Below are 105000 nucleotides of genomic sequence, written 5' to 3'. Positions count from 1 at the left end.
TATTTATTATATTTATACAATCGGGATTACACAGATGAAAACCAAAATATTACCGCTCAGATTCTCATTAGCATCAGGCAGTACTGAAAAAACACCTAGCCTTCCGTTGGCAACGCGTTGAAACACTAGCATTCTTGGAGCACTTTTATAGTAGTGTCTGAAGGGTACGATACTGCGAGGTTCAATACGAGATGCATGGTCAGTTCCCGGGGGTCAGTTACCGTACATTTTTCGTTGATATATTTGTTGATCATAATTGGCCCCATTATTCAGGCTAGAAAGAAACTATCTTAAAACTTTAATTTCCTTCAAAAAATATTAAATGTTCGTTTCTAGTCACTGGCCAAAATGAAAATAGGATTTATGCATTTGGCTCAGTGTTTGAATCGTAACTCTTCAACAAAACAATTTATAAATTTAGTAAATATAGGGAGTTCCCATTTTCCTGTGTAAGTTTAGACTGGGCCAGCTAATTCAAATCCACGAAGAAAGTAGCGATAGGAAATCGATGAAAAATAATAATAATAAAAACTATGCCCTTGTTATGCTTGTTTTTATATTTTTTAGCTCAAATTCAAGTGATGGAATCCAAATTCCTGTCGATGATTGCCATAATGGTGGCGATGTTTCCCGTCCCCAATGAAGCACTTCCTCGCTGGGTGAAACTCAACAAATCACCTGTCTACTTCGGCGCCAAGGGAGGCCGACTTTGGCCGTTTTTCCTACCCTAAAAACCTCTTCGTGAGTTCGTTCATGCTCGTGCACCGCTCAGGAACTGTGACGTATGACAAAAAAGACTACAGCTACTGGGGATGTGTTCCTGATGTAAACCTTTTGTAGTGTCCTGTTGACCGATCAGAACAACAATATACTGGCTCTAGACGCAACACCACCTGTCAGCAAGGGTGGATGGGACCATCTGGCCGGATCAGGAGCCGATTACAGTTCTTCCTCCTCGGTCCTTGTGTTCTGTCCTAAAAATAAACCTCAATGTGTCTTTGCTAACCGTGAGCTGCGTCTGTGGTATGGTGAAGATTTGCGCGCCCCTGATAGCGAGAGTGACAATGGGGGCAAAACGTGCGCAGATGTGTACGGACAGCTAGCCTGCGTAGCAAGCGTTTCCATTTGGTTTCGGAGCAAAGAGAGACCGGTTTTGGCCGCCGGGGAAATGAAATGAGAGCCAAACAATGAAAGAGGGGGGAGGGGGAGGGGAAGGAAGGAAAGACAACGAAGACCAAGCTCCTAACCTGAAAATGTCATCGCTACAGGAAAAGTTGAGAGCTTTATTGTATTCAAAATGAATTATTTCCAATAAATTAAAGTGAATCGACGTGGTTTATGTCACAGTTGTTTCCTCTAGACTTTCCTCTATTATTTCATGTTGCATGGTATTTCTCTTTTTTTCCTATATGCTTTATTCGTTTCTCTTCCCTAAATTTTTTTTTTCGTTGTAGACAGTTTTCCCGAATGCCCTGAGAATCATGAAATGACTTACAGATGGGAAATGAAAAACTTATTTTCAGGGGTTTCTTGGAGAAATAATAAAGTTGCATGAGTTTTGTCATTTTTCTCTGGTCAGGCTTGTTTGACAGAACTTCGTTCGTTTGGGTATGGTTTTAAACGGATCTAGCCTACGAGTAACCGCACCCTGCCCCCGCAGAAGGAAAAACGGCGGGATGTGTCAGTATAATTTCATGATCTTCGGGGCTTAAGGAAATTATTGTTCTTGTTACTATGCATAAAATAAAAAAGAGCCACAGATCATAAAAAGCGATAAGCGAAGAAGAAAAAGGGGAGGAATACGCACGCCTTTATCTACTCGTAAAACACAAGACTCATCTGGTACCCCCTTCTTGAAAGACCCTGTAACTTTCCGGTCCCGAAGCCGAATATTGAAATCAAGTCTACAGAATAAACTGGCGCGTATCTTAGCTTCAAAACAGTAGATATTTTATTTTGTTAACTAATATCACATCACAACAGTTTTCCGGGCCAGCTAATTATCGGGGCTTTTATCCAAGAATTTGGCTCCAGGACTTGTAGAAGGGCCTGTTTCGTTTTCAGAATGGGTTGGATTGTTTATTAATAATGTGGCTATATGGCCGGTAACCGGTCAAGGTTTTCAAAACACTAAATGGCCGGCAGTCCTATATTATCAGTAAATTTCACAAAATCGAAAGATTCTAGCTAATCTAAACCATCTCAAGTCAAGCGATCCTGAAATGCTTTATAGATCTCAAGTCTAGTGATGCTGGGCTCAGAAGACGAAACCGTGTTTTGTGACACTTAAAACTTTTTTCAGCTCGACTGCCGGTCAAGGTTATCAAAACACTAAATGGGCGCGAATGAGAATGACAGACCTTCTGAGCGGACTAAATTTTTATAATAACATCAGTCTATGTTCCCGTCTATATTAGTGTGCTCACTAAAACTTAATAACAGTGTAACATAGCTATTTATCTATTTAGTTCTCGTACCATAGCTAAATGAGTATTTACCACTTACTTAATGCTATGCATTCTTATCAAAAAATAACTAACGTATTTGTGGCTATTCTTCCCGCAGCTGCATGTAGTTTACGCTCAATGAACTAATGTGTGGTCATTGAACTACTGGTGTGGTTATTGAACTGCTGTGTGGTTATTGAACTAACAAAAAGGAAATGTGATCGAAGATGATTGCTTTATGTGGGTGTACATATAAGGCTATCAACTCGATTAGCCTTGGCTAAATCTATATGTTAAAATATTATCGAGCTCCCCACTATGTGCTTCAAGTGACGTAGTGGTAATGCAACGGCCTAAGGAGCTGATCATGAAGGTCCCGAATTCCATTCCGGGCAGAACCTGTTTTTTTTCTTCTCTTCTCTTCTCTTCTTTTCTTCTTTCATAATTTCCTTTACGTTCAGTCTTCTTTTTAGTTATTGCAGTTTTGTGTTGTTTCTTTATAAAGCTTGAGTTTTTTTAAATTTATAAATTTTCTTCCCTACTGCCTTATTTCCCTTTCAACCCGAAGTCCTTCGCGAGGTCCTGCGATTCACGTATAGGGAGAGCTTTAGCAACGACAACGGCGACGGCAACCAGGACGTCAAAAAAGCAATGGGTTTATTACGCAAAACAACAACTTTGCACGTGCATCACGCTTTTTTGTACATTTCTTTACCGTCCTTGCACGACTACGACGTGAAAATGCCTGATTGCAAGTTTTATGGAGGACGTAAACAAGCGACGATGAATCTCTTTTTCTCTCTCTAAACTTGAGTACGGTCCTCAAGAAATCAACTCCAGGGAAATTCGCCTACACTTGCCATTTTCAGCAAATTGGAATAAATGCGACAAAGATTGAAAAAACGGGAATTTACTTTAAAACTGACGTTTTTGCTGCCGTTGCCGTTGTCGATGCTAAAGCTCCCTATTTCTAGTTTAAACGAGCTACCGTAAAACAGGCAACAAAACTGTAAAACTTGTTTTGCATCATTGCTGGAAAACGAGTTGAAGAGCGATGTTTCGGGTTTTACCACCCTCGTTTAAGCCGCTTAACAACCTCATCTGTTGCAAGACAGGTTTTATGTGGGTGTTAAAACGCGCAACATTGCTATTCAACTCGTCTTGCAGCAATGTTGCAAGACAAGTTGCATGTTTTTTGTTGCCCGTTTAAACGAACCTTAACTGTGCTTGCTTATAAAAAAAAAAAACATTTTTTTCACCGGCCGAATGTTGGTTGGTTTCCAGCGAAGCAACGCGATTCAAAAATGCAATAAATGATATATTTGGAGAAAAGGCCAGGAAAAGGCGCGTAGATAGCAGGCCGGAGAAACGTGCATTGTGATTGGTCTATCTTTCCGCTTCTGCTTCTGACTCCGACAATTTGGTTTTCACTAGATCATAAGCAGAGTCAGAAGAAAATGGAAACGTTCTGATTCTTCCGACTCCGATTCCGTCGAGCTTATGACTCCGCTTACGACTCCGATTTTTGATTTTCACTAAGTCATAAACGCTCTTACGACTCCGCTTACGATTCCGATGCCGACTCCGACTCCGCCGCTAGTGAAAACCACCCTTTAACTTGCCATTTCTTCAAGAATTACTGCTCACTTTTGGACATCCGATGAAAACACTGCGTCATGACCTGATAAATTGCGGGGTACTCCTGATAAATACGGGTGGGGACGGGCGGAATGCTTTCAGATTTCCTTCACTATTTCAGACCAAATAAAAGCGGTGCTCTGGCGCGCTTCGTGGGTAAGAAAATGAAGTAATCTACCCATCCGAGAAAATTTGGCAATCACGTGACCGTACACCGACCGAGAGACCGTCCGTCCACACCACAGGCAAACCAATGTAAAATAACTCAATCAACAGGTATGGCAACCCAAACGCAACTCGAGGTTATTTTGGCGGGAAATCGCATGGCCACCGGCGTCTTGTCAAGCAGAGACAACTAAAGAGTCAATGAAAACGAAAACGGAAAGGGGAAATTGTTTCTGTATCCGTGTTGTCTAAAGTATTAGTTTACACTAATTGTCATGTCCACAAATTTGGAATATAGAGCAGGAGAAAGACAGAGAAAAAGAGAAAGTAGGTGGCAGGCCAGCGAAGCTCATCGAGAAAAAGGGCGACAGAGATCTAGAGCGAGAGATAAAAAACAAAGGAGACATTTTTTTTACTGGAAGAACAACATGAAATTTTGTAGCGGCAGTGACAAAATGAGAGATGCTAGCGGCCACCAATACAAGGTGAAAATGAGCGGCAGTGAAAAAAAAGTGAACGAGAACACGTACGACATTTCCTTCATAAAACGTGTAACTAAGAATTTTCTGGAAGTTTCATGTCGTAGTCGTGCAAAACAACGACAAAAAAATGTATAAAAATAGTGTGCTGCACGTGCAAAGTTGCTTTTTGGCTAATTAGACCTATTGTTGTTTTTCTCCGTTCTCCGGCGTTGCCTTCGCCGCTTAGCATTATACGATTTTCTATTTTGTTTGAACAAACTATAAATATTATCGAGAGCTTCGCTTTTTGCCCTGGCTAAATCAATATATTGTAAACTTCACTACTAAAATAACTACTCTATTTCAGACCTGAACTTCTCTCCACAAGAGTCTAATGATAACAAATTAACCAATACCAGAACCTGGTAAAATTCTATATCCAGTTTTTGATCAAAATTCAAAGGAGCAAAAAATCCACGCCCTTTAACGTACAACAAGGGAGTAACCCCCTTTTGTTTAGGGGTGGGGGGGAGGATATTTTAGCTTTGCTTTCACTGTGATTTCAAATATTGCTCACTGGAAGCCGTGCCCTAAATATTTCGTCTTATTTTCCCATTAAATCAAAAACCAGTCACATCAAATAAACTTCTAAGTGTTCCAAATTTCGTTCCTTGATTAATTTTCATAGCTGGAATTGTCACTGATTAGTTTTGCTGGATCACATTGCACTTCAACTTGACAGGGAGGGGATAAAAGGAAGAGAAGATGGCGAGAGGAGCGCGGATGGGCGATTTTTCGAAGGAGGCGATTATCTGAAATATTTCCATCAGAGGAGGGCGATTATTCGAGGGAGGTGATTAATCGACGGACGGCTATTATTCGAGGAAAACGGTACACTCGCTTCGTGATCTGATTGGTTCTCGCATTATGACTGACCAGTGACTTGGTTTTATGATCCTTAGAGAACACTCTTATGGTTTAAAAGCAACTTACAAAAGGCAGAGAAGTTGCCTTTTTGAAATAAGCACTTTGATTCTGGTAAACAACAGTTACGGTTAGTTTGGTGATAATTGCAGGGCTCTTTATTGATTCTACGACTGCGTCTTGTTAAAGAAGTAATCAAAGTCATAAGGTGCCTCGTTCTTCCTTCCTCCAACGGACATTTCATGAACCTCATAAGACTGAATCTGAAACATAATTTAAAAGAAAAATATATTTAGGAGCATTCACACTTCTTCGTGTCACAGCGTTCTGTGCAACACGGCAAGAGGAAGCCTGGTTGACTGGGAAGACAGGAGCCATCAATTTAGGTTTCCGCGGAAACTGCCCACCTACCCCTCCAACATTTTGCCCTAAGTGAGAAGTGAGTGTTCATGTTGGGTCAGGGGAGGGGTAGGTGGGCAGTTTCCATGAAACTTAAATTGATCCAAGTTTTCTTAAGGCTTTATGGTTGTTAGGTAGCACTCACTTTTTAAAAACCTTGCAAGAGTCGCCTTTAGGTAAAAGCGTGTGTCCTACAATGAGTTGCCAATAAGCAATATAAACTAGAGGCGCTTTAATCTACACCACATTCTCTCAGAATTTGAATATGATCCTCATAAGAATTCAATTCAATTCAATTCGAGTGAGCTTGAAAAATCGCGATAGTCTGAGAAACAAACAAACAAACAGAACAAAAAACTTTACAAAACAAAAAAATAACCGCGAATTCACTTCTTTCGCTGCCGTCGCCATTATTGTTGCTTAACCTCTCTACTTTGCAAGTATAAAACCTGAGATCCTGTGACAGCAAGCATTTTGTATAGGGGGCGGGATGGAGGAAACAGTACTTCTAGCTACTCTACGCTAAAGGGGTGGGAGAGGGGGCAGGGGATATCACTTCTGCAGCTGTAGGTACTTTGTGCTAAATGAAACCAGCCCTCTTTATCTGTTATCCTTCATGCCTTCACTCCACCCTCCCCTCCCTACAATCTACCTTGACAACAATACCTGTGATAGGAAGCTCTGCTCTGGATCAGGAAAGATTTCCAGTCGTGTGACCTTGTTAAAAAGCTCATGAGCCTGCAGCACATCAGGGACCCCACATTTGGTGAAGAATTCCACCACGTTTGTACAATCTCTGAACAGGAACTCCAAGGCGTGCGGGTGGAATGGTTCCACTGACTGACTCACGTCAATAAACCACACCTTGTTTTCATGCCAGAGCATGTTGTACTCGCTCAGATCCGCGTGGATTAGTTTGCATTTTTGGTACATTGTGCACATTATCTAAAAAATAATAAAGGCTAAGGCAATTAGAGTGCTTCTGTTGGCTATTATCATACTTTGATGTAATAAATAAATAAATAAGTAAATAAATAAATAAATCACGATTTAGGGGTAACACATCCATAAAGTGGTTCTTCGTCAGTCGGAGTACCCGAAGAAAAACCTATCAGAGCATTTCCGCATAGGAGAGAACCAACAACAAACTTAACCCAACATATGGCATCGACGCCAAGATCTGAACCCGAGCCACATTGGTGGGAGGCGAGTGTTCTCAGCACTGCGCCACCCTTGCTTAAATTTTATCAAACACCTACTGAATTAATATGAGGGTTCGTTTCTAAAGAAATTGTAGTCGCCCGTAAGTTGGACACCATGTACTAACTCTTCGAGCACTTTTCATTTGTTAGAACTGGCTAGCCAGACTGGTCCAAATGTAAAGAGAATACCTCTTTTAATCAGTGATATCCAACCAGATCAATCTCTTCTTAATTGGTATACTCGGCAGTGGTGGGTTTTAAGAAAAATTTCGAGAAACGCCAATATTTTATTTTCAAAATGACCAATCCTGCCGGCAGGTTCTGACTTTAGGTAAGTGCTCTTACCCAGAGCGAATCGACCATGACACAGAAATGCGCGCAACACGGCTCGAAAAGTTGATATTCTGGATGCCACTCAATGTTGGTCTGAAACGTCATCTGTCTCTTTACTTCAACCCCCAACAGGTTGAAAGGCGAGAGAGACTTGGCGCCCGTTGGGGGGTGGGGCGAGGGGCCGGATGACATTTCAGACTAACTCGATGCCTCAGAACCTGCCGCATTGGGGCAGACAGACATGGCCATTACATAGAGGTTATTTGAGTGTAGTAAAATCCAAATAGTGGTCATTATCAATGCTGCGTTCTGATTGGTTGAGCTACTACTAGGCTATATGTTATAGCCCACCAGTAGCGAAAAGCGCCCGCTTTTTGGAGGCAAAAAAGGATTAAAGTCCATTTTTAACTAGCGAAAGTTGTTTTGTCTCGATATTTTTGACCAACTAGTTGGATTTCACTACAACATTTATTCCTCTCGCCCTCATGGCCTCTGAGTCAATAGCCCATTCGGCCTTCGGCCTCATGGGCTTTTAACTCAGAGCCCATTCGGGCTCGACGAATAATTGTTAAATATTCTGCCATTTGATGCAATCGAATGCTGGCCGTAACCTGACCGACTGGAATCCATTATGTACAAGTTTCAGTAACAGTGAATCTATGGGTTGATTTCGAGGCCGGTGTGCAGAGGTGCCTTTAACAGACTCATTTCTACTGTGCATCAACTTAATTGCAATTCACGGTCAACGGCAAACGGGAAACTTACGTTCGCCGTTCATCATATTCTAACATTACTATTAATACTCTGAACTCTTTGTAGTCTTGCAAATTTTCAAAGAAATCACCCTGTGCTCACTCTCTATCTGGAAACACAGGAGGAGAACACTGACCTTCTACATTTGCATCTATCCTACCCTACAATACATCTTACCTCGACACATTGCTCATAAGCCTGTTGCAACTGTCGCGAGGAAAGAACAGCGTCTTTCAGTTTAGGAGCGGGTTTTTGATCCTTGCCAATAAAACTCATGACCAGGATATGTTTCTTTAGCAGTGCCACAGTAGGGCAAGGGATACCAGCTTTACGCATCCTACGACAAAGTTTAGAAATCAAACAGGAGGTTTAACCCAACGACGACGGTGACAGCAACGAGAACATCAGGTTATCAAGCAAAACTACGACTCTAGACGTTAAACAACCGTTTGGTACATTCAAATATTAATGATTTCAAAGGACATGAACACACAACGGTGAAGTGGTTTACGGTCGTTTCGCCAAAGAGTCGCTTTGCCTACGTTCTGTTCGCCTACGTCTTAAGTCGTTTCGCTCATTGTTAGTTCGTTTCGCTTACGTGTTTTCATTCGATTACTCGATTTTTACTTTCGCTGAGACGAAGTTACATTGATAAAACAACGTGACATGGTCTCTGTGGGCTACGTGAAATAACCGAAATACCATCCCCAGTAAATTCAAACGCTTTCAGGTTGTTCATGGGAGCCCCAAGCAGAAGTAGTAATTCACAGAAACGGAAGATATCAGGTATCAACGAGAATTCGAAGGAAAACAAGTTTCTTCTGATTCTAAGTATTTATGAGAGAAGAATTTGTCTTTCATATAGCTGATATTGGATAACTGTTCTTAGTCAGTAGCACAATACAAGGCGGAGTGACGAAAGAGATAACAAACCTGCTAAGGTTACACATTTCCTTCTCTGCCCACAGCTTGATTATCTTTCTTGGATTCTGTTTGCTGAAGCGGTCCCTAAAGCGATGGTCGTCTTTGATATAACGATCCCTTGTCTTGAATTCATTCAGCGTTGTCTTGAACACTTTTACCGCACATTCTTCTGGCATTGGTTCTTCTTCTCGCCTTTTGATGTTGAACAGAAAAAGGAATGACAAAAGGGTCACTTCTAAATTCAATTGCCTCCAACCAGGGGTGCTTCAAGGGGATTATAAAACTGTACCTTGGGTTTCTAAATAGCGATACTTAAGACAAGATATGTCTATTACTTTTCGAGTCTCACACCAAGCTACAACATCAACTTCATCGAAATTACCTCAAATAACTTGGTCTAAGTAAATAAGCTGGGAGTTTCATATCGGGTAGTTAGTGAGGGGTGGGGCTGGGTGCATATTGTTCATCCCCCACACCCCCTAATTCGTCACAAGACTGAAGATTCGACTTCTACTTCATAAAGCAGTTAGAAGGTTTAAAAGGCTAACTAATTCTGAAGCTTCGCTTACGGCTTTCCTGAGAAGGCGACAATTAGTGAAAACGTGTCCAAGTAGAGCTACAATATTGGACAAAATAAATGAGAAATTTCCCAAATTTCGTTAAAAAGACTATATCATTAAAAACTGAATCATTGGATAATGCAATTATAGAGCTCTGATTGGCTTGGCCATCCTGGAATGTAAGCCATTATACCAAGCTCTCCAAATAAATTCGGGACGAATTCTCGATATTTTGTGGCTATCTGCCATCTCATATCCTACGCGCACTCGTGGAATAATTGTTAATTATCTCACGTTAGTGATGGATCTATTTTACCAACCTTCCTCCATTCGCATGGAACACGCAGGCCTCCTTTCCAGTACTGACGCAGCCATTTACACCTTCAAGAACTTCCCCATTAACCAGCTTGTACAACATCAGCCGGGTTTTCGGGTCCAGCACTTGTTCCTAAAAAACATTGCAGCAAAAACAATCAGGACTAAAAGAAAATTTGTAAAATGTTCAAAAGCAAATCAGACTAAATAAAACTCCTGCTAAAGAGGCTTTCATTTTTGTTTTTGTTTTCTAGACCATGCTCTCGAGCCAACTTTAAAAGATTCAAGTATTAGACTGTGTAGAAAGCGATTCTGCGCAAGTTGTTTGCGAAAGTTGGAACGCGAGAGATCCAACTAGTCTTCAACGCAGCCGTTTTTTTCTCGTCATGCAATGCTCCTGGAAGGGAGAGAAGAAGCATTGCGTGACAGGACAAAAAAGACTGCGCCAAAGACTACAAGGTTAGAAGATTCAAGCATGAGACTGTGTAGCAAGCGATTCTGCGCATTCTCAAAATGCAACGCTCCTGGAGGGGAGAGCATTGCTTGACAGGACAAAAAAGGCTGCGTGTAAAACTACGATCCAACGTTGTTTATCCATTTCCTCGAATCGAGCCCACACATCACCAAGGGTAGCCTGTGAATGCAGACCCATTATTTTCTGGTTGTCGCTTCTTTCCATGACCGAAAAAACGTCTGCGTTCGCGGGCTACGTGGAGGAAGCGTTTTTGCATGGTAGACTCCTTCCTACAGTTAAAACCATATCCTTACATGTGTTGCATGTTCCTTCTTCTCGTGAAGGCGAGCACTTTGCCTTTCCTCGCGATAAGAGTGCTGTTTTAACGTATTGAACACACTGTTAGAAAGCTTGAGGTCAAGCTCTTCACTGCCCACATTTCCTGCTGCAAAACTTGGTGGAAACTGTAAAATAAGACCAAAGCAAGATCAATAAAGAAAATGTTTCAGGGGCACCCAACGACAATTTTTGGAAAATATCTGTTCGGAAGGCGATTTGAGATCTAGAATTTTCGGAGCATTTGTTGTTACATTCCTTGCTTGCCTGCGTATCCTAGGATTTTCGATCTCAAAAATAGTATAATTGCCAGATTTTAACGGATTTTTACCCTAAAAAGGTCACCAAGAATTTTCGGGAGCCTTTTTTCTGGCTGAAATTTTCGAAAAGGTAAGTTTTGATCCCTATAATTTCCGGATCACTAGACTTTCAGCTAGGAAATCCGAACAGATAAAAAATTTTTAGGGGATAAAAATATGCCTATATCTACCGTTTAAATACTAAAATACGTTCAACAATGCTATATTTAAGTGATTTTGAACTATATTCTCGTTGGGTGTCCTTGATGTTTACTCTATAACACCATTATTTGTAGGCAAGCTTAAAGCCTGGGGTACAGTCATGTACATGTAGCCTCCTATGCTGATATTCTTACAGCTTCGTCATGCGTTCCTGCCCCACAAATGGGGCCTTACAAACGTCTGTCGGGCAGGGAAGACTAACCCTGGGGTACAAAACAAAGATTTGTACAGGGGATATTTTATCCTTAACCTTTTAAGGGTGTTTATGTGTGATATAAGTACAGTGGAACGTCCTTTTATGGAACCTCTATATATAACACAGTCCTCAGTATAACAACTGACATTCGTCAACAGGTAATAGTAAAATATATGGAAAAGTGAAAAAGTGTACGAGACCTGTAAATGGCTTTGTGGTAATTTTTTGCTCTTAATAGCCAGACAGTGACCAGAAAAGGGCTCTGGTAGCTTTAAAATGCGTTTTAAGGCAAATTCCCAGGAGTATAATATAATATAATATACTATAATATATATAATATATTTGAGTGTAAAACTTAATGAGGGGGACATGGATGGTGACGTGAATAACTTTCCATTTCCCCCACTATAAAGTGCTGGTAGTGGGGGTGGGGGTGGGGGGGTATGGGGGTTCTAGAGAGGAGAGCTTAATAGGAGATATATAATACAATATAAACCAATGTCTTCAAAGAAAGCATCAGGATAAAAGATGATATTGGTGTTTTTTTTTTTCAGTATTTTGGTATTATGGAGAATATGTAGTAAGCAGAGTTAAAAGATTAACAGCAATTATCATTACACATACCTTTTCCATGATCTTAACATTGCGACGCCCACACACTGTTGAGTCATGTTTGGTGATAATCTCTTTTTTCTTACCAGGTGATTGATTAGGTGGAGGTTTAGGAGGTGTAGGGTGGTCTGCAGGGTTATCAAAGACAGAGGATCATGCAGTTAAAATTGTTGCACACTTTAGTATCCATCCCCACCTCCCCTAAAAAGAAATAAACACTAACTTTTTTCCTTATGGGAAAATGTTAAGGGAGGGGAGGACGGGTGGGTGGGCAGATTGCCAGAATCTTAGGTATACTGGGTTTAAAATTAATAACAGTCGCCATGGTCATTTTGACCAGTTAAATGTGTGGCTTTCAACTAAATAACTGGAAAATTAAATTTATTCACATCAATTCTGTTAATTACAATAGAACAGTCAAATAAAAAAAATATTTTAATCATTTTCTGTTAAAAAATGTGGAGAATACAGATGAGATGCTGTCCAAAGGTTTTGTTCAGCAGCTTTGTGAATGCCACTTAGTGGTACATGTCAGTGATACAATATTATTATTGCTAGCTAACGTTTTCATAAGCCATGAGCCACAACAGAGTTCAAACTTGTTTGGCCGGTCAACATGACCATACTTGATGATGAGTAAGCAAAAACCTTTAACCTACAACATATATTTCTTTAAAAAATACTCGCAGTTAAGCATGGTAGTTACATGAGTAACACTACAGGCAAGGGATTGAAGAGTCAAAATACAAGTAGAGTAACCTTAGAGATTAATGAGCAAAGGGTTTGATTGCAAACATTAGGAAAATTTAACAACAAAAACAGAGTACAGCGAGCACACAGGCTGGGATCCACACCGGTTTCCACCGTTTTACAGAAATCGGTCACATTTTTATAATAAATATATATTTAACAATCAAAAACACTTTTCAAGTTTAAATCTGGCCAATAAATTCCTGTCTGAATGACTTGGAAACCCAGGAAAGGGAACTTTAAGGAGCAAAAACCTAAAAAATGTCCTGGGGGAGCCCACCCCTGGATCCCACTAGAAGGCACTTGTTTAGGAAATCGCTAAGTATCTATCCTAGATCTGCACCTGCACACAGATCTAACAACTACCATATTATTGTTGACAGATCGGAGCGGCAAAATAGGCTTTGGAAGTTGAGCTCTCTAAAAGAATGACACCAACTATCAGATGAACAGACAGTTTTTCAGAGTATCAATAGTGAGCTAACAATAACATCATACAACAATTAAGTTACTTTACCCAGATCATCCTCATCCCACTCATCTGAATCTGAAGAACTTGATGAATCTTCTTTTAGCATTGGATGGACATTACGAAAATGATCAAATGACACCGACACTGAAAGGAGTAAAAATACAAAGAATAAATGGCTAGCTACAATATTTAGGGTTAGGAACATTATTTTGGCCATTCAACTGTTGTTTCCTTAAATGTGGCTAAACGTAAATTCAATTTAGACTAAGTTAAACACAAGACAATGCTGGCATGCGGTCTCCATAACTAATTGTATATGGAGAAGTCTTGGGTATTTGCAGGGCCCTAGTTTACAGTGCGAATGTTTTAAAAACACTTATACTACCACATGAGAAATTTCTGCAATTTGATTGGCTTGGAGCAGTGGTATTTCAGCTTAATTTGAAATACCTACATGTGAAAATTACAAACCTTTTGTGGGTAGTAGCATAAACAAATAACACCATGATTTGTACGTGATATTTGGCATAAATACCATTTGCGATATTTCAAAATTGTATCAAATTTACATACAACAATTTTGAAATGTCACTCGTGGTATTTAAGCCAAATATCACTACAAATCATGCTATTACCTATACTAATATCACGAAATTTAATACTCGCGAAAATTAGTAAGAATAAGGTACTTTAACTATAATTATTATTTTTTCTTTTTGCTATCACAAAAATAATACAGAAATGTGATACCAAGTGGCAACAACCTACAGGAAACCATTCTAACTACATACCTTTGCTTTCTCCATTGTATCTCTTTTCCATCGAGTCAATTGAACGATCATTCTCTTTATCATATTCAAGCTGAAGCATTTGGGCCAAGAGAAAATCATTTTCAGTGTCTGGACTAGAGCTTCCTGGAAAACAAAACCATGCAAGTAAGCCTGGATATTTTTTTAAAAAATTTAAACTGACCCCTCAATACATCGTAACTTTTTAGAAATGACCCACATAAATTTTATATACATGTATTGTGAAAGTCACCACCTTTACCTGATTGCAGTGGAAACTGGGAATATTCCAGCTACAAATCATGTCAAATTTTGGTTTATTATTTACCACTGAACTACAGAAGAACCTTGAAACTTGGACAACTCTAATTCCCAGCTAACTCAAACTGAATTTCCTTTCCCTTGAACTGAAATTTACCCCGATAACTTGAATTCCCTGCTAACTCAAACTGTTTTCTGTTTCCCTTCAGAGTTCCACAGTTCTACTGTACATTCAATTTCAAATCACAATTGATACTGCTTTGTACTACTTTCATGAAATTTATTAAAATGGCCCCCACATGAAATGTCAAGATTATGTCTATCAAGATTTTGAAAATGATGCCCCAGCAACATTTTTTCTCTACCCCTCACCGGCAACAAAATGACCAGCCTCTTAATGCAGACACTAACAGTACACGCCATGGTGTCCGTATTACCCCGGTGACCATGATTTAAGCAGGCTGCCAAGGAAAAAAAAACCTCACAGACACATTTTCTCCCGATATAAACATACCAAGGAGCAATGACTGAAGTAAAAAGCCAACGAAACGGATCGTCCCAAAAAAGTCACACTGTTACTTAAACAATCAATATTATTACATGTATAGTACCTTTAAATATTGACTCAGGAGAATCAACCGTGCTTCCTTGTAAGTGATAACCCGCGAGATAATCTTCTTTAGCTTGCAATTCTTTAGCCACTTCTTCATCCATAACAGCAGAAAACGAGCAAGGTACAACATTTGGAGTCTTCCCCCATGGACTTTTAGTTGGTGTGTTAGCAACAGAACTATTTACAACGATACTCTCCGAAACTTCCATAATTTAAAATAATTTCTCTTTTTTACAATTCTGTACAAATATAAACTTATTTTCAAGATTCTAAATAGGTAAATTAAAACTTTCGATTCGATGCGTACGAAGGAATGTTGTGTTCCGCTGAAACGAGCGAGGAAATATATGGCGAGTTTTTCGTGTCTTCTTTGGGCAATAAAAATTAGAATTCTTCACGTGCCTATTTAAGAAATCAGACCTGTAAGAACGTGTTTCGTTCCGTGGAAAGACTGTTTTAGATGATGAAAATAATCGCCTTATAAATTCTGAAAATAGTAAATTTCTGGTTGTGGTGCAATTATCGCGCATGCACAAATTAATTGTGTTCACTGACCACGTGCACAGCCTACCCAGCATTTATTGTATTTGGTGCCATTTTATGAATTTTTTTGTCTGAATTTACTAATCCAGATAAATATTCTCAGTTTAATGGCCAAGTTTGAAAACAATTGCTGAGCTTGACACTGTGACAGTGTCAGGCCGCAGTTTTAAAATCTATTCCCCGTGCTTGATTTTAGCATGGGTGTAAGCCATCTTGATCAGTATCGGAGTGAAGCTGGAAGCATTGTCACTGGTTAAGTGGTTATCAGTGAATGACAGGTATCAGTTATAAGCAGGGCGGATAAAGGTTGGGCGGTGAAACGCGGGCGTCCGAGCAAAAAGGTGTGATGCAGTGGACTGGGACTCTGCTAAGAAATGTCGCTCGTTTTCGACTCCGGTCAGGGCTTGCGATGTGGTTTGTCCATTAGACACTGCCGCTGTCACTGAATTATGGCGGCTTGATTTGTTTTCTTGCACTTCTTCCTCCTTCCTTTGTGCTGGTACGCTGTCTCCGAGAGACAAATGTTGCAATTTTTTGCGGGAGGTTTAGTTGGAGTAGAAGAACATCTCTTTCAAAGGGTTTCTCTTATTACTTCCATGACTCTACTACATTTGTACTTTTTCGTTCTAATACTCGCCAATGTCGATGTTATTCCAAACAAAAAACAACTAAGTACTGTCTAAAACACGAAGGAAATCTCATCCATGGCAAAACTAAAAGACAGCAGACCGTGTTTCATATCTAGATGACGTGTATTTTATAAATGTGTGCAGCTCGTGCAAGGTGAAATTATGCTAATTTCAATCACCATCATCCTTCTTTTTAATTTTGAAAAAAAAAAACCTCTCATACGTCTTTCTGTTTCTTCGAAACTTCAAAATTAGTTTCCCCTCAGTTTTTACTCTTTACCTTGTTTTGTTTTCGAGAGAAAAACGGAGAAAACACCTTACAACTAACCTCAATAAATTTTGTTTACATGCGGTTGCCGGATTTGCGACGCATTGCGCGAATCGCTATGGCGCGTTGCACCCGAGAAGCTTAGTTTGAAGCCGTACAACGCCACTATATCAAAATATATCAATCTAATTTTTTGTTATGTTATATAAAATTTATCCCCCTTTAACATATGCAAAAATTGAGGTTAAGAAGTGTTAAGCTTTTGCAAACGAAAAGGCGAAAGACGATTAGGTGACTTTAGTAGAAGGAGGAGGTCTTCAACACTTTCAAATTAAACTCAAATTTTTTCATTATACGTCTAACAAGTTTGACTTATAGGCATACAGACACAAACATATGAAACTGTTTATTGATATTGTCATGAAACGAATTTATCTATTTGACATTGTAGCCTGAAATTACAGAAAGAAAATAGGATTTCCGGTTTGCAAAAAGGAAAATTTCGCTGGCCTTCAAGCCCACCGGAAGCTTAGCGCGGAAAGAGCGCTCGTGCCAGTCCTACTCCGCATCACACATTCAATAAAGAGCGGAGCGCTCGTTTCACCGCCCAACATAAGAGAAGCCGGGCCAGGCTCTTGTGCATTTAAAATGCTTGTTTTGTTTCCTCGCTAAAATGCTTTACCGTAATGCTCCATTTTTTTTCGAATAACATGCTCACCCTAAAAAAATTCACTAAAATGCGCGGCGATGAGATGATGATAAGTATAAGTGCTAAAACAACCAGAATGTATGCTAATGGATTTAATACACCAAAAGACAATTGTCTAAACAGTGGCATTTGAAATTATTTTTATTTTGACTTTTGAGAGTTTATTTTCTATTTTCATTTTCTCTGAAAAAAAAATTCCGGGAAATTGCACCAAAATTCTCGAAAAAAAATGCTGGCATACAAAAGTCTAAGAAGAGGAAAGCTGTTCAGGCTTACTTTATTATTTAGTTTGGAGGTGTCTGTGGTACATGTATGGTGGCATTTTTACTGTTAATGGCTTTACTTCGGTCTGTAGCTCAAAAAGCACCAGAAGTTTAATTATTTGTTCAATTTATATTATAGCAAACAAAAATAACCCCAAGACTGAAGTCTCTAATAACCTTTCTGGAGTGAAAAACATCACCCACGAAACAAGACAGTTATTAAAATGACCCGCTCGGAACCCGCTCAGTTTAGACTTAAAGGAAAAGAAAACTGAACACTTTTGCTTTACATGTAGGACTTCTTTCAGGTTAAAGTATTTGCTCCACGCTTAAAATTGCGCTTGCTGAGCTTCTCTTCTTGCATCTAGTTTTAAAGTACCAGAAGTTGCTACATTTTCAGGAGCCATTTTATCCATTTGGCTGGTGGGTAGCATTTTCGGATTTCTTATAGTTTCTCGCTTTTGATCTTGGCTAAAAGAAGCGAGCTAAAACTTTTTACTCCGCTGATTCCCCTTGTAGACAGACCATTTCAATTTTAACAGGATCACCTAGAATCCGCTAAAAAACTCTGCATCGTTCATTGAAGCTCAAGAGGTTTTAACGGTTGACATCTGTCAATCAGTAGGATTTTAAATGGCTTCCCAAAAGCTTGAAAACGCTATTTTACATTTTTAAAAAGGTACCTTTTTCGCACTTTTAACAACATCACTTCCAACTGCAAAAAAGGTACCATTTTGACGCTTTTGAGAACATCACTTCCAACTGCAAAAAAAGGTACCTTTATGCGCCTTTAATGAGATCGCTTGAAAGTTACAAAAAGATACGGAAACCTCCTTCGCGCTTTAAATCATCGTTTGGTAAAGTAAGAAATGGATGAAGAGCGGACAATATTGACGTCAAAATATCATTCACTCAAAAGATGAAAATACCTGACGTCTTTTTCCAAAAAAGGTACCTTTTCTTAACTTTTAACCTAAACGACAAGCATAGACAAAAAAAGGTAACAAGTTTGCATTTTGTTCTTCAGAAAATGAATGCAGAAACTTAGTTTTTCTGCTGGTTTTAACTAGCAGAGTTGAACTTTTTGTTAAAAAGTACAATTGCCGTAACCTTTCACTGATTTATGTGTTCTAAAGTTAACTGAATTGTGGAATACAAGTTTATTGTTTGATTTAAATTATAAATATATTAATGGGAGCCTCGCTTTTAGCCCTGGCTAAATCTATTTAGTATATACTAAAACAGTGGATAGTGTTTTTCGCGCGCTCTGATTGGCTACTCAATCAGTGAGTATCCTGCACTATTCACTGATTCACCTCCAGTTCCTCGGAGCGTGCGACGCCAAACTCGCGTAAGTTGCAAGCAAAATGCCTTCCAAGGTTTGCTGCCGGAAACAAACAAAGAAATTTCACAACTAATTAAGCAAGTTGTTTCCGAAATACACGAAGAAGGTGACTAAGTTCGGATTGGAAGTTTTAACAGCTAAAGCTTTTTCTTTTTGACACGAAATTATCGATAAAACCGCGCGCGGTGAAAAAGTTTTTGTTTACAAATGCAAATTAAGCATAACTCTTGCTTACTTTATTTAGTTGAGTTGTTCATAAATAAGCTTAAAACTAAATTCAATAATCTTTTTTTTATATAGACAGTGATTTTAAATACAAAAAGGATTCATGACCGGACTAAAAAATTCGTTTCAAAACAAGATACATAGTAGTGCTTATCAAAATACTTCTTGAATTTACTCGCTTTTATAAGCTTCAAAAAGTCGTAAAAAATCGAATTCATTTCAATGCAAGCTAGATGAGGGTTTATTTCTTGGTGGGGTGGGGGGGGGGGGTGGGGGGGGGGGGGTGGGGGGGTGGGGTCAAAAACCGGATGTATTTTTTTGTTTACAGATAGATGGACCTATAACTGAAGGGGGTGGGGAGAGGCTCATAAGCGGAATTTAAAGAGGGTACTTAAACTTCAGCTCAAATGAAACGAGACTACTCCACTGAGAACTTGAGATCACGTGACCTCACAGATGAAGTTCGGCTGATTCGAACGAAATGTTCGCGATGACTTTTAAAATTGTGGGCTCTGTGTGGGACCATATTATTGGTCAAACTGCCACACTAGTTTGCATTGCCTCCAAGCCTTTCGTGATCGCGTGTCTCAGGGTAAACTAAACTTAATTTCAACCTGCCAATTTTGACTGACATGTAGTCAGCAATTATAGTTAACATAATGAAAACCCCTTTTACTTCAGTTTCAAGCTCAAAATATTTTCGAAACATTATATTGCGCACTTATATGTAAAAATAAGCGGGATGCAAAACTTCCCCTACACCTTCAATTGACTGTTTTTACATGGAAATAGAACGGTGCCTGCTTTTTCAATGTTTAGGTCTAACCCGTCGACCACCGGCTAACGTAAAAGCTAAGAGCCGGGCCTACTTTTCGCGCGACCAAATATACTTCTCCATTACGAAGTCATTGTGTTAATGGGTTAATGGTTTTAAAGCAGCTGAACTCAGCTTAATTAAGTATTGATAATTTTAAATGGAAAGGCGGAGAAACACGCAACTACCTGAAACAATAATCCTTAATGCGTTGCTCAGGTTTCTGTAGGTTTGTATTCAGTCACCAGTCGGGCGCCAGAAAGCCGACGCGACGAGCTTTTAAACCAAGAGCGGAGTGAACGGCAGGACTTAAAAAATGCCTCACCCTATTTCTCCTATAAACTGGAATTTTAATTTTAATTTTTTTTTTTTTTAGAAAATGGGCGATTCCAACAGCAATGCGCTGTTTCCTGGATAGGATTTATTTCCAAAATGAATTAAACGATTTCTCTCTGTTAACAGGACGAAAATTAATTTTTCCGCCAGAAAACCCCAGATTCTGCGCCGAATTCTTGTAAAACTTTCCAGTTGAATATTATGATTATTATTAATATGATTCACTATATGAATGAAATAGACCATTTTCGATATTTTAAAATTGATACTAAACTCCGAGGTTAGGGGAAATAAAACAAAAGACATGTATTATTCATTACTGAGCCTCAAGATGATTTCTTTTGTTTTATTCCCCCAAGCCTCGAAGCCAAGTAAGAATTTTATATATCGGAATTGGTCTATTTTGCGTCACATATGCAAAGCCCGCAATTGCGCAATAGTATGTATGGGCGGTCTTGGCGGTCAGACCCATTCTCGACCCCAGTGCTTACTCGGGTTTGGGAATACGCAGAAGAGCTCTGGGTCGAGATTGGGTCACACCTTTGGAACCTTTAAAAAGCCCTGAGGATCGGACAAGATTGGGTCTTACCGCAAGTGAACAAATAGAACAAATATAGAACAAATATACCTAGGACCTAAAATCTCGAATTCGTTGCCTATTTCATTAATTAACTCTCCTTCCATATTTGTTTTTAAAAAAAATTAAAGAATTATCTCACTGACACTGATAGCAGATCTGTCGCTTAATTTTCTGATCTTGCTCACTCTGCACTCAGCCATGAATTTAGTTCATTAGGTAGTTGAAGGAAGCCTATTAATATAAGCTTAACATCAAACTTCGTTAGGCTTCCCTGTCACATTAATTTTATAATTTAATTAACAACTTTTGTTCATGTCGTATTAGGTTTTATGAGCGACTAAATAAATAAATAAATAAATAAATAAATAAAAGTGTTTTTCGCCCTTTTATGCTATGTTCTCTCAATACCGGATGGCTATTGCGCTGGCACGAAAACCATACCGGATGGGGCTTCTGTTCCCGCCGCCCGCATAAGAACGGTGATTTCGACGCGATTTCTGTAACGGAACGAAGCTGCTCCGCGCCGAACACGCCACCAAAGGGTGTCATACAACCCATTCGATATGTGACGCTCCACTATCGAAAGTGAATAAGCAGGAGCGAGAACCGTAATCCACCGATAATCGGCTCCTAGGCTACAACCTCGACCTGTTGAGACTTGCAAAAATGCCTGTTTTTTCCCTGTCAGCTAATTAAGCAAAGATGGAGACTGGCAAAATGGACGACCGTTCCCGTTCCCTCCCACCGCCCCCCCCCCCCCCCCCCACCTTCCTCTTTCAATGTTGTGCAGGGTAACACCAGAATTAGGCAGTCACATTGGTTTGAGACCAATGCAAAACAACATTGAATGGTGGGGGAGGGGGCCTTGCTTTTTTCTGTTTGGATTAGATGGTAGGCATAAAAGTTAAAACTTATAGATGGCACTGTCTTAACAGTTTTGTACGAGGTTATTTAGCAACTTAGTAGAAATAAACGAATTTTAGTGTTAATTTTTATTTATTCATCAGGAACCAAAATCGGGGTAGGAGAGCTTACCTGTATACCTTTTCCTTTACTGGGATTGATTCCATCGAAATAGCCAAATTAAATGTGCTATTTTTAGCTTAAATTGTGCCATCTCGCGTGACACGCGGGCGTCATTTTTTGCAAGGGCGCAGCGCTAAGGATAAGAGCAAACCAATTGGCGTCCGAAATTGCCTCCGTATCTGCTGGCCCATTACAGCTCCGGCGAGGTTTTTTGCGATAAACGTATTTCTAGTAATGTTTACATTAACATTGGCTCATTCTTTTCACTGTGCATGCATTGCCTATCAAGATATGAAGCACTTGGAAAGTTCAGAGAGCAGTCAAATAAATTCCCAAAACGATCGCCCATCTCCTGAAATTCCACACAAGAGCCGCACAATTTCGCGGGTTCCCGCGCGAGTTTGTGACTTTGAGGGTGGCGCAGTTTGTTCTAAAAATAGCACATTTGGCTACAGTAGAACCTCGGTAACTCGAACTCTAAAGGGAAATGAAAAACAGTTCGAGTGTAGCGAAGGGTTCGAGTTACAAAAATTCAATTTTCAATGTTAAACATTGATAGTAACAGATTTTTCAGCACTTCCGACAGTGTATAGTGCGGCCGTGCAAGTTGAACTTATTTTATCAGAAACGGTAACTTGATTAGGCATTTTTTTATGATGAAACGTGATCTGTTCTTTATACCAATTAAAATCAAATTGCTGTAAGTGTTAACCAGTGTTAGATTGTAGTACTTTTACTGATTATCCAACAAGAAAAGCTAATGAAATGGCATCCAAGTAGAGTTACTAGGTCCCGTATTCGAGTTGTCGGGGTAATTTTCAGTGACTTTTTGATCAAGGGAAAGGAAATTTAGTTCGAGTTAGAGGGGAGTTCGAGTTTAGTCCGAGTTCGAGGTATCGGGGTTCTACCGTATTTCGATAGAACCACGCGAACCCCACGCTTGCGGCCTCCTAACTCCGCGAATATGGCTCCTATGATTTATGTATAACTTTTAAGCTTAAAAGCTTTTAAAGTGGTTTCAGATGACTATTATATTTTTAAAATGTTGACATCAGGTAAAGTGTTTTTTTTTAGTTATCTTTTAATAGACAAGGCCAAATATTAGTCAAATATTTTCCACTTTGTGTGAGTCATTTTTAGTTTACTTCCTCATTTTCGACAGAAATACAGGTATTTTCAAAGGGGCAATTTATTTTCTTGCCATGCCCCAACTACCTTAAAAATGTAAATTGATCACCACGTAGTTATATTGAATTAACATATCTGCATCAAGCGATCAAATCACTCAAAATATGATCCTTGTATAATATATAGCCGGTTTTCTGCTGTTTTCAAACCTACGTTTGCGCGAAGAAGAATTCCCTGAATTTTGATTGGAGTTGTGCCAATTACTGAGTTTTCAGGTGCATCAATTAACAGTCCTTTCATGATTGTGTTAAATGTTCCTTTTTGCCCATGGCCGGTTCGATACAACTCTTTACCCAACTATTTCTCAGGCTAATTCTAAGTTTTATTGTTAAGGCTTGCAACGCGAAATTAGAGAAGGTATAGGCTGGGAAGATCAAGAATTGTAGATCGTCTATATAATTTGAACGGCTGTTTCTTCCATCGTGTCGTGGGTGGTAACTGCGTTTTCAATAATATTGCAATTCTGCACTAATTTAATAGGTTGGCTAAATATCAGCGTCCTCTTTAAGACAAAGAAGATGAGATGAGAATTACTGTTAGCATAAGAAACGACATATTGAATTTTAGTCGAAAGAAAAAGTGGAGCTCGAAGTTTTACTGCGAGATTGCATTTCCTCTATTTTTGCCAATTTATGAAGTAGTTCTGGCCATAGTTATCTCTGATGGAGTCCCAAACACTTTCATCTGATAGTCTTTGTTTAATTTGGAGGCCTATTTTTCTATATTTTTTTTATATTGGGCCGCGGGATTAAGTGGAAGTTAAGTAACCAAAGTTTTATTTGTCTTGCACAGCGAGGTTGAGGCATAGTCTTCATCTTAGGCCAGGGAAAACCACTTTTAACAAGCCGTGATTTAATTGGATGGTGATAAAACAGAAATGACCCTTTTCTATACGTGGTGGCGAACTATCATAAACATCATCGCTAACGTTTTATCATAATCGAAGATCTCGACGCTTATCATATCTTGATCTTACTGATATCAATAATAACCGCACTTAACCATTAACAGTTTATAGGCCATTATTGACAATTTTATACATATGCTGGTGATGCTGTATGATAAGCTGTTATTGCATGCACTCTTTTCACTTATAAGGGAATAAAACACCCGGCAAGGCAACTGAACTTCGTACTCTCGGCTATTTCGTTCTTCATATCTTTGTAAGAACGAGAACTGCAGTACCGTCCAGAAATGATGTGGTCATAAGTGTTACTTCCTATCTAGGCTGCTAATAAGGCGCTAGTGCTTGTTAAAAGACAATTGAAAAGAACCTTCTTTTTGGAGATTCATTGCCTACGCTCGGCTTCGCTCCCTTTTCGCCTGTGGTTTTGAACTCGCCGATAAGAACATTTCCGGGAACATTTCTCGCATAGTTACTTGAGATGGCTCACTAAAGACCTCACTCAAAACCAATACGTTATTTTGACACTTACACTTTAATACCGTCTAAGAAGTATCCATGCTACGATTATGGCATGAAACAAATGATTAATCATTGATGAACATTTTAAGGTATATTTCGGGGCTCAGTTGGTAACTATAGTAACAGTATGGCTCGGTCAAACGTCCTTTATCTAAGCTTACTCTTCATTTAGGGTGCCCCTTTTTCACCAAAGTTTAAAATAATTTGTTGGAGGGCTTAAAATCGGCCCTAAATTTTCGAAAGAGGAACGAATCCGTCCAAGGCAATATTAGCCCTTTTGACAAACGCTTATAATTTTAGTGGAATGCGACACTTGTACGCCCAGAAACACACTCGCAAGGAATATTTCGTCCTTGTAAAGCAGAAACTTCAACTTTCTTGTAACTTTGTTAACTTTTAACCATTGAACTGATATAAGACCAAAGGCATCAAATCGAGCGCCTAAAATCTGCTGATTAAACCCATTCCTCTCTCCGCCCCCTCCAACCCCCCGGCCCATGCGCCGTTTATGCGCGCTCAAATGCACTGACCTTTGCCCGCGCCAGGCACGTGAAAATCACGCTCACTCAGCTGACTCCATGATCCAAGTGATACCCGGAAGAGTTTAAAGACCAGTTGCTAAGCAATTAAATTTTCACAAAAATATACGCACATCAAAAAGCGCGTGAGGAAGCTCACGTTACTTAATATATTGATTCGATTCGGTGAAAGCAGTACCGATACTAAAATGAGATATTTCCTAATCACAAGTACAATAATAGTACTGCTCTTGATCAAATTTCGCAAAATCCGAGACCATGTGATCGGCATGAGTGAAGTGATCGATCGGGAATTTATCTTGATTTCTTCAAATAAAAAAAAAATGCCCCATTTCTTTTCCTGTGTTCTGTGTCTGTTTGTTTTTGTTTTGTTTCGTTGTTTGCTTTTGCTTTTTTCCCCACCTCTTTTGTCCAATATCCATGATCAAAATTATAGTTTCATTTAGTACTGTGTACATCATTTACATTCAAATAGATACATTATTTCTGATTTTTTTGACTTATGCTAATATAAACTGAACCGTGAAATATGATGTGAATTGGACATTTTTTTAAAAACGAGTTTTTTTATAGCCAAGAAAGAGGTTACTCGCTAGAATAATTATATCAAAACCGCTCAATCACAAACTAATTTTGCTTCACGATTCTTCCTGTAGGCGGTGGTATTCTCTAGTCTAAAACTAAATTGGGTGAAAATCAAACCATTTCTACTTGAAAAACCGACTGATCCCCCCGCCCATATCTTCATTTTCCAAGCAAATTTTACTGGTCCCCCCTCTGAATCCTTCCAAAGTTTTCAGTGATCTCCCCTTTTGGGTTCTCAGTTACGACTGATCCCCCCTTTCGTTTTCCTATAAATTAGTGATCCCCAGTAAAATCCTCCCGCCCCCGGCTCCCAAGGCGATAAATAATGACCGGTCCCTTATCAATTTCGTTGACAATATGACAAACAACATATCAACATCAGCGCATGTCCTCATAGGGGACTATTTTGGAAGGCGCAGCTTTCTGGCGTTTTTTAATAATTAGGAATTGGGAAGTGTGCTTTAAATAGAATAAAGACCTTCTATTGACTTAAATTGGGAATGCGGTGCTGCAACGGTCTTGTCTGAAAGCCATAGAAGTTTGGATCAGATCTAAAATGGGGTGAAGGTATGAAAGACAGAAACTTTTATAATAATGACGGTATCCAAATCTTGCTGTTTTAACAAAGACCAATAAACTGTAATAATATGCTGTAATATAACTGTAACTGTAATATGCTGTCTTTCTGTATGAAAGACAGCATATTTTTCTGGTTAACAGTTTGAAGCCAGTATCACAGTATAAGCATATCATGCGATGCCCCAGTTTTAATGTTTGCATTGCATTGGACGGTGTCGGCCACCGGTTGGAGGAGTCGACTAGAAACAAGAAGAGCTACTGAAGTTGACTTAATTGGTAAACGAAACATTTGGACGGATTATTTTCTAATCGGTTGACCCCATGCAAGGGACCGGTAATCTTGTTTTTCGGAATCCGGGAAATTTTTGCACGTAGCATCTGGAATCCAGGGATTTGGAATCTGGAATACAGCTCGACAGGAATCCAGAATCAAGCAAACTATTGGAATCTGGGATCCAGAAACCACATCGCGGAATCCAGTATTCAAGACTTCATGGATTTCCTTACTTGAAGAGAAATCGATCGACCTTTGATCAGTGAAATCTGAACAGCAACTACATGCTTAAAAAAAAAAAAAGAAAAAAAAAGATCAGTTTAAGACCATAATGCCTTATCTTAGAATCTCCAAATAAGAAACTACGTAGCTATTTTTGCTTATCAGTGATTTTACCAACTGGAATCTCGAAAAGGCCACCAATTTAGAGGATCAACCAAAACCAAGGAGGGAAAAGTTTGTTTTTACTTTAACCTACCTGACCAGGAGTCCACATATGGGCTCCTGATGACCTGACTGTGAACGTGCGGTAATTGTTGACAAGATCGTGGTATCGCTAGCCGACTGGGTTACCTGTGTCACTTTCCTGAAAGAGATCAGACAAAGGGTGTTCATTCCTGAAAATTGAGGCGTATGAAGGAACAAGCTAAGCAATATTTTCACCTTTCTGTAGCATCTCTTAATGCTTATCAAAATGATGCGATGGCCGATTAGTTTAATAGGAGTGATATGTCAAACACCAACGTGGCTTTAACAGGAGCTTTTGAATTAGTTTCTTTTGCCTAACTTTTTTTGCTGTTATACCATTGAAGCAAAACGAAGAAAATAAAAATCACTCAACAAAATTTGCTAAGGCCTCCATTGTTTAAGAACAAAAGAAAATAAACATCAGCTTTTTTGTTTTTTATTTTACTCAATAAAATAAATTAAAGGCTTTTAATATATGTACGTAAGTTAATATTTTGACTTGTTATGTGAAGCTGTTTATGCTCTTTTACGGCGTAAGGTGGTCCCAAATTTTTGGCTACAGCTGAAAAAAAAAATACAAAATATTTGCCCTTGAAAGCAAATTACTGCGGTGTGAATGCAGAATTTACTAGCTGACCTTGCTTTAGAATTAACCCTCCGAGTCGTTTTAACAGTTTCGTAATTTGATAAAAACACGCATCATATTTGTCTCGTGCGAGCCAATTTTTTTTTTGTGCTTAGGAGATGCTCGCGCGGTTATGAAGTCCGCACGGTTTGGTACAAAGAAGTACTGGCGATCATTCAAATAAAAGCGGTAAATTATAGAAGACGTGCTGCCCCTTATTAAAACTGCCTAACATTTTTGCTAGTTTTCTTTCGTCCGTATGAGCATATGGCTGAAATCTCCATCAAAGAAGACACAAATTAACTATTCAGTTAAAGGTTTTATAGTAATCGTTCTTCGTGCGGGACTCTGAATCGAAAAGTGGGATTAATTTCACTTTTGAACTAAAGCGCTTGGAAGCCATTTTCTTCTAGTCATGTAAAACTTGATACGCTTTGCGAGACAGCTGAAGTTCTGTCCAAAAGTGGCAAAAAAGTCCCCGGACTTGCTGTCGGCTCCCTTTTAATAAAGGGAACAAAACAAATCCGCTTGAAAGCATAATAATAGTCAGTTTTTAGCCACGAAATTGCTTTTCTAAAAGTTGTCACTCTATGAGGAAATTCGGCGGTTTTATTTCCTTTTTGGCGAAAGTGCAAGAGAATTACAATAAACTGTGCTTTTGTAGGAATACTTTGTTTGTTTTTTTGAAAGGTGGACAGGCCTAAAAGTGCCTCTGATAATTGCTGTGTGGGCAGATGTTCCCGTCCGCGTCTGGAGCGGATTTTATTTCTAAACTTTCAGACACAGAAAAGATAAGTAATCATTTTCATTGTTGGTTCAATCTGATGTCCTCGCCTTTGAAAGCTGTCTGAAAATGATATTAACATAACAACGAGTTCGAACTTTAATCGTCACAAAACATTAAGGAAATCAGGTGTTCTCGTCCGGTTAGAGCATTTTGTTCGATAATGCAACGATTAAAAACGTTTTTACATGCATGCATAATGTATGTTTACATTAAGTAGTATTTTAAGGTGAACAAGAGTTGAAGATCTGAGTTATAACTTTTGTACACAAGACGAAAGAAACAATTTCGCGTCACGCTTGAATCGTTACGTCACGCAATCGCTATTTCAACGCTCCACTTTCAAAAATGCAAAATAAATGGCTTAATTTCGGACCATGGAATATGAAAGTCTCCAAAAATAGTCAAGACAGTTGAACACCATAATAGACTGATCAAAAGTGAAACACTGACAAAAAGACATAAGGCGTGATGGACAACCTTACTCGACGTCGATGAAACTAACATCTGCCTACTAATGGCCCAAATTGGTATAAAGCTTTCCTTCATGTTACAAGGCCTGAGCAGTAAATTATTATTTTTTTGAAAATGAAACGCTGATAAAAGCAGGCCAATTGCTTTCAAGGCCGTCAAAAGATCCGACAGGCAATTATTTTATCTGAAATATGAGTTGAAAGGCCGGTATAGTTTGAGGAAATTTGAAACAATCTTTGCGAATATTCGTAAATGGTTATTCGATGTTATTTATTTATCTATTATTTATTGATGAAATTCAACAACAATAAAATCAATTTTGAAAGAAAACGGTTAGTTGTGTTCCTAGAGGGAAAAAAGTTCAAAATTTCGACGCCGGACATGACTATTAAATAAAAGGTATTTATATCAGCGCTAGTTAAGATCAATACCACACGATAAGGGCTCGCATGAAATCCATCACGTTATTAAGGAACAATCGCGCGACATGTAATTTGGGCTAAAAACTAAACACGCTCTCTCCTATTTTAAGTTGCTTTATATAGTCCAAAAAGTTCAGCAGAAACTCAGCAGAAACTAAAGTGAAATAAAATAAAGGTTATGTTTCGCTTCATTATCGCTCGGCTTATTCAAAAATCTCGAGTTGAGATTTGCTTATTTATAAGTCCGTTTCTAAATTAGTCCCGTTCCCGCTTTCGCACTCTTAAAATTGTATGCCCTTATAAGTTAAATCAATACAATGTTATACATTTTCCTGCAAAAACGTGAATGTAATGTTCGAACTTATTTCCGGCGTGAAGGTTACACTTCCGGTCAAAAGTGTATGTTTAACATCACGCAAAACCGAACCCTTATTCGATAAATAGTTTTAATTCCCTCGATTTTTTTGAGGAATAAGACTTGGGAGGTACACTCTTGACCGCTATTTCAGATAAGAAAACTTAGCTCGCTTCCGGATCGAATCTCGAATCACAAGGGTTAATGTTCTCTTTTGCGCTACGCAAATACAGTGCGAGAGCGTCTTTGTGGTGAAATTTGACTTGCACTTTCCCAGCAAAACCACATGTGCGTGATCGCGTGTTTTCAACCAAACGATGATGTAAACATGCCAAAATTAGTCAAAGAGATCACATCAAAAGTGAATAAAAGTGGGCATATATCGTCAAAAGTGTCAAATTGAAGAGTCAACAAGTGTCTGGCGAACCTCGACCAATCAAAAAGCAGTTTCAGGTCATTTTTGACCAATCACAATGCGTCGGTTCAGCAGCACGTGACGACTTTTGCGGGTTTTCCCAGCATGCTCTTGATCGAGGCCGGAATTTCGAGTATTTGGCGCCGTGAGGTTTTCAGTTTTGAGAGAGTGGTTCATGGCATGGCCATCGAATTAGCGCTTCTTCCCTTCAGCGAGCAATGGTTGTAAGTTAAAAATTAGCCTTGTAACTCTTCAGGAACACTGCTTTGATGGCGGCGAATAAAATGGTGAACGGTATTGCCAGTCAAGCTGCGGAAGCGAAAAAAAGAATGACTAAGGAGGACGATGAAGGGTACGGTGACTTTCTAAGTTTGTCAATATTACGTGCTAAATTCGCGAAATTTATACGCGAAAATAATTTTAAATTTATTTGCGGCGCCGCGCGAAGGGGTATGAAATTTCCAGGTTGTAAAACCTGAGTTTTCCCGCTGTGTTTTAGCGTGTGTTTAATTTTTTGTGAATGTGTACTGTGGTTATACGGTTCATACACTTTTATATATGTATTCGAAAGTTGTTTGAGATGCTTGTCGCGTCCGTGTGTCTCGCTGGTTGCTAAACTTCCCTTTATTGTTTTTATTTCACAGCAAGCTCTTTGTGGGCGGACTTAGCTATGAAACTACGAAAGGTGACTTGATGTTTCTTCTTTAATTTTCCCCTACTTTTGATCAAATGCACAAAGTTTTAAATTTATGTAGAATGTCCCTGGGAAGCCAGCTGTGTTAAAATTCGACGTTTTATTCCTTTCAATTTCAGAAACGTTGACGGACTATTTTAACAATTTTGGTGAAGTTATTGGCGTGGAAATTAAAATGGATGCGTTAACTGGTCGTTCAAGGTTTGTTCGCCGTTTGTACCTGTGTTGTACTGGGTCGCCAAGTCTTCAACTAAATTAACCACCGAAAATATACTCGTAATATTTGTTCTCGACAATATATTCTTTTGTACTCTTTTCCACGTGCGCGGCTGTCTCAAGGGTACATTTATAATGAATGGGAAAAATCAGCTCTGGTTTTCACACCATCGTGTGACAAAACACGCTGCTTTATTGAGTAACTATTAAACGTTCTTAACGCCTCCGGAGAATGAATGTTACGAGTTTTGTCGGCCGAGGAAAATTAAGAAGTTGATCCTATAAAGTCACGCGAAGGGAGTCCGTATTGAAAGATACACGCTGGTTTGTTGTCATCTCTCAAACAATTCAAGTAAAAAGAACATTCTCATAACAGACCAGCAGTGTCTCTTTCTCACTTTAAATACCCCCCTGTAGCGAGCCATTTTCGCGGTCAGTTCTTCGTGTAAACACGTACATGCGTTTAAGCACGCCATTACTGGTCGACATATAACGAAAGACGATCAGCGTGCAATTTGAGGCGCCGGATGAAGTTGTTTTGTCTCTTGAACTGTCCTACTTTTGTTTTCTATCCTCTCGATCTGATTAATATTTCTCGCAAATGGTCGATTTCCTTTCAACGCTCCCCGGTGAACGGCCGAAAACGATAAATTATCTCGAAGTTGGCACTGTGAACGTGAAGTTCCAATGCAACTGCGTTCTCTGGCCGTATGATAGCATTAAATTAACCGACAAGCGTGTTCTTGAACTAATTTATTGTTTATTTTCTTTCATTTTAGGGGTTTCGCATTTGTACAGTTTAAGGATCCGAAACAAGCTAACGCGGTAAAGTTCCCATTTTATAAATTGTTATTAACAAGGTCATGAATAATGCTGCTTATTTCCAAATCACTTCTCAGGCAGGCATGCGGTAATTTTTTCCAAACATTAAAGACAATGAGTGAGGCGTTGCGTTGAGGGCTCGAAAGTGGCTTAACATATTATTCAAACTTTTGAACAGAAGCTACAGGTTTTCGCTGCGGATTGTTGTTTTTCGAAAAGTGTAGCGGGTTGATATTCTCTGTTAGTCGGGTGGCTTATTTTTCCCATGACTGAAAGTCAGGACAGGGTAATATTTTTAAGTGGCAGTCGACCAGTCACTAAGCGACAACGAATCGTGATTTTGTATTGCTTCTTTGAGGCAGATATGAACCTTGTCAGCTATGGTCACAAAGCCGTGACAAGCCCACCAATCGGCTTATTCTAACCCCTCTGGTAATATTGAGTTATGAATATTAAGTTCTGATGATGCAGATTTTTTGGAGGGGTTTTGCTACTTTTCCTTGCTTGTTACCAAGAAATGGAAATTGATGTGGCCCGTGGAATGTGATAGCCTTGGAAATAGGCCATTTAGAAGAATATCCGTAGTTTACATTGGGGAAAGTGATACAATTGGTTGCATGACTGAAATGAAAAACAAGGATAAACTAACTTATTAATAAATATGAGCTGCTAGCAGTCACAATACTTATTTAGAGCTGATGACGTTTACAGCAAAAACTTATTTTACTTGCAAAACTTATGCTTTAGTGGAAAATTAATGGAACAGGTGAAATTTGTGTATCTCAAATTTCCATCAGGTCTCTTTAAAACAAGGATAAATGTATGTAGATAACATCCATTATTATAATAGCCATTAAAATGAAAAGGAGGAAAAAAATGTTTTTCTTATAAAGGAAGTGTTATGATATTAAGCTGTTTGTGACATTTCAGCAATAAATAAAATGCAAATGGCAGTTTTAGGATATATTTTCTTTGGCTCTCGAGGTCTACTTTCCGAAGATGAAGCTAATTTGTGACAACTTAATTCTGCTGAGTTGAACCTTAAATAGTACTTCCATATGCATATTTACCCAGCTGATAAAAGCTTTTATTTTATTTTTTATACAAACAGTTGGATCAATATCAATTTCATTATCACATAGCTGCATGAAGAGGAAAATTATTCCAAAACTGCTGAACCTGCTATCTGAACTCATAAGAATAAAAAAATGGCATCAGCTGGTTTGAACTCAAAATAGCCTAGAACAAACTCCACTTAAACAGTAGGAATCCCACATCAGGAGTTATCTTGGCCTAGAAATTTACAAGAATTCTTGAAATTGCTTAATCTTTCCCATCTTGTCCCACCCACATTTTGTGTTAATTCTTGTCACGTAAAAGGTTTAATAGTTTATCTGCCTTCGGTCAAGTTTGCCAAAAGCAATATCTAAGTGTTAATAATGGTAGGACTTTTTTGTCACAATTTTCTTTAAGTAAATACGTGTCATTTTATTATTGTGGGTAGTTAAATATGATTGCTGCCAGTATTGCTGAACCAGGAAGTGAAGCAATTGCTCTCAGTATCTGAACAAAACTTGATTTTGTTATGTTAAACAAGCTTTATTTAGGATATGTTGTTCTTGATAGTTTCAAGTTTAGCATCACAAACGTATTTAGAGTTCTTACATTAATACTGGTAGTCGCAACAACTACTCAGTGAAATTGTCTGTTAAATTATATGCATCCAAGCTAGATTAGCTTTTAGTTATCTGCTAGGTGGCTTTTTAAGTACACATGGTCACGAAATTTTTTTGCTTCCTTTTTTTCTGTGCGTTATAAATAAATATAATAACAGTGTTGCTGCTGTTGCTATTTGTTGATAGAGTTCTCGATAGAATTTTAATGATCCTTGTGTCTTTCTCACTTTTTAAAGGCAGTTTTCCCAGAAACTTTCTAGTTGAGTGTGATGTTGCAATCATTTTATAATAAAATATTATATATTTTTTAGTCTTGATAATATTATATCTATTTAAGATCCCACAGAAAGACCAGTCAAAGATAGTTTTCTGTAGAATTTAAAGGGGAATTTTTCAGAATGAGAAACAGTTTGGCTTTTACTTTAAGGAGAGTTGTTAATGAATTTTGGGAATTGTTACAGATTCAAAGCATGACATTAATTGCAGGAGTTCATGTCTTTTGGCAGGATGCTAAAATTAAAGCATATTTAAATATTGACTTTTAATGTGAAAGTGCATACAATGTAATTCAAAACTAGACCATTTGCAATATACACAACTGATGCAAAAAAAGTTTAGCTTTTTAAAAAGATGAAAATACTTTAACAAAGCCTGGCCTTTAAATTCTCTTTAATCCTCTTCAATAAGATGGTTAATTTCTTCTTGCAGGTCGTGGAAAAAAAAGTCAAATTTTGCGGGTTTTTAGGGACAAATTTGTGGAAAAATAGGCCGATTTCGCGGGAATTTCATGGGAAATTTCAGGGCAAACTTTGCCATAAAGCAATCAGTAAAAAATGGCTGATTTTGTGGTTATTTTCAAGGCAAATTTAGCTAGAAATCGACCGGTTTTGCACTGATCAGACCAGGGTTTTTAATGTTTTTCTAACAGAGGTCATCATTTGCTCTTTCAACAACAATACGCTCCAGAAATGAACTAATGGCAAAACCTTTAACATCTTGGCTAGTGCCCAGTTCTTCGCAACATAAACTATGCCTGGTAGTTTCAGGACGTTGTTTCCACATTTCATTGACGAAGTTTCAAGATAAATTTGCCAGTTTAAAGCAAGTATATAACCCCAACAGCTTAAATAAGTTTCGAATAATTATATTTTACAGACATGTATTTAATAAGATTTCTACCCAATTTTGTGGTATTTTGCGTGTTTTTGTGAATTAAGCAGGATTTACCTGATTTTTTGGTTCCATGACCTTGCGAAATTTCAGAAGCGCTGTTCTTGTAACTCTTAAGTGCCCAGAGCTACTGACATCAATCTTCTCCCAACAATGATATTATCCATACATCTTCAAGAGAAAAGTTTAATGAGAATTAACAAAATGATCACGAAAGGTAAAATGCTTTGATATCTTATCAAATTCTCTCAAAACTAATTTTTTAAGGAAATGTATAGAGATCAGTATGGAAACTTTGTATGTGGATCCTGAGGCTTGAAGGGTTAATCCTGTTTTGGTCATCAGTGTAGCGAAGTGTTGGAATTGGTAGAGACTGTCAGGAACGCTTATTAAGACATACTTGGCAAATCTCAATACCTTCTTATCCCTAACCTGCTGATATGCTTGGTAGAGACTGTCAGGAACTCTTATCGTACTTGGCACATTTCAATGTTTTCTTATCCCTAACCTGCAGGCATGTTGGACTTGGTAGAGATTGTCAAGAATGCTTCTATCAATCGTACTTGGCACATCTCAATACTTTCTTATAGTCAGAACTGTAGAGGAGTCAAGGTTTCCCTTGATCATAAATTGCTCAGACATTTTGTACAACTTTATTGTGGAAAAATAGAAGGGGAATTGGTTTTATTACTCATGTTATTACACTACTTCCATTGTTATCATGGTTGCATACATGCATGTATTGTACACTTGCTATATAATCGCGGGGTTTGACATTAGTGCCTGTGCTATGTAAATACATATGGCTTGTGTTCAAGTAAGCTGCAACAATTCTGTGAAGTTTTTTCCTACCAGTAGTCCTGATACTGACAAACAAAAACAACCCTTGCTGCTAATTAGACTGTTTCGTAGCATGATTTCCTTGGGTGGTTTCCTTTTGAAAATCTGTTGATTTATTTCCTGAAATGATTTTTTTAACATCACAATAAAGAGGATGCGTTAACGACAATAAAGAGGATATGAATAAAAAACCCTCCTAGCAGATTTTAGAGAAAATGAGAAGAAAATTGTTTAAAATGAAAGAGAGTCAAAATGTGCTTCCTGCAAACAACTAGGAAATTTAACTACATCAATAGTACAGTTGGTTCATTTCCTTTTTTTCATTCCTTTTAACTAAAGGTGGGGATGGGTAGGGGTGGGGGGGTAACCGAAGCAGGGCTGCACTTGAAACGAAATGTCCCACTCTGCCACTCTGACACCATCTTGGTCGGACAAAACAAAATTTTGGTCGGACATCACCAAGAAAAATAGGTTGAACTTCATATCCTTAAAACTACTGAGCTATTGCATCCTCGCGATCAGACCAATACAAGGCTGTGCTGTAAGGAAAATTGAAGGATCACAGTAAAATTTCGCTATGAATGTAGGACCACCTTCAAGTCCTCCATCTTGAAATGATGAGGCGTGGAGCCACTTTAAACTATAAGGTGACTCTCGAAAAATATGAACAAAAAGGAACATCTCTCTTCTTTTAAAAATTAAAGCATTATGCTACCTTTGGTGTAAAACGGAGGGTACACTATGCTAATGTAAAAGAAAATTTCATTGCCCAGGTCAATGTTGCTTTGTGACTTTGAGATCGTCCTAAAACACAAAGCAAGATTTACTTATGGTAGATTTTTATTCTTCCTTACCGTAAAATGATTTACATGTTCCAAAAAAATATATATTCTTCCGGCAATGCCCGAACACTGGTGGGATATCGTCGGTCACTGGCAAATTTTGTCCGACTGTTATTTGCAGCCCTGGGAACAGGGGGAGTATTTAGTGAGTAAAAATGTCGCTGGGTTAGTACAGCTGTACAATCCGAACGTGTGTTGCCCAGATGGCAAGTGTTCCAAAAATTAAGTTTCCAACTGTATTACTGTTGAAAAAATATTCAAAACCTTCCTATGCTTTTTTTCAGGTTTTGCAGCATACAGGACCTCATTTATTAGATGGAAAAACAGTAAGTTTGTGATTTATTATTATTATTGTTGTTGGTAAACATAAATGTGTAGTTCCAGAAAATATCCAGACCCCCACCACGGAGGGAATCTCATTGAGGACCCCCCCACCCCCCTGGATTTTCCATTTTTGCAGGGAACGGATGGCCCCCCACCCCTCTGGAATTTCCACAAGTGTGACAAAGACCCCCCAACCCCTCTGGAAAAGTTCATTTTCACGATGAAAGACTATTAAAGTAAAAGAATGAGGCACTTTATTGTTAGTACGTAACAGTTTCCATCAGAAGCTTGTATGCTTCTGTTTCCATTTACTTGAGTGATCTCGCAACATTAAAACTCACTTCACCACCACAAAGTAACCTAATCTGCAGTTTTTGCTCAACCCTAACTTTAAATGAAATAGATAAAGTTACAAGTCGGTTGTATTTATGAATTTACCTTAATCAGGGCAAGGTTACGATTTGTTATTTGTCTTCATGGGCGTAAGGTAGGCGTAATGTTGGTAGAATTAACGAGTCGTGTGGGAATGCTATATGGTGAACAAGTCAAACTTTCAACCCCAAAATTAAGGCAAAACAAAGAGAAGAATAAAAACTCTGACTTCTGAATTCATAACAATGAATACCCCCTGCATCTTGAAGGGAAACCAAGTTCAATTTACTGTTTTCCGATCGACTGATGCGACGTGCGTTATGCGCGATGGCCGTAATGTTTGGTGAAATCAACACCATTTCAGCGAGCGAGAATTGGATCATGAACATGCCACATCTTCAACCACAAAATTATGGGAAAATGAAAAGGAGAATAAAACTCTACATTCTAAAGTGGTTACAATGTATAGTTTGTACTTCGTGAAGTAAAATTGCCGCTCTACGGTTCTTCCATCGATCGACTGACGCAACGTGATGTGTTGCACGCGTTGATGTCTTAATGGAGACTGGTAACGAGTAATGGCGGCCGAATATACGAGCATACGATAAAACGAGTTGTAGTTGGTCAAACTCCTTTGAAATTACATCCAAAACTCTTTTGGAGGAAAGGAAACCTAGTTAAGATCAAAAGGAACAATCTTAAATGATAAATTTCAAGTTATTTATGTTCTAAAAATGATCTAACAGTTCGGTAAGAAGCAATGTTCGAACTCAGGTCGAAATAAATTGATATTTACCCCTGGAAAGTGATTTTATTGTCCAACCCCCCTCCCCTCTGGAATTTCCTGGGCCTCTGACCCCCCCACCCCCCTGGAATTTCCAATTCCCTCCGTGGTGGAGGTCTGGATATTTTCTGGAACCACACAATGTTGTTAGACTAATTGCCCAATTCGGTAAATCATATACTTACTGAAGTGCCAATTCTTACCGAAATGAATCTCTAAAAGACAACTCCCAGTTGCAAAATGCTGTATCTATGCTAGGCTCTGCAAAAACTGTTGTGCTTAACATGGCGAGCCGCAAGTCTTAGCAACCAAATTTGCCCTGCAAAATTCTCTGAGTTCTCCGCAAGACACTTATTGTTTTATGCTATTTCAGTAGCTGCCGTTGACAGTACAAAACCATGCACTTACACTGGGTTCGATTAACAAACTTGTTAAAAAACCAGATGAAACTGGATTTATGTGTGATTGTTGAAGCTTCGATTTTTGAACGTTCAAATTTGACAAGTGTTCGATTTCCAAATGCTTGGTTGTGTTTGATTGGCAAAAGTTTTGGGTGATTGTGATTATGTTTGATAACCGAACCCAGTTGAGGTCAATCGAATGATTGGAGTTCGATTGAGTTCGATTACCGAATGTTTGACTGACTAGGCCAAAGTCAACAAGGTGGACATACACCGTACCATTTCTGATTAGCAAGAACCAACTCCAGCCATTTCTGGTTTGTTTAAGAAATGTGTCTCCATTATAGAAGTGTCTGAAGCAAGTTAGCTACCTACACGTAGAAAACTTAACACTGTATATTCTTATTGTTTTAGGTTGATCCTAAGCCAGCAGCACCTATAAACAAAGTAAGTTGTTTTGTTGTATTTACCTGTAAAGAATACATTGCTTCATTACCAGTGACACTTGTAGTTTTTTCGTTGGATAAATAAGAAAGTACTTGACTTTGTCTCAAATTCTCCGACTGTCTTGAAAGGAGAGACTGTGTGTTAGTACATGAAGTGTATTATCGTTTTAAAGTTGTACTACATGAAGGGCAGTGTACTGCTGACCATAAACCTGAGCCTGCAATAGAGCTTTGGTGTGAATAACAATTTCTAATGATGGGTAAGGCTAAAACAAGCATCTCAGAGGAGAGATTAGTCTGAGAAAAAGCCAGCCTCTTTTTCAGTGATTTGTAGCTGAGACAAAGTGCTCCAGAAAAAAAATATATGAAAGCTTGGATTATCTTTTAGCTCGTATGGAGTGCTTATTGTAATTTGGTTTTTCTCTCTGAAGCAGATTGTTGTAATAATTACAGTGTTCACTTATGTTGTCTTTCTATGTTTCAGCCACCTCATTTAAGAGTAAAGAAAATATTTGTGGGAGGTCTTAAACCAGAAACTTCAGACCAGCAAATTAGAGAATACTTTGGCTCAAAATATGCACCGGTAGGTTTTGATAATAGTAAGCAATTTTGTGGTCATTATTTATCATCGGATAATAAGTACTAGTGATCCAGGAGGTGCAGATTCACTTGGTGGTTCCAGGGTTCTCCTTAAGTGCTGGCAGCTAGCAATATAATAGGCTATTTGAAGGTTTGAGTCATCTACTTTTTGGGGAAATAGGGAGAAGAGAGAGAGTAAAAGACTGAAATTGCCCACAGCACCCAATTTCCAAGCCGATTACTTTTACATCCTAGCTTTACACTTTAAAACTTAAAGACAATCCTGTGGTTCTTTATTTTTGTCTTCCTATAAGTTTCTAATCAATTTGGAATTTGATAATGTTGGTTTTACTTCGGAGGACAGCTGGGGAAAACTGGATTAAATGAAGAATACTTCTCAGGGCATGGAGAAGAACCAGCCACAAACTTAATGCTCCATGGCTTATAAAAATTTATTCAAACAAGTCTTCAACTAGGGCAAATATTATTGTGCTTCTACACTTATGTGTATTCTTGTTAAAGCACAGCCTCGGGGTGGTGGGATTGGAGTAAATCATTATCAGCAAAGGCTGCACAAAAATGATTACATGCAGGAATTATCCTGCATAATTGCACGTTACCTCCAAGTATAAATCGTGTTATGGTTATTTACAGTTATGTGAGCATGCTTCATTGTACATGTACTTTATTATTACAGTTTGTATTGTTTGTTTGTGTGTGTTTTTTCTACAACCTAATTTTTTATTCCTTTTGCACTTTATCCAGGTGAAAGATATAGAATATGTCCAGGAGCACTCAACAAACAAAAGAAGAGGTTATTATAACCTTAACTGCCTTGACAATAATGACAATAATGTTATAGTTCACCCTGATGAATAGTGTATTTATCAGATTATGTTTTTCTAGTCAAAAGAACTTTTGCAAAAAAGGGGTAATTGTGGCCAGCGGTATGCTGCATAACATGAAGGTGAAGTGTGACCTGTTGCATCAGTAAAACTAGCATGGCCCTTTCGTCAAAAAAATATTATTTTTCTTGATGCAAGAATTGTAAAGTCATACTTCATTTTGTCTTCTACTTTAGTCATCTTTGTGCTATACGACCTAAAGGCAAAGTGTCGCTTAATGTGTCAGTTGAATAAGTGTCACCTTGTGTGTTGAACATTTTTCTTCCATGCAAGAAATCACGCTGTAGTTTCTTTGACAAAACAGGTTTTGTTTCATGCTTGTGTATGACATACAGTGAGCAAGCTCATAAAATTGCAAGTGGACAACAGATATAAATAACAAAAAAATGTAAACACGTACTCTCTCTAGAAAGCTGTTAATTTTATGTTTTATGTTTTTATGTTTTATGGTTTTTTTTGTTTTTGTGTTACTGAGCCTTGAGTATGATCTGTATAGTTTCTTTTCACAGTTGTTTTCTGTAACATTAGTGTCCAATGTAGAATGGCTGATAAAAAAGAGTTCAACTTTCTTGCAGGGTTCTGTTTCGTTTCCTTTGACTCTGAAGACACTGTAGATAAGATTTGTGACTTACAATTCCATCATATTGATGGCAACAAGGTAAGGAATTCAACATCACCCAAGTTTTTTTGTTATAATCTGTGAAGGGGTGGGGTGGGGTTGGAGGCAGCCTTCAGTAAGAGATGTAAAAATAGTGTCTTCAATTAGCAGTCCAGCCCATCTGATAGGGTGCGATAAAAAATCGGAAATTGGGCAATATTTTCAGGGTAGATTGTGCGATAAGATAGGACTATGATGCGATAAATTATGCGATTTTTTCAGGGCTAATTAACATTCTTTCACCAGGATTCAAAGGAGAAAAATCACTTTAATGTTGTTTAACAGGCAATTTGAATGTAAACGAATGATAAAACATCTGTTTTAAAACAAAATAGTTAAATTTGTCTAATTATCTTGACCCAGAAAGGAAAACAAATAGAAAGGAATAAAAAGGACACTTGTTTAATATTACATGACGCCGTTACACTGCTAACCACACTGCTTGTCTTTGAAATCAAAATGGCTGCCCAGTTACCATCATCGAAGGTTTCAGATGTCTTGCAAGGCTTTCTTTAGTGGTAAATCACCTTAAATAACATTACGATTTGGAAAATGTTTGATTAGAGTTAGAATTTATTGTTTACTTTTCCTGAATTTAGCATTCTTTTTATGAATTATGCGATTTTCCTCAAATTGTGTGATCGGATGCGATTTAAGGTCAATTGTGCAAAATCGCACCATTGTGTAATATCAGATGTCTTGTTAGCACTGCTTTAGTGCTTAACACATTGACACAAATAAAGTGCATTTCTTGCAGGTTGAAGTTAAAAGAGCTCTTCCCAAGGAGGTACAGCAACAACAGGCAGCGCTGAGAGCTGCTGTAGCAGGAAGAGGCATGCTCCCAGCTGCTATTGGTGAGCTGACCATAATATTCATCATGCATGCGCTGACAGAATTTAAAAAACTGTTTATGCAATTCTTCAGTAGAAGTGCAAATACAATAATATTACCTTTTTTCTTTGAAATGATTGAGCAGCCGCTACAGCTTTTGGAGTGGTACCTGGAAGAGGAAGAGCAACCACAACAAGTTTAACAAGAGGTAAATGCACTCGACTGTACTGCAGTACAGTAAAAACAGTCTTAAGACCCTATTATAATAATTAAATTTTATTGTCATATTTCTCAGCTGCTCCCTTAGTGCTTTGTTGTACGAGTTTCTACTCGGGCCTTCCTGGAGTGGAGTGGCTTGGTGTTTAGGGTGCCAGACTTGTAGTTCAAAGGAGTTCAAGTCCTGCCTTAATCACCAGCTGGATAAAAGGTCTCGCTAGTCCAGAGGTCAAATCCTTGTTCACCTCCCACAAGTTGGGATTTTAAACCTTGTTAAGTTCCATTTAAATTATTTGTTTCATTATCCTTAAATAGCCCTGTGCAAACTGGCACAACATTGTTGGCCAACAACTTCCAACATTTTTGGATGTTACATGTTGTGTCCATTTGCGCACACTGTTGCATGTTATTGTGTGTTGTTAGGAGTTGTTGTGCAAAGTTTGAAATCGCTCAAATGCTTAGCAATGTGCACACGGATGTGACCATTCCCAACGTTGCTGGGCCTCCCAACAATGTTGGGAGTTGTTGCGTCGTTTGCACATAGCTTTAGGGTGTATTTTTTTGCAAGAAATTTTGCATTTTGTGCAAGCCTGAAGTTAGGTCTAGCTGAAAATATTTATTATAACTCTTCTTACGCTGTCTGTTTATGGTGGTACATTTGAGGGGTTCAATAATCCCACCCTATTTACTCTTTTTTAGAAGTCTCCTTCTCCCTCCTCCCATATTTCCAAAATCTCTGCTGTAATTTAATGTAAGATCTTGGTTAGCCTGTTCCATGCATTCAGATAGTGGAGTGGAGTGCAAAGCGAAAAGAGTGAGGGATGGATTAGGGGCAAGAGCAAAGAAACGCCTGCAATACTTTTTAACAAGTGCTTTTTCTGGTGTGCCAGATACTGTTATACCCTGTGATTGGTTCATTTTTTGGTTTATTGCCTTGCTACCTACTTTTTAAAATTAATGCAATTCAGCAAACAGTGCAGTCTGTCACCCGTTGCTTGATTGACAGCTTTGAAGACCCATTCACCTACAGCTGTGTAAAGGTGGGATTTAACTAGCCAACAAAGTGGGCAGAATGACCTTTTGAAAACTAATCCTAGATGTTCCCTCCATGCTCCTTTTCCCTCTAATTCTCCACTATCTAAACGCCTGGCCTGGCTAGATCTTGATTGTAAAAGTCTTTCACACTGGTTCTCGACAGGAGCCGGAGCAGCCGGGCTGAGCCTCACCTACAACCCAACGTACGCTGCAGCCCTTTATGGCGCAGCATTTGGCGCCGCATCAGGAGCTTATGACCCAGCTTTGTATCCAACAGCCTATGCTGGTCTGCCTGGTTACCCAGGCTACTCCCCAGGGACATTTGCTGCCGCAGCCTCTGAGTATCCCGGTGGAGGATATCCATACCCCTATGGTGCCGCTGGCAGAGATATTCGCTATCAAGGTATGCCAGGATTGCAGAGTAAGGAAGTTCTGAATGCATAGTGAGGGCAAAAGAATACGACAGACTTTCTGTTTCATGGTCATTGCCTTCATTATTGCTTTGGATAATTATTGATTGATTGGAAAGAAGAACTTAAGAATATTTTCTGAGAGTTTTTAACGAAGAAAGAACATACATTTTATTTGAATGAGTACATGTATTTTTTAATTCGTGCTGTGACGCTCTTGAAGGAGTCGATCAAGAAGAAGAATTGAAAATCTTTATACGAAAACAGCATACTTGGTCCACCATCATTTCTTTCAATTATTTCTGCATGTATTTATACGAGAAAAAAAGACAGAAGAAGATTATATTTTTTGAGGTTTAATTATTAAATATTATTCTCTCTGGGACATGCTTCTGGATAGTAACTTGATTGATTTACTGTTGGTCAAAATGAAAACATTCGAATCAGGAATTTTTTGCGAAATATTATTGTCATAAATAAATGATTAATGTCTTTTTCTTGTTGTTCCTTGAAAAAGCACCAAAATCTCGCGAGAATCACAAGGGCTCTTTACTGATTACAATGGTTTATTCTTTCATGTCTCCATCCAAGAAATGTCCCAGAAAATTACCAATTGTACTTTTACATAAACAACACAGTCAAGCAATCAGCGCAAAGCTGCTGTCACAATGGTTGAACCTCATAGAAAGTAGCACTTTCAACAAAGACAAGTTATATTTTATAGAAAGTGGATTAGGATATGATTGTTCACAGCAATATTTTGATTTGTATCAAATGCAGCACGATTTCGTAGCTTGTTATTGTAGTTATAATAATGTCCACGTTAGAGATGTAGGTTCCGTATATTTGAAGATTATCATATTATCAGTCAGGTTTATTTGTGATTTTCATGAATCATTTTCTGCCTTTTATGCATTGGTTTTGGTTGATAATGCTCTGGTCATAATATTATTGTCTGGTAGCTAGGATGGTATGATAACCTCTTAAGCCCCAATGTCATCATACATTATTCTCATCAATATTCTATCAATAACTGAAAGAAAATGTTTATGTGTTAAATGTCATCATATATGGGTTATTGTTGCCCGCACAATGATAATTTATTATAGTGCTCACTAAATCAGGACGATAAAATCCACACTCGGTAAATTGAAAGGCCAGGAAGTCAGTTTTGAAGCACGGTTTAGCCTGGAAACTCTTATCAGAGAAATGAGGACGCCATAAATTGAATCTGTTTGTTTCGGTATATTCAATCTAAAGCCGTGTTGGCCTTTTATCATGGGCCCTGGGAGTAGACTTCAAGTTTTCTCTTATTTTTCTCATGTCATTAAACTTGTCTTCTGCGAGGAGTTGCAAAGTGCCTTCTTCAAATTCATTCAGTGTCCTTGTGAGAGTGTCTTTACCTCACTCGCATGAATTTGCTCGCTGTGCCTTTTCTGAAATTTATAAATAAAAGTCCTGAACACTACCTGTACTTTTAAACCAAAAGCGATAACTGTTATTGCAAGTATCATATTCAGTCAATTAGCCAGAACATATTGTTGTTTCTTTAGTGTTTTGACAAGGTCACCCAGCGGCTTCTGTAAGATTCACATGCAGGTGACATGAAGAGAGAATTAGTATTTTGATTGTTGGGGCTTTGTGGTTATAAGCATTATGTAATCAAAGTTAAGAGCAAGTTACCATGTTTTATAAAACTAACCTCAACCGTTACAGTTTTGTAGAGCATGATTCCTGCCTGTTGAACAAATCAAGTTTAGAGCATTATGTAAAAAACTGCTCTCAAGGGTAACTCTTTTCCTCCCAACTTCAGTTATAAATTTTTGCCAGGCCGGCAGTACAGTGCTTTAGCAGCAACGATGCCCAGTGGCTCGTACCGGCAGCTAACCCTTTTGCCACAGGCTGCAAGAACATCATAGCTCCCGCACAAAACGTATAATAACTTGATGCTGGTTGAATGTCGTAGGCATAGAGATTTTGGTGCCCTTGTCAGTTTTCAGTCCTGGGACCCCGGCCGATTTATAACTCGACATTTTGAACTTTTGATAAGTCTAAAATCTTGTCAATTGTGTGTATTCAAATGACAATTAAACCCTGTCAAATGATAACATCATTAGATAATTTTGTATCATTATTATTGTTACCGAATGAAATTTAGGGTTTCTTAACCTCTGTGAGTTAAATAGTTCACTCTTGAGGGCAGGTTTTGGTAGAAATTAATGAGGTCAGCTGTGTTCTCAACACTGGATTGACATGCTACAAGATTTCACAACTTCTGGATTTGCTGTGGTTTGATTGAAGCACCTGTACCATCGATAAGCTGACCGTTAACTTAGCTTGTTTATTAATACGCACAAAGGGCACAAGTTCTCACCCTGCGAGCACAGTTTCCTTTTTGTCTTCTTGGTCAAGGAGAAGAAAAGGAGGTTTTGCCTGAATATCGCATCAAACCTTTCGAGGTCGCTGCAGCCCAAACTTTTTGACTATTCAATCTTGTTTTCTCTCGTCAAACTGTGTTTTTTTTCTTGAAGTGCGCGCATTTGTTTATTGATAAACCAATGGTGATAACCGAGCCTGCTGTAGTGGAAGCCGCTCGTTTCGAAACAAACTCAAGCAGTGAAAATGCGCAAAAATTTTGGTCACTTTAAGTATAGTTTGTGAGTGAACAAGAAATACATTTTAGGTGAATATCTTCGTTCTTTAAGCCAAGTACGTGGAACTACATGTATTTACACCTCGAATGAATAAACTTGTATAGGAACAACTTTGTAACGAAACGACCGGTAACCGCTGTAGCAAGCGTACAGGTATTAGGCTGCTGGGTTCAAAACTATATCCTAGCAACATGCCGCTTGAGTTCGCCAAAATCGAGCAAGAAAAAAGAAAGACTCTGCTGCCAGGGTGACAAGCTTGTTAACTGAAGGTGAAATTTTTAAAAAGCAGTAGCAGCAGCAGCTCTGAATGTTGTTGTAAATTAATTATACACAGCCAAACAAGACCCCAAGTTGCCGAGGGTTGAAAGGTAGCCTCTGGCGGGCCAGACTGGCCAGACCAACGTCAGCTGGGTATTAACGCGGAAGACAAGTGTGACCAAGATGCTGGTGTTATTCTTGCGTGCGTGACGAAATTGAACAGGAGGGATCAACACAGTGCCGCTTAAGATGTTTGAGTAGTTGCAAATTTAGTTAGAGCACATCAGGTCGTCTAAAGTCCAAAGCATTTCCTTCGCCCCGTGTAAGGTAATCAAAGACAGTCTTGGATTCTCGATTCCATGCCTTCCGGACTCCAGCTACTGGATTCCGGATTGCCTACCGGTGAATCTTGGATTTCGGATTCCATCTTTAGTGGGATTCCGGATTCATTGAACTGGGTTTCGGATTCCAAAGCCCAGGATTCCGGATTCCACAAGTACAAATTTCCCGGATTTCAGATTCCGAATTGCCGTACAGTGGGCGATTTTCATACACTGAACTGAAACAAGAATGAAAGAGTTTGTGGCAACCTCTGTCAGCAGCCTTTTACTTTCTTCTCTGTGTACAGTACATTTTTTTTTCTCTTGACAAGCCATTGACACAGTTTATTCACGGTTTACAACCATCAGATTCCACCTTGTTTCGTGACTTGTGCTTCACTTAAAACTGCAAATCCAGAGGTTGTGAAACAAAATGCGATGCCGTCAACATTAAAATAATGGTAAACTGCCAGCTGTTAGTATAACTCAAGTTGTTTCACATCATGTGGTCCACCAAGAATTGAAAATGTCAGTTATCCATTCGTTGTGTACATAGACTGCACGTCAGCATTCGTTGATCAACTCAGGCTCTTAGAACTAGAATCCTTCTATTGCCAACACCGAGCAACATTGGAACTCTCATTCATGGTTCTGGTACATAATTATCATAATTTTCAAAACTCAGGAGAACTCTGTTAACCGCTTAGGTCTCAGAATGCTTAATTATGTTAAGGAGCATTTTAAATCAAGAAGTTGTCATGTTGAAAGCTTAAGCTTAGGGACCCAACAATAGACAATGGTAGAATATAAAACAGAAAAGGAATCTGTCTGAGTTCTGAATAGAATTAGAACTTGTGTTTAACAGATGAAAACCCCGATCTTTGCGTCCAGAAGACGTTTCATAGGTTTTTGTAGAGTGACTTTCGGAGTGCCGTACTCAGTTGTACATCTCCGTGAGTTTTGCAAGTTACATGTCAGACATTGTAGTACTGGATTTCATGAGCAGAATTATTGACTATTGTTGGAAATGGAAGGGTTGCTAGAAAGAGGGCATTATCTATCGTATATAACAAATCTTGCAAAGCAAGAGAAAGTTCTGTGCTGAGTCGCGCACAGTTTTCTTATTTGTATTTTTGAAGATGTTCAAATTTATTAGACAGTGTACATTTTTTGTCTTTTGTGTTCATATAGATGTTTATGATACTTTTTTTTTCCTTTCCAATTATATCTTGTATATTGAGTTTTGCGAAAGATCGAAAGGTGTTAAGAGATTTTGAGAATTTGATACAGAAAACAAAAGCTATTGAAAATTCGGAAGATATTTTTGAACATACGTTAAGGAAAGCTTAGACGCATGGCCTTCTTACGACTCGTGGTGCAACCGCTGTTTTTCATCGCACCGATTATTTTTCTGTGAAGTTTCTCGTGTTTAAGCTTATTTAGTTCACTGGATATCTTTGTGGTTGTTTTTGTGCCAGCAATTTGTTCCAGCAATACTTTGCGAACCTTTTCGCTACGTGCGACGAAATCACAAAGGCTGTTTGAGAAATTAAGAACAGGATGGGTAATTAGATACTGTATGTACTCCAATAAGCGCCGCGGCTTTTATATGAGGGCGGCGTTTATCGAACTACGATATTTTTTATTTTGATTTTATCAGGACTGCGGCGCTTATTCAAGTAAATACGGTATACCAACTGGTTTACTCACTAAATTCTTGTAATTTCCTTTCTCTGCTCTGTAGTCACAACGTAGTTGCTCAACGTGTTTTCGTTACTCAAAGCATTGCTGGTAACTTTGACAATGCACTATTTTAGTGCATGAAAAAGGCAGCTATATAAGAATAACAACAGACAAAAATGAGCTCTGTTTGACGTCGCCTAAATCGAATGAGTCTTTAGATGGCCTGAAGAAAGAGTAGAACAGGCAGAAGGGGGGAGGGGGAGGGTGGTTAGATGTAAGAAGTAAAAAGAAAACCAAAGTTGTGGGTTTCTTGTCTGACTAAACCACTTTACTTGTAGAACGACATTTTTTAGTTAACAATAGTTAACTGTGTCATAATTTAACCAGTCATATAAGGTGTTGGGAATTTTCCAAGAAAAGGATAACTCCTTTTTATAATTTTTGTTTCAAAATGATCATTAGTAAATGAAGGTAACATATTGACCATATAAAAGGTGATTAAGGTTTCATCGCCGAAATGCTTTACGCCCATAGGGTATTAATGAAATTGATAATCAGAATCAGAAACTGAAACAGAACTCTGTTTAGTGTTCATCTGCTCTGGCATTTGCTCAGTAGAACACGTTACTTAGAATGATTTAACGCGATTAAACATAAATCATAAGGAAAACTCGTTCTCTGCCCAGAATAATTTAGTTTAGTTTACTTGTAATGGTTAACATACTTAAAGCCACACTGCGTACTTTTATATTGCTTCTTTCAAGTATGGTATAATTGTTAATTTAACGCAACGTCCTACGTTGGAGAGGGCAACTCGAAGAATCTTAAATAATTGATAGCTTAGTTTCTTAGTGGTTGGTTACTAGTGTTAGAGTGCCACGGCGCTTTTAATCTCCAGCTTTGATTTCATGTTATTAGCATTTGATGTAAGCTATTGACAAACATAATGTGTTAGTGAATCAGGTAATTACATTATAAATTAAGTTGATTAGTTGTTCTACACATAAATTCCAAGGGTAATTTTAATAAGTATGAATTTGCGCAAATATTGTTCTAGTCTCGATTATTTGTAAGCTGTAGCTATTTTGAGGGGAGTGTCTTGGAAAGAGACTCGTCATTAAATGTAAATGTAGTTTAAACGTAGGTTTAAGGCCCTAGCTATTTATTGTAACAGTTACAGCCCTTGTTAGTGTTGCTGCGTCATACTAGGGCAGCGGGTTCTACTAAGTCGCTGACCCTTGATCACGTGACAGATGCAAGTGATTTCATTGGCTCCTCAATCCTCCAGCAGAGAAGGAGCGTGGTGACCAGAGATGACGATGGTGGCTCCCTGCTTTTTACGCATGCGCACCCTTTGACGATGACAGGCCAGGGTGCAAGGTAAGGTGCACCTGCTACAGACCGACTTGAGCTGGCCTCGCTGTAGAGTCAACCTTCAGAGCATCTAAATGTTTGTAACTTAAGCTGGATAAGTCCATCATTGTAAAATAAACTCTGTGAGCACATTAAAACTAGGCCAGCCTCACAACGCTGTGTCTTTAGTCTGTGGTAATCTGATCAAGTTAAGTTTAAATTAATCCTTTGTGTAGATAAGCGCACGTCGCGGTGTTAATCTGTGTTCACGCTGGTTTCATTGTCATTAGAGTAAGACCTGCTTATGGTAAATACACATTAAAGCACGCAGAGTTGTATGGTTGGCTTAACACTTAGCCAGAGTAAATTAAGGAGAGCCAGGTGCTTGGAAAGAGTTACCAAGTAACTATGCACTGTAAGTTAAATATGTAAGAATAGAAAGTTTACCACTGGTAACCAATTAACACTCAACTCACAGCTTTAACTTTAACCTTTGTAGAAGGACAGCATAAAAGTAATGTAATACCACATTTACGAACAGTTATTTTAGTATTTCACTTGGAACTCAAGTGTTTGCAAATGTAGCGATTTTGTCTTGCATTTCTCCGACCGACAATGAAATGTTCCCAGCTAAATGCGTTACTCTTTGTTTTATTTCTGAATGCGAGCTTGAATCTTAGTCTTTTTTTACAAGGTTATCTAAGCCACGATATTTAATGCTGCCGGTAGCCTTCGTTTCACGTAAAGAAGAAGTCGAGTTTTACTTTTTTGAGTTTCCATTTTGTGGACACTTGTGTTCCAGTTCAAATTTGCATGACTTGCGATTTAGTGTTCTTCCAAGTTCTGTTGTTCGTAATATATTTCCTTTGATATATTGGTATTGTTTTATTTTTACGTTTTTATGCTTTAGAGATTGTTTTGTCGTTACACGCTGTAAGTTATATGGTTATTCCCCCCAGTTCATCAAATCGTACAAATTTTCTGTTAGTTAAAAAAGAGCCGTTTTCACCACGTGAAGTGCGCGATGACTTACTCTGGGAAGGTTATACTCACATAAGCCTCTTCTTTCGGTTTCAGATGCTTAAATCTTTCAGACTCACCTTTTAAATTTAGTTTGGCTTGTCAATCCCCTATGACTTTGTAATAAGATTGCCCAGTTTTGATACAAAATCCACTTCGTGATAATGCTTTTACCATGTGATACAAACACTACTATTGTGTAACGCATCACGCCATCACACCATCACACTGTCCTGAAAGGACTGTAGCGTCAGTTGTGTGACACATTGCCATACGTGATTGTATCAAGTCCTGAGAACGTTGGTATTTGCAACACATTCCGTGACACATCACTGACGGAGTGACAACATCCATCGTGACAACGTATGCCAGTGCGTGACACCACTTTTTGCGTGATGAGCCTATTTTGGTTGTTCTCTATTGACATCTTTTGTTTCCGTTTTTGCTTCAGAACGAGCTAGCGCATTTGGACCGATACTGTCATACACCAGGGCGGCATTCCATCCTTATGCCCGCTAGCAACGACACACGACGCGAGTGACAGATAATGCACTGTCACACAATACATGAGACGGACTTCCGGCGTTAGAGCAGAGAAACTATTTTATGGAGTTTGACACCATTTTTTTTACAAGTACCGTGTGCAGATTGTGCTAGCATGAGAGATGGAACACTTTTTTAAAAGACTGCGAGACGAGTTGTCCATTCTTCGGTCCCATTGCTACAATGTCCATATTCATTTTATAATAATTTGTTGAGTCCATAAAAACGGTTGTTGCACTTGCCACGGAGCGCATAACATTAGAGACATCAGTAAAATAATTAGCAGTATCTTATCGGGCGCCGCGTTTTAATACAAGGACATTTACATGATCTTTAATATCACTTGCATTCATAGGTTAACAAAAAGTGTAATCATTATAATTGTTAGGCAAGTTAGGTTCCCCCCTCAGGCCACAAAATGGTATAGAAAGTCTATATTTTGTGCGTATCGTGTATAGTATTTATATGTCTTTCAAGAGTTCTCTTCCCCACAAGGTGTAGTTTGCGTTCAAGTTGTGTTTATTTCCAGTATTCGGCCCTTTTGAGAATCTGAGTGGGATGTCGACATTTATTCATACAAGCTCTCTATTTGGAAATCTCGACAAATCTCGCGCTGCCTTTCGCCTCAGCTCGCCCACTACTCGCGCGTAATCTTCTCTCTCGTGACTTCTAAATAGAAAGCTTTCTCGAGGGCTATCTGCTACCAGCTTCGTGAAGATTTGCAATTTTAATTTCTTGGACTAAAAAATCGAAGTAAATGCCTGTTGCAGACGGAAGTAAACTGCGTTGTTGGTAGTTTGCCGCAAATATGTGCTATGTACACGGAAACTCAAAGTTTATCCTGAGATATGTAAAACTTCTTTTCAAACCGTCTCGGGTTACGGTCTTTTTCTGCGGCTAAAACCGTGACTTGGACAGCCGAGAAATGATAATCAAACTAAGGTACAGATTTGCGTAAATCTGCTGGCTTTCAGTTCGATGCAATATTTGATGACTGTCATCCCATTCAGTTCCCTCTCTCAGAGCCGCTTTGCTCCCTGCTTTCAGGGGACTTTCACCACACCCATGTTATTTTTTAACCAGCTGTGGTGTACTGTAGAACAGTATGTAAGACTCTCGGACCACCTAAAGTGCTGCGAAGAGAGAACTCTTGTAATTTTGTAGAAAATCACTTCTTTTGTTAGGTTGTGTTCCGTGCACTTTTGTTTTCACGATGTTCTCCAAGAACAATAAAATTGTGGAATTGCGTTTCTGGGTTGTTGTTATATAATCGAGGGTCCTAAATACAGTCCTACAATCCTGTCATCGCGACGCAAATCCCGGAAGCTGCCCCCCTCCCCTTCCCTCTCCCTCACCCTTGTCAAGAAGAGCCAACTGAGAGCAATCAGCGGAGGAGATAAGGCTCATTCCATTTGAGGTTTTATACAATATTCCAGCGTTGTTGACTCCTCACACAAACGCCGAGCGGGATACGCACACTAGGGTAGGGTAGCATAATTGTTTTTGGCCAAAATCGGTTTTAAAACGAGAAATTATTAGCTCTAGCGAAACGACGTGAAGCAAAACAACCCGACACTCTTTAAACTATTCAATTCACAACATAGAATCTTTCGTGGCAAGATGGCTGTTGACGTACCAGTCCTTCAACTGCACTGTGGTTCTTGTAAACGCGGACTACGATTTTCGGGGAATACGCGTTTCCGCAATCGCGCTTTGAAAATCGCATTTGTTCCAGGAGCATAGCGTCCATATAAGCACATACGCCCGTGCACCCGTGCCCGTTATTTCCTCAAAGAATTTTCATCATTAATTCGGTGTGAACTGCATGATATTGGTGTTCTTGCCCGTCTGAAGGGTAGGAGTCATCGTCGTTTGCTTGTAACCTCCTTAGTGACGTCATTGTTTATCCTTACTTTCTCGTAAGCGCTGTACTTAACAGATAACTCTAGAGGTGGGTAAACTAAAAAACTAACTATTGCATTTTCCTTCGTATTTATTTACTGAAAATATCCTGTGGAAAACGCAAGAAAAGCCATTGCCCAGGCAACCCAAACCTTAAAATTTCTCTGCGGGAGCATGCTACCATTTCTTCCCATGCTACACCTTCAAATTCTCACGCTGCCCCGCCACCCCCCTCTCTCTTCTGCCCCTCCCCCACCCGCTAAAATTGCTCGAAAAAGCATCACCCTCGAAACTGAGCGCTGCTTCACACCTCAGGAAAAAATGGAGCATCCGTTAAAGAGCTCATCTAGATTAAAACAGAGGAGCTCGTTATTTCAGAAGAAGATCCAAGTGGCCTCAAGTTTCAAGTGCGAAACCACTGACATGAAATGATTTTTATTCTAATGCAAATAAAACTCATTCTCACAGCAAAGGCTTTCCACTTAGCCTCGTTTTGAAAGTGAGAGTTTTTGGAACTCGGAAATGCCCTCTGATTATACGAGGAGCTCAGATATGTAGTTTTCTGGAGAATTCCCGCCGGTTGTAATTTTCCCGAACCGCCAGCGCTGTAGTTATTGACGTGATAAATGGTGAGAAATTGAAGGTTAATATTCGCCATCAACAAAGTATTTAGGGCCTGTTTACATGGAGTGGGGGACCCCGGTCTAGTGGGGTAAGTTTCTTTTGTTTTCACGCTCTGGGAGACACAAAACAAAAGAAACTTACCCCACTAGACCGGGGTCCCCCACTCCTTGTAAACAGGGTCTTAATTAACGCCCTTAAATGCACATTATAAATACCGCCAGTCATCCCATGCCCGATACACTTTTTATTCAGTTTTTACTCCAAGAGGTGTAGAAACAGAAATGTTTAACAGGTGCGTCATACTTAGAGGCCCTGCCAGGGTAAATTCCGACAAGCGACATGACTCAAAAAGTAGCGACAGAGCGTAAAATGAAATCGCGACAAGAGATAACCTCCCTCGGTAAAATTGCGACAGCGACGGCAAAGCCGAGAATAAGCGACAAAGAGCGGTGGTTTGGATAACTTATCCCCAGTCTGAATGCAAAGAAGAATTAATTTTCCTCAATTTTCTTTGCGCTTCAGAGCACCTCTCTTGTCATTGAGCTTCAGTGGACCCTCCTGTGAATTGTGTTAATTGTGATTGGCGTTGATGGTCGATAAGCAAAATGTTAACTGAGAAATTGTTGAACTGTAATGGTTTCTTTACAACATATCGCTATCCCCCTTTTCTAAAATTCCGACAAAGACAAAGAATTTTCGTTCAATTTCCGACAGCGACGTGAAGCATTTATAAACACCGACACGAGATGTTTTAAAATTCAGACAAGTGACAAGAGTCCCCCCCCCCCCCCCCCCACCTTTCCTGGCGCGGCCTCTGCTTAGTTTATCCTACATCCGATATACTGTTCGTGGAAAATTGCTAGTGTGTGCGTGTTGCCAAAGGGCACTGCGGCTTAAAACCAGGGAACCAGAAAATGGCTAACTTCAACCTGGCCAAGCAAAATTTTAAGCAAACTTTTGTCTCAGTTTTAGAATCATGTAATTGAGACCGGTTTGGAAGTTCAGTAACCAAACTGGCGATGAAAAACAGTCTACGGAGATACACCCAATCGTACACGTTGGTTAACAAAATTTTATCTCCGATTTATTACTATTAGCTAAGGGTGGACTTCCACTGCCGCGTAATTTTTATTTACGTGCGTAAATAAACGGCAACCATGAAAAGTCGATCGTAAAAGTAGGTGTTGAGCGAGGTGTTTACGTTATGCGCGACCTTTAATTCATACATTTACTCTATTTTATTTAGGTGCGCAACATTTACTTGCGTACGCACGTAAAAATTACGCGACAGTGGAAATCCACCTAAACTCTAATTGGCGTGGAGACTGAATAAAAATGGTGTACATATTTTTCCGTAAAGCCGGCAGATTATGATAGAGACCAAATGAGCTATGCTAATATTTATCTGAGTCAGGGCAATTAGTTGGACCCTCTGTGTGGCTTTGGAGATTTTGTTGGAATAATTGAATTGATGAACTGCCTTTTTTCAGCTGGAAAGCTTGGCAGAGAGTAAGGGTGGTGGCGCAGTGGTGAAAGCACTCGCCTCCCACAGCTACTGTAGCTCGGGTCTAAATCCGGTCGTGGCGTCGACCCCATATGTGGGTTGAGTTTGCTGTTGGTTCTCTCCAATTGCTCCGAGAGGTTTTTCCCCGGGTATTCCGGTTTTCCCCTCTCCTCAAAAACCCGACCAACACTTTCAAATTTCAATTCCATAGGGAACGTACGGACTTGCTTGAAAGTCTTCTTAAGAACTCATAAGTGCTTTGTAAGTACACAGAATATAAAAACACAAATTATTTAATATTTTTTCGCGTATTCCGCGAAAACATCGATGTTCGTGATGTCTATGTCTGGCAACATACATTATTCATTACCACTTAGGAGAGGGAAGACCGGAGATCATAGTTTTACTGGTGCAGAATTATTGGAAGATAAACGACCCTAGAGTTAACTGTTCCAGTGGATAAGTATTAAGGAAGCCAATTGCACTAGCTGGTAGAAAGAGATTTAGCGGGTGCATAGCGCTATCCACCGTTTGTATGAACAACCGCTACGTGCAGTATTTTATTTAGCCTGATCCAGGCGTTTAGATTTTAGAGAAGGCGTAAAAAGATGTGACAAGGAAAAACAGCGAGGGGTGGAGTAGGCCTTGCTCTCTGACTTGGCGCCTATAACTCCACTCCGATCTGAAAGCTTGGAACAGGCTATATTTTATTCGGGACAGAAAAATTGTAATGGAAAGTGCTGTTACTCGTCTTTGAGATCACTGAGAAAAAAGAATTTTTGCCAGTAAAGAATAAGCTTTCTCGTGTATGATTGGCCCCACGAGCAGGCAATTGCAAGATCAACCGAGCACTATATGATTCGTGCCCACTGGGAACAATGTCTGCTTAAGTCCCGCAAGTGAAATTTCCTTTTGGCCATGAAACAAACTTTGTTTATCCATCCTGCCTGACCTCCCGGCTGCTCAGTAACTCAAATATCGTGATATGAACCTGCATTTTTATTGTGGCGAAAAATTAGACATGAATAATACATTCAGACTTAAAAGGAGGTGCGATGAGACAATAGCTGCTGCTCATGAGGGAAAATGAAAGGTAAAGGCTCTTTGTTGTGGAAGCCACCAAACCTTAAAATCTAATGGCTTCGAGACTTCGAATGTCTCGCAAGCAAATTAAATTTTCTTTTAGCCATGTACAAAAAATATCGTCATTATTTATCAAGCTTGTCAGTTTTTAAACTACTAACAAACTATGAAAATATAATAAAAAACTTTATTTACAAAAACTGATGGCAATGACAATGGTTTGCCACAATGAAATTTAATCCTGGTAAAGCTACCACCTGCAAAAATTTTCGAACCTTAATGGTTTTTTCTTGATTTCCGTTTTCCTATTCAGTTTAAGAGTTGGCTCTTCAAAAACCGCAATAAACTAATTGCAGACAGAAGTACAGTTAAGGTACTTTGTTGGTAGTTTGGCGGGAAAAGGTGTTACGAAATCTCAAAGTTCATCCTGAGATATGAAAAACTCAGTCCTTTACAAAAAGCATCGATATATCGGGTGAAGATCTCTGTTTGTGGTCAAACGTAGTCTATTTTTTGGAACAATGTGACATGAACAGTCGAGAAATGACTACCAAATGGTGTACTTTAGTTGGCGTTAATCTGGTGACTTTCTGAGGCTCGATACAAGTGAGTATTTGTATTTGTTTGACGCCATACAATCGATTCCCTCTTTAGGGGCCAGTTTTCTCCCAGTCAAGATCAGGGGATTTTGCCGCATCCTTTTTACTTTATTCAGCTGAAATGTACTGTAGAACAGTATACTTTCGGACCACCTCAAGTGCTGCGACAAAATCTCAAAGCTGGTTCATCCAAACTCCCTTACATAAAATTTCCGGTAAAGATCTCTCAATGTGGGCGTGAAACGTAGCCTATTTTTGGACCAATGTGTCACGAACAGCTAAGAAATGACTACCAAATGTAGGTGTCAATTTGCGTTAATCTGGTCACTTTCTGATCAGTATAATGATTTGCCAGGGGCCAGTTTTCTCCCTACTTTCAGGAGATCTTGACACGACTTTGTTGCTTTTGAACCAACTGTGGTGTACTGTAGAACTTACAGTATGTAAGACCCCTTCCACCTCAAACGCTGCGAAGAAAACACTCTTGTCATTTTGTAGAAAACCACTTATTTTGTTAGCTTGTCTCTGTGCACTTTTGTTTTCACGATGTTCTACATAAGAACAATAAAATTGTGGAATTGCTTTCTGGGTTGCTAATGCATCGATAATACATAATTGTCCCTAATAAGGTTCTTTAAATAAATCCTATCGTCTTGACGCAAATTTTCCCTCAATCCCTTCAGTATTCCGATGGTGATTTTCGGCCGATTCCGCATCCATTGCATAATATAGATAACCCGAAAGTCACTCCAATTTTGCTTTGATATCCCGAGTCCCGCTCTTAAATCCCGGATCCCAAACAACGTCTTGGGAACCCCATAATCAGCATCCAATTTGGGATCCGCTCGTTTCTTCACAAACACTTTTGACTGCGCGGTTTTTTCTCCCCTCTCCCTCTGACACAGATAGGCCTGGCCTCTACGGAGGAAAGAGGGCTTATTGCGTTTGAGCTTTTATGCAATATGCCAGCTTTGTTATCTCATACAAACCCTGCGCCTGATACACATACCGTGGTAGAGTAGCATAGTGTTTCAGGCAAATTTACTAAGAAAGAGGATTTATTACCTGAACTACTTTACAGAGAAACAAGTGGCAAACACCCTCAACTCATTCAACATACAGCATTGAATATTTTTGTAACATAATGGCTCAGTTCAAAATTCGATCGAGAAATTGTAGCGGAATAAACTTTTCGGCAACTACGCTCCCAGGGTCGCATTTTCTTGCTGCCCCGCTTCTTCTCCTCGCCCCTCCCCCCTCGGTTTAACCCTTGGACTAAAGTGGAAAACCGTTAATACGGTCACCAATGGGCCAAACAAAAAATTGGCCGTGTTAACGAGTGGTTTTTTTGACAAGAAAATGTAGAGCGGTTTTGCCAGGCGGCCGAAAAATGTGGCTGTAAAAACGAGGTGACCGCGTATTACAGAGGTGGCCGCAAGGCGGGGTTTCACTGTACGTACGCGGCAGTATCTATTCACGAAGTTCAGGAAACAAACCGCTTGCTACGCAGGCCGTTCCCGCTGGAAAGCCTAGCATTGAGCCGTCCTATCGATTCCTTTATGAAAAGCCCGGAAAACAGATATCGCTGCCTGATGAATCACTGAAGGAAAACGACTCTATAAAGTTTTGCAGGATTATATTTATTTAAGGGACCAATTGATGAAAACATGAAGTTTCTCTAATTTGAAGATTACTGATCGTGATTACGGACTTGAAATCTTATGAATGATACATCTAGAATTAGTGCACTTTAAGGGAGAAGGCAGTTCGAGTCAAGAAACCATGATCATATATGATCATAGCAGCGTAAATTCTTGACATTAATAATACATTAAGCAATTAGCGCACTTCAGAGGAAGATGATCAAGATCAAATCAAGACACTTTTTAAAATCGCAATGTCTGGCGGCTATGAAAATTTAGACACTAATAATACGTTAAGTGCACTTCAATGAAGTAGAAACATGAAATCAAGAAACTCTGGCCATGTCGATGGGAGCGAAAATTTGAGACATTAATAGGAGTGTCTTGCCCGGGTGGAGGAGGGCAATTCCTTATATAAGCTATATAGGTATGTGCCGCCCAGTGATCTGGTAGGTTTTCAGCGCCATTTTCGTCTGAAAACAGGAATACATCTTGCCCATTTTGATCTGGAATCTGGTATGGTATATGAGGGAACTACGGGAGTGTATGAACATATTTATCGTTTCAATTCCAAATGATCATGAGTAAAGAAAGAAAAAGCGAATATGCGAATTCGAAATGGGTTTGAAGAATTTTTTGTTTGCGCCCTAATCTAAGTAATGATGACATAATTTCTGCCTAAAGGCCAGGTCAGAAAAAGGGTATGGATTTTAGAGGTCTGGTCTGAAAACTGGTGTTTATAATAACATTTTTTGGTCTGAAATAGGGTCAGGATTCGAAGAACTGGGCGACACAAATATATGGAAAACAAACTCGATACTAACGAAACCTTATTGTAGCGAACATATTTTCAGTCCCTTGGCCCTTATCGAGGTTCCACCGTAACTATGGCATGGAAGAAGATCAAGCTCAACTCAAGATGCCATGGCCATGTCCATGGCGGCGAAAATTTCAGACAGTCCATCATTAGACGAGTTCAAAATTCGAGGAATTTTCGCGGAAAACTCGTTTCGGCAACCGCGCTTTCAAGATCGCATTTCTTTCCGTTCCCCTTTCTTCTTGGAGATAGGAAATTCTCCTTTACAAAAAAATATCAGGTGAAGATTTCTGTCTGTGGTCAAAACGTGGACTAGTTTTGAAACAATGTGACTTGAACAGCCAGAAAGATCTTAGTACCAAACTAAGGCGTAAATTTACGTTAATCTGGTGACTTTCAGTTTGCCGTCGATACAGTATTTATTTGACGAATGTCATCCCATTCAGTTGTTTCTCTCATGGCCAATTTGCTCCCTGCTTTCAGGGGATTTCACCACATCCTTGAAGTTTTTGAATAAATTACTGTGGTGTACTGTAGAACAGTATATAAGACTCTTAGACCGCCTCAACTGCTATGAAGGGAGAACTCTTGTCATTTTGTAGAAAATCACTTCTTTTGTTATGTTGTGTTTTGTGCACTTTAAAATTGTTTTCACGATGTTCTCCTAGAACAATAAGCTTGTGGAATTGCTGTTGCATAATCGAGGGTCCTCAATAGGTTTTTTTTTAACATATTTTTTATCCCGTTATTCAACACAAATTTTTCCTTGACTGATCCCTGTGTTAGTGAACACGTGGTTCAGCATAGTTGGCTAAATCAGGTCTATCCTTGCCCTTCACTCTGAGTTGCATGCTCAGTGCTTTGTAAAATTTTTGTTTTGCCATAAAGCAAATGAATCCGATTTATTTGCATGCTACCAATTTTATGAGGATCTTCGACCAACAGCGCTTTACCTTTTGTATGGAAAACCCGGGAATTCCGGGGAGAACTCAAATGGAACGGTTCATCCCGGTGGAAATCTTCCTCAACAAAAAGTAATACCTTTCGAGGTACAACCCTTTTCCCATTTTTATCGAAACGACCGAAATTTTTTGTACTATTTGTTTGGTTAACCACTGCCAGGCCTCCTCTTGAGGGGGAAGGTGATTTGTTTTAACTCAGGACTCGTTATCTGGTGTTTTGCAAATGGTACAACTCTAACCGATTCTTCTTTTAGCTTAACGTTTTCAAGTCCATGCCAGTACCATTTGTCAAAAAATTTTTTACCGAAATTTCCTAACAAATGGTAAGGGCTCCAGATGAATAATACATTCAGTAATTAGTGCAGTCTAACAGGAGAAAGAATGGTCATGGCCATTAGATAGCGAAATGTAAACATGATTAATAAATTTAGTCAGTGCATTACAAAGGAGGAGAAAAATTAAATCAAGAATTTAAAGCAGGGAGTCACAGTCATGGTAGAGAAAACTTATACATGACGTAAAGAATATAATCAGTAATTAGCGGACTTCAACAAAGGAGGAAGACAATGATGTGCGTGAATAGATATGAGGGTGGTAGCGGGATTTGGAGACCAGAACTGTTCCAAAATAGTAAAATAGCTATGCTTTCTACGCTCCATCTATCGGATCGGGGCGCATTTATAAATAGATATTATTGTACAAGGCTATCCTGTCAGACTCTGAATTTTTGCAAAGAATATGGTAAATAAGTAGCGATGGCAAGACCGGCAGCGGTGTTGCCCCCATGAAATTTAATCTACAAAGCTACCACCCGCAAAAATTTCTAAGTAAAACGGGGTCTTGTCATAGTTAAAACTCATTCTATAGCAGACCATCTAGAGGTGAAGGTATCTTGAAACTGCGATTTCAAAGTTTCGGTAAGCTTTTAAAAAGATTTAGCCAATTAAGAATGGGCAAATTCCGAGTACTCTTAATTATGAAAATTACCAACACTGCGTTCTCATGGGGCGGCTTTGGGCTTTCTATGCGTGCATATCTATATCTTTTTTTCTTCAAAACGTGAAAGTTTAATTATGAAGGCTACCTCCTAGCCTACGAATACAGCCGTTTCTCCTTGCTCCCCGCCGCTTTGGACGTCTCTAGCACTTCAGTGGAAAAGTTTCAAATTTCAAATCTCTTTTCTTTTTTCCTTTTTTCTTTCCTTTTTTTATATATTAATGTAACGGATTTCCATCATGAGGGTTTTTTTTTAACTGAGTGGCACCCAAAGGTTTATCCGTAAGACGGCCAAAAGTTTAGCCGCTAGACGTAAAAAATAAAAATTTGATTTTTAGTCGGAAAACAACGTTAACCATAACAAATGGACAATAACAAACCAAATGAAAAATTTGGCAATAGTCATTATAAAACAATGGAGTTTTTATTGCAACTTAAAGACATGTCTAATTTATAACAAGGATTTTGTTCAATATAATGGGACGGGCCAAACCTCTTTAACGGATTTGCGGTCAAAAAATACGCTTATATACCCCAGTTTTCAAAAAACAAAACAAAAACCAAAAAAAGTAATTTTTCTGTTTCAGATAGTTTGGACCTTTCTTTTTCTCTAAGTTGGTTAATAATGGTAATTGAACTTAGTGGAGTGCAATTTGGTATTAAATCATACGCGTGATTTCAAAATCGAACGAGCGCGCAGCGCGAGTTCGATTTGAAATCACAAGTATGATTTAAGACCAAAATTGCACGACACGAAATTCAATTACCACTTTATTCCATCCATTTTGAAATCGCAGAATTTAGTCAGTACTAATATTTTATTGATCGAGTAGCCGGTTTGTTAAAAAGCCGAAACAAAAAGGCTTTTAAATCTCATTTTGTATTCGAAACAGAAATGATGCGATATACAACAAAAATGGTGCGATTTAAAAATGAAATGATGCGATTTAGAACATGAATGACGCGATTTGGACCAGATGCGATTTAGAGCAAAAAATGGTACGATTTAGGAATAAATCACACTGCTGAGAGCCAATCAGATTGCACGGATAGCCAGTGATTTCAAAGCGGATGTAATAAATGATTTAGTCATATCTTATTCCTATTCTTTTTTACGAATGCAATAAAAATACCTATTTTTTGTATTTAGGTAAGAATCTACCAATTGTATGTGCAGTAAAAGCCACAGCGCTACCATGCAGTTGCCTATCATTCTCATCATCATTGGTATGACTGTAGTTGTTAAAGGAAGCGGTGATGCTCCAAGAGGACTCCATTTTGTTGGTGTTGGTTATAATCTGCTGAAAGGGAACCCTGAAGGAGATGCAACATATGGGGGTGTCGATCCAGGACTTCTTATCACTAGAAAGATCTTTAAGCTTACCTGGAACACTAACAAGAAGTCTGTGGACAAGAGGTTCAGTGTGCCAGATCAGGTGACCTTTGCGCCACGTTCATCCTGTGTTACAATTAACAAGAAAGAAGTATTTTCCGGTGCTAAGAGTTATCAAGAAAAACTGAACGCCGATGTCAAAGTTAGCGGTAAGCAGAAAAAGGGAATACTAAGATTTCAACTATAGTAATTGATATCACACTGTCACACTGATTCTATGATAAGAAACGACTATGCTGTCACATGTAAAACCGTTTATACTTATAGGTAGGCAGATGCTGCGCTTAAAATTCTCTTAAGGAAATATCGCTTTTACAGCATTTGTTGTCACTACTTTTATAAGTGATTCTCACTTATAGTAATTGCCTAAGCTGTGAATTTTTAAACTATTTTTATTCTTTTAAATTTCTGTGTAGGTAACTTCGGCGTTGGTTTGCTGAGTTTCGCTTTTTCGCTAAGTTCAAGTAAGAAATAAATTGAGTTACTTCTGTTTAATTTCTTATTTAGGGAATAGTTTAGGTGGCTGTTAAGGGAAGTTTAACTGTAGTACATTTTCAAAACATCTTTTTGATATTAGCTCAGATATAGTTCTGTACTGTCCAATGATTCTTTGTATAATAATGCATTGACGTCAATACATAGGGTTCGAAAAGGTGAAGAAGGAGACATCTGAATATCACAATGTGTTTTATGAGGAGAAACATGTTTGCAACAAGGGACGCGCCCGCTACCAGTTGAATTCAGTTCGAGTAAAGAAGTTCCCGGTGTCAGAGGACTTTGCTGCTACAGTATGCGCTTTACCAGGAAGCTACAACGAAAAAGCATACTTTGCTTTCTTAGAAGGCTGGGGAACGGTTAGTTTGTTTAAATGTTGATTAATTCGCTTAATAACCGAGATTGATGTCATTTTGACGTGCTAATTGCATAATAGTGTCTGTCTTTCCGTTTTTCTATGTATTGTATTGTTTTGTTTTGTTTTTTTTTTCCAGCACATTGTAGTCGAAGTAGAATTGGGGGAGAAAAGAACCGAACGCTTTAAAAGTTCAAAAGCAGAATTCACTGAATACGCAATGGTGAACGTAAGTTTGAGAATATATACTTTTCTCTAGCTTTGTCAAGCTTTGATATGAAAAAACCTCTGGGGTCAGTCGGCTCACTGAATTTAGCTGTTTCATTTTTTTTTTCTTGCATGTATGTTTGTTTTTGTTTTTGACTTTTTTGTTTTTCTTCCGAAGTTACATTTAATAGTTGTTAAGTCGTCACCATGGAACCGGGCTATACAGCTTTTAATTAGATTTTTTTTTTCTTATAAGACCTTTCCCAAAATTGGGGGGTTTTATGTCTGCAAATCGTTAACGATGTTCATTATTGCACAATATCTCTTTTTTTCAGAGTATTTTCTACAGGCATATATATAACGTTTTCAAATGCCGTATTACACCAAAGGGGAGGGGGGAGGGGGGGAAGGTAACTCTATTGTTTTCCACCTAAGTTTCTTGACCCACTCCGCCAGCTGCCAGTATGACGTCACATAGTAACGGGCAAGAGCCTCGCGTCGCTTGTGCAAATTAGCAATGGATAGGACAGTTATTTGGACTAGCGAGGTCGAAGAAAAGCAAAGAAGCTAACAAGTATCGCTATATATCGCTTATTTGATCGAATGTGTGTGAGCTTTGGTGTTGCTCTAATCTGCTTGTGTAAACCGTTTTGGTATTTTGTGTCCGTGATTGTAAAATTTTGTTAATTTGTTTTGTGAGCCGTGTTGCGGGATCGCCATTTATTTCACGGGACCGGCAAGGTCATCAAAACTTGAATCTTTTTTTCTCTAAAATAGGCAAGGTCTAGTCTCCAGAATAGGAGGTTCCATTCACAGATCATGCATGTTTATATTTCCTCTATTCTTTTGCCAATTAAATGGGCCTAACTTCATATCATTCCTTTAGAGTGCGGACCTCTGTTGATCTCCTAATTCTCCACCAAGTTCGATCGATTATCTACATCGAGTCGGCCCGTTAAACCGGAAATAATGCGAAATAGCTTTGAAATACGCGCTTAAGCTAGTTTTCCTCAAATGTATATTTGAATTTATGATAAATACAGCTCCACCAGCTTCAAACAGCGTCTATGGCAGAGAAAAATTGTTTTGATATTACAAAATTAATTTTGCAAATCATGTGTGTCACTGTGGTGCAGTGGTGCAGTGGTCGTTTAGATATACCGCGTCTTTCCGTCACGGCTATCTTGATTTTCAAATGTCCCGAGGGGGCGGGCGTCGGGGATTATAGCTCTAGGAGGGGGGGGGGGGGGGGAAGGGCGAGAAAAATAGCGGAGTTTCTTAATTAATGAATGGTAAAAGGCGTGATATTCCTGTCACGCCTCCTGAACACGAGCTGTAGTGATGTTATTACAGCCCCTCTATTTTTCTCGCCTCCTCCTAAACCGCCCCCGCCCCCTAAGTAGTTTTGACACTCATGCAAGATGGCAGCCTGTAACGCAAAGTGCTCGATCTCGATGATCTTACTGAAAAATAGAGGACTGTGAACAGTCTAATAAAAGCCATAAGCTGTCAAGACATGTCCCTCCTCTGAAACAGCTGAATTTTTTTCAATGTTAGTTGACATCATGACAAACGCACACAGTACACAACAAACTGTACTACAGTCGACTCCCGCTAACTCGAACCTCGCGCTAACTCGAATCAAACTCGATTTCCCCTTGATTTCCATCATACATTCACTGTAATTTTACCCTCGATAACTCGAACCCTCAATAACTCGAACTCCCGCTAACTCGAACCAATTTTCGTTTCCCCTCAGGTCATTTTCTATATAATTTTAACCTCGATATCTCGAACCATTTTTGAGCCCTTAAAAGTCGGGAAAAAAGCCGTCTACTGGCGTCCGAAACATTGAATTTTGGATCAGTCCTAATGACGTGTTGTAGGAGTATAGTTTACTAGTGGAGGCTGATGTTGATTGTCACCGGCTAACGTGAAGCAGCTTTTCTTCTCAAAACAGTAAAACGCATGCTCTATTTAGGCTATGTTTCGTTACGATACATTCTGATTTATGGATCTAGAAGTATCTTTAATTTTCACTTGACATTTCTGCAATGAATGTGATTCCAATGTTCCCTGTGCAGTAAACACTGTTTTTTACCTTACTCTCGACTATTTTCTTCGAACTTCCGATAACTCGAACCTTTTTTCGATTTCCCTTGAAGGTTCGAGTTATATATCGGGAGTCGACTGTAATTTACACCCAACACCTGCCAGTGACCCACTGGCGAAAGTTAAACTTGCTTTTTGTACATCGTCATAATCATCAATATTATTACCCTAAAATCTCCACTGGGTTTGCCTCAAAAAAATAATTAAACGAAACCATTTATTCGTCAGGGATTTAATTACAGAATTACAGGTGTATGCCCAATACAGTATTAAAAGAGGTCTTAAAATGCAGTAAAGCAACAAGATTCAATGCTCACAATCTCTCACAAATACCTGTCATTTAGCTTCCCCTTTTAACGCTACAGCTAAGCGAACTTTGAGAGGAATGATACGGGGTTTCATTAGCTCTGAAGAGCTGAAAATACGCACAATGTAAAGTATAATACATCCTTTGATGAACCTCCTGTTGCTGTGTCTAAACTCCTCAATCTTGCTGTGCACTGGCCCTCAAAAGTGTGACCGGTTGGTATGATTGCCCGTAAAGTTTGCTCAACGATAGAAAGGAATCTTTAAAATTCATTACACCACTGGACATTTCGTCCCAAAAAATACTTAAATCTAGTTTTCTATGACAATAGAAACCTTGAAGTCTCCAAATCCAAGAAATCGGAAAGGTATTTCCGTGATAAAAGCGAAATTTTTGTCCGTCTGGATTCGATGAACACTTTGTTCGCCATTTTGAAAGTCACTGACGCGAGATTTGACGTCATACTGGCAGGCGGACTGTACCACAGATTTCCTTGGAGACACCTCCCCCCCCCGCCCCCCCCGAATAACACCATGTTGAGAACCTCAACTAAAAGTCACTTTAGATGATCGCAGATTATATTTTATGGAGCTTTTAGGTTTTTGTGTGCACAACATGATCCTTCGGGAATAAGATTTAACATTTTTACGAACCCAATATATTTTATTTCTTTTAGTCGCAAAATTCGGTATCTGTGTCTGGAAGTTACGGGGGATTCAGCGCCTCCTTAAAAGTTGATGTTAACGCGTTCAAAGAGTCAATGTCAAAGAACACCAAATTTGGGGAGCATAAGGTGGTATTCAAGTCTGGAAGGCCAGACATGCCTGAGCCCATTGGAATTAAACTGGTGCCAGTTACTGAAACTTTTGATCCTGCTCTTTACTCCGTCTTGGATAAACAGTCGTCCGCACGATGCGTTCGTTCTAATCTTCTACTCAAAGCGCGCAAGACGGCGGTCATAAGGGCATTAAATGAATATCCTCGCCTTAAGAAAACCGTGAAACCTGTAGGTACGAGTGTATTATTAATAGAGGAAGTAAAAACAGATAACGTCGAAATATTATAAACTTAAGAACGTTACTTTTGTCAGAAAATCTGGTAAACTGTTAAGTGATAATTCAAAGGGGATCTTCATGTTTTCAGGAAAGCTAAAGAAATGCGCAAACATTAAATTGATCTGAGGCATGTACACATGAAGGTAGCTAGGGGACCCCAGTCAATTTGAATTGGAAGATTATATGAAGAGGACGGTTAGCTCACCTAAGTGGGTTACCTGATCTACCTGGGGTCCCCCGCCAGTCGAGCAATGACGAAAAATAGGTAGATTTTTCAAGGCCAACAAAGATCACGGGTGAATTCGTAAGCCCCAAAGTACATGTTGAGCACGACTCAAAACTAGAAACAAAAATTATCTATTATTATTCATTCAAAATAATTTCCCGATTCTGATTGGCTAAAAGCACACGTTTGATTCACTATAACCAGTTACGGATTACTAAATTTGGAAGAATTTTGTTTTTAACGAGGAAATGACGTCAAAAATCCAGTGTTTTCGCAGGTTAAGCCACCGTTAACCGAGAAGACCTGGGGACGAGGTTGAGTTGTTTTGGTTGTGAACTTGAAAAATGGTGAGCATTTCACTCGTTTCAAGAGTAAGAACTAGGCGAAAAAATAGCTAAAAACATGGAAACAACAGCAAGAAGACAACTCGAAGGGCGGCATCTGCTATTTGGAGAATATTTGCAGAGCTGGACAAACCTAAACGTGCACTATAGTAGATGAACTTAACATCGATGGATCGATGGAGGTAAGAATGTTTTAGCCATGTTTTTAAACTGGGAGTTATTTTGAATGAATGATAAAACATTCCCAAGCCTAAGTCGGGATGCCCCAAGGGATCAAACTTCCCGTGGCACTCGGGATATCGCAGACACGACACTGAAGATACTCGTTCAAACAACAAGTGGTCATCTCCATTTGATTTGGCTGGTCCATACTACAGAAATAATATGTTCCAAAATTTCTGTATGAAAACAAAAGACACAGCTTCTGATTACAATCTTCCCTGGCCAAGAGGTCAATACTGTATTCTCAAGAAAGGGGAATGTCCCGAAGGTTTGTGTTATTTATTTGTTTGTTTGTTTTTTGGTTTGTTCAAGCCAATTTTAATATGTAAAAATAGGCAGTCAGCTAGGCTGTTTAGACAGCCCGTCGCGGGGTTAACATGGTAGTTTGTTTCTAGTTATTTGTCTTTGATCGTCAGTTTAAGTCATGATTTAATTGACCAATCAAGTAAATAAACAGATTGTCATACCATCAATTGACGAAAGACAAGTCACTTTTACTCTGAAGATGACTACTGCACTGGTTTTCGAAACTTCAGTCACCTGACTCACGGTAGATTCATCGGGACATAATTTACCTAGTTATGAGATTCAATTTGGCAAATGATAATGATAATGATGATTATGATTACGATGACGATAATGATAATAATAACAATGATAATGATTACAATACCATGAATTAAAACAAAGCTTCTTAAAATGGCGACTTCAGTAAGAGATGAAAAGGCCAAGCTAAGATAAATCTGTATGGATCTCAATGACCCTCTGGTGGTACTGAAAAAATCCCTTTGATTTATAATCTATTAATCACACACAGGTTTTAGAGAGGGACACATAAGATGGGATGACGAAGATTCTGACAACAGAAACAGACGTGGTGGTCAGATTCCAGACGGTAGTTATGGTAGAAACACCGTTATCTACTACTGCTGTCGAGCAGATGGGTACGCCACAAATCCCATAATTCTTCCCACTGACTCCCCATTCGTCTTGCTGAAATCTAACACTCACTTGTGCCAGGATGTGCGAGGAATGAAGGTTAGAAGTGAGTGGTTCTATTGGGACTGTGAAGATTCAAGACCTTCAAATGGAGTTGGTGGGTTCCCACCACGCTCGAACGTGGGCAGAAATGTCGAAGTCGATTATTGTTATTATTATCGTTGATTAAACAGCGATTTTCTGGACTTCAATAGTCTTCTGGACAACAATTCCTCTGTTGTATCTATAAATTAATCCATAAGGCTACGTGAGTCGTATGTCATACGAATCGTGACTGAGTGAGGCTGTAACTTATAATTTAAGGTATAATCGAGGGTCCTCAGTAGAGTTCTATAAACCTTTCATCCCGACGTAAATTTTCCCACAATCTACTAATCCCCATGGTGATTTTTTCATCCTGCATCCCGTACATAGCTCACTCCCATTTTGCTTAGAAGTTCCGGAACCCCCAGTCTCCCGCCCGTGTCATGAAGAGCCATCTAAGAGCTATATGTGGAGGAGAAGAGTGCTCGATGCGTTTGAGGTTTTATAAAATATTCCAGCATTGTTGTCTCCTCACACAAAAGCTGAGCGCGATACGCACACTACACCCTTTAAACTATTCAATTCAAAGCTTAGAATCTCTCGTAGCAAGATGCCTCATGACTCAATGCAAGTAATTTTTGCGGAATACGCGTTTCCGCGATCGCGCTTTGAAAATCGCATTTCTGTCCCAGGAGAGTGGCGTGCGTATGGGCACACGCCCGTGCGTACAGCTGAAATCGGATTTTTTTTTAATTTCCTCAAATAATTTTTATCATTAATTCAGTATAACTGAAAATTTTTTCCCCTTTTGTTGGTCTTCTTGCCTGTCTGAAGGGTAGAAGTCTCGCCCTTTGCTTTTAGCCTTTCTAATGGCGTCATCGTTTTACCCTTATTTTCTCGCGGCAAGCACTGTACCTTACAGATAACACTAGAAATGGGTAAACTAAACAAATAACTATTGCATTTTCCTTCGTATTTATTTACTGAAAATGTCTTGCGGAAAACGCAGGAAATGCCATCTGCGAGACCCTTAATGTTGAGATTCTCAGCATGTTGCCCCAGACCCCTAGTTGAGAGCGCCTTCGGCGTTCTACCTTTTTTTCCCATGCGTACACCTCCAAAAACTCACTCTACTCCTCTGTCTTCCCCTCTTCTTCCCCCATCCCTCACTCTCTAAAATGGGAAAGGAAGATGTACACGTCTGGGAAAACATCACCCTCGAAAAAACGCTTCTTCACACCTGCACAAGAAAAAATGGACCACCCGCTGAGAGAGCTTATCTGCAGTATTTCAGATTGAAGAAGATTGCGCTATTCACTAATTGCCTCAACTTTCAAGTGGGAAACCATGATATGAAAATAATTTTTATTCTCATGCAAATAAAACTCATTTTACCAGCAAAGGTTTTGCACTTAGCCTCGTTTTAAAAAAGGGAGTTTATGACCTAGTTCAGTCAGATATGTAGTTTTCTCCAAATCGCCAGGGCAGTAGTTTAAGTGATAAATAGTGAGGAATTGAAGGTTAATATTCGTGAAAGTATCTAATTAACGCGCTTAAATTTACATCATACGTACCGCCAGTCATCCCATGCCTGATACACTTCTATTCAATTTTTACACAAAGTGGTTCAGAAACCGAAATGTTTAACCAGTTCGTCTGTTCATCAAGTTATCCGATATACTGTTCGTGGAAAATTTCTTGTGTGTGCGGGTTTCCAAAGGGCACTGGGGCTTAAAACCAGAGAGCCAGAAAATGGTTAACTTCAACCTGGGTTAAGCGCAATTTTAAGCAAATTTTTGTCTTTTAGAATCATGTATTTGGGACCGGTTTGGAAATTCAGTTATCAAATATAACTAAACTGGCGATATAAAACAGTCTACGGAGATACACGCAATCGTACGCTTCGGTTAACTAAATTTTATCTCCTATTTATTACTTTGAGCGAAGGGTGGACTTCCACTGCCGCGTAATTTTTACGTGCGTAAATAAACGGCAACTATGAAAAGTCGAGTGTAAAAGTAAGTGTTGAGCGAGGTGTTTACGTTATGCGCGACCTTTAATTCATACATTGCCTCTATGTTATTTAGGCGCGTAACATTTACTTGCGCACGCACGTAAAAATTACGCGACAGTGGAAATCCACCTAAACTCTAATTGGCGTGGAGACTGAATAATAATGGTGTACATGTTTTTCTGTAAAGCGGGCAGATTATGATAGAGGTCAAATGAGCTATACTAATATTTATCTGAGTCAGTGCACCCTCTGTGGTACTCTGTGTGGCTTTCGAGGTTAAGCTGGGATAGTTGAATTGATGAAGTCACAGCCTTTTTTCAGCTGGAAAGCTTGGCCGAGAGTAATAGTAGTGGCGCAGTGGTGAAAGCAGGGCGGGTAAAGGTTGGGCGGTGAAACGAGCGCGTCCGAGCAAAAAGGTGTGATGCAGTGGACTGGGACTCTGCTTAGAAATGTGGCTTCTTTTCGACTTCGGTCACCACTTGCGATGTGGTTTGTACATTGGACACTGCCGCTGTCACTGAATTATGGCGGCTTGATTTGTTTTCTTGCACTTCCTCCTCGTTCCTTTGTGCTGGTACGCTGTCTCCGAGAGGCAAATGTTGCTATTTTTTGCGGGAGGTTGAGTTGGAGTAGACAAACATCTCTTTCAAAATGTTTCTCTTATTACTTCCATGTCTCCACCACTGAATTATATTTTCGTTCTGCTACTCGCCAATGTCGATGTTATTCCAAAACAAAAACAACTAAGTACTGTCTTAAACATGAAGGAAAATCTCATCCATGTCATCCATGGCAAAACTAAAAGACAGCAGATCGTGTTTCATAACTAGATGATGTGTATTTTATAAATGCGTGCTGCTCGTGCAAGGTGAAATTATGCTAATTTCAATCACCATCATCCTTCTTTTTAATTTTGAAAAAAACATCTCATACGTCTTTTTGTTTCTTCGAAACTTCAAAATTAGTTTCCCCTCAGTTTCTACTGTTTACCTTGTTTTTTATTAGAGAGAAAAACGGAGGAAAAACCTTACAACTAACCTCAATAAATTTTGTTTACATGTGGTTGCCGGATTTGCAACGCATTACGCGAATCGCCATGGCGCGTTGCACATCCGTGCAAAGTTTGAAGAAGTACAACGCCACTATATCAATATATATCAATCTAATTTTTTGTTATGTTATATAAAATTTATCCCCCTTTAACATATGTAAAAATTGAGGTTAAGAAGTGTTAAGCTTTTGTAAACGAAACGGCGAAAGACGATTAGGTGATATTTAATGGAAGGAGGAGGTATTCAACACTTTCAAATTAAACTCAAATTTTGGCATTATGCGACCAACAAGTTTGACTTATAGACGTACAGACACAAACATATGAAACTGTTTATTGATATTGCTATGAAACGAATTTATCTATTTAACACTGTAGCCTGAAATTACAGAAAGAAAATAGGATTTCCGGTTTGCAAAAAGGAAAATTTCACCGGCCTTCAAGCGCACCGGAAGCGCGGAAAGAGCGCTCGTGCCAGTCCTACTCCGCATCACACATTAAATGAAGAGCGGAGCGCTCGTTTCACCGCCCAACCTTTATCCGCCCTGGGTGAAAGTGCTCGCCTCCCGTGGCTAATGTGGCTCCGATTTAAATCCGGTCTTGACGTCCACCCCACATGTGGGTTGAGTTTGTGGTTGGTTCTCTCCCTTTCTCCGAGAGGTTTTTCTCCTGATACTCCAGTTTTCCCCTCTCCTCAAAAACCAACACTTTCAAATTCCAATTCCATCGGGAACGCACGGACACAGTTTTCTTAAGAACTCATAAGTGCTCATAATTACAAATTATTTACATTTTTTCGTGAAAACATCGAAGTTCGTGATGTCCATGTCTGGCAACATACATACATTATTCATTACCACTTAGTAGATCGAGAGAAGACCAGAAATGTTTTACTGGTGCAGGATTATTTGAAGATAAACGACTCTAAAGTTCCAGTGGATAAGTATTAAGGAAGCCAATTGAACTAGCTAGTAGAAAGAGATTTAGCTGGTGGATAGCGCTATCCACCGTTTGTATGAACAACTGCGACGTACTGTATTTTATTTAGCCTGTTCCAGGCGTTTAGATTTTAGAGAAGGCGTAAAAAGATGTGACAAGGAAAAACAGCGAGGGTGTGGAGTAGGCCTTGCTCTCTGACTTAGCGCCTATAACTCCACTCCGATCTGAACGTTTGGAACAGGCTATATTTCAGTTCGGGACAGAAAAATTGTAATGGAAAGTGCAGTTACTCGTCTTTGAGATCATTGAGAAAAAGGAATTTTTCCCAGTAAACAAGCTTTCTCGTGTGTGATTGGCCCCACGAGCAGGCAAGATCAATCTAGCACTAAATGATTGGTCACGGGAAAACCGTGCCCGCTAGCGATAATGTCGGCTTTAGTCCCGCAAGTGAAATCTTCTTTTGGCCACGAAACAAACTTTGTTTATCCATCCTGCCTGACCTCCCGGCTGCTCAGTAACTCAAATATCGTGATGTGAACCTGCATTTTTACTGTGGCGAAAAATTAGACATGAATAATACATTCAGACTTAAAAGGAGCTGCGATGAGACAATAGCTGCTGCTCATGAGGGAAAATGAAAGGTAAAGGCTCTTTGTTGTGGAAGCCACCAAACCTTCAAAACTAATGGCTTCGAGACTTCGAATGTCTCGCAAGCAAATTAAATTTTCTTTTAGCCGTGTATAAAAAATATCGTCATTATTTATCACGCTTGTCAGTTTTTAAACTACTAACAAACTATGAAAATATAATAAAAAACTTTATTTACAAAAACTGATGGCAATGACAATGGTTTGCCACAATGAAATTTAATCCCGGTAAAGCTACCACCTGCAAAAATTTTCGAACCTTAATGGTTTTTTCTTGATTTCCTTTTTCCTATTCAGTTTAAGAGTTGGCTCTTCAAAAACCGCAATAAACTAATTGCGGACAGAAGTACAGTTAAGCTACTTTGTTGGTAGTTTGGCGGGAAAAGGTGTTACGAAATCTCAAAGTTCATCCTGAGATATGAAAAACTCAGTCCTTTACAAAAAGCATCGATATATCGGGTGAAGATCTCTGTTTGTGGTCAAACGTAGTCTATCTTTTGGAACAATGTGACATGAACAGCCGAGAAATGACTACCAAATGGTGTAGATTTGCGTTAATCTGGTGACTTTCTGAGGCTCGATACAAGTGAGTATTTGTATTTGTTTGACGCCATACAATCATTCCCTCTATCAGGGCCAGATTTCTCCAAGACAAGATCAGGGGATTTTGCCGCATCCTTGTTACTTTATTCAGCTGTAATGTACTGTAGAACCGTATACTTTCGGACCACCTCAAGTGCTGCGACAAAATCTCAAAGCTGGTTCATCCTGAGATATGAAAAACTCCCTTACATAAAATTTCCGGTAAAGATCTCTCAATGTGGGCGTGAAACGTAGCCTATTTTTGGACCAATGTGTCACGAACAGCCAAGAAATGACTACCAAATGTAGGCGTAAATTTGAGTTAATCTGGTCACTTTCTGATCAGTATAATGATTTGTCAGGGGCCAGTTTTCTTCAGGAGACCTCGACACGACTTTGTTGCTCTTGAAACAACTGTGGTGTACTGTAGAACTTACAGTATGTAAGACCCCTACCACCTCAAGTGCTGCGAAGAAAGCACTCTTGTCATTTTGTAGAAAACCACTTATTTTGTTAGGTTGCCTCTGCGCACTTTTGTTTTCACGATGTTCTACATAAGAACAATAAAATTGTGGAATTGCTTTCTGGGTTGCTAATGCATCGATAATACATGATTGTCCCTAATAAGGTTCTTTAAATAAATCCTATCGTCCTGACGCAAATTTTCTCTCAATCCCTTCAGTATTCCGATGGTGATTTTCGGCCGATTCCGCATCCATTGCATAATATAGATAACCCGAAAGTCACTCCAATTTTGCTTTGATATCCCGAGTCCCGCTCTTAAATCCCGGATCCCAAACAAGGTCTTGGGAACCCCATAATCAGCTTTCAATTTGGGATCCGCTCGTTTCTTCACAAACACTTTTGACTGCGCGGTTTTTTCTCCCCTCTCCCTCTGACACAGATAGGTCTGGACTCTAAGGAGAAGAGAGGGCTCATTGCATTTGAGGTTTTATGCAATAAGCCAGCTTTTTTTGTCTCATACAAACCCTGCGCCTGATACACATACCGTGGTAGAGAAGCATAGTGTTACAGGCTAATTTACTAAGAAAGAGGATATATTTACCTGAACTACTTTACAGAGAAACAAGTGGCAAACACTCTCAACTTATTCAACATACAGCATTGAATATTTTCGTAACATAATGGCTCAGTTCAAAATTCGACCGAGAAATTATAGCGGAATAAACTTTTCGGCAACTACGCTCCCAGGGTCGCATTTTCTTGCGCTGCCCCGCTTCTTCCCCTCGCCCCTCCCCCTCGGTTTAACTCTTGGACTAAAGTGGAAACCCGGTCACCAATGGGCCAAACAAAAATTTGGCCGTGTTAACGAGGGGTTTTCTTGACAAGAAAATGTATAGCAGTTTTTGCCAGGCGGCCAAAAAAAGTGGCCGTAATAACATGGTGACCATATTACAGAGGTGGCCGCAAGCCGGGGTTTCACTGTACTTACGCTTACGCCGCAGTATCTCTCAATTCACGAAGTTCACGAAACAAACCGCTTGCCACGCAGGCCGTTCCCACTGGAAAGCCTAGTATTGACCCGTCCTATCGCGATTCCGTTATGAAAAGCCCGGAGAACAGATATCGCCGCTGCCTGACGAATCACTAAAGGAAAAGAGCTCTATCAAGTTCTGCAGGATTATATTTATTTCAGGGACCAATTGATGAAAACATGAAGTTTCTCTAATTTGAAGATTACTGATCTTGATTACGGACTTGAAATCTTGAATGATACATCTAGAATTAGTGCACTTTAAGGGAGAAGGCAGTTCGAGTCAAGAAACCATGATCATATATGATCATAGCAGCGTAAATTCTTGACATTAATAATACATTAAGCAATTAGCGCACTTCAGAGGAAGATGATCAAGATCAAATCAAGACACTTTTTAAAATCGCAATGTCTGGCGGCTATGAAAATTTAGACACTAATAATACGTTAAGTGCACTTCAAAGAAGTAGAAACATGAAATCAAGAAACTCTGGCCATGTCGATGGGAGCGAAAATTTGAGACATTAATAGGAGTGTCTTGCCCGGGTGGAGGAGGGCAATTCCTTATATAAGCTATATAGGTATGTGCCGCCCAGTGATCTGGTAGGTTTTCAGCGCCATTTTCGTCTGAAAACAGGAATACATCTTGCCCATTTTGATCTGGAATCTGGTATGGTATATGAGGGAACTACGGGAGTGTATGAACATATTTATCGTTTCAATTCCAAATGATCATGAGTAAAGAAAGAAAAAGCGAATATGCGAATTCGAAATGGGTTTGAAGAATTTTTTGTTTGCGCCCTAATCTAAGTAATGATGACATAATTTCTGCCTAAAGGCCAGGTCAGAAAACGGGTATGGATTTTAGAGGTCTGGTCTGAAAACTGGTGTTTATAATAACATTTTTTGGTCTGAAATAGGGTCAGGATTCGAAGAACTGGGCGACACAAATATATGGAAAACAAACTCGATACGTTTAACGAAACCTTATTGCAGCGAACATATTTTCAGTCCCTTGGCCCTTATCGAGGTTCCACCGTAACTATGGCACGGAAGAAGATCAAGCTCAACTCAAGATGCCATGGCCATGTCCATGGCGGCGAAAATTTCAGACAGTCCATCATTAGACGAGTTCAAAATTCGAGGAATTTTCGCGGAAAACTCGTTTCGGCAACCGCGCTTTCAAGATCGCATTTCTTTCCGTTCCCCTTTCTTCTTGGAGATAGGAAATTCTCCTTTACAAAAAAATATCAGGTGAAGATTTGTCTGTGGTCAAAACGTGGACTAGTTTTGAAACAATGTGACTTGAACAGCCAGAAAGATCTTAGTACCAAACTAAGGCGTAAATTTACGTTAATCTGGTGACTTTCAGTTTGCCGTCGATACAGTATTTATTTGACGAATGTCATCCCATTCAGTTGTTTCTCTCATGGCCAATTTGCTCCCTGCTTTCAGGGGATTTCACCACATCCTTGAAGTTTTTGAATAAATTACTGTGGTGTACTGTAGAACAGTATATAAGACTCTTAGACCGCCTCAACTGCTATGAAGGGAGAACTCTTGTCATTTTGTAGAAAATCACTTCTTTTGTTATGTTGTGTTTTGTGCACTTTAAAATTGTTTTCACGATGTTCTCCTAGAACAATAAGCTTGTGGAATTGCTGTTGCATAATCGAGGGTCCTCAATAGGTTTTTTTTTAACATATTTTTTATCCCGTTATTCAACACAAATTTTTCCTTGACTGATCCCTGTGTTAGTGAACACGTGGTTCAGCATAGTTGGCTAAATCAGGTCTATCCTTGCCCTTCACTCTGGGTTGCATGCTCAGTGCTTTGTAAAATTTTTGTTTTGCCATAAAGCAAATGAATCCGATTTATTTGCATGCTACCAATTTTATGAGGATCTTCGACCAACAGCGCGCTTTACCTTTTGTATGGAAAACCCGGGAATTCCGGGGAGAACTCAAATGGAACGGTTCATCCCGGTGGAAATCTTCCTCAACAAAAAGTAATACCTTTCGAGGTACAACCCTTTTCCCATTTTTATCGAAGCGACCGAAAGTTTTTGTACTATTTGTTTGGTTAACCACTGCCAGGCCTCCTCTTGAGGGGGAAGGTGATTTGTTTTAACTCAGGACTCGTTATCTGGTGTTTTGCAAATGGTACAACTCTAACCGATTCTTCTTTTAGCTTAACGTTTTCAAGTCCATGCCAGTACCATTTGTCAAAAAATTTTTTACCGAAATTTCCTAACAAATGGTAAGGGCTCCAGATGAATAATACATTCAGTAATTAGTGCAGTCTAAGAGGAGAAAGAATGGTCATGGCCATTAGATAGCGAAATGTAAACATGATTAATAAATTTAGTCAGTGCATTACAAAGGAGGAGAAAAATTAAATCAAGAATTTAAAGCAGGGAGTCACAGTCATGGTAGAGAAAACTTATACATGACGTAAAGAATATAATCAGTAATTAGTGCACTTCAACAAAAGAGGAAGACAATGATGTGCGTGAATAGATATGAGGGTGGTAGCGTGATTTGGAGACCAGAACTGTTCCAAAATAGTAAAATAGCTATGCTTTCTACGCTCATTCTATCGGATCGGGGCGCATTTATAAATAGATATTACTGTACAAGGCTATCCTGTCAGACTCTGAATTTTTGCAAAGAATATGGTAAATAAGTAGCGATGGCAAGACTGGCAGCGGTGTTGCTCCCATGAAATTTAATCTACAAAGCTACCACCCGCAAAAATTTCTAAGTAAAACGGGGTCTTGTCATAGTTAAAACTCATTCTATAGAAGACCATCTAGAGGTGAAGGTATCTTGAAACTGCGATTTCAAAGTTTCGGTAAGCTTTTAAAAAGATTTAGCCAATTAAGAATAGGCAAATTCCGAGAACTCTTAATTATGAAAATTACCAACACTGCGTTCTCATGGGGCGGCTTTGGGCTTTCTATGCGTGCATATCTTTTTTTCTTCAAAACGACGAAAGTTTAATTATGAAGGCTACCTCCTAGCCTGCGAATACAGCCGTTTCTCCTTGCTCCCTGCCGCTTTGGACGTCTCTAGCACTTCAGTGGAAAAGTTTCATATTTCAAATCTCTTTTCTCTTTTCCTTTTTTCTTTCCTTTTTTTATATATTTAATGTAACGGATTTCGATCATGAGGGGTTTTAAAACTGAGTGGCACCCAAAGGTTTATCCGTAAGACGGCCAAAAGTTTAGCCGCTAGACGTAAAAAATAAAAATTTGATTTTTAGTCGTAAAATAACGTTAACCATGCATAACAAATGGACAATTACAAAAGAAATGAAAAATTTGGCAACAGTCATTATAAAACAATGGAGTTTTTATTGCAACTTCAAGACATGTCTAATTTATAACAAGATTTTTGTTCAATATAACGGGACGGGCCAAACCTTTTTAACGGATTTGCGGTAAAAAGAATACGCTTATATACCCCAGTTTTCAAAAAACAAAAACAAAACAAATTAAACAAAACAAAAACCAAAAAAGGGAATTTTTCTGTTTCACATAGTGTGGACCTTTCTTATTCTCTAAGTTGGTTAACGATTTAATCATATTCCTATTCTTTTTTACGAATGCAATAAAAATACCTATTTTTTGTATTTAGGGAAGAATCTACCTATTGTATCTGCTATAAAAGCCACAGAGTTACCATGCAGTTGTCTATCATTCTCATCATCATTGGTATGACTGTGGTTGTTAAAGGAAGCGGTGATGTTCCAAGGGGACTCCATTTTGTTGGTGTTGGTTATAATCTGCTGAAAGGGAACCCTGAAGGAGGAGATGTGACAAATGGGGGTGTCGATCAAGGACTTCTTATCACTAGAAAGATCTTTAAGCTAACCTGGAACACTAACAAGAAGTCTTTAGACAACAGAATCAGTGAGCCAGATCAGGTGACCTTTGCGCCACGTTCATCCTGTGTCACAACCAACAAGAAAGAAGTATTTTTCGGTGCTAAGAGTTATCAAGAAAAACTAAACGCCGATGTCAAAGTTAGCGGTAAGCGGAAAAAGGGAGTGCTAAGATTTCAACTATAGTAATTGATATCACACACTGATTCTATGATAAGAAACGACTATGCTGCCGCATGTAAAACCGTTTATACTTGTAGGTAAGTAGATATCGATGCTGCGCTTAAAATTCTCTTAAGGAAATATCGCTTTTACAGCATTTGTTGTGACTACTTTTATAAGTGATTTTCACTCATAGTAATTGCCTAAGCTTTGAAGTTTTAAACTAATATAATAATTATTCTGTTAAATTTCTCTGTAGGTAACTACAACTACGGCTTTGGTTTGCTTAGTGCCGCTTTTTCGCTAAGTTCAAGTAAGAAATAAAATGAGTTACTTCCGTAACTGACGTCAGTACTCATTGAATTTAGGGACTGTGCAATAATTACCTGGAGGGGGAGGGGGGGTTGGAAAACTAGAGGGGGGGGGCATAGGAGAAAATGGCAACAAGAGAGAGGGGGGTTGGATGTAAAATTTAATACATACAGGAAGGGGGGCATTACTTTTTCATTCCTTTTTGCAAACTGGAAAAGTAGTGGAAGAGTTATTAGAGTTCAAATATAAATACTAACATTGGAATGAAACTATCAAATTTATCAACTCCAAGGTGTTCTGATCTATGAACTGTTGTTTTCCTATCTGTCATACGTAGGAAAGGAATGCCTCTGTTATATATGTTAAAATAGTGCTACTTTATTTGCACTAGGATTCAATAAAACAGGAAACTTTAATTAAAAGTTGCAAAAGTAGCACTATAATGTTATTCAAAGGAAAAGAAAGATGCCAATGTTAGCACACAAGACATCATAATTTAGCAGAATGAAAAACCCAACTGTTGAAATTTTAATAGCAATACAAATTTAAAGTACGTTAAATAAAACACAGTATGATTAAATTGCTGTGAGCTTCAAATTAAGTTGAGCTTCTCACCCACGCACGCGGGAACCTTAGTGCTAGAGATACTGTAGAAGATGAAGAATCTCCCAATTCATGCGAAGACGACACAAGCTCAGAGTTTCAGTGATTCTGATGACGCTTCAAATGACTCTTTGACATACGTCGAAGGGTCATTTGAAGTGATGTTTGTACCGGAGGAAGAAATCCAAAAAGTAAACTAGGTATGAGGGAATCAATGGGAGGATACCTTTTTCCAACGGCGGGGGAGGGGAGAGTTAGCCTTAATATTATCATTATGTGAGGGGCGGGGGTTGAAATTAATTTTTGCTTAATGAGAGGGGGGTATGACTTAGTTTTGGGGCATATTTCACCCATTTCCCAATCCCCCCCCCCCCCGCCCCCCCTCCGGATAATTATTGCACAGTCCGTTAGTTGTTTCATTTTTTTTCTTGCATGTTTTTGACTTTTTGTTTTTTTCTTCCGAAGTTACATTTAATAGTTGATAAGTGGTCGCCATCGGACCCGGCTATACAGCTTTTAATTAGAATTTTTTGTTCTCTAAGACCTTTCCCAAACTTTGCTGTTTTATGTCTACAAATCATTGACGATGTTCATCATGCTCAATATCTCTTCTTTTCGGAGCATTCTTTACAGACATTATATAACGTTTTCAAATGCTGGATTACACCATGTTGAGAACCTCAACTGAAAGTCACTTTAGATAAACGCAGATTATATTTCATGAAACTTTTAGGTTTTTGTGTGCACCACATGATCCTTCGGGAATAAGATTTATTACGAACCTAATACATTTCATTTCTGTTTTTAGTCGCAAAATTCGGTATCTATGTCTGGAAGTTACGTGGGATTCAGTGCCTCCTTAAAAGTCGATTTTAACGCGTTCAAAGAGTCAATGTCATAGAACACCAAATTTGGGGAGCATAAGGTGGTATTCAAGTCTGGAGGACCAAACCTGCCTGAGCCCATTGGAATTAAACTGGTGCCAATTACTAAAGCTTTTGATCCTGCTTTTTACTCCGTCTTGGATCAACAGTGGTCCGCACGATGCGTTCATTCTAATTCTCTACTCAAAGCGCGCAAGGCGGCGGTCATAAGGGCATTAAATGAATATCCTCGCCTTAAGAAAACCATAAAACCTATAGGTACGAGTCTGTTATAGAGGAAGTAAAAAATAGATAGCATCGATGGAAATGTTATAAAATTAAGAACGTTACTTTTGTCAGAAAACCTGGTAAACTTTTAAGTAATAATTCAAAGGCAATCTTTATGCAGTAATGCTAAAGAAATGCGTACACATTGTTGATCTGAGGCCTGTTTACATGAAGGTGGGGTCACCCAGGTGGTGGGGTAATCCTCCCGTTCATATAATCTCTCATACGGCCCCCTCATCTATCATGTTAACCTGATCAATTTGAATTGGGAGAGGACGGTTAGCTCACCTAAGTGTTTTACTTGATCTACCTGGGGTTCCCCGGCCTGTCGAGCAATGACGAACAATGGGTAGATTTTTCAGGAAGGTCAACAAAGATCACGAGTGAATTCGTTAGCCCCAAAGGACATGTTGAGCACGACTCAGAACTAGAAACAAAAAGTATCTATTCAGTGCTTGACGGTATCTTATTATAATTAGATCCCGAAGTGCGGATTCCTTTAACCTGGCCTAAGGGGACATACGGTCTTCCCAAGCCTAAGTCAGGATGCCCCAAGGGATCAAACTTCCCGTGGCACTCGGGATATCGCAAACACGACACTGAAGATACTCGTGCAAACAACAAGTGGTCATCTCCATTTGATTTGGCTGGTCCATACTACAGAAATAATATGTTCCAAAATTTCTGTATGAAAACAAAAGACACCGCTTCTGTTTACAATCTTCCCTGGCCAAGAGGTCAATAGAGTATTAACAAGAAAGGGGAATGTCCCGAAGGTTTGTGTTATTTATTTGTTTGTTTGTTTTTTGGTTTGTTCAAGCCAATTTTAATATATAATTTAGGCGGTGAGCTAGACTGTTTAGACAGCCCGTCGTGGGGGTTAACATGGTTGTTTGTTTCTAGTTATTTGTCTTTGATCGTCAGTTTAAGCAAGAGACCATAAAGGGGACAGAGAGGGCATCCCCCATATACACCCTATTCCATAGGTAACTCGTCTCCAGTTATTTTTAGAATCGGGATAAAGTTACCTCGCGCGAGGTGTTCGTGGAGGTTTCGCATGACTAAACGCCGTGCAAAACATGTCGGGCGAAAGGCAATGAAAGCGTAAAAAGATCGAGAGCATTCCTGAATATTGAAGCGAAATGAGTCGGCGCTCACCTGGGAAAAAGGAATCGCTGGACTCTTTGACAACCCGTGAAATCAGTTTAACTCGAAGTTGTCGTAACCTCAGGGCTTTGATAAAATGAGAAATTTCGCCGGTCTATTGAAACCGGTCGTTTGTATAAGGCAAGTAGGACGCCAAGTGTGTCAAGATGAAAAACTGTAAATTCGAGAAATTCAGCGGTTTCCAAATTTAGGTCATAATTTATGCGAAAATGATAAGCAAACTTTACACGGATTATATCTAATAAACTATGAGATTCATCCCTTTATTTTGGGCATCGTTATAACAGATGGGTCCTTGCAAGTCAGCAAAAAGCTTTAGGGCCTTGTAAATGCGCGCTGAATTTCTCGAATTGGGTCTTTGCGATTTTGGTGAAACTCTGTTCAGCGCAAGGCACTAATGCGCACTATGTGTAGCCGAGAGATTTTCACGAAAAAATGCCGGCAACAGCAGATTTTCGACTCAGACCTCAAAGGGGCGTGGCATTATAACCACGTGACATTTACTCCGATCGCCAAAAATTTTATGTTATATTGTAGATTGATCTATATGTTATCCATTCTATGTGTTAGACTTACGATAAAAGTAAAGGTAGAGATACCAGAGAGCTTCAAATTAGGATGGTACCCCCCCCAAAAAAACTGGGTCGAGTCACCTTAAGTCATGACTTAATTGACCAATCAGGTAAATAAACAGATTTTCATACCATCAATTGACGAAAGACAAGTCACGTTGACTCTGGAGATGATTACTGCACTGGTTTTCGAAACGTCACTCTCCTGGACTCACAGTATATTCATCGGCACATAATCCACCTAGTTATGAGATTCAATTTGGCAAATAATAATGATGATGACGATAATGATTACAATACCATGATTAAAACAAAGCGTCTTAAAACGGGCGACTTCAGTAAGAGATGAAACGGCCAAGCTAAGATAAATCCGTATGGATCTCAATGACCCTCTGGTGGTACTGAAGAAATCCCTTTGATGTATAATCTATCAATCACACACAGGTTTTAAAGAAGGACAGATAAAATGGGATGACGAGGATGATGACAACGGCAACAGATATGGTGGTCAGATTCCAGAAGGCACTTATGGTAAAGACACCGTTATCTACTACTGCTGTCGAGCAGATGGGTTCGCCACAAATCCCATAATTCTTCCCGCTGACTCCCCATTCGTCTTGCTGAAATCTAACACCCACTTGTGCCAGTATGTGCGAGGAATGAAGGTTAGAAGTGAGTGGTTCCGGTGGGATTGTGAAGATACAAGAAATGCAAATTCTAAGGATGGGTTCATACCACGCTCGAAAGTGGACAGAGATGTCATAATCGATTATTGTTATTATTATCGTTGATTAAACAGCGATTTTCTGGATTTCAAAAGTCTAATATGTAATTTCAGGGCATAAAGTAGCTCTCAGAGGAAAAAAGAAATAAAATGTGTGTTGGAACTGTTCCTCTGTTGTATCTATAAATTAATCCATTTTACGTGAGTCGTATGTCATACGAATCGTGATTGAGTGAGACTGTAACTTATGATTTAACGAAAAAAAAACAACAACAACAGCGAAAACATAAACAACTATGCTTTGATAGATTGTGCTCGCAAAAGGTACATAATATATATGCTACAAGCAGCGCTCTTACATTTTCAAAATCTTGTCAATAATTATTTTTCAGAGGCCATACCAATATTTGTCCTTGTCTGATCGCTTTAAAATTTTCACCGATGATTGACTATAGATTGAAATTTGTCAAAATGTAGGTTTTAGTAAAATCGATATTACTATGACAACAATACACAAAAAACTTTGAAATTGATAAACGCCTAATTTTGCGCGATCTAGACCAGCTACTGAAAATCCAACACTAGGAACTTAAAGTTTGGTGTTTTAATTAGCAAATAATCTCTGTAAGGAGTAAAAAATTCTGTATGTTTGAATTCGACTAAACGAAAATATATTTCAAACCTTCAATTTTCAATAGCCGTCATAGATTATTTAATTAAAATGTTATAAAGGACTCAAATTATTCTTCAGTAGGATCAGAGTGCTGCTCAATATCATATTTCGATGCTAGGAAATTTTGGTGTATTTTCGTTCTTGCGATCTTAAAAACTAACCCCTTTTTCTCACCACCTGTCTAAGTGCGACTTCATTCAAAATTTGGACTTTTAGCTCTTTTTTATATACAATATATCTCTGAAACGACTCAAGAATTGTTTTAAAATCTCTTCACATAATCTTCATAATGTATATAATAATGTCTGAAACTTTCATTAACATTGATTCACTGCAACACCTTGAAATTTCAAGACAAACCTATCCTACGAACCGGACAAAAATCCGCGCCACAACATTCACTTGACGTTATGCTATTTTTTCCAAATTAATATCCATGACTAGTAAATATTTTCGACAACTGGGAATTCTCAGTGTTACGTTTGTCTTTACATCAAAGCCGATCCATGAAAGTAACTCTGTTCACTGCTGTAGAAACTTTGATCGCAAAATCACTACAGACATCCCTGCAACACACTACAGAGGCGTCTGCGACCGAATTACAACTTCAGCTCGGTATCTGTCAACAACTCTTCAAATTCCTTAAATTCCTTCTCCAACACGGTTTCAGACAAAAATAGTTGGGACACTTCCACCCAACACTTTTTTTTTTCACTTCTGGCCCGTCCCCTCGTCCTCCCAATGTTGTTTATCGCAGTTAGCTCACCACATTTTGCACACCAACATTGGGAGGGAAGAAGATAGCAAAGTGTCCCAACAATTTTGACGGAGACTCTAGCACAAACTATCAAAGCCTATAAATAACAACAAGAGTAATTAAGAAGCTCCACCTACGGCAAAAGACAAGAATTTCCGCTGTATTGAATGACCAAGTTTTTCTCTTTAAACTTCAGGGCTCAGAGGAGCTCGTTATTCCAGAACCCGGGGTGGGGGTACTCCCTTATATAAGCTATATAAGTATGTGCCGCCCCATCGGGTAGGGTGTTTGCGCCGTTTTGGTCTGAAAACGGGCATACACTTTGCCCATTTTGGTCTGGAATCGGGTATGGTTTTTGAGGGAACTACGGGATTGTATGAACGTCTTGATCATTTCAATTCCAAATGAATAAGAAAGAAAGAAAAATATACCAATTCGAAATGAATTTGAAGAATTTTTTTGTTTGCGCTCTAATCTAAGTAATGATGCAATAATTTCTGCCGATTCGATTACTTAGCCGGCTCCTGTTCAAACTAAAGTACTGCAATAGACTATTTTACAGTTGTGGGCGTAGTATCCTAGCCTTTGAGTGAATGTGAGGCTCAGGTTGACCTTGTTTTGATACAAACCTCTTGACTTACGTAATAAAGCAGGAAGGGTTGTATTAAAACAAGATCAACTCCAGCTTCGTTTGCACCCGCTAACTGTAAAAGGGGCTATTGAGCTTTCGGGAAACAATTTTGAATCTTCATTTGCGGGTGCAGACAACGAGCAAGCAGTGGACAATTTCAATTTCGCACCGAGGATCTTTCGACCGACCTACATGTTTACAGATAAAGAAGATTCCGGGCGAGGGATCACTGTACTGGAACTGACAGGGAAATTCGGTCGAGGAATGAAGCAAGAATACCACAAAACACAAAGAGGTCAACTAACATGTCCTCATCGAGTACATGAGTTTGGGATGACTGGTTAAAGAACGGAACACTTTTTATTGCCCCCGCAGGGATTTCGCCCAGAAGGCGAAATCCCTAGGAGGCATCCTAGTAACTCGCCCGTATATTAAGGAAAGTACTTACAGTTGAAATATACAGTCATACAGTCAATATAGAAAAAATCTCGTTTTGCTAGAACGGGGGCCGCGAGGAACCGGTAGCTAATGATGACGTTTCTATTGTTTACGCCCGCAAGTACAAAATGGTTAGGATGACGAAAAAATCCCGAAGGGACCGCTTACAATAGGTAGATTTTGTGACATTAATTGTGCAATCATACTTCGAGTCTTCCGCGTTACGTGTTATCAGTGACATTCTGTGGAGCAGTTGTTATGAAAGTTATGGACCAAACGACACTCGTTAAGCGTAGATAAAGTTATAAGGTGCGTATAACAGTGTATATTTTAACACCAAGTGAGTTTTGCCAGACACGAGTTCACAAATCTTTGATTGGAAACCTTGCCAGACACTCCTTCTCTTTCTTTGACCGGAATAAGACTCGGCCCCAAACAAGCGAGACTAGTGAATGATTCAGTGGCTAGCTTATCACGAGCAGAACGATGGTTGCTTACAGAAATTCGCCGATCATCAAATTCTGTGCTGGCTTATTCCCTGCTCACAGATGTTCCTCCGCTATAAAGTTTAAAATAAGACTAGAATGCGCAAGCGTGATTTGATCAAACGTCCATTTAATTTCTAAGGCTTACTTTCCGGCAAATAAAATGAACTAAATATAAAAAGTGAAATAGAAATAGCGAAAAATTAAACTTCTAATTAAATCTTTTCTTATGGTTTAGAATAAACTATTCTCGAAACTGAGAATGTACTGATCAAAGATGTGTAAATCGAACCAAAACTGTGCATGGAACCTTGCGTTTCCTGAATTTATCTCACTTATAATTGTATGGAATATGTGTGAACATCTTCATTATGAAATCGGTATATTTCAAAGAGCTACACAACAAGCAAGAATACTATTGCCCGACAATATACAGAGCGGGGGCAGCTGTAGTGTCAACTATTACTAGTTATATAAACACCAATGAAATACCAGGTGAGCTTTCGCGCGAAAACTTGATATCTTCACATGTGAAAAATCTTCACATGTGAAAATATCACCGTTGCTATGGCTACATAATAGATCGCGCCTTTCACACCAAAAAACTATTCAAGTGAAGTGGTTTGGTAGTTCATTGGTGTTTATATAATAATAGAACATTACATGGCCACTTGGAAATACAAAATTTCTCTTGTCGTGTTGAAATAATATTTCACTCGTTCGCTGTGCTCACTCGTGAAATATTTTTCAACACTCGAAGAGAAATTTCGTATCTCGACACCGCCCAGCGATGCAATATCCTCTATCAGGAGCTCCTGCCTCTATATACGACAGCGACCCTTTCGTAGAACCGTAGGATTTTAAAGACACTGTTCAATTTCGGAAATCGATTAACCACTAACTAAGAAAATCCGTGAATGTGTCGCAAAACAAACGCAGTTCAGTTTAGGTTTAGTAATTGTAGCGTCGTGTTAATATTTCCAATAAGCATTTGTACTTTATGAAAAGATAATTAAAATGCGAGGCGATTATGTATTGATATGCAAGGAGAATAAGTCACTTATCCCCCTTGTACATTAATACATAATCCCCTCCCATCTTAATTAGCTGTCTAATAGCCCCGTTCTTCCCTTCAAACAATCAAAGCCGCACCCAGCTTTTCAGACAGTTGATTCGGAGGTTATGTTATATATTCCCCCCAAAAAGGACAAAGGAACTCGAGCTTATATAAAAATAAGTAGTTTTCTCGAGAAATCCCGGCTGTTGCAATTTTCAAAAACCTTCCACGCGGCCGTTGAAGCGATAAATAGCAAGGAATTGAAGGTTAATATTCGCGAAAGTATCTAATTACCTCGCTTAAATGTACATTATACACACTGCCAGTCATCCCATGTCCGATACACTCTCTAGTCAATTTTTACACGTACCAAGAGGTTCAGAAACCGAAATTTTTAACCGGTGCGTCTATTTATCAAGTTATCCGATATACTGTTCGTGGAAAATTTCTTGTGTGTGCGTGTTGCCAAAAGGCACTGAAGCTTAAAACCATGGACAGCAGGGAGCCAGAAAATGACCAACTTCAACCTGGGTTACTATAAAAAGCGAAATTGTAAGTAAACGTTTGTCTTTTAGAATCATGTAATGCATTGGGACCGGTTTGGAAATTCAGTTATCAAATATAACCAAAGAGGCGTATGGAAAAGGCCGAATCCGGAACCGGAAGCGGAGCCGGAAACGGAAAATGTCATCTGGGTGAAAAACTGTTGCTCCAAGAAAGGCCTTAAACAGTGCCTAGGAGGTCTGAAATGCAGGCAGAATACAAAGAAAAACAAGAGGACGCTAAAGGTAAGCTTCAAAGCGATATTCAATGTACATTTTGCTAATTTAGTGAGCAAAGAACATTTCTCCATACAACGTCTTATAATTTTCTTGCTGTATGAATAATTAATTAGCTAAGTAGGATAATGTTGTTCAGGGCTCTCATGGTGAGCTTGGGCTACCTGTGGTAAGAATATAAACGTTTTCATTCTTTTCCGTTTAACTGAGTTTGAAAAAATGTTACCATTTTATAAAAACATATCTGTTTTCGTTTACAGATCGCGACAAAGCGATGAATCGATTGAAATGTGAGTACGTGTGAAGATGTGAAGTCGTTGTTCCTTGAATTTATGCTCGAGTCTGCGGCGGAACAGCATGGGCCGGTTTTTTGAATTTTAGTGGTTATGTTCTTTTTTTTTATAAAGTCATGTACTACAACTGAATATTTTGTTTGTTTGTTTGTTTTTTCTGGTAAAAGTGTCTAAGCGTGATGCGTAACCATGTTTGATAAAAAAGAACACATGCGTGAACTAAATAACCAAACGTAAGCTCTTTCGCGCGGTGAATATATAGTTGGTCTCACGATCACTGTGCTGAAAATTTCTCAAAACAATGATAACAGAGGACGCCATCTTGAATTTATTTCCACACGGGTATCGGAAACTGGTTTCAGTGCTTCCCAGTTTGGTCTCAATTTAAGTTCCGGTTCCGGTTCCGGTTCCGTTTCCAGCTCCGGTTCCGGATTCCGGATTCCGGATTCCTGCTTTTCAATACGCCCTAACCAAAGTGGCGATATAAAACAGTCTACGGAGATCCACGCAGTCGTACGCGTCGGGTAACAAAATTTTATATCCGATTTGTTACTGTTAACAAAGGGTGGACTTCCACTGCCGCGTAATTTTTACGTGCATAAATACACGGCAACTAAGAAAAGTCGATCGTAAAAGTAGGTGTTGAGCGAGGTGTTTACGTTATGCGCGACCTTTAATTCATACATTGCCCCTATTTCATTTAGGCGCGTAACATTTACTTGCGTACTTAAGTAAAAATCAGTACGCGACAGTGGAAATCCACTTAAATTCTAATTGGCGTGGAGACTGAATAAAAATGGTGTACATATTTTTCTGTAAAGCCGGCAGATTATGATAGAGATCAAATGAGCTATACTAATATTTATCTGAGTCAGTGCAATTAGTTGGACCCTCTGTGTGGCTTTCGAGATTAAGCTGGGATAGTTGAATTGATGAACTGCCTTTTTTCAGCTGGAAAGCTTGGCCGAGAGTAAGGGTAGTCGCGCAGTGGTGAGAGCACTCGCCTCCCACGGCTAATGTGGCTCGGGTTTAAATCCGGTCTTGGCGTCCACTCCATATGTGGGTTGAGTTTGTTATTAGTTCTGTCCAGTTGCTCCGAGAGGTTTTTCTTCGTGTACTCCGGTTTTCCCCTCTCCTCAAAACCAACACGTTCAAATTCCAATTCCATCGGGAATGCAGGGACACGCTTAAAAGTCTTCTTAAGAATTCATAAGTGCTTCATGAGTACACACACAGGATAGGAAATAACAATTTACATTTATTTTTATTTTTCAGAGGGAGCGCGACGTTTGTTTTTTTATAAACTTCATCGAAGTTCTTGTCGTTCATGTAGGCAACATGCATTATTCATCACTACTTAGTTGTGAAAAGACCGGAGATGTTTTACTGGTGTAGGATTATTAGAAGATAAGGGACTCTAAAGTTCCAGAGGATAGGTATTAGGGAACGAAACCAACTGCACTACCCAGTAGAGAAAAATAAAAGGTCTTTATTGTTTTGCAAAAATACATGCTAAAAACCAAGAACACTTACATTAAAAACAGCAGAAACAATTACAAGGCTTAAAAAATTCCATGTTGAAGCATTGACGGAATTTAACATTCAAGATCCACAATACATGAAATAGCTACTCTATATTTGAAAAATAGCTAATTAAAACGCTGGGTATTAACCTTAGAGAGTTGACTGCTGGGAACTCGTAGGCGATCTGAACTTTCTTTCGTTTTGGGGACGAAAGGGTAGAAAGGGTGGCCCGGTATACTGGAGATCTTCTTGAATATTGAGCGATCGATCTGCCTCTTCTAATACGTCGTATATGTCAATTTGGTACGAAATATCATTTTGCTTTTAAAGCAGCGCTGTAGAAAATTCTGGACAGATGTTAATTCAGGTATTGAGGAGGAGTATATAGGAAGACCGTACGTTAGTTTCGGTGAAACAATTGAACTAAAAACGTAATCTACATCTGGTTGTTGGTATCACTCTTTACGTAAACATCTTAAGAAAGAGGTTTTTATTTAGTCTGTCTCAGGCGTTCAGATTTTAGAGAAGACGCAAAAAGATGTGACAAGGAAAAACAGCTAGGGGGTGGAGTAGGCTTTGCTCTCTGAGTTCGCGCCTGACTTCACTCCGATCTGAACGCTTGGAACAGGCTATATTTTTTTCGGGGCAGGAAAATTGTAATGGACATTCCAGTTACTCGTCTTTGAGATCACTGAGAAACGGATTTTTGCCAGTAAAGAAGCTTTCTCGTGTGATTGTCCCCACGGGCAGGCAAGATCAACCGAGTACTATATGATTGGTCACGAGAAAATCGTGCCCGCTGGGGACAATGTCTGCTTAAGTCCCGCAAGTAAAGTTTCGTTTTGGCCATAAAACAAATCCTTTGTTTATCCATCCTGCCTGACCTCCCAGCTGCTCAATAACTCAGATATCATGATATAATCCTAGACCTTTACTGTGGCGAAAAATTGAGACATGAATAATACATTCAGACTTAAAAGGAGGAGATGAACAAAAATAATAGCGATGAGACAATAGCTACTCATGGGAAAATAGGGTGACCACTTAACCCTTTCACGGCTTGTGGAGTTTTGTAGGGTGATTCTAACTTTTGAGTTTGCGGACGAAATCTTATGATGTGACCATTCAAATGAAAGCTCTCTCACTGCCTGTACTTACACATAGTGCCATTTGTTTTTCAAAATTTTACAAAGTGAAATTTGGAAATTTGGTCGAAATTTGCTTTTGGCTAAATTTGGCAGTGAAAGGGTTAATGGAGGTTCAACTAGAGTATGGCAATGGCAATGGTTTGCAACAATGAATTTAATCCCTCCAAAGCTACCACCTGCAAAAATTTTCGACGACATTTATGGACTTTTCTTGATTTTTTTTTCGATTTGCTATTTTAAAAGTAGAACTTTTTTAAAACCAAATATACTCTTTGCAGACAGAAGTAATTAAACTTCTTTGTTGATAGTTTAGCGGGAAAAGGTGCTACGAAAAAGTTCAAAGTTCATCCTGAGATACGAAAAACTCCTTCACAAAAAATATCGGGCGAAGATCTCTGTCTGCGGTCAAACGTAGACTTTATATTTTTGGAACAGTGTGGCCTGAACGGCCGAGAAATGACAACCGAATGTAGGTGTAGATTTGCGTTAATCTGTTGACTTTCTGAAGTTCGGCGGATATAAGTGAGTATTTGTATTTGTTTGGGACAGTCATTACATTCAATTCTCTCTTTGAGGGCCAGTTTTCTCCCTGCTTTCAGGGAATTTCGCCGCATCACTGTTGCTTTTGAATCAGTTGTGGTGTACTGTAAAACAGTATGTAAGACTCTCGGACCACCTTAAGTGCTGGGAAGAGAGAACTCTGGTCATTTTGTAGAAAATCACTTCTTTTGTTATGTTGTGTTCTGTGCACTTTTGTTTTCACGATATTCTCCAAGAACTATAAAATAAAATTGTGAAATTGCTTTCTGGTTTGCTGTTGTATAATAGAGGGTACCCAATAGGCCTTTTAAACTTTCGATCCCGAATCTCACCCCCATTTTCAGTGCTTTGAATTCTAGAAAACCGGTCTCAAAATCCCGAGTCCCGAAAAACCTCTTGGGAACCCTCATGATCGGTTTCCGATTTGGGATTCGGTCGTTTCTTTTCAAACCCCTTTAGCTACATTGCACTTTAATCGATTCGCTGCGACTCTGTCGGCCCCCAGTCCCAAGCGCGCTTTTCTCTCCCATCTCCCCAACAAGCCCCTCTGTGACACAGACTGAGGCCTCTGCGCGCGTAGGAGAGAGAATTAATCATTGCACTTTATATTAAAATCATTATGCGATATTCCAGCTTCATTAACTACCCAGACAAACGCTGAACGTGATTCACTTACTAAGGCAAGGGAGTAGCATCTCAACTCGCGGCATAGAATCTTTCGCAGCAAGAAAAAAAGAAGAGGAAGGGGAAATATTTACTTTGAAAAAGCGCTGCACTCCGCTAAAAAAGGGCAGCACTTGTTGATATTCAGTGTTTTCTTGGCAATTTGTTTTGCTGATATGATCTATTGGAAGGGAAATAAACCAGGCTCGCAAAATAACTTTTATTCAAAGCATTTAACCGTGTTTCATAGTTGCAAATGATAAAATATAAGCAGGACTCGAACTAAGTGTAGTCAGGTAAAATATCACTTTTGCTTTTTCGGCTCACATTATTTAGTTCCAGTAGCCACTAATGATAAGCCAGAGGGACTTGTCCAGATCCCGGCAGTGAAATAGAACTTCTATTTCACGAAAGTTTCTTCAAAATGATTGACTTTGGAATGTGCGTGCGAAGTGTAAAACGCACAGATCGATTTTTAGTGCTACAGTTAAAACGACTCAAATCAAGCTACGAACAAACGGACGCAACATTGTTGCATGGCCATATAGTTGTTGGAATATGTTGCGTCCGTTTACCGCCCTGTTGCTTGTTGTTTGATGTTGCTGCGCAAAGTTTAAAACCGGTCAAACTTTTATTCCCATGCAAACGGACACAACAATGTTGGCAAACAGCTCCCAACTATGTTTAACCTGGGATCAGGCCTAATTTTAGTGGTTCTCATACATTGTCTCTAACGGCCACCGCTACCCTTGCCCGCAGGAATGTTATTTACAAAGCGAAACGAAAAATGAGCCTGATCTCAGGTTAAACATTGTTGGGAGTTGTTGCGTCCGTTAAATGCAATTAGCTTTACACACATTTCTTTAATGCAGTATTGAAGATATCGGTGTGTTTATTATCAGGGCTTTCGTATGAACACTGCATCCTGTTCTTCCTAAATGCCTAGAACATGCAGCGATTTTAATAACGTTTACAATTACTGGCTGCCTGGCAGTGGTTGGAATCCTTCAGTCTTAACACACAAGTACAGCAGACCTAATTATTCTCTCTGCAGTCTGAGAATGTTTAGTCCAGAAAATCTTTAAATTTAGGGTCTCGGAAATGCCATTTCCTTCGTTTTCTGCGAGACATTTTCAGTAAATTTTCATTTAATGTATTAAAATGCACCAGTTATAGTTGTTTATTTTACCCATCTCTAGTGTCTTACGGGAAAAAAGGCAAGGAAGCCATCAAAATTATAGAACAATAAACGAATAAAGGAAATACTAACACAAAGACATCAATATGGTGCGAAAAATGTATCAGTCGTCCCGATTTAATAATAAAAGAAGCTTTTCAGGAAATAAAAAAATAATAATAATAAATAAATTTCCTAGTTTGCACAGGCGTATAATTTACGTATACGGACGGTTTAGTCCTCCTGTATGAGTTGGCTAAATACTTCACTGAATTCGCCACGGTGACAAGGGATGGAACGGGACGTTCCTCCCACTTGATATCAACCCCTTCGATCATTACCCCCTACCCCCCAGCCCATGAAAGGTTTTACTACACCACCGAGGTCTAGGCCCCCTACTCTTTACGAACAGCAATGTGGGTTCTTTTACGTCCTTCACTCTCAGTTACATGCCGAGTGCTCTGTTAAATTTTGTTTTGCCATAAAGCAAATCATTTATTTCAATGTTACCTACACGCTTGCTCGATAACACAAATTCTATGATCTTCGACCATGACTCTGGTGAAAGTTTGAGAGATGAATAATACATTCAGTAATTAGTGCACTCTAATAAGAGAAAGATAACCTTGTATAATGGTCATGGCCATTAGAGTGATTTTACTTGACCCGTGAAACAGATGCTAACAACTAGAGCAAAATAGCTACAGGTAAATTAAAAAAGACAATGGAATTAATGGAATGATGGCACGAGGTATTCTTCTACCTATTAACGGGTTAAGTAAAATCACTCTATAGCGAAATTTAGGCATGAATTATACATTTGGTCAGTGCATTACAAAGGAGGAGGAAAATTAAATCAAGAATTCAAACCATGGAGTCATGGTCATGACAGATAAAATTTAGACATGACAGCTTTGCATAATATATTCAGTAGTTTATAGTGCACTTTTCAAAAGAGGCGAAAGACAATGATGTCACATAATAGATATGAGGGTCATGGTATCTAACGTGATTCGGAGACCAGAACTACTCCAAAATAGTAAAATAGCTACGCTGTCTACTACTCCCCATCTATCGGGTAGTCGCCCGATTATAAATATATATAAGGCTATCTTGTCAAACTGACTTTTTACAAAATATGGTAGATAAGTGGCGATGGAAACGGTGTGGCCACCATGAAATTTAATATACAAAGCTACCACCCGCAAAAATTTTTGCAAGTAAATATATAAAACGGGGTTATATCATTTTTAAACCTCATTCTATAGCAGACCATCGAGAAGTGAAGGTATATCTGGAAACCGGGATTTCAAAGTTTTGGTAAGCCATTAAGAATGGGAAAAACTCCGAGAACTCTTAATTGTGAAAATCACTAACACTGGGTTTTGGGCTTTCGGTTTCTTTGCAAATTTCTTTTTCTTCAAAAAGTGAAAGTTTAATTATGAAGGCTTGCACTTCAGGGGAAAGATTCAAATTTCAAATCTCTTTTCCCTTTTTCTTTCCATTTTTTATATATTATATATGTAGCGGATTTCGGTCATGAGGTATTTTAAAGCTGATTGCCACCCAAAGAATTATCCGTAAAACGGCCAACAATTTAACCGCTCGATCTAAAAAATAAATTTAAAATTTGACTGTTAGTCGTAAAAAACGTTAACCATAACAAATGGGTAAATTTGAATTTCTGGTAAATCTTTGACGTGTTTTTTTCTCGTGTTGGAGCCGAGCCTTTGTATAAGGTTCTCAGTGGCGATTACCATGAGTTAGCCGTACAACGGCCAAATGTTTAGCCTGTTGGGCACTGAATTTAACCGTAAAACACTCCAAGCCGCAATTTGTCACTAAGCGAGTTTTGGGAGCACTTGCACATGTCAGGGCATTTAATATTTCTTGGTCTCTCGGCTAATGACGCCCATTTCTGCATTAGCTTTATCCGGGAAGGTCCTCTGAGTAAAAATTGTGTTAGTACATATTTTTCCGTAATGCCGCGGCAGATTACATAGAGATTAAGCGAGCTAAGCTATACGAATATTTATCTGAGTCAGTGCAATTAGTTGAACCCTCTGTGTGGCTTTCGAGATTTTGTTGGAATAGTTGAATTAATTGATGAAGTGCCTTTTTTCAGCTGGAAAGCTTGGCCGAGAGTAAGGGTAGTGGCGCAGTGGTGAGAGCACTCGCCTCCCACAGCTACTGTAACTCGGGTTCAAATCCGGTCTTGGCGTCCACTCCATATGTGGGTTGAGTTTGTTATTAGTTCTCTCCTTTGATCCGAGAGGTCTTTCTCTGGGTCACTCCGGTTTTACCCTCACCTCAAAACCAACACGTTCAAACTCCAATTCCATCGGGAAAGCACGGACACGCTTAATAGTCTTCTTAAGAACTCGTAAGTGCTTCGTGAGTACACAGTATAAAAAATAACAATTTACATTTATTTTATTTTTTAGAGGGAGCGCGACGCTTGTTTTTTTTTATAAACTTCATCGAAATTCGTGTCGTCCATGTAACGTGAACATGCATTATTCATCACTACTTAGTTGTCAAAAGACCGGAGATATTTCATTGGTGCAGGAGCTAAACTAAACGTTTCGAGCACATTTAAGCTTGATTTAATGCAACCAAAACAAGGTGTTTACACACAATTAAACAGCTGATTAAACCTACCTTAAACTTGAGCCTTAAAGCTGCATTAAGCTGGGTTTAAGTTAAATTATTAAAAATTTGGGTTTAAGGAACTTAAACGTCCACCTAAACTCGTTAAACCTAAGTTTAAGACAAGATTAATTCGTGTTTAAGAACACTGGACTTAAATTGTATTTTTCTCCTTGTGTAAATGATTGGTCAAAACTTCGAGTGTGTCATGTATAGAACAGATTTAGACCGCCTGAATTGATTCAGACCGGCCGATCTTAATTCCTGAGCCGAACTAAACTCAAAAGGAGAAAAATGGTCATTTTGATCAAACTGCTTGCAAAATACGTTATCATAATTTATGCATTAGATTCGCTACAGGAAACGTTCGGCGTCGAATCAAAGCCGTTCCTAAGTCGTTCCACAGTCGAAATTCCCGGCCGGGCTAGGCGTGAAGAACGGCTGAGCCGTTCCAAATTGAAATAGGTGTTCCTAACTGATTCAGACGCCCGAACTTTTCATGTAAAAATTGTATCCGAAAACCCAGGATTTTTAGAACTGTGTTATTTGTAAAAAAGCTGACTTTTTACAAATTAGATAGTTGTAAAAATACTGCTTCTTTTCAAAAATATGTCTGTGTAAAAAAATGCTTTTCATGTAAAAATCCTGCTTTTTTTACAACTGTTATAAGTTGTAAAAAAGCTGCCTTTTTACAGAAATATAATACGGTATTTTCTTTCAACAGAGACATAAACATGGCGAAGGCAACCTCAAAGACGTCTTGGGGCACCGTTTTGTTAATGATCTTCATGGTGTTCTGGGTTTTGCTTGCTACTGCCGCCAAGGGTGAAGCACCTTCTGGTAGAAATGAAGCGAAAGGTAAGCAAATAAATACTAAAAATTCTTTTAATTATTTCAGTATGGAATGTAGATATCTCATCGATGACATGATTGATGTTTGCTCCCGACCCATGACGAAATTTTATTTTAATTCCGTCATGATACTAGCCAAAATTGTCTTTTATTCTGTCGTTTAAGTTAAATTTTAGTTGTTTTTTTCTGAGGCTCGTAAAATTTATCTTAATGTTGACGCTCCAGTAAAGATTTGTCAGATACAGACTTCCGGTTGACTGTATGATTGGCGAAAATCAATTCCTTTTAATCGGTGTGTCTGAGTGTGGAAATGCGCCGAGCACTAATTTATTTTGGGGCGGTAGGGACAAGCTTGATCTTTAAGCCAGCTAGTTAATAAGGTTGTTGAAGACTTTTTTAGTTATAGACACCAATTCATTGCTAGGCTGTAAACATTTATTTTCGAGGATTTGTTTCAACCTCGTTCCCAGGGTTCTCTCCTACCCGCCCTACAGAGCGAGAGGGAGAGAGACCCTGGAAAACGCTGGTCACGTGGTTCCAGAACAAAATTATTTCTGAGGGAGGAGTCCTTTGTCTCACATTTTTTCGTCTGGTTATTCGCGACGTAGTGATCGCAACAGCAAGATAGATTTGCTAACCCTACTACAACTATAACTGAAACTAAAGGAAATTTCTGCCTAAACAAAACTATCAGATAAACAAGTGAATTACCAGAGAAGGAATCAAAAACTAGATTGTCGCTGGTTTAAACCGATGACACCAATCGCTAAAAATCTACGATCTCTTGAGTTATACACGAGGGAGTTAATTTTTTGAAGGTAAAATCCCTGTATGTTGAACTTCTATATTAAAAGTTTCAATGTTTGTCTGACAGCGGCTGGTAATCGGGCCAAATAAACCTACACCATTTGCGGTCTTAGCGGTTCGGCGTGACAAAACCATGGCAGTTACATTGAGAGCAAGAAATTCAGTTAATACATTTACAATCAAAGTAATATTTTAGATCTAGTGACTTCACGGAAAGCTATAGCCTAAAATGTCAGCATTTTCCACCCCAGGATACCTAAATTATTTTTGACTGCACAAACGGTGAATCCTCCGCGATTTCCGTTGCATGTGCCAAATGAAAAGCATCGCTGATAAACATCTGATTGACATCCAGATAATCTGCAGGAAGCTACGCTTTCGCTGTCAAAGGACTTTGCGCATTATTTGCGGCGTTCAAGATCAGGTCAGGTACACAGTTTCATGGCTGCACTGACCTGTCTACGCTCTGTAGAGACAAATCTCACACTTACCTGCCCCTCCCCCAAATCGTTTGTTTGTAATCTCTCAGATTCTGGGAGACACGTGACCAGCATTTTCCAGGGTCTCTCTCTCTCTCGCTCCGTAGGGCGTGTAGGAGAGAACCCTGGGAACGAGGTTGGATTTGTTTTTCCTCCGCGGTGACATGCGAAGGAATTTTGTACAGTAAGTTGACTTGAATTGACCTGGCTTATGTGTGAGAATGTTAGGAAACGAAGAGTAGACGTTAATTAATTTTTGCCGAAAAAGTAGCCACACCAGTTCAAGTCTTCAAATTGTGCAGCGATCGTGAAACCTGTTCCCTTGTAGGGACCTTACGATCCGATATCGACATCGCCACTAATTGGTATTACACTTCGCATGTACATTTCATTTTTTCTCGCGATTATTCCAAGCCGCACAATCTCTTAAAAGACGACCACAATTACGCTGGAGTTGAAGTGGGAAGGGGACTCATGCGTCCGAATTCAGACAGAGATGGTAAAATTAGGCTTCCTCGTAGTTGTGCAGGGCCTTCTCTGATGCAGGTGCAGAGTTGTTGTTTTGGAACATATGAAAGGTTTTACATGAGAAAAATGTTCAACTCTCACCGCAGAATAGGCATTGCACGATGGCGTAATTCTACTATTATGACCAGGATCCTTCAGGGTTTTGCTTTCTTGTGCAAATTAGGGCTTTTGTTATTTAAGCCTCACTGAGGCTACCAAATTTAAATATAAGCAGAAAAACCAAACGAATTCTGGTCGTAGTAGTAAAATGACGCCATCGTGCAAATGGCCAATTGTTTTGGAACACCAACATGACTCACGTGATCAGGTCATGTGAAAACACTCGATTGTTTTTGAGGCGTTCGCTTTGCCGTGCCGACGTGGCTGATCGAGGGCCTGGTACAGGTTACCCACAAGAAAGAAAACATTGGTAGTATTCAATGTGTTGTAAATTACTTACAGTAAACCATTTGCAATGTATTGGAGTAAAAAGGGTTGTTTGTTTTTGTTTGAATCAACTGATAGGTACTGATATCGCAGAACGACCAATACAAGATGAAGACAACACTTCAAAAAAAAAGCTGATCCGCAAGATCTGCAAGATAAAAAACTCGTTCTTTTCTTTTTCCAAAAAAAAGTATGTATACGTCTTACAGGAAGGGAATCACCAAATCGCAAAAGTAGGCTGTACTGTCGATCCCAAAAAACGAAAGATTAATCTTCAAGGTGGAAACTTTCGCGAACTTAATTATATCAAGGTATTTGAGTTGAAGAAAAATTCCGATAAGTTCCTTGCAGAGAAAGTGGCCCAGAAATACCTTGAAGACCACAAATATGCTTTCAAATTCAATTTAGGAGGTGGAACGGAATGGTACAACACCGAAAAATTTGGAATAACGGAGGTCGCCGAAAAGGTAAAGGAGAGTCTTAAAAAGTCTGGTGATTATAAAGCCGACGTCACAGACAAATTCACTAAGCTATAAAAAAACAAAAAAAGAAAATTTAAATGAAAAATTAAAATATTGCTCCTAAATTGCTCAGACCATGTAACAAGAATGACGGTATAAATGCCATTAAAAAGTGTAACTACTACGCATCATATAGATTAGTAAAATGTCTCATTACATAACTACCAATGCCATGGTGTATTTTAACCATTTAAACTCTAAGATGAAAATTTGAATTCTCATTCACGGTTGCCCCCATTCATTTCCTACAGACGTAGTGGGGAGAAGTTGATAAAATATCAAGCAAATTCATCTTCTGTGATCATGTCCCTAATTCTCATGACCACTCTCTTTTACAAAGCCTTGATACCACAAGGAGAAACTTAATGCTGATCACTCGTAGGGCTTAGAGGGTTACTCCCCCCCCCCCCCAACACACACCCACACCCACACCCACTCACACACACACGGGTAACATTGGACCAGTCACTTTATTCCCCGCTCCAGTCTATAGACAAACCAGAAGCTCCTCCATAGGTATTCGGACTCAAAGGTTGGGATTTGGGTAGTATTGTGTACCAAATTAATAATGGTTCACAAGCCTTAAGTATTAGGGAAATAAGAGAGAGATTTCCCTTCCTGGAAAGATACGTTTACGCTGGTTGTGTAACAACCAGCAAAAATGTAAGAGTTTTCTTCAGTTCTTCAAAACCTTGAACGATTCTTTCTTCTCAAAATAAACCACTTAATAGCGGGTTTGTCTTGTCTGAAATCGTTTCATTAACTATTATCTGAGTTACTTAATCGGTTTTGCTGCCTTTAGTTTGTAAAATCTGACTCGTCCCCAGTCGTGTCTAAGTTGTCTCTACTCATTAATTATTGAGCTATTTTGAAAAAATAGCTCATATGTCAGTGGTTTGAGCGTATCTATCTTTGTGGCTTTGTATGTTCGGATGTTTGTTGCAGGGGCCGATAAGGTTAAAGTAAAGTGATGCAGCTGTTGACGGGTCCATATTTTAGTGTGGGTGCTGCTTTAAGACATTTGACCTAATTCGGCTATCAAGAACAGTACAACGCACGTATTTCATAATTTATGAGTTCTGTGTCACCTGCTTCAAAGTAGAGTATAAAGGATCATATATTAATTTTTCAAAGTTCTTCCAATGAAACAATAATTGAAATCTAGATATGGACTTTGATTCGGAAGTTTGCGGCCTATAAATTGTTGTTTTAGAAGTTTGAAAGGCAAGGCGAAAGGTGTCTTGTTTCAATAATATTGCTGTTCTCGTTTTCATTAATGTACAGCAATGCCCAATTTCGCACAAAACATAGCCTTAATTTAGGATTAAAACAGTAGATTGCCGATCAATGAAGCATTCAAAATAGCTCATGCACGTAAAACGTGCCTATGTTTTATTAGGGAAACGCTTGGGTTATGCGCGTGGGGAAGAGCCCGTTCTAGTCTTATACGCCAAATACTTATAGTGAGAGACGACTGGGGACGAGTCAGATGGGGAGAGTAACAGTGGTTTGTTATTCATTTCATTAAGGAAAAATTAGATGTATTGTTATTTAGCGTTCGCAGATCTCAGTATTTCATTTCTCATACAAAATCTCTTAGGGACTGTGCAATAATTATCAGGAAGGGGGGGAGGGTCCTAAAATGAGCTTCACCAAAGGAAAAATTAGATAGGTCCCCCCTCCAGCAGCGTCAAGATTAGCTCTGACCCTCCCTCACTTTCTCTCAAAGTTATGATGTGCCCCCCCCTCTCTAACCCGTACCTTTATTCACCGTGCTCAGGGGCGGATCTAGGGGGAGGATGCAAGGGGTGCGCACCCCCCCCCCCCTGAGATGACCTGCGGTTTTCTAATACAACTGGTATTCTGCAAAAAAAAACTATGTAGTCTATTGGTATTGGAGTAGAGCAAGAGACGAGTGCACCCCCTCTAAAAAAAATCCTGGATCCGCCCCTGGTGCTGCAACGCATTCCACTGCGTCGTCAGGGATGAAGAGCACCTCGAAACTTTGTTCTTCATAATCGTCAATTTCCGAATCGTATGATTGTTCATTACCTTCTTGGTCTTCGGAACTGCTAGAATGCTGCTCATCCGGGTTTTCTTTACCTTGAGCTTCCCCAGCACCTAGAACACGAGCTACGAGTGCTGCTTTCCCTCCGCTGACGGGTAAACCGTGTTCCTTTAGGTAGAGTTTCAGTTTACTTGCAGACAGCGAGTTGATTTCAACCTCGTCGGACCAATTAATGTCTGGAAGTTTGTTCCTTTCCGTTGCCCGTTTTTTTGCTTTCATTGCAAGGAATTTTTGGTGCTCTATGAAGTGATTACAGGCATTCACGTCATTCAATAAAGTCTCAAGTCGGTTCAAACGTTCTGCATCTTGCCTGAGAAGACCTGGATAGGGTGATGGCTAAATATAAAGCGACATTTCCTATTGGTGCCAAATCTAAAGCATCCCAATCAAGAAAAAAGAAGGAACAGAAGGAAAAAAGGGAGAAGAAGAGGATTGCTGCCTCAGAAAGCCATAGGACCCAAATCTATATAATTTTTCGGTCTTTGGGAGGTGAACCCATTGATGACAACTATGAAACAGAAGCATGTGTCATTCCTCAGCTAGAAACTGTAGACCTAGAAACCCTCTCGCTGTTTAAATCAAGAACAGACCTGGCATGTCTGCGGGACCTCTTAAATGCCAAATGTTTTATTGGCAAAGCTCACAACGTGTTTTGTGACTTCTGTGCATGAACGATTGTTTCAATCTATCATATGTTGACATTCTAAATAAGTTAAAGCATGTGTTTATGTTGATGCAATATTTAGACATTATGGATAGTCAAAGGAGTGGCAGTCTATTTGGAAAATATTTATTTATTCATTATCGAATTTGTGAAGTTTAATTAAGACCCCCCCCTCCCTCAACTTACTTGAGAAATCTAATGTAGAGCCCCCCCTCCTTTCCATTATTTTAACTTAAGCCCCCCCCCCCCCCCCCCTCTGGTTTTAGGGCCGCCCTCCTGATAGTTATTGCACAGTCCCTTACTGTCAACGGTCGCCCGTAACGCGACACCTGCGCGTCCAGCAGAAAAGTCACGCGTCACCTATGGTAAGTTATGGGAAGTTAATTAGGGACGGACCATTAGAAAAGTTATGGGGGGGCGGGGGATGGAATTTTTTGGGGCCATAGCGTGTTTCTAATAAACCACCCTTGCGGAAATGCTAAAATACAAAACCTAATAGCATAACATATATTTGAATGCCTTGAAAAAAGGAAAGGGGAAGACGGCAAAAAGTAAATACTCTAGGACTTAATTAATTAATAACTTATCAGCCATATATGGTTATTAGGAGTTTTTTGTTGTTTGTAATCATAGTTATTTGGAAATAGTTGATATACTATTAATGGTATAAGACTCCAAATCCTGCTCCAAATAAATAAAACATGTATGTATGTATGTAGCATGGATATTTTTTAGGGTTAATTGGCGTGCATGAACTTTTTTTTTCATTTAATTTTCCCTTGCGCGAATATTTTTTTGGTACTTCGCCCTGGTCCGTCCCTTACTCTAAACCCTTTCCTCCTAACTTGAGTTTGGGCTGCCTGTGGTTACTACGGATACAACGCTGTTTCTATGGGTTCTGTTATGTAACAGAAGAAGACTTCAATTCAACAGAAATTTACTAGCGTATCTACACGAAGATACAAGCTTGTTGCGCTTGTTAAGAGTGGCTAGATGCATGGGGTTTACAGATTATAAAATATTTCTCTCACTGATATAAATTACACTGTTTGAAAGAGGGGTTGTAGGCGATGGCCTGCTTCAAAATCTTCCAGATGATCCGGAAGTTAATGTTACTGTCTTTAAGGTTCCATACATGTTTACTCAGCTCGGTGATCATTCTTCTCGGCTAGGATTGTTAAATGATGTTTTTTTGCGGTTCGCAAAGCGGGTCTTAAAAGTGTTTTCAGTTAGTCCAACGTAAGTCTCGTCAGGTTTGCTGTCTTCTGTTGTTACGGTTGCTTGAGATGCAATGGATTTTCTGAGGCAATGGCCATTCATGGGGCAGTCGGATACATACATACATACTGTACATACATAGGACGCCTGTGATACGATTTTTCCGTAGTAAAGTGCTCGATACGTTAAAGTAGAGCGTGATATATGAATATAGGAAATAGGAAAAAAACTACACTTTCATCCCGACAAGCCTGTTTCGTGATCGCTCACTCTTCAGGGGATTTAATGATAAGAATATTCAAAACCATCGGCTATATACTTTTAGATTACATCGTTGGGGAAAGTTTAAATTTAAATGTTTAGTTGTTACGTAGCAACGCTTTGTTTCTGTGGCGGCAAGGA

The 105000-nt window shown here is 39.1% G+C and overlaps 3 protein-coding genes and 1 pseudogene across 7 annotated transcripts; 3 read left to right on the top strand and 1 right to left on the bottom strand.

The window, feature by feature from the left end:
* Nucleotides 1–5770: 5770 nt before the first annotated feature.
* LOC140946373 (serine/threonine-protein kinase RIO3-like) lies at nt 5771–15646 on the bottom strand. The gene is made up of 10 exons (XM_073395477.1): nt 15123–15646; nt 14254–14376; nt 13508–13606; nt 12253–12368; nt 10890–11039; nt 10127–10254; nt 9256–9438; nt 8500–8659; nt 6701–6979; nt 5771–5898 (listed from the first exon to the last, which is right to left on the bottom strand). The coding sequence occupies exons 1-10, from the start codon at nt 15331–15333 to the stop codon at nt 5803–5805; spliced, it is 1545 nt and encodes a 514-aa protein (XP_073251578.1). The 5' UTR covers nt 15334–15646; the 3' UTR covers nt 5771–5802.
* Nucleotides 15647–30121: 14475 nt separating this feature from the next.
* Nucleotides 30122–51782, top strand: LOC140945944 (heterogeneous nuclear ribonucleoprotein A/B-like). 5 transcript variants are annotated; one of them, XR_012166778.1, is made up of 14 exons: nt 30123–30348; nt 30641–30681; nt 30810–30891; nt 31686–31731; nt 36541–36582; nt 38552–38584; nt 39068–39166; nt 39928–39976; nt 40643–40725; nt 41483–41579; nt 41702–41764; nt 42971–43210; nt 49424–49512; nt 50957–51782. XR_012166778.1 is itself a non-coding variant. In XM_073395005.1 (14 exons), exons 1-14 carry the CDS (start codon nt 30266–30268, stop codon nt 50964–50966), a joined length of 1095 nt encoding a protein of 364 aa, XP_073251106.1. In that variant the 5' UTR covers nt 30123–30265; the 3' UTR covers nt 50967–51782. The 5 variants fall into 5 exon arrangements, 3 of the variants coding, with proteins under 3 accessions (XP_073251108.1, XP_073251106.1, XP_073251107.1); XR_012166777.1 differs by having other exon boundaries at nt 49421–49512; XM_073395005.1 differs by having other exon boundaries at nt 49386–49512.
* A 10569-nt stretch (nt 51783–62351) lies between these two features.
* Nucleotides 62352–69081, top strand: LOC140945152 (uncharacterized). Its single transcript, XM_073394212.1, has 5 exons — nt 62352–62720; nt 63214–63425; nt 63561–63650; nt 66724–67057; nt 68712–69081. The coding sequence occupies exons 1-5, from the start codon at nt 62375–62377 to the stop codon at nt 69056–69058; spliced, it is 1329 nt and encodes a 442-aa protein (XP_073250313.1). The 5' UTR covers nt 62352–62374; the 3' UTR covers nt 69059–69081.
* A 10202-nt stretch (nt 69082–79283) lies between these two features.
* On the top strand, nt 79284–84365 carry LOC140945151 (uncharacterized; annotated as a pseudogene).
* Nucleotides 84366–105000: the final 20635 nt, after the last annotated feature.

This window comes from Porites lutea, chromosome 8, assembly GCF_958299795.1.
Source record: "Porites lutea chromosome 8, jaPorLute2.1, whole genome shotgun sequence".
NCBI lineage: Eukaryota > Metazoa > Cnidaria > Anthozoa > Scleractinia > Poritidae > Porites > Porites lutea.
Note: the sequence above shows the minus strand (reverse complement) of the source record. Positions and strands in the feature narration are given on the sequence as shown.

Excerpts from the sequence above, each read along its gene's own strand:
- LOC140946373 (XM_073395477.1), bottom strand. The coding sequence starts at position 15,333 with ATGGAAGTTTCGGAGAGTATCGTTGTAAATAGTTCTGTTGCTAACACA. Across the intron at positions 14,377-15,122 it reads TCCTGAGTCAATATTTAAAG|GAAGCTCTAGTCCAGACACT; the intron begins GTACTATACATG and ends TTTGTTTTCCAG. Across the intron at positions 11,040-12,252 it reads ATGTTAAGATCATGGAAAAG|TTTCCACCAAGTTTTGCAGC; the intron begins GTATGTGTAATG and ends CTTATTTTACAG.
- LOC140945152 (XM_073394212.1), top strand. The coding sequence starts at position 62,375 with ATGCAGTTGCCTATCATTCTCATCATCATTGGTATGACTGTAGTTGTT. Across the intron at positions 62,721-63,213 it reads CGCCGATGTCAAAGTTAGCG|GGTTCGAAAAGGTGAAGAAG; the intron begins GTAAGCAGAAAA and ends GTCAATACATAG. Across the intron at positions 63,426-63,560 it reads TCTTAGAAGGCTGGGGAACG|CACATTGTAGTCGAAGTAGA; the intron begins GTTAGTTTGTTT and ends TTTTTTTTCCAG.
- LOC140945944 (XM_073395005.1), top strand. The coding sequence starts at position 30,266 with ATGGCGGCGAATAAAATGGTGAACGGTATTGCCAGTCAAGCTGCGGAA. Across the intron at positions 30,892-31,685 it reads GCGTTAACTGGTCGTTCAAG|GGGTTTCGCATTTGTACAGT; the intron begins GTTTGTTCGCCG and ends CTTTCATTTTAG. Across the intron at positions 41,765-42,970 it reads CACAACAAGTTTAACAAGAG|GAGCCGGAGCAGCCGGGCTG; the intron begins GTAAATGCACTC and ends GGTTCTCGACAG.